The sequence below is a fragment of the Miniopterus natalensis genome, chromosome 9 (assembly GCF_054644295.1).
Source record: "Miniopterus natalensis isolate mMinNat1 chromosome 9, mMinNat1.hap1, whole genome shotgun sequence".
NCBI lineage: Eukaryota > Metazoa > Chordata > Mammalia > Chiroptera > Miniopteridae > Miniopterus > Miniopterus natalensis.
Genome location: NC_142089.1, coordinates 9,765,922 through 9,887,817, shown reverse-complemented (window position 1 = coordinate 9,887,817; position 121,896 = coordinate 9,765,922). Strand labels below are relative to the sequence as shown.

Here is a 121,896-nt window from a genome sequence, read left to right as displayed (position 1 = left end):
ATCTGAGTTTCCTGGTTCCTGTCTGGCAGGGATGAGCAGACATCCTCCCCGCCTTCTCTCCCCAGGCTCCAGCCCCAGCCCCAAATCTCCATGACAACCCTAGACACAATCCTGATCTGCAGGAGGATCTGGAAGGAAGAGCACAAAGATCACTGTGAAGAGACCAGAGGAGCTGGCAAACTTGCCTCTCCTTGCTCCTTGTATCCTGCCAGCCTCCCCACTGGCCTGACCAGGCCCTTATACCCCAGTTTCCCCAAAGACCCCAAACTGAAGATTCTGCAGGTCTGCCCTATTGCTGGGCACAGCAGGGCCTGGATGGAGGCCTATCTTCTGCAGCTGCCTCAAAGGCTGCTCCTGCTGGGGGCAGCTGCCCTGACTGTATCTGCTCTGGAGACCGGTGAGTCTAAAGGGACTTGGCTGGGGTGGGCAGGAGATTCGGGCCCCACCACCCCTAGAGACCGTTTCCTCAATCAGCACTCACCCTGATGGGCTGAGACCCCTTGAGTTGGGGGAGGCTGGGAGAAACCCTGTGCCTAGTCTTGCCTGGCTCCCCCAAGTCTACCCAAACCCCTCTGGAAGACTTGAGCTCCAAGTCACCCAGAAGCAGGAGTCTGGAATGGGGGGGAGAGCCCTCAGATCTGGCAGTGCAAACACTGTGGGCTTCGGAGTCGGACAGCCCTGCAGTCACACACTCACTCTGCCTCCTCCTGCATTTCTACCATTGAGATCGTTGTTTCAACTCTCCAAGTCTCAATTTCTTCAGTAGTAAAAGGGGAATCATAATAGACCCTTGCCCCTTAAGAGAACTTATCGTGCATACAAGATGAGATAAACCACCCAGCCGGTGTGGTCAGTAGTTGAGTGTCCACCCATGAACCTGGAGGTCAAGGTTCAATTCCCAGTCTGGGGACATGCCTGGGTTTCGGGCTCCATCCCCAGTAAGGGGCGTGCAGGAAGCAGCTAATCAATGATCCTCTCATCATTGATGTTTCTCTCTCCCTCTCCCTTCCTCTCTCTGAAATTAAAAAACAAAACAACAAAAAAAACATTAAAAAAAAAAAAAGGTGAGATAAACCATGCAAGACACTTAGGCATCCTGGCCCACTGGAGGTGCTTAATTCACCAGCTCTGCACCTCAGCCTCCACACTGGCAATGCTGCTCCCTCCTGGCTGAGGTTAAATCGGGTTCTTTTAGCAAGGAGAGGGAAAGGCTGGGTGGGCAGGTGCCCAACTGTGTCTACCCCATCCTTAAATAAGGCAGCAAGAGCTTGTACTGCTCTCACGCTCGTTAAATGCCATGTACCGTCTTAAGCACTGAACACATACATGTCCACAGTCCTAACTCCAAAATACAAAAAGCCATGGAAACCAAAATTTGTTCTTAACTAATTTACTGGCAACACCTGACCTGAACTGACAGGAGGCTTTTATTTGTCCCGCTTGGAGGTAAATGTTCTTACAATTGCTCTGGAAAGTGTGATCATGGAGGGCTTGCTCCTATGGAAAATAATACAATAATTAAATAATAATACAAGAGTAAACTCTGTTTTGTGTACTCACTGTAAACCTACTTTTGCCCCACCCTGTATATGCATCTAATCTTTCTAAAACCTGGAAAATTCTGAAACACACTCCAGGGGTTTTGAATAAGACGTTGAGGGCATAAATTACATTTTTTAACCCTCACAAAATTCTGAGATTGCTTGCTCCTCTCCATTTTCCCGATGAGGAACCGGGCTCAGAGAGGGTGAGTGACTGACTCTGGGTCACCCAGCGCGGGAGGCAGAGCCAGTCCCGGAGCTAGCCTCAGGGCCGTGCGTTTCCCCGCAGCCGACCTGGTGGACCTGTGCGGGCGGACGTGGCAGGGGGACGGGCTGCTGCTGCGCTCGCACCCGGCGTCCCGCAGGCTCTACTTCGTGGCCCCGGACACCGACTGCGCGCTCTGGGCGCGGGCGGCGGCCCCTGGCGACAGGATCCGTTTCCAGTTCCGCTTCTTCCTGGTCTACAGCCTGCCCTCGGGGTCGCCGGCATCCCCCGCACCCCAGGCCTCCACCCAAGGGCCTGCCGACGCCTGCGCCCCCGGCTCCTACCTGCAGTTCTACGAGGGTCCCCCGGGAGCGCCCCGGCCCCTGGGCGCCCCTCTCTGCGGCCTCACCATTCCTGCCCCGGTGGTGTCCACTGGGGACTTCCTGGGCTTGCGCCTGGTCACCAGAGGTCGCCAGCCCCGCGTGGACTTCGTGGGAGAAGTCACCTCTTTCCGGTTGGGTAGGTCACGGGGGCCTCCAAGGTGGGGGTAACTGCGGGCCTGGGGCGCCAATAGGGCACTGGACAGATGGAAGGGATTGGGTCCTAACCAAGAGAAGGAGGTGGTGAGGGGTGGCAGGGTTGGGGGTGGTCACAGTAAGGGGCATTCCAGACCCAAAGAACCAACCCCATAAATCTGGCTTCCATGGCTGCGTATATCAGACACACACACTCCCTCACACCACCTCGGACTAACACCCACCCACTCACACACGCTGTACATGTACACAGCTCACACCTCCTACATGTATACTCACAACTCCACACTTGCACACCGGCACTGCAATACACAACCCACACCTCACACCTGCACTCACACACGCAGTTCACATTGCACACACCTCATACACCCACAGTACCACCTTACACACTTCCATATCGCTCACACACGCTCATGTTCACACACGGTCTCCTCTGTCCCGGGCCAGCCCTTCGGATGATTGCAGAGGGGCCTAGTGAGGACTTGCATAACTAAGACAGAAACCCACTCGTGCAAAGAAAGGGAAATGACGTTAATGCCGGTCACTTACTAAGCATGGCCTTGGCCCGTTGCATGCCAGATCTCGGTTCCTCACAGCAGCTCTGCTGGGCCAGTGTCCTCGTCATATGTACCGATGGGAGACAGGCCCAGGGCGGTTAAGTAAAGCAGGCCTCCCTGCTCACAAGAGAAGCTGCAGGGTTTTCACTGCTAGAGTATGTCCTCTCGCTCAAATAGAGTTCAGGGCTTTAGCACCAGCAGTTTCCCCCAGGACTGGAGACACAACTCACTCATGTCACAGCCAGTGTCACAGCAGAGGCTGTGTCCAGTGATGGAGAGCAGATGAGCTGCTAAAGTCTAGAAGATTCTAAAACCATGGAGCTTTATCGCCGTCTTGGGCTGAAAATCCAGGCTGGAGAATTAAACATGGGATGTGATTGTGAGCACTTCGAGGCGAGAACATGGGGGCTCTGAGAGCCAACAGAGGTTCACCAAGAACTAAACCTTGGAATGCCTGGGAGGAACTATATGAAATGTGTATCCTAAATCCTTGAGGCCATGACCCATGGTGCCCGGGGTCCCTTTCTGGCTCCTGCAGGTTCCTATGATATTGTTTTGCAAACAGCTCTCACTGGCTAATTAGAAATCAACCCCTCCTTTCCTCCTTGCCTCTGCTTTTCCCTTCTTCCATTTCTCCCAGTGGCCTTCTAGCCAGGGAGGCCAAAGATGTTGCTGCTGCTCTGTGTTTGGCAGGATTAGGCTCCAAAAAGAAGGTGGTAGTGGGGAAGCTCTTTCACAATTCTGGCTTCCTTGGATCGGTTTTGTCATTTGAATGAAGAAGGCTCATTTCACATCCTTGGCTACATGCACAGTCTCAATCGCTCACACCTGCAAGCACGCCCTGCCCGGCTCATGCACACACCCTTACGTTTACAGTCACATTTGGCTCCCCATACATGACCACACTACTGTTTTCTCTCTCATAGACATCTACTCTTACACCTAAACACCTATATATTAGATTATGCACTTTAGTTGGCAAACGAAAGAAACCCAACTCAAGTTGGCTTATGCCAAAGGAGAACTTGGGGGGTCTCCTATAACTGGGATATTAATGTGTGATTCAGGTATAGCTGGATCCAGGAGTTCAAGTAATGCCACCTGGGCTCTATCTCTTTGTTCTCTCCCTCTCTCTGCATCGTGTGGGCCTGTTTGGCTTCCATCTCAGACAGCTTCTCTTTCTACTTGGCAACAAGGTGACCCTGCAGCTCCAAGTCCACAATTACCCACGCAGCTCTAACCTCAATGAAATAGAGAGCAAGCATCTTTTTTATGGTTCTAGCAAAAGTCCCAAAGTCAAATCTGGTTTGTCATGGCCAGGAGAGGGAATGCCAGGCCCACCTCTGAGCCATGGTGTCGGGCAGTCCCACCTGAGCCAGCTTTTCTCCACAGAACGGGATGCTGGGTGAGCCAACCTGTCACAGCCTTGCGCTGAGTCACCCAATTCTTTCACCTGTGTGCAGATTAATTGAACAAATATTGAGCATCTGCAATGTGTCAGGTGCTACTCTAGGCTCTAGGGATCCAGCAATGAACAAAAGAGAAGCCCCTGCCCCCTCAGCTGACATTTTGGTGGGGGAAACAGACTAAAAGCAAATAGTGAAGTAAATCCTTGTTTTGCCCAGTCCCCCACGTGCTGCAGAGGGACTCAAATCAGGAGCAGGAGGGTGGGAGTCCTGGGGGAGGGGCGGTGTGTGGTTCTCCCACGGATGCTAGGGCAGGGTCACCAAGGTAGTGTTTGAGTGGAGACCTGAAGGGAGCCGTGCGTGACTCTGGGAGGAGAATGTCAGGGGGAGCTGACGGCCAGAGCAACGCCATGAGCGAGGGTTTGCTTGGAGGTGTTCAAGTTCCCTGGGATACTGGAGGCTGTGTGCACGCACACACGCGGACACATGGTCACACCCTGCTTGCCACAGTGTTTATGAGCATGGGACTGAATTCCTACTCTGCTACTTAGATGTGAGCTGTGTGGCCTTGACCAAGTGACCTAACCTCCCCATGCCTCAGTTTTCTCATCTCAAATGGGGTTAATAGCAGCATTTATCCCATAGGGTTATTGTGAGAACTTAGTGAGCTGGGATGTGAATGCAAGAAGTGTTTAGAACCATGCCCCACAAGGAACAGGAACTCAGTGTTAGCTGCCATCATCATCATCATGATTGTGCACGTCTCCCATGAAATTCTCATTCTCTCATCTGCATGCACATGGAAACAGCCTTCTCTCACCTTCCCCATTCCCTCACTATAGGACTGCACATCCTGCTATGTTAGGGGCTGGCCCAAGGTCCTCATAACCTGCCTTCCCTTTTGGCCCTAGGTTTTTGTGGCCCCTACTTCCACTGTCGGAACGGCAGGTGCATCCCCCCAAGCCTGGTGTGCGATCTCTGGGGCATGGACAACTGTGGCGACCGCAGTGACCAGGCTTCCTGGCCACCAGCCAACTGCAGAGGTCAGTGACGGGTGCATCCTGGGCCCTGCTGAGCAGCTAGGAGGGATGCTGGGGCCCAGCTCCCCTTCCCCAGGGCAGGGTGTCAGTGGGGAGGCCGGAGGTAGGGGCATGGCGGGAGTGAACGTGGGGAATCGCTTTAGACCAGAGTATCTGAGGCTCAGAGCAAGTTAAGGCCAGAATGACGCTAGAGATGATCTAATGCAGCTGCTTTCAAGTGATATTTTAGTGGTGGAAGCTTTTCCTAAATGGGAACTTGCACAGAGGCCCAAGACATCAAAAGGAGAGGTGCTCTATTTAAGTGGACTTGGGGGACTCCATGTCCCATTGAGGAATCTTTGACTCTCAAGACTGACTTTGAAAACCATTGATGCTGTCTGACTCACACATTTTACAGATGGGGAAACAGGCTCAGGGAGGAGAAATGCCTATGGCCCAAGGTCATAGTCAGTGAGTGACATAACTAGGAATGACCTCTGAGCACAGAGAGACCAGGAATATCCTTCTAGGAATCTGGAGATGAACCTTCCCCCCAACATGGCCGGCACATACTGTTGAACAAGTTGTTTACTGCAAAAAAGCACCTGGCAGAGGGGTGAGATCCAGCTTCCCAGGCCCCCCCACACTGACCTACCAAGTCACTCAGTCTCCGTGGCAGGTTCCTAGCTGTTCCCTGACCCCGTCCCTGCAGCCCCTCGTCCCTGGTGGTCTCCTTTGTAATGCACAGCCACCTGGAACGTCTTTGAACTCCTTACATAGCCACCTCCCCGCTCATCTCCATGTGGATGTGTAGGCGGCATCTCAAACTTAACTTGGCCCAGAACTGAACTCCTGATCCACAGCTGTCATGGGCCACCCTTTACTGCTTTTTGCCGCTCATAACCAAGCCACTGGTGTCAGTTTGTCTGGTATTTTTCTCAGGATGAGACTGGAGTTGGGGGTCATTAGGAGAAAGACTACAGGGGTAACGTGTCGTTTTCATCACATGTGAAAGGTACATACCACCAACCTGACTCATGACTATGGATGTTGGCCTTGAGCCTGGTTGAGGTCGTGCTTCTCCACTGTTCCTTTCTGCCCCCTTTCCATACCGTCCTCTTTGGGAGGAAGTCACTGTGCATGGCAGACACATAAGGAGCGGGGAGTTAAACTCCCTGGCCAGAGGAGCCACCTAAGACACTCAGATCATGTCACTCCCACGCTCAGAATCCTGTGCTCCTCACTCAAAGACAAAGCAGAGCTTCCCAGGGGCCCATCTACCCTCTTGCTCCCTTGGCTCCTCCACACTGATCCCTAGCAGCTCCTCCCACACTTGTCTTGTCCTGCCTCCAGTCTCAAAACTAGCTCCCTCCTCTGCCTGGAAGGTGTTTCCCCAGAGATTTTCATGTTCATTCCTTTGCCTCCTATGGGTCTCTGCTTAACCCTCACTCTTAGTGAGCTCTCTCCTCAACTCTTTAAAAAAAAGCAACGATGTGTCCATGGATGGGTGAATGGATAAACAAAATGTGATATGGCACCTGGCCAGGAGTGGCTCAGCGGTTGAGCACCGACCTAGGATCCAGGAGATTGGGGTTCGATTCCCGGTCATGGCACATGCCCAGGTGCGGGCTCCATCCTTAGTTGGGGGCGTGCAGGAGGCAGCCGATCAATGACTCTCTCATCGTTGATGTTTCTCTCTCTCTCCCCCTCTCTTTTCCTCTCTCTGAAATCAATAAAGATATATTTAAAAAACAAACAAAAAACCCAAAATGTGATATGGCCACACAATGGAATATTATTCAGCCCTAAAAGGGAAATTCGGACACATGCTATAACGTGGGTGAAAGCTTAAAGACATCCTGGTAATTGAAATAAGCTACACAGAAAAGGACGAGTGCTGTGTATGATTCCACTTACACGAAACCTGGAGTAGTCAGAATCAGAGACTAAGTAGAATAGGGGGAGATAATGGGGAGTTAGTGTTTAGTGGGGACAGAGTTTCAGTTTTGCAAGATGGAGATCTGGAGATGGATGGTGGCGATGGCTGCACAGCCATGTGAATGTGCTTAATGCCAAGGGACTATGCACTTAAAAAAACGGTCAATGGTTTATTGTGGTTTATTTTACCTCCAAAAAAAAAAAGCAACCCTGCTCCTATCCAACATGCCCTGGCCCTTTTCCCTGCTTAATTTTATCTCCACTTGACAGAATTTCTTTTGTGTCTTCTCACACCAAACTGCCAGTTCCACGAAGACATTTTTGTCTATTTTGCTCACTGTTGTATCCCCCAGTCCCTAGAGCAATGCCTGGGTATAGCAGATGCTTGAAAAATATGTCAAATGAGTAGAGGAACGAACCTCTCTCTGCCTCAGCTTCCTTATCTGTAAAATGGGGTGATAAACCTCACTTTTCAGAGTTGTTACGAACTTTAAGTGAAACAGTAGGGAAAGGGCCCAGCACTGAGCACGGCGTTTGATGCACAGAACACACTCAATACGCGCACATCCGCCTTCCTGAGAAGTCTCTCCATTCATAAACCCCAGGCCCTGGAGCTAGACTGCATGAGTTCGAGTCCTCCCCTATCACGTCCAGCTGTGTGACCTGGGCAAGTGATTTAACCTCACTTCCCTGACTGATTGCAACAAACCTCAGAGAGGTTTGGGGAGAATTAAATGAGACATAGTCATGCCTTAGAAGGGGCGGTTCTCAGTGTTAGCTCTGCTATTTCCCACTGCAGGTCCCTCTCTGATGCCCAGCCAGGAGCGGAGTACGGAAGCCGATACCACCAAGCCCCTGACTGTCTCCCCAGCTCTCAGGTCAGCAGGCCCCCTCCAGACTGCAGCTGGGAGCAGTCCCCCAGCAGGCCAGGGCCCTGCACAAGAGGATGCATCTCCAGAAGGTAGATGGCTCTTGTTACCACCTGCTCTCAGTCCTCCCAACAAGATCACACTTGTCTCTCTTCAGGTGATGGGAACCAGACAGCAGACCCAGGCTGAGGCCTGAGTGGACTCTCCCTTTCCTTCCCCAGGTCCCGGGCTGCAGAAGGTAGCACTGGCCTCCTCGCTGCTCCTAGCCTCTGCTGGCCTCCTCATTGGCCTCCTCTGGTGCTGTTGCTCCTCCAGCCAGCCAACCTGCAGGGCTGGTGCCCATGGCCTCTGCCTTAGCTGCACCATCTGTCACACATGTCCTGGCCAGGTGGCCCCTGGGAGGCTGCAGCCAAGCAGGCCAGCCTTCCAGGGTCAGGGAGGCCATCAATAGAGAGGTGGCATCAGAGGAAGGAGAGTGGGCTCTGGGGTCAGATAGACCTTGGGTTCTGTCCCCATCCCCCAGAGGGCTGTCTGACCTTGGGCAGGTCATATAACCCTCTGAGACTCAGTCTGCTCCACTGGAAAGTGGGATGTTCTCTGCCTCACAGGATTGTGGGGAGGGCCACAGGAGGTAACTGGCCCTGTACCTTGCGTGGTGGCTGGCACTGTGCTGGACCTCCATGCCCAGGGCAGGGAGCAGGGGCCTCATTCACTCAAAGCTGCCTTGATTCCCCCCCAGACCTCACCTGCCCTTTGCCCCACCCTCAGGTTCCACAATCAAGCCCTTGTCAAAGACACAGGGGACTGCCCTGGCGGGGATAGCACCATTTATTAAGAAAGATCAAGACAAAGACCACAGGAGGGTCCCTTCTGGACACAGAAACCCAACATCTGGGGGTTGCTGGTGCGGAGGGTGCTTGCCCCCAGTTGGGCCCTCAGGTTCCCAGGTGGGGCAGGGCTGTCATGGCCCCTTCCTGTCTCGCTGTAATGAGTCCTCGCTTCCCCCAACCAAGGCACTAGCTCTTTCCAACCACTGACACCCTTATCCCCTCATGCCTCTGGGGCCTTCACTTCCAGATCAGTGGGGGGTGTGGCAGAGACCCTCTCAGTGCTGGGCTCTGCCTTTAGCAGCTCCTGGTAAGAGCTGGGGTGGTTTCCCTTGTAGCCCCTGAAGGCAGGGGCTCTGGGCTAGGTGTTGGGTGGGGGAATGCAGACCAGCTGGGCAGGCAAAGGTGAAGGTAGAGGGGGGCTGGGACAGGGGCTAACGGGTGGGGGCTGCCTGTCCAATGGTGAGCTGCCTTTTGCTCCACAGTTGGCACTAAAGAGCTTTTGCTACCCAGGCGAGGGTGGCAAAAGCCATTGCGACGCCCTTTGCTCCTAGTGGCTGGTGAGGACCCAGGCTGTACGCTGAGGTTGGGACAAGGGCTGCCCGAGGGCTGTAGAAACGGGCGGCCTACCTCTGGCATGGAGGCTCTGCTGGTGAGGGCACTTCTGAGGCCACTCAGCCACCATGCCTGCCCTTCTGAGGCACCTGCTCCATCCAGCCTGCCCTGTTCCCCAGCCTGCAGCTTTGCCCAGGTGTGTTGTCTGCGAGGTGGCATGTCTACCCTCCAGTCCAGCCCAGGGCAGTAGCAGCAAAGCGTGGCATCGCCTCAGTTTCTTACAAAATATTCATAATAATAATATTAATAATAATAGACTCGATGTTGTGGGGCTGGGGTGCTGCCCAGGAGTCCTTGTGGGTAGGCAGCTGCCTACGAGGGGCAGGGACGCGTGTTGGCCCCCGCCTGGGCGCTGTGCTGCAGGTCCAGTGGCTGTGGGGGAGGGGCGCCGGGGCCAGCAGAGTGCAGCACCAGATTCCGGAGACAGCCCGTGATGCCCGAGGAGAACCTGCCCCCGGTCCGTGTGGCCACGTTGGGGGCTCCGCCTTGGGAGGGGAGAGGACAAGATCTGTCAGCTCCAGGGGCCCAAAGGACAGGAAGGCATGTGCTGTAGCTCTGTGGGAGCCCCATTCTTGTGCCGAGGTCTGAGCCCAGGACTTACCGATGTAGATGCTGCCCTTGGTATTGACCGCCACATTCGGGCCTGGGGACTGGCCGCTGACCAGCTCCTCACCATCCACCTGGATGGAACCTCTCCGGCCCTCTCTGTGGTGGGTAGAACTGGGTCAGGGCCTTCACTACCAATTCTGCATGCTCCCTGACCCAAGACGAATCCCTTCCCTTCTCCACAAAGACTCCCCAAGTCCATCCTTCCCCACTGGATGAGAGATCTGCCCCCCCCCCGGCTTCCTAGCACCCACCCAAGTATCATCCACCCCTAGGTACTTACCCGCCCCCCATGGAATTCTGTCCTGCCCTGAAGCCTGTGCTTGGCTCTCCCCGACCCCGGCTTCAAGTTGTCTCCCCAGAGCCCATTGCCTGCCTCCCCAAGCATCGTGGGGGCCCCTCGTCCTAGTGCCAGGGTGGGCTCCCTTACCGCAGCGCCGTCACCCGATGCCACTCGCCGTCATTGATGGGGTCCTCAGAGACCAGGCGGGCCTCCCCACTGCCCAGCTGGTAGCTGTGGTCACACAGGCCCAGGAAGGTGTGAGGTGGGGCAGGACAGGAGGGAGGGTGGGAGAGGTGTCACTGGGGCACTGGGAGCTGCAGCTTCTTGTGGGAGGAGCCATGGGGTTGACCAGGGGGGAAGCCACTGAGGGGAGGAAAGGGGCCAGGGAAGGGAGAGGACCCACCTGAAGACAAGGTGCCCATCCTGAAGCCCGAGACTGATGAAGTCCTTCCCTTGGCCTGCCTCTCCCACCTCCTGCCAGGGAAGTACAGGGTCTCTGGGATCCCCAGCCTGGAAAGCTGAGGCCCCTGATGGTTGTGGCCTCACCTTTTTCTTTCCCACTGCCCTGGTCATCAGAGGGCTGGGAACACTAAGATCCCAGCTGGACGCCCACACTCACCATGCCCTGCCAGAGCAGGAGGCCACTGGCTGTGCTGGTCCGAACTTCCAGCTGGATGGTCTCAGGCACCCTGGGCAGGCTGGGGTGGGGGGTGAGGGGGGAGCAGGTGAGTCCCAGATTCCCATTCCCCTCCCTGCAACCTGTCCTCTCCCGGGGCTCACAGGCTCTCCCAACACCCATCTCACCTCCTGGAGAAGACGTAGCTGGGGAGGGCTAGGAAGCCACCATCGTCGAAATAGGCTCCGTACTGTCCTGGAGCATCTGCAGGAGAAAAGGGGAATGTAAGGCAGGTGCTCACCTGCTCAGAGTATCCATCTGGCATTGGTTCCCCTGGCCCCACCTCCACCCCGACATGTACGACCAGAGGGCTCTGAACCTGCGGTCCCTGCGTCTCAAGGGGCTGCGGACAGAATTCAGGCGCCTGTGAACTTGGATGGGAAAACATTATGTTCACTCTCATCTCACTGAAATTTAGCAGTTTCTTTAATTATGCATGTAGGCAACAAACTAAAGGAGTAGCAGCAGGACCTGTGACTTTCTCACTGATAGATTTCCTTTACGGATTACAGTAGCTGCAGATATCTCAAAACATTGCTTACACTTACCGAAGTTCTGTTAGCTGTTAGGACCAGCACTAGATCTTGTTGTTTAATGTGTCAATAAAGAAGCACATAGGATACAATTGAGAACATTTAAAACACTTTGATAATCTTATTTCAGTATGATTGGTTTCCTATGCTTTTTTTTAAGCAGTCAGTAGGTCCAGGTAGGGTGAGCAACCATCCCCACTTGCTAAGTCCCTGCCCTGGTTTTAGCTTTGAAAGTCCCGCATCCCAAGGAACCCTTCAGCCCTGAGGAAACTGGGACAGTTGGTCACCTAAGTCCATGGCACCTGAAAGGTTCATAACCTTTGTGTTCCTTCCATCTTCCACATGGGAAGACAGGCTCTGGGGTGAGTAACTTGCCCAGGAAGCAGAAAGTCTGGATGGCAACCTGGACCTTCTGGCTTTAGCGTCCGTACTGTGTGCGGCTCCAACATCCCCAGCCCTACCTGCTCAGACCTATCCCACAGGCCAGCAGCTACAAGGGTTGGGGACACTTTGCCTCTACCAAATGATGAGAGCAGATAACATTTACCACATACCTACTATATGCCAATCACTGTGCAGGGAGTTCACATCCAGCTATAAACATAATTTCATTTAACTGGAGCCTTATAATAATCCTATGACTTACATGTGATATTAACAAAAGCTAACATACACCCACTCTGAACCAGACACTGTTCCAAGCACTTTAAATACATTAAATAATTTTACTCTCACGCAAAATTTTATCCAAAGCCTTGTGGAAGGATGTTACTTCTCTCCATTGTATACATGGGGAAACTGAGGCACAGAGAGGTTAAATGACTCACTCACAGTTACACAGCTACTAATGGCAGGGCTGCCTTCAGAGGCTATGCTCTTACCCATCACACTACTACCTCTCCTATTACATTAGTGATGACTACGAAGATAACATCTATAAAGCAGTTAGCATAGTGCCTGTGAATGTTCAATAAACATTAATTTTTAAGCATTACTACTGCTTTTAAACAGATTGTGGAATCCTTGAGAACAAGGATCCTCCCTTATTCATCTTATATTTACTGCCCCCAGGACAAGGATGGGCAATAGATGTTTGTTGACAGAATGCATGAATGTAGAGGAAGAAACTGAGGTCAGAGTGGTAGAAGGGCCTGCCCAAGGTCACCTAGCGGGTAGTAGACAGTAGGACCCAGCTCTGTGTGGCTTGGCTCTTCTTTATTCTGTCTATTTGTGCCCAGTGAGCCTCTCACATGGACCTGTTCTGCCAGAATTAAAGGTGTGGGGGTAATGGGACAAGGGGGGCTGAGAGACTTGAAGCCAGGGAGGGGAAAAGCCCTCTCAGCTTCTCTGGCTGGCCCAGCAAATACGTACCATTGCCCCCACTGCCTTCAAGATGCCACTCGGACTCCGTTGTGCCATGTCCAGAGCCTATGGAGAAAGGCAGGGTCCAGCCAGTGGGCACAGACACCCGTGGGTACTCTGTCCAGCCCCAGGGCTCCAAAAAAGAGATGGGAGAAAGGCCAGGGCAGTTACCTTGTTCGCAGCGTGGGCCAGAGAAGCCGGGGGAACAGAGGCAGCGGGTGCCCTGGCAGGTGCCCCCATGCAGACAGGGCTCACGGAGCTGGCAGGGGTTCTCCTCATGCTCGCAGAGGTCTCCTGTAGGCCATGGCGGAGGTGAGTGGGCATGGGCTGCAGTTGCTGATGACCACCCCGCACCCCTCCCCCTCCCCTGGGCCTGGGCAGGCTCACACACCTTTGAAGCCGTCTCGACACAGGCACTGAAACTCATACTCGCCAGCAGGAAAGCACGTGGCGCCGTTCTGGCAAGGCTGGCGCTCACACGGGGAGCTGTCGTAGCACTGTCCGACGCCCCGACTGCCCAGGAAGCTGTAGGTGAGGTCTAGCCGCTTTCCATTCACTGACACCTGTGGGCATAGGGACACTGAAGCACTCAAGCCACACAGGAGGCAGAGGCATCGGTGTACCAGCAGAGAGGATGCAGGGGAGGTAGCTGGGAACCCAAGCTGGAGCTGGAGCGGTCACGGGACTGTAGGGTAGGGAAGGGATGAGCAGGAGCATCTACTGTGCACCACCAACGTCCATCAGTACAGTCAATCCTCAGCGCAACCCTTCAAATTAGGAGCAATTACCCCCATCTTACAGAGGAGAAAACTGAGGCTCAGAGGTGAAGTTTCTGGTCCCAGGGGCCTTCAGCTACCTGCAGGTGGAGGGGCCTGGTTTTCACCCCTCCCCTCCCCATTAGTTCTCTGGAAGCTGCTCACCTCGCCAATGCAGCCACGGAAGGGAGTGCTCATGTTGGTGGCTGGGGACAGCTGCACAGAGGGCTCCACGCCACCGAGGTAGAGGAGGGTGTGCAGGTTGAGGCCTTGGCTCTTGCCTGGTGAGGAGCGCAGCACAGGGCGCCCGCTGTTCACCAGAAGACGGCCGTCCTTGTTGAGGCGCTCGGCAGACACACGATGCCAGCGGCCCAGGGCCAGTGGCTCTGTGCTCCGCAGAACAGCCAGCCCTAGAGAGGATGCAGGGGAGGGTTGACATAAGGATGACCCCTGCCCTGCCCCACCCCACACAGGGACTTGAGTAAATAGGGAACTTTCAGCCTCCTGGTGTTCCACGAGGAACCTGAGAGGTCTAGGGACGTGACTAAAGTCACACACAGAGAGGACAAACATGAAGGAACAGGGACTTCAACTGGCTGACTTCTGAACTTATGCCTCTGAGCCTCAGGGCACAGGCAGCCGGGGGGGCACAGAGCTTGGCACCAAGAGCCCATCTGCACTTGGTGTCTGGTACTCACCTGACCCTAACTCGTAGCGGAACTCCAGGTGACCACCAACCATTGCCAGGGACACAAAGTCTTCCACAGGCTCGCGTTTCCCTCCGCTGAACAGCAGGATTCCGTTGGGTGCCAGTGGCTTGAACTCAATGTCCAGGCGTAGCTCATGGTGTGTGTTGGTGAGGGCGGGCAGCACCAGATAGGAGCCAGTGCCAGACATGGATGGGGTGGTCACGGTCACACCTGCAGCAGCCACAGCTCAGCCAGGGGCAGTGGGGATACCAGAGTCCCGGGAGGGGTCCCATTAGCCTCACCCTGCCCACCTCACTCCCTAGTCCCAGAGGCAACCTCTGTAGCTGCACAGAAACACCTGGCCCACCTGGCACTGCAGACCAGGCTGGGAGTATCTCCAATAAGATGGACAACCCTTCTGGGGGCTCTCATGCAAGGGATTCAAGCTGGGCAGAAGCTTGGCCAGGTGACTTTGAGGCCCTCTGGCTCTGGTATAATTTTACCATCCTAGGGTCCAGCATGGCCTCAGAGGGCCCCTGCCTAGCTTCCCCCATTCTTACTGGGATCCCTGGGGGGTCTCAGGCTGGGCTCCCCTCACCTTCCTCACACCTGGGCCCGGAGCGGCCCAGGTGGCAGCGGCAGGTGTAGCCTCGACCATCAGGCCGGTTCACACAGGTAGCGTCGGGCCCACAGGCCTCTGGGGGACATACAGGCCATGAAGAGGACACTGAGGTGACCCAAGGGAAGGTGTGGTCCTGATGCCAAAGGCCTACCTATTGCACCCCAGGGTCCTTGGCTATCTAGGGCTTGGCCAGACTGAGGAGGGGGAATGGATTAGGCAAAGGTGGGGCCAGAGGAGGCTGGGCAGGGGGACCGCACGGGGGGAAGGGAATGGGTGACTCTGTGTGTCCATGGTGTTCTTGAAAGGCTGGACCTGGACAATAGTATGAGGGTGATGAGTGCCTGGGTAGCAGGTAATGGGGTGAGTGCCTTGGTAATAGATGGGAAGATGGTAGATACCTGGATTGCAGTGATTGGGGTGTATGAGTACCGGGGAATCAGTAATGGGGGGCGAGTACTTGGGTAGCAGAGATGGGAGGCAGAGTGAGTATTAGGGTGGCAGTGATGAAAGTCAGCATCTAGGAGGAGGGGTGAGTATTAGGGTAGGAGTGACAGCATGTGGTAAGTACAGTTAGCAGTTGGGGTATAGGCAGATATGAAGGGGCACAGGCAAGTACCCAGGGGTGACAGTGATCAGGAGGGGTGGGCACGCACCTGGGTGGCAATGCAGGGCCTGGGAGTGCTCACAGCGGCTCCCAGTGAAGCCAGCCGGGCAGATGCACACGTAGCTGCTGCTTTCCGAGTCCTGGCACCAGCCCCCATTCTGTAAGGCAGCCCCCAGAAGTCAGGCCGAGAACACTCTGGCCCTCCCCCACTACCCACAGGGCCCTGCTACAGCTGAGGGCAGTGGCCAGGGGCAGCCAGGTGGCATGTGAAGTGTGGGGTTACCTGGCAAGGCTGCTCCCGACAGGTGGGGCAGTGGGAGATGCCATGTGCTGTGAGGTTGAGGTCGTGGAAGACAATCTCTTCACCCTGGATTCGTAGCTCCCGGACACAGCCTGGAGGGGTGGGCAGGTGGATAAGCAAATATGGGGGTGCTGGGAGGCTGGCCCAGCCCCAACCATACTCTGCAGGCTCCCATGGGCTCTGCCTGCCAGCCAGGTAAGGCCTGGCCAGGGCTGGAGATGGGGAGGGGGCTCACCTATGAAGCCGCTGCTCAGCCCCGCTTTGGGGATGGCACCATAGTCAGGGTAGCCTCCCAGGTAGAGCTCCTCATTCAGGTCCAGGCCCTGGAACTTGCCCTGGGGAGTGGAAAGGTCAGGAATGGCAGACAAGCTGAGTGGAGGTAGGGCGGGGGCTCGGAATAGGGGGATGGGTTGGATCTCACCTGGGAAGTCCCGTTGACTGGGGCCAGACTGCCCACAATCAGGGAGCCCTGGGTGAGGCTGCGCAGCAGGGTCACGGTGTGGAACTGGCCCAGCGCCAGTGGTGTGGGGTGGCGGATGGTGGCCATGCCTGAGCCTGCGTCAAACCTGCTCCAAGGGGCAGGGCCAGGGCAGGAGAAAATGGATGTCTGGTTTGTAAGAAGGGCTGGGCAGGGGGTCCAGCCTGGGCAAATTGACATCACCATTCCCTGTAGTCCTGTCCCTGCCTTGTCCTCCCACCCCATTACCCACCCCCAGCTTGCCCCATCACTGCACCTTCCCTAGCTCTTCTCTTTTCCCCACACCCCTTCCCTGGGAGCTTATCCAGAGCAGCCCCCGGGTTTCTAATTGCCTCTGGTTCCAGGGCCTTGCAGCCTGGCACCTGGCCTCACTGTTCCTCTGAGATCAACCTTGTTTCTTCCCTTCTTTATGGCTGGTCTTCCCCAACTAGAATATACATTCCCACAAAGGCCAGAACTTGATCTGCTTTGTTTATCCTTGTATCAGTGCCTGGCACATACATAGCAGGTGTTCAGCAAATAACTGTTAAATGAATGAATGAATGAATCCTGGACTGCAGCAGTCCCACCACCTAAGGACACACTTAGCATCACTGAAATTCTTCTGTGCTAGTCTCAGGCTGCTTCCTCCTCCACCTGGCTGGCATACTGTGCCTATTCCAGCAGACCCGGTGGTTACCGAGGGTAGCGGCCACATCCCCTGCCTCCAGAACCTCCATGTACAACTCAGCCCAGAGTGGTGTATGTCTGACCAAAGCCCTGCAGTCTAGTCCCCCAGCTCCCTCCCCTGTAAATGGAGAGGGTGAGGTTCTCACCGGAACTCGGGCCTTCCACCCACGAGGCCAAAGGAGATGAAGTCGGGCAGCCTGTTGGCCAGATTGGTGCGGCTGCCTGGGATCCGCTTCTGTCCGTTGTACAGCAGCATCCCTGGGAGGGCACAGCTGTGTAAGGGCCTCCCCGCCAGCTGCGGGCTCCCTGTCTGCCCAGCCCAAGAATGAACCACCCAAGCTGGTAAGCCCTCCACTCTAGCAGCGGTCCCTCCCTCTGGCACACCCCACACAGCCAGAGCCTTCCCACTACCTCAGGATGGTGCCCTAAATAGAAGGCCTTGCTCACAGCTCCTAGAGAGACACTGATGTGGCTTCACTCACACTGTAGGGTCTACCTGAGCGAGGTGATGGAGGCAGACACTCACCCGAGTAGAGGAGGAGGCCTGGACAGTGCAAGTCAGAGCCCCGCAAGAGGTGGGAGGAGACAGATGAGAGAGAGAGAGAGGAAAGGGTGAGAGGTGGAAGGAGGGAAGACAGAGTGGAGGTAAGAATAGGAAGATGGGACAGGAGGCCTGGGTGTCGATGCACCAATGGCAGAGGGACCATGAGGAGGCTCAGATGGGAGATGTCTCAGAGGTGGGGATGGAAAAGAGAGGAGGCATGAGAGAAGGCCCAGAGGGGAGGCCCGGCAGGCCTGGCTGTACTGGGACAGGAAGGTGAGGAGGACTGGGGGCTGCCAGGGCTCATACCATGATGGCAGTTACACCAGGAGATACCCCACCCCGGGCCCCCCAAATCAGCTTCTCTCCTGCTCACCATCAGCTGAGTCAGGCCGGAAGGTGATCTTGATCTCAAACTTCCTGTAGGCATCCTTGATGGTGGGCAGCGGCAGGAAGGAGTGGGGGGTCTGTGTGAAGTAGGGCACCACCCGCTCTGTGGGCAGAGCACAGTTAGAGACGATGCCCACCAGGCAGTGGGCAGGGCATTGCTGTCCCCGGGGGGTACTGTCTTACCTGGTACCTGCAGATTGGCAAAGGCTTTGACCTTGCCCTGGCGGTTAGTAGCAGTGCAGACGTAGGTGCCTGCATCCTGGGGTTGAACTGAGGGCAGCAGCAGCATGTTGTTCTCCACACGGCTATTGGGTGGCAGGTTACCATCCAGCTGCAAACACACCCACACTTTGGACCCTGGCCTTAGCCTGCACCTCCATAGGGTCTGTCTCCCATGTCTTCCTCAGGCCCACCCTCAAATCCTGAGTACTCTGTGCCAAGTCTGGGCCAGGTCCTGGGGCCACTCAGGCATGTCCACTGGTCCCCTGCCAGGCATTTTACCTTGCTCCAACTGATATCAGGAGTAGGGTAGCCAGAGGCCATGCAGGGGAAGGTGGCTGCAGAACCAGCAGGCACACGGACCTCTGGGGGCGTTGAGATCTGAGGCAAGGCTAAGAGGGAGGAAGGAGACAAAGACCATCAGTCTGATGACAGCAACCATTTGTGAGCCCAGCCGCCCAGCCTATGCCCTGACTTGTTCAGTCCTGGCTGCACAGGTGGAAGCGGACAGAGCCAGGTCCATTTGACTCCACAGCCCAAGACTCTTCAACGCACCTGCTAAGAAAATGGTGCAGCCCTTTGGGGACCTGAGAAGAGGTAGGTACTAGGGAAGTGTGGGTCAGGAAGTTAGGGGACAGAGCATACAGTTTGGGGTGAAAAGGAAATGACTTTGAAAAAATCACAGCTTTGTGCCTGCCCTGCATCCACGGCCCTTGTTTTATTCTCCGTTGTGTCTGTTTGGTGTTTACATGTCTCCACCCTCAGATTGGGCTGTAGGTCTCCCTCACTAGAGCAGGTGCTCCAGTAGGTAAGGACTACATATCCGTTTTCGTCTTGATGCCCCTTGGTGTAGCCTTTTCCCACAAGTTCCAGCCTGCCCCAGAGGAACACTCACTTTTATCCCCGCTGCCACCACTATTATGACACCTGCCCCTTAAATACACAAAACTAAAAATTCCCAAGAGAGTGGAAAGGAAGAGTAAAGCAGGCAAGGCAGGAGATGGCAGCATGGGAAGCCCCTGCCATGCTCCCCAACCCCTGCAGAGGTCCCTGCCAGCCTTCACCTTGCACCAGCAGCAGCACATGGGACTGGGTGGTGCCGGCAGCGTTGGTAGCGGTGCAGCGATACTGTCCGGCATCGGCCAGCTCCACATGGGCAATCCTGACAATGCTTCCGCTCTGCATGATGCCAGGCCGCAGTCGTCCTCCAACTTTGCTCCATGTCACTTGAGGCTTGGGGTCACCCATGGCCAGGCACTCGAACTCCACAGCATGGCCAACCACCACAGTCTGCACGGAGGTCCGGATGTTGATGAGCACTGAGGGCAGGGCTGGGGGGAGGAGGCAAAGGCAGCATGAAGCCAACCTGCTGTAGGCCTTGCCTGAGGATGTGGGAAAAAAGTGAGCACTGGGCCCCAGGCATTCATTTATTCCTTCATTCCCTTTTTCATGCACTCACTCACTAACACACTCACTAGCTTGCTCTTTTCTTTATTCCTTTACTCACTTGTGTGTCCACTGCCATTCTTCATTGGTTCGTCTGAGCACCCACTCCACCCACACCCCTTCTTCCTCCTTCCCTTGCAATATCTGTCACGCCCCTTACTCTGTGCTAGACACAAGCAATATACTATCAGGTCATTCTCTTTATTCATATACATTTAAGGGGCTTCCTGGGGAACATGGTTCCTGTGCCCCACATCTCTGTCCCCTGCTCTTGGCAGAGGCCTGGTGCTACCATCTTACCTTGGACAACTAGCTGGGCACTGGCCTGGGCATGTCCCCATGGTCCATAGGCCTGGCAAATATATGTCCCTTGGCAGCTCTGGTCCAAGTTCTGGATTCTGTAAAGAAAAAATAATAAGTCATCAGTGAATAAAAACAATTGATGAGAATGCTTTGCAATTGCATGGGAGTTCAAAGCCATCAGAGATCAGCACATGGTGCCAACTTCATAGCCCAGTAACCATGTGAGGTAGGTAGGCTGGCAGGCAGGGTGGGTGTCACCACGCTCATCGTAGACTAACACCTTATGGTCTAGACTCAAGATAAAAGTTATCAAGTAGCAGAGCTGAGATCTGGGTCATGTGTCTATATCTAGCCACAGAGCCCGTTCTCTTTCCTCTGTACAATAAAACAAATATAGGCCACTATTTACTAAAGGCCTTCCATGTGCTAAACACTGTGTTAAGTGCTTTAGATAATTTTGGTCTCATATAACCCACTATACAGCTGAGAACACTGAGGTTAAGAGACATGAAGTGACTTGCCCAAGGACACTGTTTCATGTGGAGCCCCAAGAGGGCAGATATTCTAATAGCCCCACTGTACACCTTGGGCTAAGGTGCCCAAGTTCGGTCCTGCCCCCATCTCCACTCACCGGAGCACCCCATCCTGCACACTGTGGCCAGAAGGCAGCTGACCCCCTTCCTTGACCCAACGGAGCTGGGTATCTTGGTCGTTAGGCACAGCACAGTGGAACTCCACACTGGCCCCTATGCTCTTGGTTTCCAGCTGAGGCGTGACCTGGACAGTGGGTGTGGATCCTGCTGGGATGGCGGTGGCAGGGAGAGAGCCGGAGTGGCCTGCGGGACAAGTATGAGGTTCTGTGTGGATATGGATTTGTGTGATCCCCAGGACCCAAGGAGCCCTGATCCTAATATTTAGGGAATGTTCTTCTCCTGGTAGCTTCTCTGACCAGAGAAAAAAGACCTTTCATTGGCAGATTCATTCATTTGCTCACTCATGCAGTCATTCAATCAACACATATGAGAGCCTGTGGGGCACTGTGCTTCCACAGGCTCTTGTCTAACCTAGGAGGATCCATGGCCATGGGGAAGCACCTACATGTCCTTCTGCAGGGGATAGATGGGGTGGGTGCAGATATATATTACCACCATTTACTAAGTGCCTACTGTGTGCCACGGGCTTCCCGTATGTGTATCTTTCTAAGTCAGCCTATGTGGGCTCCCCACTTTACAGGCAAAGAAACTGAGGTGTGAGACAACTTGGCCATGTCTTCCCACTGTCAAGTGACCAAGCTGCCCACTGAATCCAGGCTCCTTTGTAGCCCAGGTTGTTGACCAATGGGCTACATGCTTTTCCACTTCTAGAATTTGGGGCCAACAGCACTCATTTGGTCTTGTGTAATTGATGGAGGAGACCATGGAGATTGGATTCTTTGGAGATCCACTGAACCCTGAGCATGCCAGGGGTGGGTGCTGCCCTGTGGCACATGCATTGTCAGCACTGTCCAGCTTTTACTGAGCCCTTTCTGGGTCCTTTGGTGGACAAGCCCAGGGCCGCTGAAATGACTGTATCCAGGCCCTGCCCTAAGCATCCTTAGTCTGGCAGGTGAAGTCTAAAGGACTTATGTAAAAAGCGCTTGGCAGTGTGCGGTCAATGCCAAGGGAGAGATACAGCCATGAGAGCTAGAGGTGCTGAGAACTCAGTGATGGGAGTCTTCCTGGAGGAGGCGGGCCTGCTTCAAGCCTTGGAGAACAGGGGAAAAAGGAAGGATTTCCAGGTGGGGTAATGGAGGGAGGTCTTTGTGTCCTAAGTGGGAGTCCCCAGGTCCCAGTTGCTGGGTGAGTAAAGGGCCTGGAGGAAAGCTGACCCCTGTTGCCCAGCCTGAGCTGGTTGCTCACCTTGAACATGCACCAGGGTGAAGGCCTCAGCCGAGCCCACCTTGTTGGTGACCTGACAGCGGTAGCGGCCTGAGTCCTCAGGGGCCACAGACTCAAAGTGCAGCACCTCGTTCCTGGCCGTCACCCTCCTAGGGAGGCTGCCACCCACGCGGCTCCACTGGAAGGTGAGTGGGGGTGTCCCATGAGCCAGGCACTGCAGCTGCACCGTCTCCCCTGCCCTCACCGAGGTGTGTTCCGGGACTGTGGTGGCATACGGTGGGCCTGGGGTAAGGGGACATAGAGGTGGGGGTAAGGGGTGAGAACAGAGATCAGGATGAGAGCAGGAGACTAGTTCAAAGGACCAAGGAAACTGAATGATAAGCCCCAAGGACTAGGGATGAGGGGGTCAAAGGTCCCGGGAGGGAACGTGGGCTTTAGGCTAGGGGACGCTCTGGGGGCCTGAGGTGCACGGGACCTTCTGGGTAGGGTTCCTAGGGTTCCGTCCAGGGTGTAGCCTGGGGATGCGGGGGCTGAGACCTGCATGCAGTACACACAGGGTGGCCCAAGGAGGGCGGATGAGGGTCTTACTCTCCACATGCAGGAGGATGGTGGCTTCAGCATGTCCAGCAGGGCTAGTGGCATTGCAGATGTACTGGCCCGAGTCCTGCTGGGCTACCCGGGGGATGATCAGTGTGTCACCTTCCAGCTTGTGCTGCCAGGGCAGTGGGGAGCGCAGCTTAGACCAATGGATGGTGGGCATGGGACTGCCTGTGGAGTAGAAGACGGTGGAGGTCACTGGGCTGCCTCAGGGATCAGCTGGGAGTAGGGATGGTGAGGAAGGGACCTGGGTGATCTCGCCCCTTCATGGGGGGGGCACTAAGTGGGCACCTCAACAATCACTGGGAGATGAAGCAGCATGACACCATCTTCAGATTTCTTGCATCTAAAATTCAAGCCCCAGGGCACCACTGCTCTGCCTGCCCTGTGTGCCAGCCCCTGTCCATACCTGTGGCTGAGCAGCGCAGGGTGGCCGTGTGTCCAGCTTCCACAGTCAACTCAACTTCTTCAACCTGGACCTGTGGGGCCCCTGGGGTCATGTTGCCCGTGTCCACAATCACCTCCACCCGCTTCTGTGCTGTGCCCAGTGCATTCTGAGCTAGGCACACATAGGTACCCGCATCTGATGGTTTAGCTGATGAAATCTGGAAGAAAGCAAGGAGGCTGGTCATGTGCACACTGAGAGGGGACCTTGGCATCAGCCCCAGCTCTGCCTTGGCTTTACCTCTTTCCTCTACCCTTCCCTTTGTTTTTAGCTTTCCTATTTGACTGGCTGCTTGAGAGCAAACACTCAAGACATCCCATTAGTCCATCTATCCACTCACCCATCAAACCGCCCACCTATCTATCCATCCATATACTCACCCATCTACCCACCTCCCCACCCATTCACCCCATATCTTCCTACCTATTTTCTTCTCTCCTTTCTTCCACTTTCCTTCCTTCTTCCCACCCATCTTTGAGTCTACTCACCATCTACCTATCCCCTTCCTCCCTTCTCTCTCCATCCATTCATCACCCGTCCGCCATCCAGCATTCTTCCCTCCAAGCATCTGCTCAAGGATGGGCCCTGACTGGGCCTTAGATCCAGAGATAAAACTGCTCTGGCCTCCGCCAGGAGAAGCCACGCCTCACCTGTAGCACCGTGTGGCTGTCCACGAACCCAAACATCTGCTGGTCCAAGTTGGTGGGGGTCCCGATCCGGGTCCAGCGAGCAGAGGAGCGGGGCTCCCCAGCGCTGACACATTCCAGGGTGATGGCCTTTCCCACTTTCACTCGCACAGGACCCTCGGGCAGCACAGACACCGTAGGGGGCCCTGTCCAGAGGAATAACACAGCTGATATACATGCACGGCTCTGCTGGTCATGCTCACTGTCAGGATTTCATTCTCAGTAACTACCAGGTAGGTACTTGTCTCCCCACTGCACAAATGCGGAAACCAAGGTTCAGAATGCCCAAGAGGGAGGCAGTGGCAGAAGCAGGATTTAAACCTAGAGGTTCTGAGCTTGGAATCGGGGCTGGAAACAGGGAGGCAGAGCCCGTGGGGTTGGCGCCTCTCACCGTGCACACTGAGGTTCACAACGCTCTGGGCCACGCCGTAGGCATTGGAGGCCACGCAGCGGTAGGCACCGTGGTTGCTGGGCCGGGTGCCCACAATGGTGATGATGGAGCCATTGGGGCTGATATGGACGTTGTCTGTGGGGTTGGCATTGGGGAGGGTATGGTCAGTGAGGGTGTCCCATGCCTTGGTGCTGCCCACGCCCCTGATCCCTCCAGCTTGGGTGGTCAGCTCACAGGGTCACAGATGGCACATGAAAGAGTCCTTGCAGACTCCTGGGTCCAGTCCCCTTTACCATCCAGATGAGGACACTGAGGCCCCAGAGGGGAAGGGCCTTACAGGGTCACACTGTGAGTTTGGTGCCATCCTCAGCCTCTGCCTGTCCCCCAGTGGTGATCACTATGCATTCATACCTGCCTCCAGCCCCGCCCACCCCACCAGCTCACCCTCTAGCTCTTGGTTCCGAGTCTTCCACTCAAGGGTTATGGGGGCTGCCCCATCGTGGATGAGGCACTTGAAGCTGGCATCCTGGCCCTGCTGCACTGTGCTGCTGGGTGGGTCGATGGAGATGACAGGGCTATTAAGGCCTGGGGGATGAGAGGTGCAGAGGGCGGCTCAGCAGGGCTGGGTTGGCTCAACCCCTCTGCCTCAGCCCCAGAGTCTCTCCTCCCTCCCCTGCCCATGGCATCTGCCACACTCACGGTAGGAGGAGCCCGCACTAGGTGGGACAGTGACTGTGAAGGAGGCCTCCCGCTCGGGGCCTGAACCGCCAACTACGCGGCACACGTACTCGCCGGAATCGGCAGGGGAGATGTGGTGGAGCCGTAGCTGGGAGCCGTGGGTCTGTTGGAGCAAGGATGGGGCAGCCATCAGGCCAAAGCACTTGGCCAAGTCCCTAGGCCTGGCCATTCCAGTGCCCAAGAGTTCTCCCTTGGGTCTCGGAGCTCAGGGCTCCAGCTGATAGATGAGCATCATTCACAGAATCCTACACATCCAACCCACCCACTCTACAGAGGAAACTGGCTCAGGAAACAGTTCAGCCGCAGAGCCAGGAGAAAAACTGGGTGTCTCGACTCCCAGGCTGGTGAACTCTTCCCCCAAAAGAATTTTCTTCCCTGGGGTCCCCAAGCAGGCTGGGGTTTGCATGAGGTTTGGGGTGCAGAAGGCAATTGCAGGTCAAACCCTGCCTGCCTGGAACCACCCCATCCTGGCCCCTGTACCTGGTGCTGGGCGGGGAGGCTGCCCCCGCGCTTGTACCATGTGACCTGGGCATGGGCCTGCCCGGGAACCACACAGTTCAGGTCCAGGGTCTGTCCTTCAGCCACGTGGGAGGAGGAGGCCTCAATGTAGATTGGCTGGGCCAGTCCTGGGGCTGTGGGTACAATGGGTGGGTAAGAAAGACAAGGCTCCTGGGGGTGAAGGCAGGGACCTATGGTGGGGGCAGTGAATGCCAACTGGTCCTCCTGGAGGTGCAGTGGCTTGAGAGTGGCTGACATGGCTGGGCACCATTGACCAAAGAAGGGTCTCTATTCCCTGGGGGCCAAGATGCCATGGTGAGACTCGGCGCTAGACCCTGGTGGTTGGGGGAGCACCTGGAGAACCTGCATGGAGCCGAGCTCCAGACCCTGCTGGGAGAGGAGGGAGGAGCAAGGCCAGAAAGGGCCCCCGACAAGCCAGTGCCCAGCACCACCCACTGTTCCCATCACTCACCAGGAATGGGGCCTGGGCTGGAGGCCTCAATTGTGACCAGGACAGAAGCCTCCAGGGTATCTGAGTTGCTGGTCACTTGACATGAGTACTCGCCAGAGTCAGCTGGGGACACGTGGTTCAGCCTCAGCAGGGGCCCGTGGACCTGGCCAAGGGTGGGGTAAGAGTGGGGAGAATGAGCTAGGGGCCAGTGGCCAAGGCCTTCAGATGTCCAAGCCCTTTGGTACCTGTACCCCAGGACTGACATGAACAGTTATGCAGGCTGCACCCTGACATCAGACATTGTGGAGTATGTTTATTATGACATTTTTTCTGGAAGGAGGAAATCCAGTCTTGAGTAAGAGCTGTCGCCTTCTAATTCCCAACAAGGTGCTGGGGGGGAGAGTCAGGAGTGGCCCTGTGTGCCCAGCCTGTTGTTGATTAGTTGACACCCAGTGATCTTGGGGCCACCTTCCCTCTGGGGCTGGATTCCGACAGGCCTGCCTGGGCAGGGGTTGGAGTGGGGGGTACCCACATCTTGCTTTCTCCAGCTCCCTTACCTGGTGCCGGGCAGGAAGGCTGCCCCCTCGCTTGTGCCACGTGACTTGGGCATGGGCCTGCCCAGGCACCACACATTTCAGATCCAGGGTCTGCCCTTCGGCCACATGGGAGGAGGAGGTCTCAATTCGAATGGGGGGGGTTCTGCCTGGGGCTGTGACACAGGTAGAGGTCAGTGAGCTGGGAACCCCACCCCTGTGCCCTCAGCCCCTGCCTGGATGCCCAGATGTTCAGGCCAGAGACCATGGGGAGGTGACTTCCATTCCCCCTTTCCCATTCTCCTGAGGGCGGGAGCAGCTAGGCTGGTCTACGGGTTAGAGGCACCTCATTTTCCCAGCCCTGCCCCAGACACTGGTCCCACCATCTCCTCCTGTGCTCCCAGCACCATTGGCAGCCAGGGCTCAGGGCCAGGCACCTCCACACAGATCACTGATGTTTCCTAAACTTGAGCAGTGTGTGGCTAAGAACTCAGACTCTGGGGCTAGACTGCCTGGGTTCAAAACCCAGCTCTGCCATTTATTAGTTCTGTGACCTTTGGAAAGGTGCTTGACCTCTCTGTGTCTCAGTTTCTCCATCTGTAAAATGGAGAGAGCAATCATACCTACCTCTAAACATTATTGTAAGGATGAAATGAGTTAATATGGGTAAATACAACATTACTTGTGCTATATCATGTTTATTACTTCCTCATGCACTGTTACCATGATGTCTGATGTAGCCATGTGCTCCCCGTGCTGTTCATTACATTACATTTTCCTTTTGATTGACTCACTTTAAAAAACCCTTTAATACTTAGCTCCATTATAGGTCATAATTTCCATGAAATCATGACAGGTCTGATATGTTGCCCTTTTCCCCCTAATATACCACTATTAATATAGAAGATGTCTATTAGGATGCCACCTAAAATCACCCTCACATGCCCCCTAGAGTTCCTTACAGGTACACTTCCAGTCTTTAGGGAACTCAGGTAAGTCTTGCAAGGGCACGACTATCTCCACTTTACAGACGAGGAAAGTGAAACACAGAGAGGAGAGGACTGTGCAACATCTCAGATTGTGGACAGAGGAGCTGGAACCCAAGCCCTCACATGCCAGACTCCAAAGTCTGTGCTCTTGGGCCCTAGAGCTGAACCCCACTTGACCTGATTCCCGACCTCTGCCTGCTGGGTCCCCTCCCTCCCTTCTCTAGCCTTCTAGCACCACCATAGGGACCCTCACCAGGGACAGGAACAGCGCTAGAGCCAGAGGCCTCAATGGTGACCAGGACTGAGGCCTCCAGGGAGCCAGAGCTGCTCACCACGCGGCACATGTACTCGCCCGAGTCAGCTGGGGACACCTGGTACAGCCGCAGCCGTGAGCCGTGAGCCTGAGCGGGGACAGGACAGGGAGACAGAGGTGCAGACATGGCATTCGGAACCCTTGAAGGATGGGGGCCAGGGAGGCACTGCACCCCACAGGGTTGCCCAGCCTCCTCCCTGGGCAGAGCTTAGGGGGCAGACCCTGATCCAGGGCCTCCACAGCCAGCAGCCCTCCCACTATTTCCTGCCCGCAAACTCCCATACCTGGTGGTGAGCTGGGAGGCTGCCCCCACGCTTGTGCCATGTGACCTGGGCGTGGGCCTGTCCAGGGACCACACAGTTCAGATCCAGGGTCTGCCCTTCGGCCACGTGCGAAGACGATGACTCAATTCTGACGGGCACGGCACCACCAGGGGCTGGGGCACAGGAACACCAAGTCGGGGATTGGCCATAGTCGGATTTGGGAATAGCCATAAAAGCCCCACCCCCGAGGGAATAATAATAGCTAACACTTATTAAGAACTTACAGTGTGCTGGGCACTGCTCTAAGCATTTTATGTATGTTACTCAGTCTTCATAAACTTTCTTTGATAACTGAAACATTCTAGCACCTGCACTGCCCAATACAGTGGCTACTAGCTATATACATGTGGCCACTGAGCACTTGAAATGTGAGGATATAGATTTGAAATTTAAAATAATTTAATTGCCACATGTGCCTGATGGCACTGTTTGAGACAGCTCTATGAGGCTGGGATGACCAATATCCCCATTTCCCTGAGGAGGAAACTGAAGCTGGGGGAGGAGGGTAACGCACTCAAGTCCCTTAGTGGTACAGGCAGGATTCAAACCCAGGCGCCTTTTTGCAAGGCCCTTCTTGTGAAAGGCCCAGTGTCTCCCGGTCCCTTCCAGGGTCTTCATCAGACTCACCGGAGGGGTTGCCGGCATTGGGGGAGACTTGGACCATGATGGAAGCCTCCCGGGCATCGATGTTATTGTTTGCCCGGCACACGTACTCGCCCGAGTCGGACACAGACATCTGGTGCAGCCTAAGGTGGGAGCCCTGGGCCTGGGGGTAGACGGGAGAGGAAGGAGAGAGGGAGTCAAGGGGCCAAGGGGTCACAGGCTAGGTCAGGCCTCCTCCCAGGCCTCCCTTGTCAGTCATGCTGAGGTTACCCTCTGTCTACCCAGGGCAGGAGGGAGGATGGCCCCAGGGTTGCCAGCTAATGCTTCGGGTTCTTTGCCCACGGGGCTGTTCTTGTACACACCCCAGGAGGCGAGGGTTCCACCAACCCCATTGCCACTCTGTACCTGGTGTCTGGCAGGAAGGCTGCCTCCACGCTTGTACCATGTGATAATGGCCTGGGGCTGCCCAGCAACCACGCAGTTCAGATCCAAGGTCTGCCCTTCGACCACCGTGGGGGACGAAGACTCGATCCTGATCGGTGGGGAGACACTGGGCACTGGGGACAGAAAGGGTTGGATATAGCCAGAGTCAGCCAACAGGGATGGCGCCAGGAACCTCCCCCTGCACCTGCTTCCTGAGCCCCCTGCCTTGTGTGCTCTCACCATGGGAGGAGCTGCTGCCCTGGATGGTGACAATCAACGAGGTTTCCTGGGAACTGGCGCCATTACTGACATGACACACGTACTCGCCTGAGTCCGCTGGTGTCACCTGGGGGATCCGTAGCCGGGAGCCCACGATCTGAGGGGGAGCAAGTGTTAGTGGGTGAGGGCAGCATCTCTACATTTTGGGCACTGCTGCTGCCAGCCGTGGACTCCAGGAGCGTCCTTGCCTTGCCCGGGGCTGGCCCTCACTCTGGTCTCCTTCAGAACTTCCTCAGTGGCCTTCCTCAGGCTCTGGGCTGGGGTGTGTACTGTTCTGCTGAGGCCCATTCTGGTGACTCCACAGTGCCCTGCTGTGGCTCCTGTTACACTGCTATCAGATGGCATGTCTGCCTCACTCTCTAGCCTGTGAATTCCTTGAGGGCAGGCACCTCATTCCATTTGGAATCCTTAGTGCCAGGTGCCGGACTTGGCCTGGAGCAAGTTCTCAGGGAAATGGACTGAGGGAGTGACTCACAGAATGTTCTGTTAAAATGCAGGATTCAACTGAGGTCAGAGGGACTTATCTCTATATCCTCAACACTGGCCCAGGGCCCATACAATGTATGCAAGAACATTCGATGTTTGTTGAATGACTAAATGATCACAGAGGAGTTAATGAAAGCCCCTCCTGATTCCCATCAGGGCCCTCCCTGCCTGCTGGCTGAGTACCTGGTGCCGGCTGGGTAGGCTGCCTCCACGCTTATACCAGGTGATGGTGTGGGGGGCTTGGCTGGCCACCAGGCAGTTGAGGTCCAGGGTATGTCCATTGGCCAGGGAGGCTGAAGAGGACTCGATGCGGACTGGATACACCACACTCTGGGCTAGGAGGGTGAGACGAAGGCAGGGTGTGGGAGCCACTGAGGGTGGAGAGGCCCTAGCAGCCGCACACCACTTTCTATGACCCCCAAGATACTCACAGTGGGAGGGGCTAAGGCGCTGTTGGATGGTGACAAGGACTGAGGCTTCCTGGATGCCCGAGCCACTGCCCACACGGCACACGTACTCCCCAGAGTCGGCTGGAGTCACCTGGGGCAGCCGCAGCCTAGAGCCATGCACCTGAGAGGGCAGGAGGCAGGCAGGTTCAGAGCTGGGCATGGGCTCACAGCCAGGCTCCTGTTCCCTTCTCTGGCCCCTCCCAGCCTCGCTCCCCTGCTGGAGCTTGAGGGAAACACTTCCAGGGAGAACAGCCATTCGTGACCCTTCAGTTCCCTGTCCCAGTGTGGAGACTGGGTCCAACAGGAAGACGTGGGGGACCAGCATTTGTTAATGTGCTACAGCGCACGTGAAGTAGGCAGTGTGAGCCCATGTGGCAGATGAGGACACTGAGGATTGGGAGGTCAAATGACTGGCCTGAAGTTACAGAGCAGGCCAGGGGCAGAGAGCAGCATCTGAACTCGAATATGCCTGAATTCAAAGCCTGTGGTTCATATTCTGTAGTCACAAAGTCCCTTCAGGCCTCTTATTAGCTCCCACCTCCTCCTACCTGGTGCCGGGCAGGAAGGCTGCCCCCACGCTTGTGCCATGTGATCTGGGCGTGGGCCTGCCCAGTGACCAGGCAGTTCAGATCCAGGGTCTGCCCTTCTGCTACGTGTGAGGAGGAGGACTCAATCCGGATTGGGAGGGTAACCCCGAGCGCTGCAACGGGAGGAGGAGGCGTGGGTGAGGGAAGGTAGGAGCTTTTGGTCTTCTGAGATCCTGCCATTGCTGAGTGGAAGCCTCCCCTGGCTGGGGCCCTAGCCCTCCCCTTCCCCCAGCACCACTTACCAGGCACGGAGCCTACAGGCTCAATGGTGACGAGGACAGAGGCCTCCAGGGGCACTGAGCCCCCTACCACGCGGCACACATACTCGCCCGAGTCAACTGGGGACACCTGGTATAGCCTCAGCAGTGAGCCGTGGGTCTGGCAGGAATGGAGGTGAGGTCAGAGGGGGCCCTATGAGACCCCTGCACCTATAACATGCCTCTTCCTCTCTGACCCCTGAGGCCTGGCCATTAGCTAGGTCCTGCTTAGGGGTGGCAAAGAGGGGGATATCATCCCAGCAGTGGTGGGTGGTCAGGAGGAGCCATGGTGAACCGGACAAGCACTAATACCACATTCCATCAATTCTGAGACACTTTCTGATGTCTCTGAAGTCTCGATGCATCTTACAGTGAATAATCTTACAATGAAATGGCAGCGTTTTTTTCTTAGAGGCACATAAAATAATGGTGTATCTTGAAATCAATGGCATCCTAAATTCTATAAAATACCGTAATAGCTAACGGTATAATAACCACACAGCCTATAGCACTTTCTATGAGCCAGAGCTCTGAGTGCTTTGCATATTAATTCACTTCTTCCTCAAGACAATTGTGTAAGGTAGGTGCTGTTATTACCACTTAACAGGTGCTGAAACTATGGTGCAGAAAGGTTAAGTACCATGCCCAAGGTCACAAGCTAGTAAGTGGTCAAGCAGCATTCATGCCGAGGACTGCCGTCCAACAGTCTGGGTTCTAACCATTCACTATACGCCCGTTCAATCGGGTCCAAGGCTGCCCCTGCCTCAGAGGAGCCCCGGCACTCCCCATCTCTGACCCCACCACCCAGGGGCCTCCCTCCTGTCTCCTTCTTGGCCCATCCATCCTCTAGTCCTGTACCTGGTGCTGGGCAGGGAGGCTGCCCCCACGCTTATGCCACGTGACCTGGGCATGGGCCTGCCCAGGCACCACACAGTTCAAATCCAGGGTCTGCCCTTCAGCCACATGGGAGGAGGAGGGCTCGATGCGGATGGGCTGCGTGCCAACAGGAGCTGGGGGAGATGGACAGCGGGTCACTCCAGCTCTTTGCAGCCGCCCCTGTCTATCCCCTTTCTCTGTCCCAGCCCAGCCTGGTGGCCCTACTCACGGTAGGCAAAGTTGGCTCCCTGGGTGCCGGTTACTGTGACTGTGATGGAGGCCTCCACACCATTGTTGGCCCGGCAAACATACTCGCCCGCGTCAGCTGGTGACGCCTGGAAGATGTAGAGGCGGGAGCCGCGGACCTGGGCAGCATGGGCAGGGGTGTGAGAGGGTTTCCCAGAGCCCAACAGATGCCCCCTCCCCTTTCCCTGCTCCTCTGAGCCAGGAACTGCCAGCCCCTCAGCTCAGAGGCCAGGATCCCTGCAATCCTATCCATGGCTCAGCCTGGTTGACGCCCTCCCACCTTTTTGCTACTGTGTACCTGGTGCCGGGCGGGGAGGCTGCCACCACGCTTATACCACGTGACTTGGGCATGGGCCTGCCCTGCCACCACACAGCTCAGGTCCAGGGTTTGCCCCTCAGCCACTGTGGGGGATGAAGACTCGATCCTGACAGGAGGGACAGGTCCTGGGGCTGTGGGGACAGGGGTGAGGGTGGTAGATGCTACCAGCAGAGAGGGCAAGAGCTGCCTATCCTGGAGCCAGCTCAGCCTTGTCTTCTGAGGCCAGGCCCATGTCTGGGGGGCTGGTGGCCTGGGCTTGATGTCCTCAGCTGAGCAACCCCAAGGGAAGGGCCGGGGCAGGGGCAAAGCCTTGCAGGATGGAGCGAGGAAGTGGGAGAGACGAATGTGGTTGAGGCTGGGAGAGAGCGTGAGGCAGCAGCAGAAACAGGAGAAGTGACGCGGCCAAAGACCGATGGGCAGATGGTGAATTACTCAGAGAGGCAAAGTCCGCCTGGGCTCCAATGTGAGCGTCCTGCCCCAAGTCACAACAGGAGTCCCTAGGACCTCAGCACCTTGGAAGGCTCTCACCCTCCTCCAGTAAGCCCTGTCATTGGCAGTCACTCACCAGGTATGGAGCCAGTGCTGGAGTCGGAGGCCTTGATGGTGACCAGGACAGAGGTCTCTAAGGGCCTAGAGCCAAGGACTACTCGGCACACGTACTCGCCGGAGTCAGCTGGTGACACCTGGTTCAGCCGCAGCAGCGAGCCGTGGGTCTAAATGCAAACAGGGAAGGTTGGGAGGGAGCCAGAGCTGCCCAATCCAATCCCTCCAGCAGGCTGGCCATGGGGGGCTGCTGTACCTGGTGCTGAGCGGGGAGGCTGCCCCCACGCCTGTGCCATGTGACCTGGGCATGGGCCTGCCCGGGCACCACACAGTTCAGATCCAGGGTCTGTCCTTCAGCCACATGGGAGGAGGAGGACTCGATGCGGATGGGCTGGGTATTTTCCTGACCTGGGGCTCTACCAGGAGCTGGGGCACAAAGAGGGTGGTCAGATGGGAGGCCTTTCTGGGGCCGGGACCATGCTCTTCTGGCTCAGCATGGCCAGCCAGACCCCTCTTTCTCTCCCCAACCTCCAACTCAGAGTTCAAGGTCTATTTGCCCACACCTTAATCTGTGATGAGTTGCTCTGGTTCTTTGTGCCCAGGCTAGGCCAAAAGATGCAGGCAATGCCACAGCTCCCTTCTATAGTGTTTGCTGTTTTCCTGCCATATGGTGGTGGTACTGTCCTCATTTCACCCAGGAGGAAACTAAGGCCCCAGAGGTTAAATAACCAGTTCAGGGCTACCAAGGGGTAGAATCAGGATTTGAACCCAGAGTAGCCTGACTCCCTACTCAGTGTTCAACCCTGATTCTGATGCGTCCTGATGAATTATGAAAACAGTATCCTCATCATGGGGTCCCAGGTAAACTGGATCAACCTTATCCCCACCTCAGTCCCCTCACTGCCCCAAGCAGGGAGCAGAGGATCAAAGCCTGCCTAGAGGCCCCTCTTGCCCTGAAGAGACCACAAGCACCTTCCCTGGGAACAGCGAGGAGATCCCAGGGCTCGGCCTCTGCCCAGGCCCACCTGGCTCCTCACCTGGGGTGTAGCTGGGGCCTGAATGGGTGCTGTGCAGGACAGAGATGGTGATGGAGGCCTCCTTGGAGCCTGACCCATTCTCTACTCGGCACACATACTCTCCGGAATCAGCTGAGGAAACCTGGGAGAGCCGAAGTAGGGTTCCGTGCACCTGGATCGGGTGGGGAAAGGGGTATGTGAGGATGGGAAGGGGCTGTGGTCACCACTCTCTAAACTCCCACTGGCTCCACTGAGCCGCCCCCTGCCGGGAGCTGGAGAGGAAGGAAAATAAGGGCTGATCCTTGCTCGGAGGGTGCCAGGGCTGCGTGGGCTTCCCTGGGCACAGGCCCGCCCCCAGGATCCTGCCACGGGCTCAGGGACCCTCATACCTGCGTGTGGGGAGACAGGCTGCCCCCTCGCTTGTACCACATGACCTGGGCTTGGGCCAGCCCTGCCACCACACAGTTGAGGTCTAGTGTCTGCCCTTCAGTCACAGAGGGTGATGAGGACTCAATCCGGACTGGCGGGGGGCTGGCACCTGAAGCTGGGGGCAGCGGGGAGTGAGTAGGCCGCAGGGGAGCCTTGGCTTGCCCTCTCCACTCCTTCAGTCCCCAGAGGCCCTGCACCTGGAACGACGACCACTTGGATCCGGGCCTGCGCGGTGCCCGCGGGGCTGGTGGCCACGCAGAGGTAGAAGCCGGCGTCAGCGGTCGTGATGGCTGGGATGAGCAGCGTGGCGATGTCTGTGCGCTCAGACCGGGCCTGCCACGCAGGAGAAGGGTCAGCCGCCCGAGGGGCTGAGGCAGCTGGCAAGGGCTAGCCAGTGAGGGTAGGCCGAGGGGGCAAAAGGTCGAGCCAAGTCCAGAGCCAATATTAGGGCCCAGTTGGGCACAAGGAGGATGGAGCCAGGCCACCCTCCTGGAAGCAAAGGGAACCAGAAGAGGTGGAGATGGGGTAGGATGTACAGGTGGAAGGAGCAGATGGCAAGTGCTAGGACTCTGTTAAGCCTGTGGGCCTGGCCTGGATGGATCCCCTCACCTGTGGGGGAAGGCTGCCCCCTTCCTTCCTCCAGGTGATGGTGGCACTGGGCACACCTGCAGCCCTGCAGTACAGCCTGACAGTGCGGCCTTCGTGCACTTGGGTCCTCTCTGGACTCACTTGGACCCTGGGCCCATTGCCCCCTATAGACAGAGCTCTGTGAGAACACCTCTCTGGGCTGCCCATGTGTTCCCAGCCCCACCCTCAGCCCTGCCCTCTCACCATGCACATGGAGCATGGCCCTGGCCACATGTTGCCCGGTGCTACTGTGGGCACGGCACAGGTACTGTGCTTGGTCCGAGGGCTCGACAGCTGGCAGGAGCAGGATACCACCATGGACTTGTGCCTTCTGAGGAAGCTGGCCACCAGGGCCCCCTAACATGGAGAAGTGGGGTCAGCACCTGCTGGGATGGGCATTGCTGCCCCCCTCCCCCGGCCTAGAGTGCTGCCCCTGGCTTCCCATATCCAGGAGAGCCAGGCGCTGAATGTGATTTCTGCAGCGGCCTCACCTGTCCACTCAAGGGTGGGCGTGGGGTGCCCTGTGGCGCTGCAGCGGAACTCGGCCAGCTGCCCAGGCTGCACTGTGAGCTGCGGTGGGTGGATAGAGACCACGGGGGCAGATGGGGTGCCTGAGGCTGACAGGGGAGGAGAAAGAACATGTGGTTGGGGGGAGTGTCTTCTGACCCATGGCAACAGCCTCTAGGCTGCCCTTTGCTTCCACTCCAGCCCCTCATGGCCATTTGTCCGCTGAGCAGTCAGAGGGAGCCTTTGAAATGTCAATGGGATCTTGTTATTTCCTAATTTAAGGCCTATTTATGGCTCCCTGTCACTTTTAGAATAAAATCCAAACTCCCTGCTGTGATCCCCCAAGTACTACATGCACTCAGCTCTGCCCACATCTTCAAATTTATCAGCACCGCCCTGCCCCCCTGCCCCCCCAGCTCCACAGCTCTAGCCACACTGGCCTTGCCATTTCTCAAACACATCAACATGCTCCTGCTTCAGGACCTTTGCACGGGCTGCTTCCTCTGCCAAGAACACTCTCTGCCAACTCTTTGAGTGGCTGAACACCTCTTCCTTCAGGTCTCAGCTCAGATGTCATCTCCTCAGAGAGGCCCTCCCTGACCACCCCATGTAGAGTAGCTCACCATTCTCCCACCTCATTTCTCACTTTCCCATCACCATTTATTACTATCCCAACACGCATCACCGTGCTGTAATTATGCTGGATGTTCGTTTGTTCCCTTGTTTATCTCCGTCCTACTAGAACATGTATGTAGTGCAAGAGGGCAGAGCCCCTGTTTGACCTTCTTTGCCCTGTTTCTTCAGAGTCTAGGCCAGGACCTGGCATATCATGGATGCTCAGGAACTGTCAGCTGAACACAAGTCCTGGTGGGCACTGGGGAAGGCTGGGGAGGGTGAGTCAGGCATGGACATGAACAGTATACCTTGCACATGCAGTGTGGCTGTGCCCTGGTCCATGGCGAACATGTTGGAGCCGGTGCATACATAGGTGCCCGCGTCACTTGGCTGGACATTGCGAATGGTCAGGATGCCGTTGAAATCCATGGCTCGGGCTGGCAGTTTCCCATTGTGCAGGCGGGTCCACACCAAGGTGTAAGCCGGAGACTGCAGGTGGGGCAAGGGGATGGGATGGGGGTTAGGGGTGGTGCTTGGAGACCCCAGGAGGCAGAGTCTCCCCGGTGACCACTCCATGCCTTGCCCACCTTGCTCTTGGCTGTGCAGATGAAGGTGACATCGGCTCCGGGGCGCACACTTTGGCTCCGCTGCTCCTCCACTGTCACTGTGATGGGCTTACCTGGAGCCTCTGCGGGGATGGGAGGCCCCCAGTGAGTGATGTGCTGGCCAGGCCCCTGTCCTGTGGCCAGTTCTCTCTCTCCTTCATCTTGTCTGGGTGTCACTTGCTTCCCTGTCTAGCTTAGATTCCGTTCACTCCCTGGCACCTCCCTCCCTCATCCATTGGAACTCCACTGTCTGTCTGTTTTCTGCTGGCACTGAGCAGCCAGTGGGCTGTGATGGAGAACATCACACCATGATACCACTTGGCTCCAGTTCATGACCACAGACCACAAGTGAGCTCTGAACACTTCGTACTTCACTGCAACTGGGCCTCTGTCTGGTTCAAGTTTCAACCCTCCCCAAAACCATTTCACACCTCCTCTCATCCTCTCCACCCTCCAGAACCTCCTTCCACTTTCATAGCTAATGGCTTCAATTCACACTTGTTGAGAAGACTGAAACTCCTAGACAGGAATTTCCCATCTTCCCTCCTTCCTGGTCCCTGAAGAAAGAGACTCTTCCCACACCCCCCACTTCTGAGTGCCGGAGCCCCTCCAAGGACTTCCTCCCTCTGCTGTGACCACGCTTGCTACATCAGTCTCTCCCTCTCCACTGGATCATTCCTCTCCACAGACAAATGTATTCTAGAATTTCCCATCTCTGAAAAGGCCCCCTTGACCCCATACTCCCCCCAGCTACTACCCCATTTCTTGGTCTCCCTCAGTGCCAAGACTCTTGAAAGAGTTGTCTGCACTGGCTGCCTTCCCATCCATTTCCTGCCTCACTCTAACCCGGTTTCTATGCCTTCTCTCCACTGAAAACAACCCTTGTTAAAGCATGATCTCCAAGGGCTATTCCTTGGCCATATCTCACTTCCTCAGGGCATATGGTGAGGCTGAGCGCCCCCTCCTGGAAGGCTTCGCCCCTCTGGGCTTCCAACACGCACCTCCCTGGTCTCCTCCTTGCTCATTGGCCCACCTGCTCAGTCTCTTCCTGTAAAAGAGACTCTTCAACTTGACACATTAAAGTTGGAATTCCTTGTGGCTCTGTCCTGGCCCTGTTCTCAAGCCACACTCTCCCTGGGTAATTTCACCCTGCCCCATGGCTTTAAACATCACCCTTATGCCAACAGCTTGCAAATTCATCTCTCTGGCCAGAGCCTCCTTCTTGAGTTGCAGACTTACATATCCAATGCCTACCTGATGTACCTACTTAGATGTTTCCCCAGACATCTCAAACTTGGGATTCTCCCTGACCTGTTTGTAGCAGGTGCTGCTGCTTGCCCTGGCTCAGTCCCCTCACCCTGTCCATTCAGTGCCACCCCGTCTGACACCTGCCAGCTGCTGCACTTCTTTGCACCAGGACTTTCTCAGGTCACCAGAGACCACTGTGCCTGCCCAAGAGGTGGGGCAGAATGCAGGGGAATTGATGCTCCTAGAACAGGCCCCAACTGATGGCTGATAAGAGCTCCCTTGATCCTGGGGCAGGGTGACTCCAAGGTACACATTTTACTCTGGAGTTTCCCAGAGTTCCTTTGGCTGCATTAAACAACTGCTCATGGTGGTAACTTACTCAATAACACCTTTACTGGCTGCCTTCTCTTCCCTGTCTTACTTCTCTGAATAAACTACTTACACATAAATCCTTGTCTCAGATTTAGGGGAGCCCAAATGAAGACACCCTCCTATTAAGCCTCTCTGATCTCAGTAAATGGGACCCCACTTGCCCAGCTGCTTGAAACCAGATGGCTGGGCAACACCCTAGACATTTCTCTCTCCCTCAGTGATCACAATCAAGTCTTGCCACCTCTGCTCTAAAACCAGTCTTGACTCCATCACCTCTCTCCATCTCCATGGCCAGAGGCCTTATCCAGGCAACCACCATCCCCTCTGGTAGATGGGTGCACCAGCTGCCCGGGTCTGTAGCCTCAGCCCAGCCCAGGACAGGCCGTCTTGGGGACGAGGGAAGTAGGAACTCACCAGTGACCAGCAGTTCTGCCCGGCTGGTATTGGCGTGATGGAGGTTACGACAGGTGCAAATGTAGACTCCAGAGTCCGAGGGCTGGACACTGGGGAAGTGGAGCTCAGAACCTGGTGGGGGGCAGATGGGAGCTCGTCAGTCCAGATGCACTCCTCCTCCTACCACCCTCCTGCCCTGTGTAAGGACAGGACCCCAGCAGGACAGGGGCAGGCCTGTGTCTCCCTTCCCACTGGGGTTGGGGCCACGGGTACCTTGATGTCGCTGCTGGGTGCTACTAGGCAAAGGCCGTCCGTCCTCACGAGACCAGTAGAAGTAGTGGGGTGGGCTCCCACTGACCTGGCACCGCAGGGAGTGGGGGCCACCTTGGGGCACAATGCTCCGAGTTGGTTGTACCTGGACTACCAGCGGGGATTGGTCTGCTGGTGGGGAAAGAGGGGGATGGGAAAGCTCATTCAGGTAGGAGGCCCCCCGCATGTGGCACTATCTCAGTACCTCTACCTTTCCAAAGACTGGCCTGCCCCATTCCCAGCCCTGTCCCCCAGACCTAGTACCTCTCAAACTCCCTAGGCTCCATGACTTGCCCATCACCCCAACCTGGGGCCATGGTCCTACTTACCCTGTGGTAGGCATCGGCCCCCCCGCACATTGGGGTTCCCCACATAACCTGGGGCGCACCTGTAGGGGAGGAACAAGGAGTAGCTCTGTCAGCTCCCTGGGCACTCAGGGCCTCATGGTAGACCTGGGAGCCAGAAGCTCAGCCGGCTGCCCAGTGTGGGGTGGGAAAGCTCAGGGCTCTCAGAGCATTTCAGACACCAAAGAGGCCCCAACACAGGGCCTTGGTGAGCTGAGAAAACAGGGTGCAAAGGAATATCAACAGGTTGGGTATGGGGGTGGTAAAGGCTTTATTCCCCAGGCAAACACTCATTCAACTAACATCTATGAAGCAGTCATTATGCTCGGTTATGAAAATACAACAGTGGACATGGAGTCCCTGCTCTTACAGAACTTAACTGCTGGGAAACCAGCATGAAAACCATGTAAAATGAGAGTGAGGGACAGGTACCGGGGGCTGTGAGTGCACAGATCCAGCCCTGAGAATGAAGAGGCTTCCCACAGAATGGGGCTGCGGAGCTGTCATTTCCTGGGAGCAGGCTGCACTCTTTAGAGAATTCATCACTGTTTGTAATGATGTATTCGTATGATCACTGTTTCGCTGTCTTATCTCCCATTCCAGGTGGGAGACTGCACAGGGCTGGACGGAATCTGTTCTGTTCACCACTGTATCTCCGCCAGCTTCGCACACTACGTGGCACCCCGTAGATGCTTGATAGAAATGTGCAGAATGAGTGAATAAAGCTGAGCCTTGGAGGCCGCATGGGAGTTAGCCAGGAAGGGGAAGTCTGAGGGTGAAGAATGTTCCAGGTAAAGGAAATGGCCCATGCAAAGACCTGAACATCAAGTAGTCAAGACTCTAAGCCCAACTAGAGCAGAATTAGGTGTTGGAAATGGAACGAGACTGAAGAGTGACAAGGCTACCTAAGGAGCTTGGGCTTGTGCCAAGGGCAACAGGGAATCAAGGAGAGGGACCTGGTCCTGGTGGAGAACTTTCTGAGCAACACAATCTAGGGCTCTCATCTAGGAGTTTACCACACACCCTCTCCCTTCACTCTTCCCATTTGCAAACTTACTGTTCACAGTACTGGCCAGTGTAGCCAGGCTCACAGGCCGTGCAGCGGTACCCACCAGCTACCAGGCTCTCGCAGGTGCGGGAGAACCTGGGACAGAGGAGGCCAAGGTCAGGCCATGGGATGCCCACACCCCACCCTGCTCCCTTCATTCTGCCCTGAAAGCCAGTGCAGCGCCCTCCACTCCCCAATGGGAGTTCTTCCTTGGGCCGTGAGCAAGGGCACCCACATGTTCTCCGGGTTGGTCAGCGGGCAGGCGCAGGGCTGGCAGTCCTCAGGTGTTCCGGCTGTGGCATCTCCATAGTAGCCAGCTGCACACTGCTCGCAGAACTCTCCGGCGGCATTGTGCTGGCATTGCTGTGAGGTATAAGGATGTCAGCCACTCACCCTTTGGCAGAATTTACCAAAAGCCTTATAATTTTGGAATCCTTCGATCTGAAAATTCCACATTTGTGAAGTATCTTAAAGAATGTTCAGCTCAGTGGTGTTTATAAAAGTAAAATGCTGGAAATAAACCTAAACATCCATAAATAGGGAACTAGATAGGTTAAAATCAATATACACCCAACTATCTATCAAGAATGATGATGCTGATTATGTTTCTTACATTTTTTCTCCCTAAACACCTGTAATATCGTAGGAAAGTAAATGTATATACCTGGGTATGCAGGGGGGAAAGTTTAAAGATAGATGCTTTATTATAAAAACATATGGGTTTCATATTTGTCTCTGAAGAGATTCATGTTTGTTTTATTAATGTAGCATGTTGCTTGCGCTGTCAACCACCTAACCCTGACCACATACCCGGAGGGCTCTACACAACTCGTTTTGAAAAGTTCGGGTATAAAAAGTATTTAATGATATGGAAAGATGTTCATGAACTTGTAAGTGAAAAAAGTTGATAACTAAACACAATGATCCTATGTTTATACGGAAAACAAAAGGTATATTAATATGTGTAAATATTTACCTAGAAAAAGAGCAAAAGAGCTGCTCACTAATGTTGACAGTGGTTACCTCCAGGTGGTAGGATAACAGGCAATTTTTACTTTGTTTTGGGTTAACTCTGTAGTCTGACTCTTCTACAGAGAACATGTGTCACTTGCGTGATACAAAATTACAGGAACCGAAGCTTTCTTTATAAAGATGGATGTTATTCCATAGGTCTGGCTATCCTACTGTGCCTGGAGCCCCTTGGTGACCAGACCTGCTGGTCTAGGTTCTTTGCCCCACAGGCCATGCCCTTGACCTAGCCCTACCTTATCAAGCCCACCCCCTCCCTATCCCACAGCCAGCCCTGGTACCCCACCCAGTTCCAGCCAAGCTGACGCCTGCCCTGGCCCTGCTTGCATCTTACCGAGCAGGCCCCGGTCTCTGGGTGGCACAGGTCCGAGTGGCCATTGCATTCACATAGCTCACAGTGGCCAAGGTAGAGCCCACTCCCAGTGCGTGTGTAGCCCGGGGCACAGTCCTGGACAAGGAGAGAGGAAGGTTGGTCTCCATTTCCAGTGCGGTCCCATCCATAGCCAGTAGACCCAGAACCTCACACCCTCCATCCTTTCCCACTATCTGGACTCTCATTGGCTCTTGGAGGGAAAATCCCAGGCCCAGCCCTGTATCACCACGTCCTCTCTCAGCAGCCCCCTCCATGTCTTCATCTTTACTCCAACACTCCAAAGCTGGGATATTGTCTGACCCCATCCTGGCATCGCCAGCCACTTAAATTTACTGAAATACTAGTTCATCCTGAATGGAGAACCCATCTGCATCCCCAGGACTCTCTTCCTGAAAATTCTTCTGGCAGGGTCTTTATTAAAAAACTTAACCCCTCGATGGAAAAAGAGGGTTCAGGAGACCTAGATTTGGAACAAGCCCTTAAAAAGCTTTACAACTATTCACTGAATAAAGTGAAAGAGGCTGCACTCATACAGCCAAGAGTGTTTTTATTCTCTGAGTGAGTAATCACAGGCTCTGAAGACAACGAATTTCTGCTCGCCACTCCTTCTTTGAAATCTCTCCAGGCACTTCCCCTCTCCCCAACCACTTCAAAGGCATGTTTATAAATCTGTTTTGCTTCACTGCAGAAAATGTGCACCAAGCATTCTACTTTCCCCAGGGGTTCTCCTTCAAAATGCGTTAAATTTTATAATTTCAAGGGACCTGAAGTTCATATATTTGGATTTGAAAGTTCTTGTGGCCACAGCAAAGATGTAAAACTGCAGAGATGTGGACTTCCCACTGTGGGGTTCCTGAGTGGGTGGGGGGGCATTCCCACAGTGGACCTCCCAGGCCCCTGCCTGGTATTGCAGCCCTGCCCCCTCCCCTCAGTGATTCCTTCCCCAGCTCCACATTCACTCATCAAATGCTAACTGGTTGCCTGGGTGGTCAGCAGCAGGCTCAGGCCCGCTCTCCTGGAGTTTGGTATCCAGCCATCCCTGCAGGTGCTTTTGGATTCTCTCCAACTGGCAGCCCTCTGTTCCACCCCCACTGTCCTTCCCTCCCAGGACTCCATTTCTCCCCCTGCCCCATCCATCACATTCACCAACAGCAGAGGATCTTTCCTGGGGCCCAGCTTCCACTGATAGCCTTGTTCCAAGCCTAAGGAAGTTCCCCCACCCCCATCCCCGTTTTCCAGGGGTGACCCTTCTGCATTGCAGGCTATTTCCCCACACATCCCTCCTCAGTGGCTGTGTATTATGCCTTCCTGCCTAGAATCCTACTCCCTCCATGCTGTCCCTCTCCTCTCTGAGACACTTCCATGCTCTGCTTTGGGCTAGAGCACTGTGTGTCAGGGCATGGTCTCCCTGTCTCTGGTAGGCACAGTGAGAGCATGAGCTGGGGCTTAACCTCCAGAGATGGTAAGCCATTCTCCCTTCAGTGCCTATATTTTTAAAAAACCTGTTAAAAGGGAATTGCACATTTCCAGGGCTGTTGGGAAGAATAAATGAAAGATTACAGAGTACATTAGAGTTATGACTCATCACAGGTTGTGGAAATGCTAGGTGACCAGCTTGCTGATCCAGCTGTGCCAGAGCAGAGGTATCTGGGCTGGTCACACTCACCTGGCAGGACAAGCCGACATAGCCTGGGGGGCAGCGGCATTCCTCCACCTCCAGGGCCGGGGGTCCCTGTGAGGGTCCTGGCCGGGCGACCTCCAGGCTGACTGCGCTGATGGTGGCCGCCAGTGGCATAGAGGAGAATGTGGCCCGGACCAGGAGCTCGTCCAGGTCAGCCAGCGCCATCAGGAGGTGTTCCCGCGTGGCTGGCTGCCCGTCAGGCCGGCGCCAGAATTCCTGGGCGGGGGGATGACAGCGCGTGGGTGAGGGGTATTGGGCTCTGTGTGATGCTTCTGCAGCGCCCCCGCACCCCATCCTCCAACTCCTGCCTTCCAGGTACTGGCGAACAACTCTGAGGTGAGGGTGGGGGAGCGAGAAGCAGGGTAGCTGGCGCCAAAGCCAGGCTCCAAAGCAAGGGTGGGCTGGATACAAGGTGGCCGAGTGCCCCTTACCTCTCGGAAGACAATCTCATAGTTCTTCCTCTCGGAGCCTTGCAGTGCTGGCTGGGAAGCCACCAGCATGATGTTGTTGCCCTGGGGAGACACCAGAGGGATTTGGAGGGGAAATGAGGGGCTCTTGGGAACAGCAGAGTCCTCCACCAGGTTCCAGCCTCCCTGTAACACCAGCCTCTCATCTCCAATCTCCCAGCTTATGTGCCCAAAGGAATCCAGTACACGCCCACTGCCCGCTTTGCCCAGCAGCTGGGCCCCTGCCTGCGTAGTGTGCAATCAGGTGAAGAGGTGGGGGCACAGGCCTAACTCCTCCAGCTGGTGCCAGGCCAGCTGGGCGATGGGCTGAAAGGGCAGAAGAAACAATGCGGGTGACCCCTTGCTCCCCCATCTGCCTGCCCAGCATGAAATCCACGTGCTCACCATGATCTGGACGTCAGGGTCAGAGAGCGAGCTGCCCTGCGCCCCCGCTGTGTAGGACAGGGTGTACCGCAGCTTCCCGCCATAGGCCGCCACCTGCAAAGAGGCAAGCCCTGCAGTCACAGGCTGACTCTGCCCTCCCCTGGGGCGCGATATAACCATACAGGTGCGGGGGCCAAACCTCTCAAGGTGCTTCTGCACCTGCACCTGTGCTGTCCTCCCGCCACCCCCAACCAGAGGCTGGTGGGTGTGCATGGCCTGTGCTTGCCTAGGAGACAAGCTCACTTCCTTCAGGGTCTCAGAGCTGGTGGCAATCACTCTGAGCAGCCTCTTTTCTGTTTTGGGGGTTTCCCATTTCCAAGTGCCTGACAATCACAGCAAACACGCTCCAAGTCCCTTTCCATTAGAAGGAATTACCCACAAAGTAGACAGGGGGAATTACAGTGACCACCAAGGGGAGGTTGCAGAAGGTCCCAAGTTCTTAGCCAGGGGGGTAGGGCTGAGGGTGGCCCCTCAGAGGTCTTGTCTCCTAGGCAGGTGGGTTTTGTTTGCTCAGAATCCATTTCCCCGATTTTTACAAAGTGCAGCCTTGGTTTCCTTTAAAAGAAACCATGTCCTACATGCAGGCCATGTAGTTTCAGTGGAGACAAGAGCCAGGCCTGGCCAATCTGAACATTCTACCACGCCCCCTCTCCGCTCCACTGGGGGTGCACACGTGAACCTGGCACATCTGCTCCTTCTACCGGAACAGAAAAACTCCCTTTACCAGCCACGCTGGAAGCCGGAGAAGGATGACAACTGAGATAAGTTCTAATGAACCCCTGGATCCAGCCATGCCTGACACCAGCTATCGTTGGACTTACAATAGATTCTTTTCTTTGTTGCAGAGAAGCCAGCTGGACTTAGGTTTTCTATGGCGCACAATGAAACGGCCCTTACACCTGCCACCGAAGGCTTTCACTTGGGCAGCCAGGGCCTCAGCTCTGACCCACAGGACTTTTCTTTCTTTTCTCTGCCACCAGGGCAGATGTTCAAACCAATACCACAGTGCATCAGGCCTAGCCCATCTATTCACTTGTTTGTTCATTCAGTTTTGAGCATTTATTAAATGCCTATTGACTACATGCCAGGTCCTGGGCTACACGGGCCCCGAGGATATTCTCCACAAGCTCAGGGTAGGGTAAGAAGTTCAGGGCCATAACCAAATAACCATGAAACCCCTGGTTTCCTGTTTGCTTTGGATGCCAGCAAGTTCATTGCCAAGTTCAGGACCAAGCTGCAGGCATGTGCAGCAGGGTGGCTAAGGGAGCAGACTGTAGTCTGAGGCCAGAGTTCAAGTCCAGCTGTACTGGCTGGACAGCCTTGGGCAAGTCACTGAACCTCTCTGAGTCTTACTTTCCTCTTATGGAAATGGTGGTAAAAATAATACCTACCTGGGAGGATAGCATGAGGATTAAGTAACACAGGCCACGTAAATACAACACTCGGTATAGTGCCTGCAAGCGCACAACCCAATGCTGCCAAGTCCCCATCTCGTCCAGCTCCGCCCTTGGCTTCAGCAGAGCTCCCCATCCTCATTTCCCCCGGCCAGACTTTCCTGTCTGCTTCTCTACGTTTCACTGTGTTGCAAATTACGTGTATTCTTTAGAAGACTAAATCATTTTTGGAACAAGATAGAGGTGATGCCGATACTAACAGTGATGTTAATAATAATAATGCTGCTGCTAACAGGCATGATAATCAGACCAGCCATGAACTCTGAGAGGTCAGGGTCTCATACACAACAGAGTGCACAGTAAGTACCTAATTAATGCTTCTTCTTTTTTTTTTTTTTTTAAATATGTCTTTATTGATTTCAGAGAGAGGAAAAGAGAGAGAGAGAGAGAGAAACATCAATGATGAGAGGGTCATTGATCGGCTGCCTCCTGCACGCCCCCGACTGGGGATCGAGCCCGCAACCCGGGCATGTGCCCTGACTGGGAATTGAACCCCGATCACCTGGATCCTAGGCCGACACTCAACTGCTGAGCCACGCCTGGCCGGGCTAATTAATGCTTCTTGAATGAACAAATGTAGTGCCAAGAGCTACAGGGTAGCACTCGCAATCCGGATACAGAGTAAAGGGAGCCTAAAGAAGGGGTGTCTACTTCCTTACGCTCCCTTGAAGGTAAGACAACCCCTCTGCCAGGGGCTGGTGGCCGCTAAAGAGCAAGGGCTGATCTGGGTTTAATCTCAGCCCTACTTTGACCTGAATGTAGGACTCCAGACAAGTCCCTTCCCCTCTCTGGGCCTCGGTCTACCCATCTGATCATGAAGGGCTTTGACAAAGGGCCCTCTGATATTTCAGAGTTGATGACACTCCTGTAACCCTCCCAACTCCTTGTTACCTTGTTCCCCAGGAAGGCTCGGGGCAGCTGCCAATAATAGAGGCTTTCAGGAAGCAGAGAGAAGCCTTCGAAGGAGAGAGAGAACTAGGACAGAAGGACAGGTGGTGAGAAGGGAGGGAGCAGGTGCAGGACCACGAGGGCTGAGGACAGAGCCCCCACCCCACAGCCCAGGTCCAAGCCCTGCTCTTGGACAACTTGCTCCCCTTGTCTGGGCCCGACACCCCAAGTGCTCTCGCTGGGTGTGGTTTGGGTCTGTGTAACCTCACACCTGGTGCATGCCTCTTGTGGACCCCAAGGTGACTGACATGGCACATCAGAAATCATTTTTAAGTTTAATGACCGTCTTAATGTGTACTTAAAAATGTACAGCTAGCATAACTGAGTTAGTAGTGATTGATTTAAAGGAAAATCTGAACTAAATAACAGTCCAGGCAGTGTGCAGAAATTGTCAAGTTGGTTCAGAACCAATCGATGTCTAGAAAACATGTGGGGGCCCCTCGGTGGGTGCCTGGCACATACCTGAGAGCCTATGGAAGAAGACAGAGAAGCTGAGGAGGAGGCGGAGAAGGGTGGAACTGCTCGCAGAGCAGCTGCAGGCTGGGGATGGGGCAGGAGCCCCGGGGGAGGGGGGTGGGGGTGAGCAGCAAAGCTGGAAAGGAGCTGCCAGATCTCGGCATCCATCCTCCTCTGGGCCTCGTCCACCTGGGGACCAGGAGAGGAAGGACAGAGGAAGGAGCAGAGAGGAACAGGAAGGGTGCCACGAGGCTCTGTCCTCCCCTGGCTGCACCAGGCCCAGCCAGCCACCTGACGCTCGGGCCTTGTGCCCGCCACCCTTTGCTCCTCATGAGCCGAATGGGGCTATCCCAGGATGGGCCAAGGTGACTATGGGCCCTGACAGTGGAGAGAAGCCCGTATAGGGGGTGCACCCGGCAAGAGAAGGGCAGACCCAGAGGCATCCGTGTGAAGGAAGTGCTCCTTGGGCCTCACTCGCCGTGAGAGTACCCATGATGCAAGACCAAGCCACTCATGGCTCTGGAAAGTTTCCCAAGGACAACACTAGAATGGATTGGGCATCGGGCTGGGGCCTGGTCTGGCATGACAAAAAAATGGCTCAGAAAGGCCAGGGCCTCGGCTCAAGGCTCCTGCTTAGACTACATTCTCTGGCCTCTTCCCTGGGGCCCCTGACACAGACTGTTCAAGCCAGGCCCTGAGTTACCTGTGAGAGCCGCTGTGCTGGGCCCCTGCCCTCTGGGGGTCCTGGGATCCTCCCAGTAGACACAGCTACCCGCAACTGCTCCTCTGAGAGGGATGTGCGGTTCTGATGGGTGGAGGGCATAGGCCAGCTCAGACATCCCAGGGCCCCAGAGCTGGAGCCCTGGAGAGTGTCCTCTCCCCGTGGATATGATGGCCAGAAAGGCTCACACTGATTGAGGAGAAAGGCGCATGCTCCTTTCTCCAGGCTGGCACACAGGGATTAAGTTAGCTCTAGGCTGCTAGAGGGGCACACACACAGAGGGTTGATGGAGGCTGTTTGGGAGGCAGTGCTGGGACAACCTGGGGGCCAGATATAGTCATGCGGCTTTTAGCACTGAGTTAGTTTCCCTGCCACCTCAGCCACCACTCTGGCCACAGACAGTTGGCACCAGAACTGACCACACAGCAGATGAGGCACACACCCTTCCTGACTCTAACTCCCAGCATCACAGGGGCTGGGGCACAGCAGTGAGCTGACTGTGGAGCCATCGGGCACTACCTGGCTTCATGCAGACCCACACTGCCTTGGGCACTGGGCATCTTCCCATGCGGGGCTGAGGGCATCCAAGGACACACTATGCCCATGCCACATCAACTTCACACCACTGAGATCACAGGCCTACCTGGTGAGCCCGGCGCATTCGTGCAAAATATGCCTCCCTCTGTGGGGCATAGGGAAATGACAGGAGAGGGAGTCAAAGAGAGAGGTCTGGGAACTGCAGGACAGGGCAGCAGGGAGGCAGACAGGGAGGCTGGGAGAGGAGGAACCCAAGAAGGGAGAAGGGACTAGAAGGCAGCCACCCCTGGGAGGAGGCTGGGATACTTGGGTCTGTCCAAGGAACAGGGACAGGGCAGTCTCAGGACTCCCCCTCCTAAGTGTCCCTGATCTCTTTGGGACCCTAGATAAGGGGACACATCTGCTTGAACACCAGCCTTAGCCAGCAGAGGACTCCTGGACCAAGACCTCCTTTCCCTGGGTGCCACCAGATGACCTTAACTACCCAAGGAACACTTTTGGGCAGGCTGCCCTGGAGCCTGCCCCTAAGACCCTGTGCTGCATAGTATCACCGTCACCATCACCAGCACCTCCCCACTAGACCATGACTCTGGAGTAGCAAAGGCATGTTCATGTCTGACTAGTGTAGTTAAGGGTGGTTTCAGACCGGGACTTGAATCCCAGCATGGTCACCTTCTGGCTGTGGGAGCTCAGGCAAGTTACCTAACCTCTCTCACCTTAGTTTCCTCACTGGTGAAATAGGGCAGTAGGAGCTCATACAGCTGTGACTTGTGATATGTAAATAAGTGCTTGGAACAGTGCTGAGCACGGAGTAAGAGCTTAATAAAATATGACCTATCATAAGAATTATTACTGTACCCAACACCAAGCACAGAGCCGGCAGCACAGGTGAATTCTGAGTGAGCAAATGAACGAAACTGAAACTGTCTCCTCTGTCCTTGTTTTGAAGGCCTCGTTCAGGACCTCACTGCATGGAAGCTAAGAATCATGAACAGGAGAGTACTTACTATGTGCCAGGCACGATCTCCAATCCTCCCAGCCACCCTGGAGCTGAGGTTTATTAAAAGGCAGCCAGTTGGTAAGTGGTAAGGTTTAGACTGAGGCCTATCTGACCCCAAGGGCTGTGCACTTAACTACGATGTGGTTGACACCTGCCTGCCAGCTCAGACTGCTCTGAGGTCAAATTGAGTCTGAGTCCCCACTGGCTCCAGGGCTCAGCAGGGGCCTGGCCCAAAGCTGACAACCGGGGAGGGCCTGCCAGCCCCTGAAGCGTGTCATACCTTGTCTCCCTGGTATATCTCCGGCAGCTGCCAGTAGAAGGACTCGTGGCCAAGTTGGGCGAAGTTGCCAAAAGAGAGCTGGGTACCCTCAGGCACGGGTTCCACAGTGAAGCCTCCCATCAGGCGGCTGTTCCGCTGTGGATTCACCAGGGCAAAGCCTTGGAAGTCCCCAGGGGCAAAGCGGGTGGAGATCTAGAAGCAGGAGGGTGTATGTCAGCTTGGGCACTGGGGCTGGCCCCTTGGTGGGGGAAGGGCAGGGGAAGGCAGGAGGGAAAGTAATGGGGATGGCCGAGATCAGGGCTGGGACAGAAACAATAAAGGAAAAGGAGGGATTGGGCCCAGTGCTGACATAAGCAATAATGGGGCCATGGGGAGTATTAGGGCAGGGGCGAGGGTTGCTGGGATCTGTGCTTAAACAGGCAATAATGGGGGCATGGACATAGGGGTCCTCATAGACAGTGGGGACGCCAATGGGCCAGGCTTCTGCCTTGGTGCCGGGGTGTGCACAGGCTCTTACCAGGTGGCGGGTATAGGAGGAGCTGGCACACTGCTGGGTGATGCCCATGCAGAAGCAGGGCAGGCAGCCGTCCGGGTTGCTGGCACTCAGGTGGAAGTGGTGGGGCCGGCAGTGGCTGCAGGTGAGGCCTTCCACCCGGGCCTGGGAAGATGGGTGAAAAGGTGGGTGCAGGGAGCTAGTCTGGGTCTCTTGCACCTCCAGCCGCCTGTGAGGCCAGTCTTCCCAGTCATTTCCAGCAGTTCTAGAAGTCCCTTTGGTCCCCATGCCTAGGCCCAGCTTCCATCAGCTGCTGCCTGACTTCCCACCAGCCTCGAAGCAGTGGGGCTGAGAGGGGCCCTCTTGGGGAAGGTGGCTGGGGAACAGGCACACACCCAAGGGTACGGTGAGAGAGAAGGCCTGGCAACCGCTGTGGCTGCAGGTCAGGGCCTCATAAAGGGCAGGGTTTGGACTAACCTTGCACTGGCATTGGCCAGCAGCGTCACACTGGCTGCTGACGCTGCCCTGGGGGTCACAGCCACAGCCGATCGGCTCTGGCATTTGGCCGTCTCCTGTGGGGGAGGGAAGCCACAGCTGGAATCCCAAACCCACCACCAAGCACTCCCATTTCTCTCACTCCCTGGTCACCTAACTCACCACTGAGAGAGGGAGTGTTTATTTCTCCACGCCCACAACGTGTAGGCCTTTTACACATTCACAGCAGCCCTCTGGGAGGGGCGTGCCTTTACTATCACCATTTTACAGGTGAAGAAGCTGAGGCTCAGAAAGGGAAGGTCACCTGCCCCAGGTGGAAGTAGAGCAAAGGCTGTGTTCTAGTCACCCCTGGGGGAGACTGGGCAGCCCAACCCCAAAGGCCTCCCCAGCCTTACTCACTTCGGCATGGCTGGCCTTGGCTGGGATTGCCATAGTAACCTGGGGCACACCTACAGAGAGAGAAAGCACTGGATGAATGGAGGGCAGAACTACAGAATCCTGGTGAGCGCGCAGTGAGCCAGGGATCAACGACCTCCCAGCGCTGGAAGGAACCAATCAGCCTCTCACCCATTTTATAGACGGGAAACAGCTGGGAGAAGAGCAGGTGCATGCCCTAAGAATTATTGTTGTGCCCAAACACAGAGCCAGTGTAGTTAGCATGATCAGGCCTCGAGCCTACAACTTTCACAAGGTGAGGGGTTTTCTGGGAAGACTCTGGCCTGCCTGGGGCAGGGGGTGCTGGGGTTTGAGGTGAAATGCAATCCCAGATCTCTCAGGACCTCAAATGGCAGCCTCAAGGTTGAGGCTCTCAGGGAAGGGAGCTGATCATCTTCTGGAGGCTTGCGTACTGTGAGTGGGAGGCTTCTGGTTCCTCTAGGTCAGGAGGACTGGGCCCAGCCTAACTCCAGGGACAGCCCCTCCTGCATGCTACCCACCCTGCCGATCACTGGCCTCACCTCTCACAGTGACGCCCACTGTGGCCTGGGGAGCATGAGTCACAGGTAGGGTGGCCATCTGTGTCCAAAAAGCAAGTATGGGTGGCCCTGAGAGTGTGGGGGCAAATTTCCAGTTAGAAGGTCAGCATCAACTCCTTCAGGACCAGGGGAGAAGGGAGAGGAAGGGCAGGCACATGAACTAACACATTTTGAGTGGCAGCCATGTACCAGGCACTTTTCTAAGAGCGCCATGTGCGTCATCTCATTCAATCCTTACACAAGGAAACAAGGCAAAGTACATCATTACCCCCATTTCACAGATGAGGAAGTTGAGCCCCAGAGAGGGAAGTGTATCATACCTTAAAAAGACACACTGAGGAAGCGGTAAGGCCAGGATTTAACCACTGCCTTTCAGAAGGGCCTGGGAGGAAGGGAGTCTGGGAGGGGCCAGTGGACATTTCAGGAAAGGGCAGGTATAGGGAGGGAGTGGACGCACTGGCCAGCAGAGGGGAGTCCATAGCATGGGCATGGCTGGCAGTCATGCGGTGTCCCTCGTTGGGCATCCCCGTAGTATCCCGGCTGGCACTGCTCACACTGAGGGCCCTCTGTGTGGTGCTGGCAACCCTGAAAGGGCAGAGCCTGGTTAAGACTGGGGCTCTGGAGGCCACAGATCCCTGAGGTAGGAAGAAGGGTGAAACTCACCTGGCAGTCACCTGTTTCGGGCTCACAGACCTCCGTGTGGCCGTGGCAGCTGCAGCGTTCACAGGTGCCCAGGTAGAGGCCGCTAGGCATGCGTGTGTAGCCTCTATCACAGTCCTGGGGGCAGAAAGATGGCAGTGGGAGGGGCTTCCTCAGCAGAACCCATTCTGGGCAGGGACCACAGGGTGGTGGGGCTGGGGTGGGCTTAGAGAGGTGGAAAGAGCTAACAGTGGAAGAGCCAGGGAGGACCACGGAGGGGGCTGGCTGGACAGGCGTGTGGGCCCAGGGCTCACCTGGCAGGATGGGCCACGGTAGCCGAGTGGGCAGGTGCAATGTTCCACTTCCACTGCAGGATCCTGACCAGTGTCCTCAGGCACAGCCATGTCCATGCTGATGCCAGAGACCCTGGGCATGACAAAACCCTATGAATGAGCCTCGCTCTACGTCAGGCATCTCTGGAATTCTATAGGCGATTACCTCACTCACCCTCCAACAGCTGTCATGATGCTACTGGGGCCCCATCCAGTTCCCTAACTAGGTGTCCACCCCCAGCTGCTGCGAGGATCATGATGAACAGCTTATACCTGTAACTTTCTCCAGAGAATGCACCTTCCTCAGCCAGAAAGGTCACAACACCCTGCTTCCTGTGGTGACCAGTGACAGACCGACCCAGGGCACAGAGGCCCCTTTGCCTCCAAGCAGGATGACTCTGCAGAGCTCCACGGGGATGAAGCTGAGGCTCTACCTGAAACTACTTCCTTGCCTGGCACTTCCCCTTCCTGTGTCCCTCCCTCCCCCAAGGTTCTCCCTGTGAATCATGTGCACCCCAATCCTCATCTGAAGCTTTGCTTCTAGGGAACCCGACCTGAGACAAGCCCTGTGAGGGAGGCAGTTATGATCTCCGTTTTACAGATGGGGAAAATGAAGCACAAGACGGACACACAGCCTGCAAGAGGTAGAGCTGGCAGTCTGGCTGTACCGCATCATACCACTTGGACTGGAACCACCTGCCCAAGGCCCCTTCTGCCCTCCTGCCCCAGCCCCAGACACCTGCTCTCAGCTGGCCGCTGGCTGTAGGATGCCCGGATCAGGAGGCTATCAATGGCTGCCAGTGCCATCAGCAGGTGCTCCCGTGTGGCCGGCTGCCCATCAGGCCGCTGCCATGCTTGCTGCCAAGGCAAGGATACATGTACTACAATCCCTGACATCCTGGAATACTGACACCCCTGAGTAGGAGAAGCAGGAGGCCTGCCCCTCCCCCCGGAAGGCTCCTGGGACAGTGTCGCTCACCTCCCGGAAGGGTACAGTGAAGGTGCTGGGCTGGCCGGGGCTAGGCTCCCGGGAAGGGTGGTGCTCCAAGGTGATGCCATTGCCCTGCAGTACCACCAATGGCAGCCTGTGCAGGGGCGGGGAGCCAGGCTGGGGCTGCTGGGTCACTGTGAAGCGCAGCTCTCCTCCATAGGAGGTGACCTGGGGCACAGAGTGAACAGGCACTTAGCTGGGGTCCACACAGTCGGGCCCTCCCACTGCTCCAGCCACCTCTTCTGCCTCTGTTTCCAAGCCTTTGCCTGTGTTCTTCTTGCTGCCCAGAATTCCTTTTCTTTTCCTACCCCCTGCCCACCTTGTCCCCCCGGAAGGACAAAGGGAGATTCCAGAAGTAGGGTTCAGATAGGAGTCTGTCGAAGGAGGAGAAGACCAGTTCTCCAGGTGCGGGGGATGAGATGCCCACGGTGGTCATGTGGGTGTCTGCAGCGGTGATCAGGCTGAACCCACTGGGTTCCTCGGAGGCCCCTTGCACCTGGGAGAGGAGAAGAGGGTGGGGTGGAGCTGTGGCCTGAGACTGGCCCTGAGCCCACCCAGTCCTGGGCTTGGCAGTCCCACCTGTTTCCCCACCCTACCGCCTCAAGTAGGTACCTGGGTGCGGCTCCAAGAGGAGCTGGTACACTGACGGCTGACGCCCATGCAGAAGCACTTGAGGCAGCCATCGGGGTTGTGGGCACTCAGGTGGAAAGAACCAGCAGCACACTCATTGCACAGGCGCCCCACCACGTTGTTCTGCAGGCACAGAGCTGGGAGCTGCAGGATGGCCCATGGGGGGGGGGGGGCTGCCTGGAGCTTCCAGCCTAATCCACCTACTTTCACATGGGGACCCAAGTCCAGGGGGAGCCATGGAAAGAACACATGTAGGAAGGGTCGCAACCATGTGAACCTTAATTCTCACTTAAAGGAAGCTTATGCAAACAATCATTCTTTCCTCTTCTCTTCAGTTGCTAGGGGGCTCCCAAATAAACTTAGATTTAAAGTACAGCAGCTTGGTTAAAATAATTACTGCTACCATTTATGGAGTGTTTCATGCACTTTGCTAGTTTCTGTTCACCCATCATCTCACTTAACTCCTCTTGAAAGGTATGGGATATCTGCATGCTTCCCATGAGGAAACTGAGGCTCTGGGGTGGAAAATGATTGACAAAAGGTCACTTGGTTTGCTAATTCATTCTGGGATTTAAGGTCAGGGTGCTTGACTTCAAAATCTGTTTAATTCTTTTTTCCAATGACACTCTTTAATGCAAATGACTTCCCTCCTCTGAGCCTCTACTTCGTCACCTGTAAACTGGCAATGCTAATACCTACATCGCTGTGTCCATATGGTCAAAGCAAAGGTACAAAACAGATACAATGGTTGTACAAAGAATGACTAGAAAAGAATATGCGAGTTGAACCTGGGTCACTTGGCTCCACAACCACCTCTCATGAGGGGAAGACTGGCCAGCCAGGCCCATCAGCCTCTGGCAAGGACACCACCCACCAGTCAAGGAGCTATGAAGGGAATGGGCCCTCCTTTCTCCCTCTCTCAGCTGTGTGCTGGGGCCCAAGGCCCCTGGGGTGCAACAGGGGAGATATGCATACCTTACAGCGGCAGGCCTCCCCAGCATTCCCCAAGCTGCCTCGCTCATCACAGCGTACAATCTCCTGGTCTGGAGGCACAAAGTGGGTGTTGGCAGGGTAGGAAGAAATGATATAGACATAGTCCGGGCAGATGCGGGACAGAGTGGGGCAGCTCCCCAAGGATCATGGGGTTTGTGCTGGGCTCAGGACTGGGGCCTAGTAGGCAGCCGAGGGAGAGGCCACGGGAAGGTGGCTGTGATACTCACTGGTGGGCCTGCACTTCCCACCCGGCTGGATGGGGTTGCCTTCATATCCAGGAGCACAGCTAGGGGAGACAGTGGGTTGTGAGTAGCACTTCCATGCCCCCACCCCATACAACCTGCTTCACCCTGTCCCCTCCGGCCTCTTTCACCTCTCACAGCGGCGGCCTGTGTAACCTGGGGCACATGCATCACACGTGGCTTGGCCATCTGTGTCCAGGAAGCAGGTATCTGAGAATCTGTGGGTATCAAGTGGTGAGGACATGGGACAGGGCTACAATGATGGGCGAGGCCAGGTCTTACAGTCCCTCATGGAGAAATAACTACTGTTCACATAGTCATGATGTCACCTCCCTTCCCACCTGTTTTGATCTGCAGCCTCATAGCAACACTAGGGATGCAGATGGGACCATTACATGGAAAAGGAAATTAAGGCTCAGAGAGGTCAAGGAACATAGAACAATTCAGTGGCAGGTTAGGATTTGAACCCAGGTCTCCCACCTCTTTGCCCAGAGTATGCCCCTTGCTTGTTGCACTGCCCCCTCACCCAGACTTATCTGCTCCATTTCGAGCTGGGTCCTACCTGCGGGAGGCATCGATGTATGGGCAAGGGCAGGGCCGGCAGGCCGTAGCTGTGGCCTTTGTGGCATCCCCAAAGAAGCCAGCCTTGCATTTGTTGCACTGTGGCCCCTCAGTGTTGTGCTGGCAATTCTGGGAGGAAGGGGAGGGAGTGGCTCAGAGTCTACAGAGCAACCCTCTGGCCCCAAGGGGGGCCACACTGAACCAGATGGGCTCTGTGAGGGTGGGCCTCTGAGGCTGCCTCCCCCATTATGCTGAAATTACTCCACAGCTTTGCAGACAGGGGAGCATCCAGCTGCATCCTGATGAGGAGCTCATCACCCCACATGGCAGCCTGTCCCATAGAAGGTTCCAAACGCCTGCTTTCTACTGACCTAAAAATGCCTCCTTCTTCTAATCTGTACCCACTGGCCAGGTCTGCCCTCTGGAGTCCCTTCCTTCTACCCCTGACAGCTCAGAGCTCCACAATCCCAGCTCTCTCACTATTCCTAAGAAATGGCATGATTTATAGTCTCCTTCCCCTGAGGGCTGCCCTGCCAAGGGCCAAGCTTTGCACAGTACTCTCCAGCATTGGTCTGGCGAGGGTGGAAGAAAGTAGGACTTTCATTTCCCTCATCTAAACATTATATCTCTATTAATGCATCCAGAGGTCATGGTAGCTTGTCTGGCCATGACCCCTGCCTTTGTCCCCTGCCCCTAGCCAGTGTCCAAGTGCCAGCTGGCACGACTCACCAGGCAGTGGCCATACACAGGGTCACAGTAGCTGGCATGGCCATTGCAGTTGCAGCCGGAGCAGGTACCCAGGTAGGGCCCACCAGGCACCCGGGTAAAGTGGGCATCGCAGCTCTCGCAGGATAAGCCAGAATAGCCAACAGGGCATCTGTGGGGAAAGGACCAAGACAGTGGCTGCAGGAACCGTGAAGTCCTGCTGTTTCTCTCCTATCCTTGCCAGGGTCCCTGCTGGGTTAGGCACCTGCACTCCTCTACACTGTGGGCACGGCCGTGGCTGGTGGCGTAGGTGACAGTGGTATCCATGGAGATGTCGCTCAGCCCCACACTGGCCATCTTGGCGTACACTGTCTGGATGAGCACGGCCTCCAGGCTTTGAAGCACTTGCATCATCTCCGCCCGCTGAACTGGCTGGCCAGACTCATGGACCCAGTGCTCCTGGGTGTGGACAGAGGTGGCAGGGTGGGGGTGGGGGTCAGGTGTCAGTGCCTGCCCAGCCCATACCCCCTTTACCCCCAGCCCTGAGGGCTTAGGCACCACCCACCTCAGAGAGCTGGACCTGGCGCTGGTTCAGAGCACCGGGCTGGGTGGATGTGTGGCCTCGGGAGAGTAGGCGATATCCAGCACCCACGAGGACCACGTCCGGCCGCTGCACTGGCTCCAGCGTGCCTCGTGCCACCTCATAGCGTACCTTGTAGCGCAGTGAGCCACCGTAGGAGTCCACCTGGCAGAGACAGGGCAGATCAGGGCAGGGCAGCCATGGACACGCTTGATGCCCAGAGTGTCCAGTCATCCCCCTCCCATTTACTCTGCAGACCTGGTGCTCACTGTGTGCCTGGCATGGAGTTGGGCACAGAGAGCAGAGATGGGTAGAACCTAGGCTCTGCCTTCAGGGTGCTCAGTCCCGTGTGGCAGGGAGTATGAAATGCTATGCCAAAGGTGCCCAGGGAGACTAGAGGAGGGGCCCTTAACTCAGCACAGGTGTGGGGGTGGTCTGGGAGGGCTTTCTGAAAGCTGAGGCGGCATCCCTCCCAATCCGAGAGGGATGAAGAGCTGCTGCCCACAGGAGGCTGTGCTGGGGCACGACCAGAACTTTACCCACAGCTATCTTCCCTGCTGCCACCAGCTTCAGAGGGAGCAAAACCCAGGCAGGTTCTGGGCATGTGAGGGGGGGCTCGGCCCCTTTCTTATCCAGGGTGGCAGCTGGGCCCCTCACCTTGTTGCCCAGGAACTGCTCAGGCAAAGCCCAGAAAGAGTCGTGGACCAGGAAGCGTCGGGACAGGTCAACCAGCTGGAACTCCTGCAGAGCAGTGTCGATCTGCAGCTGGGTAGAGGAGAGGGGTGGCACGCCGGGCTGCGCGGGCATTGTCACGTTCACGCCTGGGGGTGGCAAGAGGGAGGGGTTGAGGGCCATAGCATGTGACTGTCCCAGACACTACCTTAAGGATGGGAAAGTTCTGGGAGAAATCTGATTTAGAGAGAACTTTAGTCTCTCTCCCAAAATAAACAACAAAAAAAGTTTCTTTCTCCTCCTGTAGTTTTGGAGCAGCATTTTCCAAAGCATGCTCTAGGGAGAGCCAACACTGTGGAATGATGGTTGGGAAATATTTGGGAACCATAGGGTCAAAGAAAGGTCAAAGAGATTCTTTGCAGCAGGACTTCTCAGGGCCTTTTACTTGCCAACAGACCCAGGGACTGTCAGGGTTGGAACGGCCCTCAGGGGGCAGTAAAGAGCTACACGGGACTGAAGAACAGGCACCCAAGTCCTGGTTCTGCCACCCTCCAGATATGAGTCTGGGCAAAGGCCTCAGTTTTGCTATATGTAAAATGGGGTAATGGTGGCTTGCCTGACAGGGTTATTAGGAAGATAAAATGAGCAAACTGATATAAAATGCTTAAAACCAAGTGTGTGGCACAGAGGAAGTGCTCAAAAAACAGCTGTTATTGTTGTTGGATGGTTAGCTGTTGTTGCTGTTACTGTGACCTGTGATCTAGCCCAACCCTCTCCTACACACACGCGCACACACATGGAATTCTCTCCACAGCATCCTCCCAGATCTCTAGGGTAACACCAACCATCCAAGAGAACATTATGTGATGATGGAAATAGCCTGTATCTACTTCCCAATATGGTAGCCACTAACCACATGTGGCTCCTGGGCACTTGAAATGTGGCTACAGGAAGTGGACTAATTTAAATTTAAATAGCTACAAGTGGCTAGTGACTACCACATTGGACAGCTCTAAGGGATGGGGAGCTCATTACTTCTAAAGGCAGTCCCTCCTAAGTCTGGACATGAATGACTCTCAGAAAGTTCTTCCTTACCCTGCTTCTATATCTGTCCACATCTGCCAGTAGCTTTTTCCCTTGACCCTAAATGTGCCCTAGCACCTGTGAAGGAGCCCCTCATCTCTAGAATGACCATATACAGCCCCTGAGACCAGGCTATACTGCCCCATACCTGCTTTCCTCCCTCTCTTTCAGGGATGTTTTTAGGCCCCCTCTATCCTGGTCACCATCCATGTACAGGTCACCTACTCAATCTGGAATTCCCCATCCACCTTGACCACTGTGATTCCAATCAGATAGGCCTAGGTTCCAGTTCTGCCTCTAAAATAGCTGTGTGACCCCAGGGAAGCCCCACCACCCCGAGGAGCCTCGAGGCCCTTTATCTGAAAAGAGTAGAAAACAGCCCCAACCTTGCCAAGACTATTAGCCACCCAATGACTGTGTGAGTCAAGTCACAGGGCCAACTGAGTGCTTGTGAAATGGTGCCTGTGGCCATTGTTATTCTAAATATACCAGGGAACAACTTTGGGATGTAATTACACTTTATAAGAGTCTCTCTGAGGTTCCACAGCCAACAAAGGAACATAACAGGCAACATGTGTTGAGTGCTTTCTGTGTAAGGTGCTAAGCCCTCCACTTGTACTTGATCTTCTGTGGTGAAGGAAATGAGATGAAGGGCTGCCTGATGTCAGGTGGTAAATGACAAAGCTGGGACTTGAACCCAGGTCTGTCTGATGTCTGGGCCCATGCCATTCTGCCTCTCAGAGCAAGAGGACTGAGTCCAGCTGCCTGCCTTAATGTTTGGGAAAACAGGCCCAGAGGAGCCATGACACTCCACCAAAGTCACATAGGCAGTAATTGGTGCAGCTGGAGGTCAGCCCTGGGCTCAGATGCTAAAGCCTGGGCTCTTATGCTCTGGGGACAATGGCACCTCTCAGTCTGTCAGGCTGAGGATGACAGTAGGGAATACTTACTGGGCACTTACCATGGACCAAGCTCTATCCTGCGAGGCTGACATATATTAATACATTAAGTCATTAAGAAAACCTGGGAGGTAGTTAGTCTTTTCTCCCCATTTTGTAGATGAGAAAACTGAGACACAAGATAGGAACTTGACCAAGGGCAATAAGGGTCAGAGTCAGGATTTGAACCAGGAATCTGACGCCAGAGCCCATCTTCTTCAAAACCTGAGGCAGGCAAATATCAAGAGTGGATTTTTGGCTTTTCCTAAAAATGTTTGTTTTCCCTTTGCAATGCTTTTCTCCCAGGGCTCAGCATTTGTTCAGCAACCCTGTGTCCCTCCTGAACCTGGCCCCACGTGACCAGTGCTGCTGCTCTCCCATGTCTGTCCTATAAGCCCCCTGGAGCCTGGTGCCTGCCTCCCACCCACCACAGCCCCCGCCACCTGCCCACTCGCCCACCCAACCCACTAACACACCCTTGAAGTCATCAGGCTGGTCAAAGCGCAGCCGGATCTGGTCTCGGAAGCGGTGGCTGCTCTGGCACACGCTGGTAACACCAAAGCAGAAGCAGGGCAGGCAGGAGGCGCTGTGCTCCAGGTAGAAGTGCCCATCGGGGCAGGGTCCTGCTAGGCGGCATAAGAGTGGGCTGTAGCAGGTCCTAGGCAGGCAGCCCTGGCACCACCCCATGCTCGGTGCCCGCTGGTCTGATGGCGGTACCTCGCTGCGGAATGAGTTCCAGGACACCGTCAGGAATGCCGAACACCATGCCTCGGGCATTCATGGCCTCACAGGTGTAGGCACCCTGGTCTGCCTCCTTCACGTCTCGGATGGTCAGCGTGCCTCGGCCTCCCTCACTGGTCACTGTCACCCTGGTGGGCCCCAAGACAGAGGCAGGGTCAGGCCTGGGCCACTGACGCAGCCTCCTCTACGTCCCAGTCTCCACCCAGGCCCAGGGCCAGACCTGGGATGAGACGGGATATGGCCCCAGTTGAGCCGCCAGTTTATGATGGGGGTTGGGACACCAATGGCGACACAGGTGAAGGTCACTGTCTGGCCCCGGGAAGCTTGGATCAACTCCTGAGGAGGGGTCACCACCTGGGGAGGCACTGGGAGACAGGAGCCAGAGTGAGGAGTGGGAGGGGAGAGGGGAATAGCAGTGGGAGGGGGAAGGGCTCAGAGGAGCCGGGCAGAAGCAGGGCTGAGGCTGAGACTGTAGAGAGGGGCGCCTGGAAACCAGCCCAGGGCCCCCAGCTCGCCCCCCAGCTCCCTGCTCACTGCAGCCGAACTCGTCGCTGCGGTCGGGACAGTCGCTCTCCTCATCACAGTGGAAGCTGGCTGAGATACACGTGTTGGTGGAGACACAGCGGAACTGCGTGGGTCCGCACACGTCCTCAGGGCGCTTGGCAGCTGGGGAAAGAGCAGGTGGTGTGGGCAGCTGGTGGACCACCCCCATTTCTGACCTATGCCCACAGCCCCTCCTTCCCCAGGTGTTCCCAGGGTCACTCTCTCATCTCATTCACACGACACACAACTACCCTGACCAGGCCCAGACACTGTTGCCACAATACTACCCACAATGTCACAGTCATCAATCAGCCCTCAAACAGCTCATCACATTCCCCTGCCCCACCACTCGCTCCACTGGCATTACCCAAAACCTGGCATGTCACAGTCACTTAGTTCCTCCAACAGTTGGCCACCCTTAGAAGCACAAGATTCCTGCCAAAGGCATAGCCAAAGTGGCTGGTATCTGTGGACTCCAGGTAATAGCCAGAGAAGTTCTCTCTAGCAAAAAGGCCTTGCAAGGGGCCTGCCACAGCCCTGACCTTGCTGCTCTGTACCCCTCTCACTGGCTCAGGATGGCACCTGACCTGAGGCAGCTACCTATGGACTGGCCAGAGGCCTAAAGTTGGCATGGTGCCACGGCCGGGCCCTGGCTTGGCATCTTTACTAGACAGTGACTGACGGTTATCCTCAGGGAGACTGAGCTTGAGACAGACACAGACAGGGACAGAGATGGCAGGGTGGGGCAGGAGTGGAGTCCACATGTCCACAGAGAAGGAACTGAGAGGAGGCCAGGAGGCAGCCATCTAAGACATTACCTCAGGGTCCTCTGCCCCAACACCCTATAAGGCCCAAGGCCATCCGGCTGTCATAGTCTCTGTTCTGTGCTCTGTCAACAGGACTTCCTTTGACTGTTTCCTGGCAGAGGCCTGACTTCTTGACTCTTTCCCTGCTCCTGGACAATGGATAGATGGATGGATGGATGGAGAGTGGGAAAGATGGACAATGGATGGATAGATGATAAATGGATGGAGAGATGGACAGGAGGAAGGATGTTGAAAAATAGATGGAAAGACATATGGATAGTTAATGGATGGATAACAGAATGAATGGGTGGTCAGATGCACAGGCAGATGTTGGACAGATAGGTGGAGAGATGAAGAGCTGTGCAGCCAGACGATGGATGGATAGTTGGAGGAAAGAGTGAGTGAATAGATGGATGTGAGGGAAGAAGGATGTTGGACAGATGGACAATGGATAGTTGAAGGGCATATGGATTAAGAGCTGGGATGATTAAGGAACAAATAACTCAGAACTGGCTCTAGGTAAAAAACCTCAAGGCCCATAACAGGAATGCTTTGACTCACACATACATCAGGGACCCCATCATCAAGGGACCCAGGTGTATGTATCTAGCCCTCCGACCCACACACGAGCATAAATGACAAAGACAAGATTAATGGTAACAAAATAAAAAAAGAAAGAGACATTAACCATGGGCAATCTGGCTAGACTGCTTGCTACAAAGACCAGCTCAGAGCCAAGGTCTCTCACTGCAGGGGCCAGAAAGAGATACACCTTAAAGTCTGTCTCCAGGGCCTTCACCACTCAGCCAGGGAGAGCAAGCAAACCTGCCCGAGAAGGGATGAAACGGGTGGGGTGAGGTTGCTAGGTGAACCCTGGGACACTCACGGCAGTTGGCTTCATCGGTGTGGTCCTCACAGTCAGAGTCACCATCACAGCGCCACAGCTTGAGGACACAGTGCCCGTTTCCACAGGGGAACTCATTGGGTTCACAGGGCGGAGTGGGGCCTGAGTGAACCAGGCAGGGTTCAGCCAGAGGCCCGCCCTTTGCCAGCTCCCCCCACCCCGTACCCCCTACCTCTACCCCTGCCCAGTCCTCACCGCAGTCCAGCTCATCACTGCCATCCTTGCAGTCCTCCTGCCCATCACAGACATAGTCTTTGGGGATGCAGTGCCCGCTGTGGCATGTGGCCTCATGGGGTCCACAGGGCACAGGCCTGTCAGGACGGGGGAGCAGATGCTGGGGAGTCAGGGTGCCTGGTAGTAGCCGTGTGGTGGTTACCTCTGGCGAGGGTGTTATAGGTGGTGTCTCCACCAGAGAGGGTGATATGGAGCTGAGCTCTGGGACTGGCTCTTCTGTGGACACAGATCACTTGATGTTGGCAGGAGGGGGTGACTCCTCACCCCTTGCCCCCAACGTTCCCCAGGCCCTCCCTGCCGCCAGCCTCCCCAGGGCCCTCAGTGCCCTGGCCCTGACCCTGGTATCACCCTTCCATGTCCCTGTCCACCTCTCTCAGACCCTTCTGCTTGCACCAAACCCTCACAGCCTGCATTGACTTGAAGACCCAGGCATACCCTGACCCTTCCATGGCATCTGCAGGCCACTGTGCCCCTAGAAAGCCCCTCACCACAATTGAGCTCATCAGACATGTCCCTGCAGTCAGGCCTGCGGTCACAGCGATACTCCAGGGCCACACACTCATTGTGGCTGTGGCAGGCAAACTCGGTCTCAGTGCAGACTCTTGGGACCTGGGGCACTGTGGGGTTGGAGGGAGTCAGAGAGGCAGGTAGAAGGTGGACGGAAGGCATCAAGGATGACATAGGCACTGCATGGCTGGGAGTGGGCTTTGGTGCCCTGTGTCAGGCCATGTGGTTTTTGGCAGACTCAGCAAGGGCAAGGAGCACATGGTGGACACATCCACAGCACACGAGACACAGGATATGTGGCAGTAGCCTCACTAGTCCTCACACACAATTAACATGCCACACACATGCAACCACCACATCACACACATGCAGGCCACAACCTGGCCCAGCAAGGACAAAGAGGAAGAGAAGAAGGCGTGGCTTGTGGGCTATGCCCAGCCATCTTGCCCTCATGGATCTTTCTCTCCATCTATTAACTTCAGTTACCCAGCTGGGCCTGGATCTGGCTTACACTCTCACCTGGTGTCACTGCGGCCGCCACAGCGGCCAAGGGGGGCGGGGGTGTCTGTGCTGGAAAGGAAGGCGTGATCAGCACCCATTCCACCTGGGGCCTGGGACCTGGGAGCTGCAGGGCTGGGCCAGGCCTATCCCACCATCCCTAGCCAGGAAGATTCATTGAAAAACCAAAAGGGCAGGACCCCCTGCGACCTTCAGACCTGGGCTGGGGATGCCAAAAGGGCAACTTAACTTTCAGGTGCATTAATTAAGGTTTTATGTGCAGAATGAGGGAGGTGATGGTTTCACTATATTCTTCTGATTGGGCTACACCGTGGTAGAGAGGGAGCTTGTTCAGTGCTGGGTTCCACTGAGTCAGAGGGGTGACATGTTAGAGCCTTCCCAGGAGGGGACTGAGATGGAGACGGCCGAGAACCGTAGCTTATAAGGAATGAACTGGGACTGTTTTGCCAGGAAAAGAAAAGACTCAGGGAGTCAAAACAGGAAGCAGGGTGCAGTAAAAAGAACCCTGAGCCAACTGAGAAAACAAAGGCCAGGGCTCTGCATCTGACAGCCGGGTAACTTTGGGCCAGTTTCCCATTCTCTCAGAGCCTTAGTTTCTCATCTGTTTCTCATCTCATCTTATCATAGGTTCTGGCAAGACTGGCATAGACACAAGGTTTGGTTTAAAGTCTGGCTTTTCCACTCCCCATGTATGTGGATCTGGACAAATCATGTTTCCTTTCTGGGCCTCAGTACCCTCATCTCTAAAGCAGGAGGAATAATATCTACTTCACAGGAATTATTGTGAAGAGCGAAGGGGAGGCTGGGCATAAGGGCCTTACAGAGTGCCTAGCATGTAATCAGTGCTCAGTAAATAAGTGTTGGTTATTATCAAACATAAAAGTGTTTGGATCTGAAAGTACTGTATGAAGAATTATTACCTATTGTCAATGAATAAAGGTAGAGAGCAGAAATTGGGTCTAGTGGGTACATGGTAGAGAAAACAGTTTATGCTCAACCCAAGCCAAGACTGCATAAAGGTCGATGGGGCAGACTCATAAGGTGGTGAGCTCCCTGTCCCTAGTGGTATGCAAACCCAGGCTAAGAGAGCCCATGGTGGGGACACTCAAAAGGGATCCACCCAAGTCAGATAAACTGGAGGGGGTGATCCCAGCCTCCAGGATGGGCTCACCTGTGCCTAGGTGTCGAAACTGAAATCCCTGGAGAGAGGTGATATAAGAGGCAATGGAGCCGCTAGAGATGACCGATCGCAGCACCTCCTGAATCTGAGCCCCATCTGCGTTCCCTTCGGAGCCCACATCCAACTCCACAAAGACCCAGCCGTCCAGCTCCCTAGGGATGGGCATGGGGCGAGAGCAGGGTGAGAAGATGCCTGTGGTCTCAGCTCCTCCCTTGGTGCCCTGTCAGATGGTCAGACCTGATCTTGACTCTTCCCCAGCTCCTGGACACCCTGTATCCCAAGCAGGGCAAGTTAAGGTCCAAACTGTCTCCCCACCAATTCCTGAATTTTCACCAATAGAGATCCACCTGATTAGGTCTCTTCTGCCTCCCCTCCTAGTACCCAGGCTTCTCCCCATCTTTGTCAGCTTCCTCCGGGTTACCCACCAGTCCCTCACCAGCCCCCACAGGACCCTTCTCACTTGATGAACACCACACTGACAACCTGGTCTCCAGGAATCTTCAAGTATTCTGACTCCAGCTGGGGAGGGACACAGCACCATCAGCCTCCGGATACCTTCACTCCCACCCTCAGTCCTGCCCACCGACGCCTGGGGAGCTGCCCGAAGCCCCTTCACCTCACCGTGTCTACCACGGCCTCGGACACTTCTCGGAAAGCCTCAGAGCTCGCGTCCTCCAGCTGAGGGCTGTAGTGGATGGAGCGGGTGAAATTGACCAGGGCTCGGAAATAAACTGCAGAAAGGGGGGGAGAGGTGTGTCACCATGTGGTGACCTCAGGTAGTTAGGCCAGTAGGTGGAAAGAGGGGGATGGTCCCAAGAGGCCTCTTGCTGAGGCTGACACTCGTGTGGCCACAGCTCTGCCCAGAAATGCCCCTATTAGCACACGCTACAGGTCTGCCCAGGGGTCAAAGCCGAGGCCCCACACTTGAGTGAGGGGTTTCAACTAACAGGGCAAGTGGCCTGATACAGAAATCAGGCCAGAAGAGGAGACCCCTGGCAGCTCAGAGGAAGGCCGAAGAAGGCTGGCTTCCAGAGGAGGTTGGCCTGGTACCGAAATTCCTTGCAAGTGATCAAGATGTTTCCCACTCTTCCCTGGCCAACTCGCCCTCACCCCTCAGGGCTCAGCTCAGCCATCACCTCCTCCAAGAAGACTGCCTGAACTGCCCTCCTCCCCCCACCCTGGCTGGGTTAGAGACCCCTTCCTCAGGGCTCTCCCAGCCTCTGTTTCTCCATCAGAGCACCTTCTAGCTCACGTTGCACAGATCCTGCCTGAATATACATGGATTGTAGAGCATCTTCATAAAACTCAGGGGTTCTGAGGTCAGCCACATCTCAGGCACCGACCTCACCTCTCTGAGCTTCCTTGGTCAATTTGGGGCACTAATTACATTAACACAATGGGCTGCTGTAGGGAATAGGTAATATCATGCTTAAATGCACCATCTCCCTATGTGCTCAGATGCTGCACCTGGCATGAAACAAACGCTAGAAAAATCAGAAGCTGCTGTCAACTTTCTCTCTCTAGACTATGAACTTGAGGGGGGTGGGGACACTGCAGATCTTACTCCTGTACCCCCAGTGTTTCATAGCACCTAGCACATGGTAAGTGCCTAATAAGTGATGGCTGAATCAATTCATATCAGATTGGTGTGAGCATATACAACTATTGTTTCTTAAGCACTTACTATACACATTTTATTTTTTGTTTTTTTTTAAATTCTCATCCGAGGATATTTTTCCGCTTTTCAGAGAGAGTGGAAGGGAGAGAGAAAGAGAGAAACATCGATGTAAGAGAGACACATCAATTGGTTGCCTTCTACAAGTGCTCTGACTGGGGCCGGGGATTGAACCTGCAACCGAGATACATGCCCTTGGCCAGAATCGAACCCGGGACCTTTCAGTCCATGGGTTGACACTCTAACCACTGAGCCAAACTGGCTAGGGCTATATACATTTTATACACGTTAAATCTCATAATATTCATGAGTTCATATGGGAGTTATAAATATGAATTAATATGAGTTGCAACTGATACATATACATATGTGTATATATATACACCAATCATTTCTTGAGCACCTATTATGAACAAGATTTTTTTATGCATGAATTCTCAATGTCATGAATTAAGCACTCTGTAAATGATAAATACTGAGTTGACATGAGTTACAAGTAAGTTTTCAATATATACAGAGTGCTTAGCACAGAGCCTGGCACACAGTAGGTGCAATATATTGTGACCAATTACTATATGAGAGGCAGAGTAGCTTAGTGATTAAAGGCTCAGCCTTTAGAGCAAAACTGCCACTTACAGCTCTGTGACCTTGAGCAAGTTACTTAGCTTCACTGAGCCTCAGTTTATTCATCTATAAAACACAGCTCTGTGACCTTGAGCAAGTTACTTAGCTTCACTGAGCCTCAGTTTATTCATCTATAAAATGGGAATAAAGTAGTGCCTACCCCGGAGGGCTGTTGCAGAGTAAGCAAGTTAACAAATGTACGGTGCTTATCAGTGTCCGGCGCATACTGGGGGCTGCATGAGTTAGCTCTAATTATTCCCTCTGGTCTTTACGACGAACCTGAGGAATGGATTTGGTTTTATTTCTCTCCATCTGAGAGCAGTATTCATTGCTTTATCGAGGGCTTAGTGTATGCCCGGCGGTGTTCCAGGGGCAGGGTATATAGCAGTGAACTCCACCAATGACAGTTCCTGTCCCCACAGAGATCCCTTTCTCGTGGGAGGAGAAAGGAAAGGTAGGGTACTACTCTCTCGGGGTAGCCAGGGAAGGCCTCCCCTCAAAGGGGACGCTTGAAGGAGATGAGCCGCGGGGAGGCAGCTGGGATAACAGCATTCCAGGGTGAGGGAACAGCAGCTGCAAAGTCCCTGAGGCAGAAGTGTGCTCAGAGAGCTGACAGATGACCAGCATGTAGGTGGCATCAGCTGGGCCTTCCTCCTCTCTCTTCGCTCTGTCAGGCCCACAGGTGTGCATGCCCCCAGAACCAGGGCCCTCTCCCTCTGAGGCTCGGGCTGAGCAAGCCCGGGCAGGGGTGGGTTGGTACAGGAGTAAACTTAAACTCCTACCCTACACTAAGAGAGGGTGCTTGTAAGGGCAACGCTGCCTGCTCTGAGCCACAGGGACCAAGCTGGGCGGCGCTCCTGGGTGCCAGGCAGGCGGGGCTCTGGGGGCCAGAGTATGGGAGCCACGAGCTTGGCCACAGAGGCCCCTTGTGAGCGGGCACAGAGGTTCATTGAGAGTCCCCCCACCCTGGCCCCTGGCCTCAGCCCCACGGCATGGCGAGGGCGAGGAGGCCAGGCCTCTGCCCAGGAATGTGCCCACTCCTTGGGGAGGGGCCTGGGTTCCACAAAGCCCCTTTCTACTAGGGCCTGGGAAGGGCACGGACCCTCTAGCCTGACCCCACCCCCGGCTTTCTTGCAAACCAGGGTAGGTCAGGGCGAACCCTTCCTTCTTCCACCCTGGGATGTGTCCCTGCAACTGGTGCCTGAGGGCTGGAGCAGGTGAGGCCTGTCTGTTTCAGGAACCAGTCCCCAGAGCGGAGGGTGCTGGAAGGGGACTGGGTGTGCTCACTGGGTGCCTGTCTAGGCCAGCCCTCTCCCTCCTAGCCCTCATTCTGACCCCATCTGGAGAGTTCACTTGGAGCCAGAGGCTGGGGGGACAGGAGGCCCAGAGCTGCCTTGCACCCAGGTGGGGGTGGGGAATGCAGGCTACCTCACCTACTCCCATGCTCACTCTCTGCTCACCAGAACTCCCACACTCACCCAGGCCCCTGAACCCTAGCCCTGGGTCCCTCTGGATCCCTCAGGTGGGCCCAGGAGCAGCCAGTCCTCAGACACGAGTTGCCTCCAGACTCCAGCACTCCCCTCCCCCCCGCCAGGTTGCCATGTCCATCCCTGCAGGACCAGCACGCCATGGGGAGACTGAGTGCCCAGACAAGGCCTGACTGTCCTGGGCACTGGGGGGAAGGTGGGCCAGCTGAGGTGGGGCCATGGTTGGCTTGGCCCCTGGCCCTGTAGGGAGGTGCCTCTGAGCCTCAGGTGTGACATGAAGTGTAACTGGGAGGGAGAGAAGAGGAAGGAAAAGGGGTGAGAAGGGAGAGCTGGGAGAGGGGGTGGGCAGGAAGAGGAATGAGCCCACCTACCGGCTGGCAGGTCACTTACTGAGAGGAGACGCCTCACCAGGCTCCGAGACCATCATGCCAGGCACGGGAAGGTGGCCCAGGGGTGGCCCAGGGCCTGCAGAGTGGAGCAGCAGAGAGGGAGGCGAGGAGGGGCAGAGACCGCAAGCGAGGTGGAGAGAACCAAAGGGAGAGGCAGAGACATGAGGAGAGAAAGAGAGACAACAGAGGGGGGAAACGACAGAGATTTGAAGTCAGAATCAGAGATTTGGAGACAGAGATACAGAGATGGAGACAGAGACACAGAAATGGAGATAGAGACACAGAGAAGGGGGGGTGAGAAAGAGGTGAGACAAAGGCAGAAGGAACCCAGGGAAAGACAGAAATGGGGGCAGAGGTGGGAAGACGAAGAGAGGAAGACACAGAAGGAGACAGAAGGGTGAGGCACAGAGGAGAGAAAACAGAGCAGGAAAGAGAGCCCGGCAGGGGAGGCGGGGAGCAGGAGAGATATGGAGACAGGAGTCAGAATGGGACAGACAAGAGTGGGAAAAGCAAAGGGACAGGTCGGAAGATGGAAAGAAATCGGATGAGGAGAGGTGGACCGGGGCTCTCAAGGAGGGGCACAGGGGAGTGGGGTTGGGACAGGGCTGGGCAGAGCCTCGGGGAGCCACAGCCCTGCCAGAGGGAAGAGGAGAGGGGAGGCACCATCTCTGGGGCGACATTCTAGGGTCTGGGGTTGGGCCCGGGCCCCGGCAGGGGGCACAGCCAGGGACTGCCTCGTCACAGTCAGGATGGCCCTTGCTTAGCAGCACCCGGAGGGCAAGGCTGGAGCACGCATGCCGAGCGCCTGGGAATCAGAGACACACCTGCTGCCTTCCAGGCTAAGATTCAGCCCAGCTGCATGGACCCGCCCCAAAGGCAGTGCCAGTGCCAGGGCTTGGGTCTAGAAGGTTTAAAGCCCTACATCATCCCACGGATCAGCCCTGCCCACAATGAAAGGGGCCCTCCTCACGGGCCCTCCCCAGCTGCTACTCCCCATCCCCATCCTTCCTCAACCCCTGGACTCTTCTGTCCTCACAGCTGCTTCTCACGGCAGGAGATGGGCTGGTAAACAACTCAGAGTGGGCAGAGCTGCTGCAGTGGGCAGCCCCAAGGGGGGGCCATAGATATCCCAAATGGACAGGGTGGACTGGACCAGGGCCTCCACAGGCAGGCCTGGCTTGGCAAGAGGCAGCTCCCAGGGACGCATCAGCACAGGCCATTCTGGGGTGTGAGCTGTGTGCATGGGGCGCACCTGACACACTACTGGGCCACACCCAGCTCCCAGGCATCCTGTAGCCCCGCAGAGACCTACACGTGGAAAAGCTTCAGGCACTGTCTGAGTCCCAGGTGCTGGGAGGTCACAGTCAGGACTACTCCACCCACAGGCCAACCCTCCTGTTTGCACTGGCCTAGGTAGGATGCCACCCTCTGGCAGTTGGATGCCCCTGAGATGTCAGCAGAAGGGAGTCGACCCCACCCCTGGAGAGGTCCAGGCCAGACTTGCCCAGGCCTGCTGGCATGGGCAACACTGGGTGCTGTGGGGCTGCCTAGTGGTCAGCCTGAGCCGAGCCCTGTCCTTGGCCCTGATCACAGAGTGACCAGCACTGGCTCCCAGAGATCAGCAGGAACTATATGGAGTTGTTGGGACTCATCACCAAGTAGCTCCTTCTTTACACAGAATCCTAGGATGGAAGGAAGCAGGGACTCTGAGTTCCCATCCCAGTGCTGGGCCAGTCCCTGCTCTGGCCGGGCACTCAGGGTGCTGGCAGAGTGGGCAGCTGACAGAGCTCCTGATTCCTTTCCCTCCATGAAGCCCAGCCCTCTTTCCCTGACCTAGGAACCCCTGTCATCCCAGAGGCGACTTACCCTAAGGCAGGGTTCCCTTCACGTTCTGGGTGAGGCCTGAGTGCCCTATGCCACAGAGCCCCTCTGCACCCACCCCTGCCTGGGCTCCCCAGCTCTGCAGCAGCACCTAGGAGGACTGAGGAAGAACTCCCCAGCTCAGCAGCCCTGGGAAGTGAGAAGTTTGCTTTGAATGCTGAGCGGCTGGCTTTCAGCCCCATCAGAACCGGGCATTCTTATATGTGGTCATACTACCCTGAATGCGCCGATCTCTGCTCACAGAACTGAGCATTTCCTGGCATAGGCAAGCACAGAACCTGGCCATGCCCAACCTTGGAGGGACGTGCCAACCAGTTCACACACCTGTTACTCAGGAGGTACAAGGACACCTTCACAGCAGGCCCAAGGAGCCCTCTGTGGCTGGAAAGACCTACTGTGGGGCTTTCCCAGGAACAGGATGGGCCTACAGGATGCTTCCAGCAACTTACCCATTTGGAAGTCCCCGCTGCCCACATCCCCACTGCCCAGGTCGTCTGCAAGCAAAAGAAAGACTTATTCAGCAACAACAAATATTTGGTGAGCACCTACTGGGTGTCAGGCACTGTTCTGGGCACATAGTGGAGAAAGTCATGAAAACACAACTGTTACCTCCTCCCTAGGCCTAGGGAGAGCTGGCCTGGAGAGAGGGTGTGGGCCAGGGTGTCTGGGGGAAAGGGGCCAGGCCAGACTGGCCTCCAGTGAGGACAGGAGGTAGAATAGGGGTGGGAATTGTCCTCCACTGTGCATTGCCCACCACCTTCCCCATCAGTCCTGACCATCCTGTCTTAGGAGGGGACTGCCGCAGCAGAGGAGTTGCCATGGGCCCAGGGTCACACAGGTTGTAAGCGGAGAATCCTGGGGGGTCACTGGGACCAGGGCTCAGAACACACAGCTCTTAGTCCATCTTTGAGGTGCCACCTGGGCCAAGCTTCCTGAGTCCTCTTTAAGACCTAGTGGGGACAACCCCGACTCGGCCCCTCAACCCCTCCACTCCCAGCCACCAGAACCTTCTGCCTACCTCCGGAGGCTTCGTCAGCCAGCAAGTCCTCATCGTCAGAAAGGTCTGAATAGGTCCAGCCTGCTCGGCCCGCCGTGACCGTCTCCGCATCCTCAGGTAGAGACAAGCCATCATATGCTCTCAGCCCATGCGCCACCTGTGGGAGACCACACAGACAACTGTGTCACACTCTCCAGCTCCTGCCAAGCCCAGGACCACTCCCCTCCCTTCAAGAGGGACCCAAAGCCCCACCTTAAAGCCCTCCAGTGGTTGACGCAGATGTGGTTTGGCTGAGAGAGTCGGGTTGGGGCTGAACCACTATTTTTGACTTAGCTTCCCCAAACCCCAGCAGCCCCTTGAGGCCTCAGAGCCCAACCCTGAGATTCACCGAGTCTGAACAAATCCTCAAATAAACGGACGATAAAATGAAAATCATTTTGGTGACGCCTCTTCTTTTGGATAAGGCAAGAGCTATCCAGGACATGAGTTAGTGGACAGGAGGACACAGGCAGGTAACGGGTGGACTGGGCCAGCAAAGGTGGGAACACAGGCAGGTGGAACAGTGGCCAGGGTCAGCGTGGATGGGGGACAGAGGCAGAAACTGAGGGTGAGTCAATCGAAGCTGTTGCCTCCAATAGCAGCTCCCCACCAGGTCAACTTGGCCACCTCTTTCTGCCTCAGTCTGGCCTCCAAATCTCCAGGCCACAGGGACCATATTCCCGCCATGTTGGAGTAGTTCTGGCACTTTCTGCTGCACTGACAGGCTCATCTGTGCAGAGGTGAGGGTGGAGCCCAGCAACTGGGCTGAATGGGGGCAGACAGGCATGGTGTCAACTCCATGTGACCTCAGGCTGCTGCTGAGCCCAGCACAAGCTCCATGACGGGCTGCTGAGACCCTGCACCCTACAGGCCGAGGCAGATGCCCCAGCAGCAGTCACTCCTGCCTTTCTCAGTTGTGGGTGTGGGCAGTGAATGCCTCTCTCTGAGACAAAATCGAGATTTTTCCAAAGGAGTTTTACCAAATCACTTAGAGGAAAACTAACCCATCGGAGCCCCAGGGAACCCAAGTGCCTCCTCCCACAAGTGTGCATGGATTCGCTGTGGCCCCATAATGCACGTCCAGGCCCAGATGGCCTAGCAGGAGCGTCTCATGCCCTGCCCTGGCCTCGGCCCTATCTGGGGAGCCCAGCCTGGCCAGAAGGAAATGGTCTTGCTTGTAAAAACCAAACCCAGCCCTCACTGGCTAGACAAGGTGGTGGCAGCAGGAGAGATGCCAAGGAGAAGGGAAAAAAAATGAAGAAACAGCCTGTCCCTCTCTTTCCCCACCCCCCAACTTCACACAGTCCATGTCCCGTAGCCTCTGGCCTTCCCTCACACGGGTCCCTCTGCGCCAGTGCCCTTCCTCCCTTTGTTTATCTGGCTAGTTTCAATTTGTATCTGGCTAACTTCAATTGTCTTCCAAAATTCAGCTAAACATCATCTCCTTTAACTGCTCAGTAATAAAAAGGAACGAATTACAGATATGCTCGGCATCATGAATGAACCTCTAACACACCGTGCTAAATGAAAGAAGCCAGGCACAAAAGACTCCCTGCCCTATGAAACTCTACCGGGGAAAAGTCTAATCTATAGTGACAGAAAGGTCAGCAGTTGCCTGGGACCAGGGGTGGGGTGGGGCTGGCTGGGACGGGGCACGAGGGAGCCTTCTGGACTGATGATTCCCTGGGTACATACATCTCCTTCTCATTACTGAACTGTACACATGAAATGATGGGTACATTTTACTGTGTGTATTTTATACCTCAATAAAGATGAGGTATAAAAAGAAAATCTATGAGAGACTGTCCTAATTCCTTGCCTTTTCCAGCCACTTGCGTCCCTGGGCTGGGCTCTGGGCCTCTGGGGCTCACCCTGTAATTGCCTGTACCTCTCCTGAAATAGAGGGACCTTGAAGGCAGGGACTGTGATTAATCCATCTCTACCTTCTCAGCTCCTGTGTTCAATATACACTTGAATGAATGGACAAAAATGCTATCACCTATTAATTCTAGCAGCTGCCTGAAGGTGACCTGCTTTGGAGGGCATACAAACCCCCATGCAGTCTCTATGCATCTCCTGTTCTAGGCTGGGAGCCTGCTGGAGGCAGGGGCTGAATGCAATTTGGTCATCTTTGTGTTTCCAGTGCCGCCAAGCCTTGCGTAAGGCCTGCTCTGCCCACTTCATCCTGTGCTATGGCCTAAGGCCCGTCTCTCCCTCTACAATCCATGGGCAAAACCCTCCTCCTATTCCTTCTCCTCTCCCCACCCTCTCCCTCTGGACAGGGTGGCCAGTGAACTTCTAGGCTGGGTCATGAAGTTCACATCCAAGAGTGAGCTTTAGAACCTCCAGGAGGTGGTGAGACATAGATTCCTGGGCTGCTTCTCAGAGCCACTGAGTCAGGCTCACTCCACCTCAGGCCAGAGGGTTAGTTATATATGCTCAGGGGTTTCTGAGACTCCCTGGTTAAGAGGGCAATGCTCCCTACCAGGGGTTCTCCCTCCCCTCCTGGCTAGAGGGCAATGCTCCCACTGGGTGAGGGTGGGGGTCCTAAGCACACCTAAGGGGAGTGTGAGGGTAGTGCTGGTGCAGGGGCACTGGCACTGGGCAGAGGTTAGAGGGGCAGGCTAGGCAACTCCCCACCAGGAGAGGGCTCTCCCTCTGCGTGTCACTGATGTGTCATTGACACGCCCTCCTTCCCAAGGCCAGAGGAGGGCTGCATGAGGCACAGGGATTCCTAGCACCCCCTAGACACCAGTGCTGTCTGGAAAAGGAAAACCCTGGTGAACAAGGTCCAGAGCTTCTCCCAGGGAGGGAGAAGCCAGGGGGAGGCTTGGGACTGGACAGGAAATAGCAAAGTGAGATTCAGCTTGGAAAAAGTGCCAGGAGCACACATCTGCAGTGACAGAGGAGAGAATCCAGTGCCTATTGGGCCTGGACACAAGCCCCCTACCCCAGGGACCCCAGGGAATGGCCCTTCCACATGCCCACCTGCCCTTGCTTGCAGCCCCCTCCCCAGGACCCACAGCTCCAGGGTCAGATCAGGGCCTGGAGCAAGGGCCAAGCCAGCAAGAGCAGAGGCTTCACTTGTGAAAAACTGAAGATCAAAAGATTCTAGCAGCTGTATTTCACATCTGGGAGGGGGGATGGAGCCAGACCGGAAAAAGGCTCCGGAAAGCGCCCAAAGAAGCCTGAGACGTGACCATAGAAGGGAACTTGGATTCAGACCTGGAAAGTCCAGGGTCACCTTGGGGAATAAAAAGAGCTAATTTATTGGGCACTTAATAGTAAGTGACAGGCACTCCTTTAAGGACTTGAACGTGTTAACCCAGGTTATAGGTGTTAAACAGTGCCACTGTAAAGATGGGGAAATGGAGCAGACTCTGGTCACCTGCTTGAAGACCTGGGTGGTAGAGCTGGAAATGGAACCCTGCTGGTCTGGCACCAATGGCCGAACTCTCACCACTGCACCAAACTGCCTCTGTAATCAGAGCTGTGCAAAGCCAATCTCACCAAGGTCACTAAGTCACTCCTGCAGTCTCTCAACGACACTGCATTCCAGTTTACAAAGCATTTCCTCGGCCTGTGTCATTTGACCCTGACAATGACCCCCCTGAGGTGGCTGAGCAAATGTGAATGGAGGAAACTTGCCCAAGATCAGCGGTGAGTGTCTGGCAGAGCCAGGACTGACCAAGGACCCCAAGCTCCCTGCTCACCAGGAAAGGAAGTAGGGCTAGGCCAGACCGGGAGCCCAGGACTGGCTGGCCCCCCACCCCAACCTAACCAGCTCCCGTGGATCACGGGATGCATAAGTTGGCAGTGGCCTGGGCCCATGCAGCGGGTGCCTAAGGTCTCAAGGAGCACCGTCAGAGACTTTCTCAAAGGCAGAAATAGAACCCAGGTTTCCTGCCTTCCTCCCAGAGGAACCCGGTACTTCAGGTAGGCGTTGGAGAAGAATGATGGGCCGGAGAGGAAGGAACCAGGCAGGGGGTGATTTTCCAGACTCTGCAGATTCCTGTGGGGGTCGTGGGGGCAGCTGACTCACCCAGGCCAAGGTCAGAAGACTGTTCTAGTGTGCTGGGAACAATTGTTTAGGATGAGGGTGTGGGCGGGGTGGCTCCCTAATGAGTATAGGAGGGATTGGGGGGGATTGTACCAGACAGACAGGGAGGCTGGGGTGTGTCCAGGCCCTCCTGGTGAGGATGAGGGTGCCCATAGAGCTCCCTGAGGCTGGGGTGTGTCCAGGCCCTCCTGGTGAGGATGAGGGTGCCCATAGAGCTCCAGGTCCAAGCCCTGCAGAAGCGGTTGGGGACAGGGGACAGAGGCTGGGCCCTCTTCTGCTGGCCTGGGTAAGGACACAGAGGGAGGCAAAGATGTCTGGGAAGATCGTGGAGGTGAAAGTCAAGCTATTAGAGGATACAAAAGTTGGAGAAGGTTCGGGGTGCAGGTAGAGGTACAGACCCAGATATAAGAAATAGGGTTTTAAAAGGAGTTTAAAAGTGAGGACTGGAGCCTGGCCAGTGTGGCTCAGGAGTTGAGATCCCGATTCAATTCCTGGTCAGGGCACATGCCCGGGTTGGGGGCTCAATCCCCTGGAATTGTACAGGAGGCAGCCAATCAATGACTCTCTCTCATCATTGATGTTTCTGTCTCTGTCTCCCTCTCCTTTCCTCTCTCTGAAATCAATAAAATACATATTGTTTAGAAAAGTGAGGACTGGGGGTCCTGCAAAGGTTACATGTGTAGGTAAGAGTTTCTGGAGCTGCTAAAATCAGAGTGGTAGGAAGACGGCGACACAGTGAAGAGGTGACAAGAACGGTCAGACTCCATAGAGGGCTTTCTCCATGCCAGGCCCTCAGTTAATAATCCTCAGCAACCGGGGAGGGTTGGCACTACAGGGCCACTATCCCTCATTTGCAATAAGGGAAATCCAAGGCACTCTGAAAACCAAGAGTGTGTTTTTAAAAAAAATAAGTTTATAACAAGCTCATCTGGTGCCAAGTCCTGACCTGAACTCGAATGAAGCTATTAATAGCTTATTCACTTCACTCCACTCCGGTGAGTAGTCATACACTTTGCTGCAGCAATATTAATGTGTTTTATTGTGGGGTGTTGCCCCAGACTCTACTGAGGATGTCACATCACAGCTGGCACGTGCTCTGTGTCACCTTTCTCAGGTTTGAAAACTTCTGAATTCCAAAACATGTCTCACCCCAAGGATTTCAATGAAGCAAATGAGCTTGTACTGTTATCCCCATCTTGCAGATGAGGAAACTGAGGCTCAGAAAGAGTCATTCAGTATGGTACCTGTATATAGTAAGTGCTCAGTAAGCATTAGAAGTAGTACCACGTACGGCATACAGGGCAGAGGTGAGGGGATGAGAGGGGATGAGGTGACGCATGGAGTGTGGGGTGTGGGCTCAGGCCTAGGGTCAGCCTCCAGGTGTGGGATGAAGGGAGGGGACTGGCTCTGCTGCCCAGGCCCTGGGCTGGCCAAACAGGCAGGGCATTGGCTGAGGGTGACGGCAAGGCTTAGTTCCAAGGCTCAAGTTGTCTGCCTGCTTTGAGGCCGACTCTGGCACAACCGGCTGAGGACTTCAACTTCAGGCTTCTCCAGGGACATTCTTCACATGCCTTGGGCAGCCAGCCCACCCTCCCCTCCACGGCCCAGGCCTGAGGCTGAGACCCCACCACCCCCGCAGCTGGGCAGAAGGTCTGAGCACTGCAGTCCCCAGGGTGGCTGCAGCTGCCCAGGGCAGGGCTCCAGGCATCTGGGCTGGAGTGAGCTCACCCCATCGAAATCCAGAGACAGTGTGGGGGTGGGGTACAAACGGGCCCCTGCCTGCCCACCTGCCTCCTGTCAGCACAGACTCTGCCTCGGTGGCCCCTCCCCTGTGCCTGGCAGAGGAACTAGCAAATGCTGTGCCCCACAGCCCCCAATTCTCTGGGACACTGAATTCAGACAAGTCTCTCCTGACCCTCTCTCTGATGCAGGCTCCCAGGTAGCCACACAGTGGTCTCTCCTCTGTGCTACAACCCAGGTCCCAGATACAGGGTCAACGTGCTCTGCCCTACCCACAGGCCATGGTACCCTGTCCACGGGCAGCAGAAGGCAGAAGGGAAGGAATCTGTTGGGGCAGCACTTTGTTGTGCAAACTGTCAGGGGTGGGAGAGCCAGACACAAAGGCCAAAAGGCCTTTAATCCCCTGGCAGGCTGAGAGGGGCGCCGCTGGGCCAGAGAGAAGGTGGCCACAGCTTCCCCTGGCATGCCTGCGCTGCCCGTGCCACCTGGGAGGCCTGCCAGCTCTCCACATTCAGGCTCCCAGGGCAGCAGGACTTTTCCCAGCCAGCTGGCCAGGACGAACAATGATCCCCAAAATAGGGAGAAGTACTGAGGCTCCACAAGTGAGCCTGCTGAGATAGGTCTTTGCAGGTGCCGGTGCTGAGATGAGTTCTGTGCAAGGCTTAACTCACGCAAATCCACAACCTCATAAGGCAGGTACCGGTGCTCCCTGACTTTACAGATTACAACACAAGGCTTGGAGAAGTGAAGGCCACGCAGCTAAGGCAGCAGGAATCCAGCTGGAAAGCAGGGTCCACCCTCCTGTATTTGGCTAGCTCCGAGGCTCTGACCCCTGCCCTCTAAAAACTCACACCAAGGCCCAGGACCTGGAAAGGCTGCATTCCAGCCAGGGCCTGGGGGAACACCAAGGGCCCATTAGGGCCTTCCACAGAGACCATGGGAGCCAGAGCTGGGGTGTGGGATTCCTTGTCCCAGCTCTGCCCAAACTCACCATGTGGCCTTCGACAACCTCCTTGACACTCTCCCCTTTTAGCAAACTGCAGTGAGCCCCTATATGTGCTAGGCTTCCACACCAGCCATCCCTGTCAATGTGAATGAAAGTACGGAGGGCAGAGATTTTCATGTGTTTTGATCATCATTGCATCTCTGGAACAGAAAACACATACTAGGTGCTCAGTTAATATCTGCTGACACACTGACAGACTGAATGAACAAACTTGGAATGAGGGGTGAACTGCTTTGGGAAGTGTGGCTGAAGAACTCTGGATCTGTCTAGCCATTTCCCAGGTGCAGCTGACACTGTCTCTGCTTTGAAGGCCCCTCTAATGTAGCTGGGGTGTGCACCCTAACAGGTCTGCTCCTGCCATGGCAGAGCAAGAGCACTTTATTCCTCAGGCTCAGAGAGATATGGTCAGTGGGGCAGAGGGCAGACTCTGCTCAGACACTCTGACTCCAGGTCACCTCAGCCACTTTCTAGCTGTGCAGCCTCAGCTCTCTCATCTGTAAAAAAAGGGATAACCAATCAGACCTGCCCAATAAGGTTTAATTCAAGTCACTTTGACCTTTATTTATTGAGCACCTACTATGTGCTGGGCTGTGGGAATAAAACTGGGAAGTAGACAGGCACAGAACTCTGTCTTTCTAGGGGAGACAGACCATTAAACCCAGCGATGACAACACAGTGTGTGGAGAGCTCTGTAGAGGAAGGACAGGGGCTGGGAGAGCCTAGAGGAGAGCCCCTCACTTGGTGAGGCAGAGTGGGAGTTTGGGGAAGGTTTCCCAGAAGAAATGACAACTCAGCTGGGTCTGAAAGATTATTTCACCTAAGCAGGGTAAAGGGAGGAGTGTGCACCAGTCAGAAGGGAGGGCACATGTCGAGGTCCGGAGGTGGGCAAGTGCATGGCAGCACCAGGAGGCTAGAAGTTTGATGCAGTGGGACACGGTGTGCCAGGTGGCACACGATCAGAGGGGTTCAGCTCTGAATGGTCTTTTCCGCCTAGAGAGCAGTGCCCCTTGGTCACGCCGTTGCCATGCTGCTAATCAGAGCCCAATTCTCCCAGTCCCCCCAGAGTCCCTGCACTCTCCTCCTTCCCCCACAAACACCACAAGAACGGGCCTCTCCTGGTGCTGAGTGAGCTACCCGCCAGCTTACAGGGAAGAAGCAGGAAGCCACCAGGAAATGACCCTGCCTCAGCCAGTTGCCAGGTGCCGCTAAGGCGGTGGAGGTGGCCAAGCGGGAACAACTTCCAGGCTGGGCAGCCCAGCAAGAAAATCCCCAGGGGTTGAATATTATCCGCCAGGCACTGTTGGTGCCAACAGCGCCCGTGGTGTTCACGTGCCTGCCTCCTGCCCCAAGGCCTGGCTTGGTTCTCAGGTTCTCTGGCTCCCGGGTGGCCCTGCTGTGGAGCACTGGTGTGTCCGTGGGCCTTCAAGGCCACACCAACCTGGTTGGGCCTGCCCATGTCCACCAGGGTCATTGCCCATAGGTTTCATGAATGAAGCCCCTACTACAGTGCCAGGCCTATGGGAGGATGGGAGAATTATTTCACAAATTGTTCTTGAAATGAAACACCACTTTTGACAATGACCACTTCCTGAGCCTACTAGGTTAGGCCTTTCCATTGCTCTTGACTCAGCAACGGATTAGAAGAAAAGCCTCTATTATGGCCAACCCCACATGGTCTGCCTACATACCTGCGTACACCTACACACACCTCCCCAACCTCCTCTCCCACTGCACTCTCCCGCTCACTGCCACATTGATCTCAACAGTCCTCAAACACACCAAGCCCCCTCTCACCTCAGGGCCTTTGCACTTCCTGTGTCCCCTGCCTGGAACATTGCCCCCACCCCCATATGCTCACTCCTTCTCTTCCTCTAGTTTCTGCTCAAATGTCACCTTTACAAAGACCCACCCTGACCACATCCCAGGTCCAGAATCTATTATAGGTAGCTCTCCAGCATTTCCCTTACCCTGTTTCATGGCATCTCACCATCTACATTCAACCCTATGTTTACATGTTTATCTGGTTATCATCGGTCTCCCCTATTAGAACATCAGCTCCACGAAGGCAGGGACTTTGTCCACTTTGCTCACTGCTGTATCCCCAGTATCTAAAGGTACCTGGCATATGTGGATGCTCAATAATATTTGTTAAATTAATTAATGACTGAAGTTTACAAATGAAGACACTAAGGCTCAGAAAGGGGACTTGCCCATAGTCACAGAGTTGGATGGGCTGAGACTGGAAGCCAGATCCCTGGTTCCAGACTGCAAACTATACTACTGAGCCTTCCTCCTGCCATCTCTGAAACCTAGGGCTTTCCAGCCAGGAGGCCCATCTCTGGGGAGACAAGAAGCAGCCCACGGTCACTGAAGAGAAATCTGCCCATTGCCCAGATCAGTATCCCAGGGAGTGGAAAGGGGTCTCAGAGGTGAGCTGGGCTACAGCTCCGGGCCCAGGGCCTTGCGCAAGGCAGCCGACAGTCAAGCCTCCATGGCTCCACTCCTGCTTGCTCCCGTGGGCATCAGCAACAGGAAAAAACAGACTGGACCGGCAACCCAGCAGCTGCAGCCAAGGAGGCCAGTTCCCCTGGCCCTCCAGGGCTTTCCCCATCTGCTTCCTGAAGGGGGAGAAAGCTGCAGGCAGGGCTAGAAACACGGCTGACCAAAGGCCTGTGAGCAACAGAGCTGGAAATAAGAGGAAGGCCCCATCCCCTTTCCTCATTCATGACTAATGTCCATCCCAGGTCACAGTAACTCTGGACAGGAATAGGCATGGGGGAGCATCTTGCAGACAAACACATCTGGGAAAGGCTGGTTGCACAAAGCTGAGCTGGTTCCCTAAGTCCTAATGTCTCTAACACCATGATGAGGAAACGGGGTGAATAGTGTTTCCCAAACTTGCTTAACTTGGAAGTCTTTCTTCACGCAGAGCTCATGGGACTAGGGTTCCACAGATCATATTTTGGGAACACCCACCCCAACGTATACCTTTCCTTCAGCTAGCTGCTAACTAGCTCTCCCTAAGTAAGGTTTTAGATGTAAGATATGACCCATCACCCCATTGGGGGCTGGAAAAGGGGTTCTTTTTTTGTAATCCTCACCCGAGGGTATTTTTTCCATTGCTTTTCAGAGAGGGTGGAAGGGAGAGGGAGAGGAGGAAGAGAGAGAGAGAGAGAGAGAAACATTGATGTGAGGGAGATATATTGATTGGTTGCCCCCTCACACACCCCGACCAGAGCCAGGGATCAAGCCTGCAACCAAGGTACGTGCCCTTGGCAGGAATCGAACCCAGGACCTTCAGTCTGCGGGCCAATGCTCCAACCACTGAGCAAAACGGGCTAGGGCTGGAAAAGGGAGTTCCTGAAGACAGAAAAGCCCCAAGGAATGAAGTGCTGATGGAGCGGGCCAGGTGACAAGCTAGTTGGTGGAAGGACGGGTATGTTCTCTCCTTGGAGTGAAACTTGTCTGAGCCTGAGAAAACCCAGCTGCTCCTTCCCTTGCTGGCCATCAGCCTACCCTCTCAGGTAACGATTCCCATCAGAGGGGACAGAGACGGTGGCCCAGTGTCTGGTCACTCCTGAACCCCTAGGACCGTATAGAAGGTTCCAAGGTAGCTATGCCCTGGAGAGGGAGGGAGCTGAGTGTTCTAGGGAGTGTTCAGCTGAGTGCAGACTGGGACTGGGGATTGCTGGGGGTGGAGAGGGGGCGAGGAGAGAAAAGAAGGGGCTGGAGTTCCTCTGGGCAGCAGGGTGGGCCATGAGGACTAAGAGCCGGCTTCCAGCTCACTTTGCTGTCTTGGGCAAGTCCCTTTCCCTCTCTGGGCCTCAGGCTTCCTCTGTCAAATGATAGAGATCTCAGCTTTCCAGTCTGTCCTCAGCAGCCTGGGGAGGCCACTTTCCAGAGTGGGTGAGGGGGTGGAGGGCAGACAGGTAGTTTGGACTCCTTATACCAAATATTCACTTCAATTAAAAAAAAAAAAAAAATCCACCTTTTCCATTTTCCATCCTGACTTTTTACATAATATGTCTGGTTCAGCCCCTGGTTAGCTGTGAGAAAGTCACTTCACCTCTCTGGCACCTTCATTCCCTCATCTGTAAAATAGGTGTGATAATTCATAACAATAGTATCTACTTAATAGGGCTTGTTGTGAGGATTCAATAAAAATGTAATATGCTACAAATAGCACTAGCACATAGTAAATGCTCTCTTTGCTATCATCAAAATATTATAGTATTTAATCAAAGTGCTATTATTTTGATTGAAATAAGGGTTTCACTGCTTAGTAATGATAAGTTTGAAAGCTCTCAATTTAGATGGTCCCAAAGGTTCCTTCTGGCTAAGTCATGTTAGAACACTGAAATTCTGAAACAATAGGCTTCTAAGATTCTAGGCTGTGATTCCCACCAGCAAAGAGGGCGGGGCAGATGGAGGGCAACTGACCAGCAAAGGGTTACCACCATCACCATCTGTTTATTTATACCTCCACCATCACCCTGTCCCAGAAGACTCAAAGCAGCTTACAAAAATGTACACATAACAGCAAGAGAAAATTAACTAAACATATGTAAGAAAAACTCAGGTTGGGCAGACAGATGGAGCCTGGAGTGAGGTGAGTAGACAAAGTATGTGCCAGAGCTGGAGGTCTAGGAAAGCAATGACTCACTGCTCTAAGCTTTTTGGTAGCCAATGGGAAGAAGGAAATCTGACCAGTCCCTGGATTCAGTGTCCCATGAGGTAAAAACAAACCTGTTGCTTAGAAGCACAACTAACTATTCCTGAGGCCAAGAGCAGGGACAGTCCCAAGGGAAAGGTTTGTCTGGTGCCCTTCTTTGCCACTGCCAGTGAGGCCAGCATCCCCTTGGAGTTCACTGACCATGACCCTTTGAGGCTGAACTCAGGGTCAGAGTCTACAACAACTGACCATCACCACCATTCACCATCTATGGGCACTGGAATAGCGGTCCAGGCAGCACCCCATCATTCTTGGTCTGGGCAGGATTACCCATCCTTCCCCAAGCCTGAACACAGCCAGTGCCCAAAATAGCCAGAGCAGGAGAGAGGGCCAAGAGGCCCGGGGCAGGGACCTAGGTAGGCCCGCCCACAGCAGAGGGCCCAGTGGGCCAATGAACACACATCCCTGACACACAAAGGAGCACCTTCACTAGGGCACAGGGCCCTCCCTGGGAGTCCTCTACCCACCAAGCTCCCCCTCAGCCACACGCTGCTCATGTAAAGCCCAGGCAGCTGCTCCACCCTTCCCACAAGGCGGGCCTTCCTGCAGCAGCCAAGTGGAAAAGTCTTCGAAGAAACACCACCCATACCGTGTAGGAAAGTGCTCAAAGACCTCCTGCCCCCACCTCCAGGATTAGCCTCCCTCAGGATCCTCCTGGGGCCCCCAGCTGCTGGCCAAGACAATAAGGGCTATTCTGGGTTGTGGGGTATTTAAAGCTCAGGCTATGCCTCTGTCCCTGGGGAACAAGAAGCCTTGACCTCAGCAAGACCTTCCTGAAATTGTTGCTGCCCAGGCTGTGATGGCTGCATCCCATACAGTCTGCATCCAACCTCTCCTGCCAGGCCTGAAGCCCTTTGGGATTTGGTACAAGTGCCTTCTCCCCCAGGAAGCCCTCAGGGCCACTGCCCAACACCATCAGAAGAGCTGAGTTCTGGCCCCTGCTCTGCCACCAATCTTCTCAACCCCCATTTTCTCATCTGCAAAATGTGGACAATAATACCATTGTGTGTAAAGCGCTTGGAGGCTTCTGCGGTTAAGATGAAGTCGTGTCTCCCCAGACACCTTCGAGGGGGCAAAATGTAAGCAGGGATGGGAATTTTGCCTGTTTCATCATTGTGTGTGTGTTTTTTCTAGTACCTTGCACACAGAAGGTACCTAATAAATATTTCTTGACTGATATAAGTATTTTTGGAATGTGTCTGTAACCCCCATAGAACCATCCACAGTACTGGGCACACAGATGGCTAATCCTCTTTGATAATGCTGCCAGTTCTCAGGCAGAGCACTTAGAACATGCTAGGCTTATGCTAAGGACTTTACATGGATTATCTCATTTAATTTGCTCAACAATCCCAAAAGCTAGGCACTATTATTATCTCATTTACAAGCAAGAAAATGGGAGTTCCTCTCCCAGTGGTTAAAGAGCTTGCCTGGGGTCCCAAAACTACTAAGTGGCCAAGCTGGGAGTCAAACCCAGGAACCCAAGTCTCTATCACCCTGCACAAACAAGCCCTGAAGAAAGGCAGCAGAGTGAACACTGCGCTGGGAGCCAGGAGCCTGAACTCAACCGCTCAGTAGCTGTGTGACTTCAGGCAAGTCACTTGTCCTCTCTGGATCTGTTTTCTCTTCCATAAAAACAGGGGCATCGATTCCTATTTCTCTGTGCCCCGAGTAGGATCAAAGGAACTAAGGGATGTGACCAAGTCTCCATATCAGCCCTAACCCCTCTCCAGGGGCAGCAGCACTTGGCTATGAAGGATGCTGGGAAGATGTCCTGGGGAGGAGGGCGGTGCCCAGTGCTGGCTCTGGAACAAAGCTCAGCAGCTGCTGACAACAGCTGGTAAGAGCTCTGGGCCTGGCCCAAGCATGGGGAGAGAGAAGGGGTGGGCTAAGAAGTCACCTCTGGCCCACTGTCACCATTCCCTGCTGACAGCTGCTGGGGCTTCAGAGCCAACAGCCCCATGGCAGGAGAGGGTGGGAGCAGGCTGGCCAGGTCATCTCAGTCCTCATGCTGCCAACTGCTCAAATCCCAGGATGCCTGGGCCCGCTGGGCCCAATGGCCAGGGCACAGGCCTTGCTGCCCCACCCATAGCCCTTTACCCAGTTCCTTGGGAAGTCTGGGGTGAGGGTGGAGGGGCTGGAGCAAAGGTCTGTGGGCCAATCATGCCTTGCCGGGGGCTGGGCTGCCCCAGAGACCCTGAAGGGAGGATGGGCAGGGCTAGACGGGAATGGTGTTTGAGGAGAAGCCTTGTAATTTTCCTGGCAAATGGAAGGGGTTGCAGGCCATTCAAGGAGGCTCCTTGGAGCCTGTGAACTTGGCCTTGGCTGGCCCCAGGCCCCTCTCAGCCCCCTCAGCTCCACTCCCAGCTCAGTGCCTATCCTTTCCAGTGCACTCCATCCCACGCAGCTCTCGCTTCTCTGAACTCAGGCATACCCATAATTATGACTGACCATATTTTCCGAAGCAGTGGAGAAACAAAATTTAACAAAGGATTCCTGGGCCACTTCCGGTGTCAGAGGCAGCCTGGGAGATATAGTTTGTACTCAAATTCTGTAGCATGTTCATGGTCTTTTGGGAAGACTACTGTTTTTATTTTATTTCATTAATAAATCAAAGCCATCCTAGGAAATGTGTATTGACCACATGCCACCCTATAATATCCTAGCCTGGCGAATTCCTAGCTGGGTAGCCTTGGGCCAATCCCTTGACCTCTCTAAGCCTGTTTCCTCACCTGTGACCGGAAATGAAAATGCCACCTCACAAGGTTGCTGGAAGAGTCCACAAGACAACCTAAGAGCTTAGCCCAGTGTCTGGCACTTACTAGGTTTAAGTGTCACTTCTCCCCTTCCCTCCCCTTCCACCCCCACCCAGCCAGGACTTCACAAGCCCCAAGAGTGACCTTTCCAGAGCCCCCCTGGGAAGAGCAATTCCTGTTATGCCCCCCACAGGCTAGGTAAGGCTCAAGAGAAACCTGCCTCGCGGGGAGCCTGGGCTGCAAAGGCTCCACCAATCCTGGGCTGTCAGAGATGGGAAGGATCACCTAGCCCAACACCGTCACTTATCAGAAGAGGAAACTGAGGCCCAGGGAAGGGAAGTAAGAACATCAAGGAGGACCAACCAGTGTTGGAGAGCCTGAGTTCAAGTCCCATCTGTGACAGTGACAGCCCAATGGGAGTTTCGTTACATCTTTGAGTTTTGCTTCAGTGCCCCCACCACCAAGTGTTGCCATAGGGATGAGCTGGAGGACGCACGGAGAGGGCTTAGATCAGTGCTGGCTACTCAGAGGGTACAGCAGCTCTAAGAAGAGAGGAAGTCTCGCAGCAAGTTGATGGCAGAGGCAGCCCTGGGGCCCAGGTATTTTGGCTTCTAACACAGAGCCTTCTTCCATAATGTCACCTCCGTCCCCTCCTTCCCTAAGACTGGAGTCCAGGGCCACACAGATGAGGACTTTGGGAGGGTGGCATGAAGCTGGGTCTTTGTCAGGGGTTTGATTAGAGCCTGAGCCCCCAGTCTCAACCCCTGGTACTTAGAGCTGGTCCCTCTGGCCAGGCCTAAGCCCCCAGGCAGACAAGCCCAGCCGAGGAAATGGCAGGAAGGGCTGGCAAGTGAAAGGCTGGTGTCCTTGGCAGGGAGAATTCACCTCCCCAGGGACTCAGGTTACCGGAAAGGAAACGGTAAATCTCCAGCTGCCTGCCACCTCTGAGCAGGAATGTGTGCTGCCTGCAGGAACATCCTGTCCACCTGCCCCAAGCAGCCCAGGGAGAGCTCCGGGCCCTGGCCCAACCTGTGCCCCCTGCCCCACCCCTGGGGTCTCAGGCTGATTTCCCCAGCCAAAGGGCATCTGTCATTCTAGGGCAGTAGGAGTGGCTGTCACTGACTAATTACAGAAGAAGAGAGGGCTGGAAGGGCACCCCAAAAAGACTGAGAAGCCACCCTTAAATCTAATCTGTTCAATCCTGCCAAACATGGATTCTGAGACCCAAATTTGGGTGAATGTGATCTCGTTAACCCAACATAGGAGGCGGTACAGTGTGAGCTCTGGGGTAGGACTAACCCTGTTGGAAATCCAGCTCTGCCACTTGCCACCTGGGTGACCTTGGGCGAGTCACTGCAGTACCTCTCAGCCCTCATCTCTGATGTGAAAGTGACAAAGCCATGATGGGGACCCTGGGAAATTCACGGGAGTCGCTTACTGCAGGGCCTGGCACAAAGGGAGGGCCTGATAAACAGTGGCTATCAAGTATTGAGAAGTATTGGGAAGGAGAAGGGAAATAAGCAATCACTGTTACCTGTTACGTAAGCAGGTTCCATGAGCTTTGCATGTTTTCTGCCCTCAGGGAGCATTCTACTTGGCGCCAGATGAACCATAAACTAATACTTGTCAAATGGTAAGAATGCTGAAAAGAAAAGTCTAGCAAGGTGAGGGGGACAGGGAGTGGCAGGGTGCAGCCGCTGTGCTCCACAGGCCACTTAGGGAAGGTGACAAACAGGTGCGAAGGAAGTGGTGCATGCACAGAGGAAGTATACTCCAGAGACAGGGCACAGCAGCTGTAAAGGCTCCAAGGCAGGAATATCCTTGGAATGTTCTGGAAACAGCCAGAAGACCAGTTATCTAACTCTCACAACTGCCCTGAAGTTATCCCTACTCTTCAGATGAAGCACAGGAGACTCAAAGAGGTTTAAGTGTCAAAAGGAGTGTCAAAAGGCCAGGATTCCAACCCGTCTTTCCAGCAGTGTCCAGAAGCTATTGTCCTCAGAGCTCCCATGGAAAGAAACAGAATGGGACAAAAGCATGTTAGTTTTTCAGTCAGAGTTCAGAATACCTGATTCCTCCAGCCTGGCTGTGTGATCTCAGACATTCATTTCCTTGCTGGGCCTTCACGTCCTCAGCACAAGCCTGGACCAGTGATGCCTGATCATCTGCCTCCCAACTGATGCAGGAGGCCAAAAAAGGGGGGAGGGGAGAGTATGATGCTGGGAGATGGCCTTGAGCTTCTCTGGCATCTCAGACCCAAAGCACCTCCCAGATAGGTGTGAATGCCGCACACAGGCCCTACCAACCTGAACTGCCCAGGGTGACCTCCTGCCTGGCCCCCAAGTGTTTGCACCCTGCCTACCCCTGCCTGGGCCTTGTCCCCACCCAGCACCCAGGGCCTAGCCGCAGCTGGGAGTCTGTTCGACACTCCAGCTCCAGGTGTCAGACATGCCCCTCACCCCAGGGACCCAGACCAGGAACAACTCCTGGTGTCCTGACCCATGACTGGCCTTTGTAACCAGGGGTGCTAAAGCAGGCCAGCCCTCACGGGCACCGGGCCAGATGCTGAGGCCCAGCCAAGTGCAAATAGCATGCTTGGTGCCTAGATACAGGCGTGTTAGAGCGGGCAGGCTGCCCACTGGCCCCGTCACAACAAACCTTCGTCTCCGCCCTGCTGAGAGGGGCCCAGGCTGCCCCATGGGAGCTGGGGACTGCCAGGGAAGGCCTCCTCCCTAACCCCCTCCCCCAGGAATGGGCAGTGGGAATCTTGGAGGCTGGACATGGAGATTTCAGATGCGAACAGTTGAACAGGGAGATCAGCACAGACAGACTGAGGGGAGTGGCTGGGAAATTAAGGGAAGGAGGTGGGCTGGACGGAGCCAAGTCACAGACTTTTTAACATCATGGGTGGGGTCAGGTGAGGGGACAGTGAGACCTCCCAGCTGCTGAGGAAAAATTGCACAGGAACACAAGAGGGGCAATCCTGTCCACCTCCACCAAGGCCCAGGGGTCTGTCAGGGCTTCATAGCCTAGGGGGTCCCAAACTGGGACAGGGAGCCAGTAATAATGACAGCCACTCCTTGCCGAGTGCGCATGGCACTTTATATGCACCAAAGCCACCCACTAGAGCTTTCTGCAATGATGGAAATGTTCTAGATCTGCAGTGTCCAATAAGGGAGCCATTAGCCACCTGAGGCTATTGAACATTTGAAATGTGGCTAGGACAACTGAATTTGTATTTTTAAATGTTTTACTTCAGTAAATCTTCAATTGGAACCGTCACACATGGCTAGGGGCTACCATATTGGACAATGCAGATTACACCATCCTTCAACCGGGACTGGAGGAAGCTGAGGCTCGCACAAGGCACACAGCTGCTGAGCCACAGAGGCAGCATCAGAACCCGGGCCTGGCTGCCACACTGCGCTCCCCACCCAGGGTTATTGTCAACCCTGGGAAAGGCTAACGGAAATCGTCCGTGTGTGGGCGATAAGGCTGCAGTTAATCAAGACGTCAAGTCTCTTGCCTCTAGCCTTCAGGAGTAGCTGTCAGCTACACCGGTTATCACACGCTGACCAGGAGCTCGCACAGGCCATTTTTAAGTCTTTGATTTCTTTCTTTCTTTTTAATTGTCATCTGAGGATATTTTTTCCATTGCTTTTCAGAGAGTGGGAGGGAGAGAGAGAGAAACATCGATGTGAGAGAGACACAGTGATGGGTTGTCTCTTGCACGTACCCCAACCAGGGCCAGAGAGCGAGCCTGCAACTGAGGTACGTGCCCTTGGCTGGAAACAAACCCGGGACCCTTCAGTCCTCGGGTCAACGTTCTAACCACTGAGCAAACTGGTTAGGGCAAAAGTCTTTGACTTCTTGACATGAAGAAAGGGCAGAATGATAATAGAATACTCCCAGCTGGTTGAGGAGCCAAGTCTTTGCAAAGACTGGGAATCTTGGATGACAAGAAAGCTGAGCCTCGCCTCCCTGCCTCATCACCCCATGCAGCCCCCAGACGCTCCTGAGAACTGGATGACACTCCCACAGGACACATTTTCCTGCCTCTCCCAGAATGCTGTTGCTATGCCTCCCAATCTAAACTACTCATCCATCCTTCAAGGCCTGGTTCAATTACTACCTCCACTCTGAAATCTTCCTGGATGCCCCACAAAGATAACTTTCTCTCCCACACATCCATAGGATTTAATTTCTACCTTTCAGAGAGCTAGAGATTTTGTCTTCATTATAGTCACTTAAGTAAATGTCTCTACTATCCTGCTGGAACCAAAGCTCCTTGGGGACAAACACCAGGTTGGGTTTTTTTCATTATATATATATTTAAACCTTTAGACATTTCCCAATGCTGAGCAGCAGCTAGTGGATAACAAATAAATATTTACTAAGTTGAATTGAATTAAAATAGTTGCTTAGAAGTTTGGGGACTAAATTTTTTATGGCTCTGCCCCAATCTCCTGTGACCCTGGCAGTTGTCCCTTCTCTGCTCTGCACCTCAATTTGCCCATCTGTAAAATGGGGGCAAAGATGGTCCCCACCTTGTTAGAAGATGATTTGTACTTATTATATTTATTTAACAAACATGATGTGCCAGGTACTTGACAGATATTATCTTCGTAACAACCCCATGAGGTAGGTATTATTAATAACTATCTCCATTTCATAGAAGAGGAAACCGAAAGTGAAATTAAATAGACAAATGAGATAATATAAACCAAGTGCTTCGTACAGTGTGGCACATGGTAAGTGCTAAATAAATTACAGTAACTTCTTTTTGGTTGTTGTTCTGTATAATAAAGAGTCTACAGAATTGAGGGAAATTTAGGATACTTTCTCAGAGCTGGACACATAGTAGGTGTCCTGCAAAATATTTTCTTCTAGATTGACTCAGTCCCAAATATTCCAGTTTAGTTAGGCAGGGCGACCCTAACTAAGCCCAGGCCAGCTCCTGCTCTGACTCCCCCGCCCCTCTCCTGACCTGCACGGCAGTAGCTACTGTCTGTATCACAGGCGACAGCAGGAGAGCACTCTTTTCCTGCCCCCTTCTTTCTCTGAGACCCAAAGTGTGCAATGATTTTGGGGAGATGACTGCTGTCCAGCTGTGTTGATCCCATGGATAATGGAGAGAAGAGTTGGATTAAGTCTCAAAGGCAGGGGACATTCTTGACTTTTCCAGTCCTGCCAGTGGCTTTGGTACCACATCTATCTCCCCAACTCTGGCCCAGACCAAAAGAGGGAAAGAAGGGGCAGAATTTGGGAGAGAATGAACACTGATGGAGTTTCTACTTTGGCCCCTCTTCATGCCTCAGCTTTCACAATGGTCTATTCATAATAACTTCTACACCACAGGGGTGGGCAGTTTTCAAGGTAAAATGAGACAATGTATATAAAGAGGAGCCTCCACAGCTTTAACATGCACAGGACTCTCCTGGGGATCTTGTTAGCACAGATTCGGATTCAGTAGATTGGGGGGGGGGGGGGCTGAGACTCTGCATTTCTGGCCAGCTCCCAGGTGAGGCCCAAGCTGCTGGTGCATGGAAGACCCCACTGAGTTAGAGTAGCAGCACCTTGCACAAAGTAACCCTCAATAAAAGCTAGCTGCCCTTTTTCTTCTAGAGATGTAATCCTTTAAAAACAGGGGATTGGAACCGTTATTTCACCACTGGTAACACTGAGGTCCAGTGAGGTTGAGTGACTAGGAGGCTAGGATTAGAAGCCAAGCCTGCAAATCCATCCTTCCCATGCATCACACCACCCCAAGCCCCACCCGCCTCAGTGGCAGCCAGAGGCTTGGAGCTGAGTACACAGCAGCCCTGCCCCTCAGCCCCATCACAGGCCCCTGCTGGGTCAGCCAGGCTCCAAAGAGGCCTTGGGCCACCACCTTCACTCCCCCAATGGCAGCTTCCAGCAGCCTCCTCCTCCATCGCCTTATAAAGCGACCGGTGCTGTTCTTTTCCAAGTTGCAGTTTAATTTTATATGGAGTGAACCGACTGTCCTCTCCCTGCAGCCTGGGCCCGACTGCTACACACATTCCTTCTGGAGCAACATTACCTAATTTAACCATACCCCTGCTCTCCGGGGCTCCCAAAATAGCAGCTGCAGTGGGGGGAAATGCCCTAATGGTATCAAAATAAATAATTCTCCCTCCTCCCCCACTCTTGGCCTGCACCAGCCTCAGGACCCAGACCAGGGAGGAGCCAGGGCTGAGAGGACCAAGGTGGGCCTGGGGGAGACCGAGAGACCCAGCCAAAGCCTCACCATCTCCACCCTTCCAGCCGTCTCCATACATGCATGTTCCTGGGATCTCCCGGTGCCCCTGCCTCCCCGAAATCCTCCAGCTCCTACCATGGGCCAAGACTAGGATTCAACTTTCACTTTCTCCTAATAATAAAAACTACAGTAGTAATAACGGCTACCATTCCCCAGGTATTAATTATGAACTAAACACTTCCCATACCTTGGCTTGCTGACAACAGCAAAGTAAGGATTAGTGTTCTGTTTCAGATGAGGAAAGGTGCTCAGAAAGGTGAAGTGACTTGCCCAGGGTCACACAGCCCGGAAGTGGCAGAGTTTGGGTTGGAAGCCAAGCCCAGCTGCCCCAAAGCCCTAACCATCACACCATCTTCTGGCTCCAACTTTTCAGCAGAATCTGAGCCCAGGAGAAGAGGAGCACAGGAGTTCTTATGAGCTAGAAGAGGCTTGCTCACCTGGCGTATTACTGTAGAGTCTGCTCACATGGCTAGCGCCAAACCACAGGGGCCTACTATACCCTAGCTCACATTTTACTCAGATCCTATAGGCACTAAGTCTGTCCCCAGGACCCCAGGGGCAAAGGTGCTTATCAATCTGTGACTCCAAGCCCCTACTCCCTGTTCCCCCACCCCATGTGCCCCAGGGCAGGGCTGCCACATTAAAGCAGGGAACACCCAGGCTGCTGACATACCTCAGGTGCAACCAGTGGTTAAGGAGCTGGGAGGGTGGGCCTCCCTCTCCTCTGCTCTCTTGCAGCCCAGAATAATCATTAACTGGGGCAAAGCCAGGGGAGAGCCAAGGCAGAAGTCTGGGCTTTAGTAGCCTTAGGGCCAGCTCCAGGTCCCTTCCCAGCTGGGGCATTCTGGGACCACCTTCCCAGCCACACAGCTGGGCTGCTAAGGCTCCTGGTACGGAAAGGAGTGACTTGGACCACCTGGACCCAGGCTGGCCAGGAAGGCTTAGCCTGGTATCACCAGGACAGGTGGCCCAGCAGGTGCCTGGAGGGCACTTACAGAGGTCTAGGCCCTCTTCACTCCCAGCATTATTAAGACCTGTAAGTGAAGCTGGACAGAAGGATATACCCTGAGGCTTGGGGCCTTCTCAAAGAAGGGGGTGGGGGCGGTGCTAGGCACAACAAAACTGAGCCTCCAGGTTTACCTAGAACCCAGTACCAGGAACAGTCTTGAACGGGAAAAAAGAAAATCACAAAATAACAGTTCTTGTTATTAACCAACTGCCTCTTTAGGCTGTAGATTTACATGATCTCTAATCTTCACCAAAACTCTACAAAGAAGGTTTTACCATTCCCAATGGACAGATGAGGCTCAGAGAGGTTAAACTACCAGCCCATGGTAACACAGCAATAAGTGATGGAGCTAGGCCAGGACTCAGGGCCATGCCTTCTGCCCATGATACTGTCCCAAAGTATAACCAGTAGAATGAGCTGGTGGGGGAGGGCTAACAGGCCACATAAGGGAGCCTCTGAGGCCCCAGGGGTGAGAGAGCTGGTGCCGGAGGGGAGGGGGAGTGCCCGCCGCCCCCCGCCCCCCCCCCAGTCTGGATATGCCAAGTAAAGGTGGTCCCTGGGACTTCCAGTATCTGCCAGGGCAAGAGCTGGGACTTCTGGGAGACTGGCAGTAGGTAAGAAGGGATGCCTGAGGCCTGTGTGAAGTGGGGCCTCCTGGAGTGTTGGAGGAAGAAGGTGGCTCCTGCAAAATCCCCTCCCCCAGGAGGTCACCATTCCGAATCTTCCTCCTTCTAGAGAATTCCCTTCAACTGCTCAGGTGAAACTAAGGTGAGGCCCAGGCAGGCTGAAAGCTTTGATCTTATCACACATTCCTGCCCCAGCCCCAGCAGTCCCTGTCCCCTTTCCCTACCCCCTCCCACCCCAGGTGGAAGAACAGGCCATTTTAACCCTTTCCTCCCACTTTCTCAAGCCCAATCTAGGCTTGAGCTGATCTCCGCCTCCCTCCCAAGCCCCCAGTAGAGTGGGAAGAGAGAAGAGGAAGGAAAGCGGAAAGCGGGAGCTTCAGGGCCATACAAGTCATTTAACTTGCTCAGCGCCACAGAGCCCCAAACCTGAGCTCTGCAGGCAGCTTCCATTTCTCCTAAATTAAAATAACCAGACTCAGTATAAATACTGCTCACTGCTTTTCACACCCATGAGCTCATCTGAGACTCACAACAAAATCAGCCTGCTCTCCTTTCCACCTCTGTGGGTCTTATCCCCTGCCCTACCCCAGGGGAGCTGTCTCCCCAGACCGTCTCTTCCCATAAGCTAATTGAGAGGGAAACAGACTGTTCAGTAACTAGAATAACAAATGAGAGCTGACACAGATGATGACAAAGACCCCAGATATCACCAAGAGGTATGTGGCCCTGAAAACCTGCTATAAATCTCTTAGAAGTCCCTTCCTTGAATACAGCCTCCTTGCCCCTCAACTTTTTATTAACTTGTCTCCCCTATTAGACTAAAATCTTCTTCAGCCCATGCTTGGTGTTTACACCTAATAGAGGGCCCAGCACAGAGCTGGTATTCCATAAATGTTTGCTGAATGAATGAAGAAATGAGTGAATGGTCCCATTTTTCATTGGAGAAAATTCAGCTCAGGGAAGTTAAATGACTTGCCTTAGATCATACAGGCAGGGCCAGGAAGAGTACAGGAATCTTGTGCCTCCTAGTCTATGCTCACTCACTAAACAGACATTAACAGAGCCCCTGGATGTTAGCTCAGCGGCAGGTGCCAAAGAGGTGACCCAACATGGCAGATCACCACATGGGTCATCCCAGGTCCACATGAGAGGACAGGCAAGGCTTCAAGGGAGTCTAAGGGAGCAGAGTTCCATCTCCTTCATCTGCTTCCCTAGCCCAAACCCTGGCACTTGTGGGCTGCTTGTATCAATGACTGGGGACTGGTAAGGTGGTAGGCTCCCCAAGTTGGCTGCCACCCTTGGCCTCAAAGAATAGAATGCCACCAACTCTTAAGGGGAAGCTAGCAGTTTCCTCCAAGAACTCAAGGTCCCTTTTCTCTGAGTTGGGAGGTGGCCAAAGAGCAAGAAAGAAGCCCATTTTGTGGGTAGGAAAAGTAAGGCCCAGGCCTTGACCTATTGCCTCCTGGTCTGGCCAGGTACAGGGCAGGGGACTGGGATAGATGTTACCTTGGCTACCACGGTGACTTCCTCTCATTCTTTCCCCAGTGTTAATGACTCCAGCAGCAGGCCAGGACTTTCCTGCCCACAATCTAGACAACAATGCAAATTTAGGGACAATGGGGATGACTCCCTGAGCCCTGCCCTGGATGTCTTCCTCCTCCACCAGCCATATCCTCCATGTCCTTTAAGCCCCACTTCCTCTGGAAAGTCTTCAGGTAACTCACGCCAAGCTGATCTTTGCCTTCCCTGACCATGAGCTACTGTCTGGAGTTGTGGTGGGTACTTATGGTTCGTGAGTCCTGCCTCTGCAAGACCCAGAGGTTCTGGAGAGGAGGGACCATGCCTCTAACGTCTTCCAGGAGGACTGACAAAGCTGAATTCAGCTCCACCTTCCTCTGCACCTAGTTGTGTGATCTTGGTCAAGTCACTGCCCTTCTCTGAGCTGCTTCTCATCTGGAAACTGAAAGTATTATCTCAACTACAAAGGAAAGTTGATAATGCAGGTAAAACACTTAGCACGAAATCTAGCACACAGTAGGTCCACAGGCAATGAACGAGTGAAGAAATAAATGGATGAATTCTTGACTCATCAACTACACAGGGATGTTCAAATGACACAATTTGGGGCTTGTATGTAGATTCTGCCCCCCAGCTGGGTCATGCGCTTCTGCGCCTTCTAATTCAGTCAAGCCCCCAGTATAGCAAAAATTCACTGACTCCCAACAGCAAAACCTACAGGGAGCCTGGGACATGACTGACAAGGATTCAGGTTCCCAAGGGTCTCAATCCCAGGGAAAGCCAAATCCATCTCCCTAGAGAATGTTATCACTAAGTTGAGATAGAGACCCAGGGGCAAAAGGCACCCAAGCCTTAGAAGCAGGAGCTGGATACATCCACATGGCTTATATACAACTTACTGTAGCCTCTGCCAAGGCCAGCCCAGTCTACCTCCTCCAGGAAGCCTGTCCTGACTATGCCAGTCCTTCCAGATTGTCCTTTCTATGCACCCAATAGGAAGGGACCACAACTTTGGAGTTAGACAACCTGAGCTCTACTCCCAGCTGTGCCATGTACTAGGTGGATGACTTGGGCCAGCCATTCCCCACTCTGAGCCTCAGTTTCACCCTCTGCAAAATGGAGATTACTGTGCCAACCTCAAAAGATTGCTTGGAAGATTATATTCGATAATACATAGAGAGAGCCCCTCAAAAAGCCTGGCTCAAGAGAGGGCGGCGGTTTCAATCAAGAGAAGGCATTAATGCTTACTGGGCATTGGCTGATGATCTGGGTGACTGAAGTCACTGGGGAGGAGACCCTGGTCTCTATTCCTCCCGCCCAAGGGTCACAGGAAGGCAGATGGCAGGAGAGGGAGAAGAGCTGTTAAGTGATAGAGGCCACTGGGTCTAGGATTTATGAGGCCAGAATTTCAATCCATCCAGCCCAATGAGGGATCCAAGAAGAGGCATGATCCCAGTTCCCAACTATTTGAAAACTGGAAATACCAAACAAAGAGAGGGATGATGAGTCAGCTGGGGTGAGGAGGAGGGAGACTAGGACTGCAAGATGGGGCCAGAGCTGGCTCTTTGGGTTGAGCATGGGGAAGGGGGAAGGGAAGAAGCGGGAGCGCGGACCTGGAGGGTGGGCTGGGAAGGGGCCAGAGGCAGCTGGGAATTCCCAGCCCCACCCCAGGAGAAGCATCTGTAGGGTCACCCGAGGCCTCCTCTGAAGTCCTCCCCTTGCCCAGCCCCAGGCTGCCTCCCTATCCCTACAAACGAGGACTGGGGAAAAGGTGGGGAAAGATGCCAAATGTTAAAAAATGAAACACCTGGATGTGATCCATTTGGCAGCCCAAGGCCAAGGCACGGTGTCAGGGGAGAGGTCACCATGAACTTTAGTCCTACTCTTTCTGAGGGCCCACAGGGGCCAGATTTAGAGCTGTGAGGCCTCATCAACCCTCAAAAATGAGAACCTGCTACAGGTTTTCCCAGGGCTCCCTGGGCAAGGTCCTGCCACCTCCGGTGAGGGCCTGAGGTAGGATGGAACGGGGATGGAGTTCCCTCAGCCGCTCCCCTCAAGATGCAGGAACATCCTTTCTGCACCCATGGGAGTCTCTAGGCCACACCTCTTGTTGCTCAGAGCCCACCAACTGCACACATCTGGGAAGGGGACAACAGGTCCATAGGCCCCAGCCTTTCCCAGGCCCCACCCTGGGGTGTGCCCCTCCCTCTCCCCCTCCAGGAAGGAGCAATCAGGGTGGAAGGGTGGACTCTGTCCTGCAGCTGCGGTCTCAGTGGGGGAAGGGGAGGGGGCAGTGACAGATCAGATGCAGTCACATCCAAGGCTCTTAGACTTGGGAAGAGAAACAGAAAGAGCAGGAATGATCCCTTTCCTCGGTCATTCATTCAACAAGCCTGGAGCAGGGCCTGGGTCAACAGATGGCAGATGGCAGCAGTCCTGATGAGAAGAAACTGTGCCATGCTGGGCCCTGGGAACTCTGAGTCATATACTACTCTGGCCTTGCCCTGTGCAGGAACAAGACTAATAGAGCAGCCACCAATTGTCAAACACCTACCACATTCCGGACACAGCCAGGTACGTCCACCTGGTCTCACATTCACTTGGGAAACAAGCATCATGATCCTCATTTCTGACCTGAGGGTCAGAGAGAGGAAGCAACTTGCCCACACACTCACACAGCCACAGTGCCCAGGGAAAGGGGCACAGACAAGTGGAAGACAGCAGGGTAGGCACTCAGGCTTTTCCCCTGTGTTCCAGGTCTCAGCAGACAGCAGTGGCTTGGAACAGTAGCTCCCCTGCGTTCAGGGGCCAGAAGCAGGAGCTGGGGCTTTCTGGCCTGCTGGCTTCCTCAAGGTCATTAATTGATTCACTCAATAAATGTTTACCTCTTATCTCTTAGCACAAGACAAAGAGCAATGAACAAAACTGAGTCCCCGCCCTCATGGAGCTTCTGTTCTAGACAGTGAAAGAAAGTCAATTCCAATTAAACACACAGATCTATACAGCAAGAGCTCAGGCTGTGGGGTTCTAAGGGCTCAGTGTCTGTAGCTCCACAAATGTACACTCAGAAAGACCCCCTCTGAAGATGGGGCACATGGAAGGGGCTGACTGCCCTAGCTGACAATCCCACACCACCCCCACCCTCATGCCATCCCCTCCATCCCTGCCATTCTCCACCTTCCTCCCAAGCCTGCACCTCCTGGAGTTTCCCCATCTCAGTGGCAGCTCCATCCTTCTGGATGCTCAAGCCGAAGGTTGTGGAGATGTCCCTGACTCCTCTCTTTCTGGCCCACCCACACCCAGTCCCTCAGCAAACCCTGCCGGCCCTACCTTCAAAATACACTCAGTATTTAACCACTTCTTCCCACCTCCATCACCCTGGTACAGCTTTCATTGTCTCTGGCCTGAGTCATAGCCTCCTTGCTTTTGCCCTTGACCCTCCATGCCCTCTTCTCCACACAGCAACTCGAGTGATCTCTCATCTCACTCAGAAGCAAATCCAAAGTCCTTCGCATGGCTAAGGGTCTGCCGATCTCCCCTTGCCAACCCTCTGGCCACATTGACCACGCTCCCCTGCACTCATGCCGTTCCAGCCACATGGGCCTCCTTGCTTTCCACAAACACGCCAGGCACACCTCCGGGCCTTTGCATGAGCTGTTCCCTCTTCCTGGAGTGCCCTTTCCCCAGTTATCTTCAGGGCTCACACCCTTACTTCCTTCAGACGCCTCTGTTTAAATGTCATCTTATCAGAGGATTTCCTGACCACCTTATCATTCTCTATCCTCTCCTCTACTTTATTTTTTCTGGCACTTATATTTATTGTCTGTCTTCCTGCACTAGCTATAATGCAAGTTATATGAGGGGAGGGAATTTGACTTTTTTGTTCTCTGCCGTAACTGCAGCACCTAGAATAAGGTCAGGTAGTTAGAAGATGCTCAATAAATATTTGTTAAATGAATTTTAAGTCTAACACACACCTGTAGAAGATTTAGTGTGCAGAATGTTTAGTCACATTATGGGTCCATTCATTCATTCAATGCATCCTGTAAGCCTCTGTGCTCCAGATGCCCCCTAAAATCCAGAGCAAAAGAGAAACAAGGCACCCTCCTTGTGTCCCAGGGAAAGGGCTCTGGTAGACAGCTGGGAGCTGGTCCTAAGGACATCTCAGGGATGCCATAGATACCCCTGGGGATGCTCTGAGGTCCCTGCAAGTGTGGCAGGGGTGGGCACCAGGAAAAGAAGGGAGGGTGAGTTCTGGGGGCAGCTGAGACTTGAAGTCCCCACTTTCCCTGGCCTCAAAGAGCGGCCTTGTTCCCAGGGCTTTCATGACGGGTGCCCCTGGCCCAGCCACCCCCAGCAGCACGAGCCACTCCCCTCTCAAGGCCTCTATTGACATGGCCGACGCCACCAGGCTGGGCAGTGAGGCTGGCGGCTCCCAGCGAAGCAAGTTCCACACATTCTTCTGGGTTTCAGTCAGCCAGCTCTGGGCACTGGGGTAGCCAGCAAGCCCAAGCCAGGCCCTGGGAGCAGGAGAGGGCATCTCGGCCCAAGAGGCCAAGGCCCGGGTTGGGGCAACATTCCAGCAGGACCCTCAGCCCAACCTCTCCTTTCTTGGCAGGAGTGAGGTGTGGGGAAGGCCGGAGTGGGCCCTGGGAGGAGAGTGCAATGGGCTCACAAGGTCTTTGGGAAGCTGCTGGGGATGGGGTTACATTAGCTCCCTCTTCCTCCAGCCTCACCCCTCACAGCTGGGCTGGGCTGGGGAGGGCGGCAACAGGCCAGGGCTGGGAGTTCTTCCCACATACCCCAAATGGTCTGAGGGTCCAGAACCCACATGACTGGCCTCTGAGCGTCCTCTGAATCATCATTCCAGATCTTTCCACATTTGGGGCAGCCCCTCCCACCCTCCCTTCTGAGATTCCCGCCCCAAGGCCAGACAGCCCTGAAGCCTCTGCAGACTCACCCTAAACCTTGAGCCCTCAGGGAGCCCAGTGAGTGTTCCATGCAAGGCAGCTGGCCAACCTTCCCCCTCACTTCCCACACAGGGTAGGGCCCAGCCTGGCCTACTCTGGTCTTAAAACCCCTGGATTAATCCAACTGTCTATAGGGTCTCAGGGAATATTTAATGAGGAAATTAAATAGTTAACAAGCCTACAAATGAACAGCCAATCCCGCAAATGACTGCCTTAGAGTTTAGTCTTTCTAGGTTCCAGCCCAGGCAGGCCCTATGGACTCTGCAGCACGCTCATCCCCAGTGCCTCTTATCCCAAAGCCAGACCTGCTGCTACTCTTGCCTGAGCTAGCTCCTGCACTACGTAGGACGAGTTCTTATTTTTATCAACCTGACTGACAACAGTTTCATCAACATCTACTGCCTGTCTGCTATAAGCAAGTGGGAAAGCAGGTAGAGCAGTGAGGAGAGCTTCATCTGGTTTCAAGGCCTGGCTTGAGGTGCCACCTGTATAAGTGGGAGTCACTGGGCAAGTAACCTCTCTGTGCCTCAATTTCCTCTGCTTAGAGAAAGCCAACTATAGTAGTAGCTATAGCTTAATGCATTCAACTGCTATAGTTACTGAGCACAGGTGCTAAATATAAAGCAGCAGTGAACAAAAACACAGAAGGTCCTGCTCTCATGAAGCTTACTTAAATGGGGGGTGGGGGGTGGAGTACACAAATACATGTCAGATGGTGACAAGAAAAAAAACAAAGCAGGGTAAGGGGACAGTGAATTTTGGGCAGAGTAGCAGAGTAATCGGAGACCTGAAGGAAGTGAGGCAGAGGGTCACACAGATATTTGTGGGACAAGCGTTCTAGGCAAAAGGAACAGCAAATGCAAATGCTCTAAGGTGGGAGAGTGTTTTGTATGTTTAAGAAACAAAGACCAGTGTAGCTGGGCTGAGCAAATGAGGGGAAAGTTGGCAGGAGGAGAGATTCAAGAGGTAGCAGGAGAAGCCAGATCTCATAGGGGTTTGTGGGCTACATTAAGTCAGGAGCTTGGGTCTGACTATGAGCAACATGGAGAGTACGGAGGGCTTGTGAGCAGGGGAACATATGAGGATCTGTTAAGAAACTTGGTGCCCAGCAGACACTGGGCACTCAATAAATGTGAACTATTCACATTACTTTGTCATCAGGTGGCCTGGCACCCCAAGACCTCCCTCGCCACCACTCCAAGTACTAAACCCAGTTACCTTGTGCCATCTTCCTTCCACCCATCTCCCGGGCCCAGCCTCAGACCCACAGATCCCAACTTGCCTGCACTCAGCCTAAGAACAGGCCTGGGCCAAGCCTGGTGGGGGCCAAGACTCCCAGACACAGGGAGCTTGGCCTAGGGCATGGGGGGAAGGGGTCCATCTCTGTTCCTTCCAGCCTCCACCTCCCTCTATGGACTGACCTGCTGCCCTCCCTATGGAAATCTCCAGGGCACAACCCCATCTCAGCAGCAGGTTTGGAGCAAGAGGGACAGTGGCGGGTGGGCAGGGCAGCCAGTTATGTCAAGTGCGGGACTGAGGTAAGGCTGCCCCTGAGGGAAGGGGAGGCTCCTCCATTTCTGGCCAGCCCACAGCCTTCCCAGAGAGGAAACCCAGTTGAGGCAGGAAACAGGTATCTCAGTGATTTCCCGCCTCAGCTCTGGAAAACACTGTAATCACCGTGGCCTCCTCAAGACTCCTATCTCCTGGCAGGGTGGGTCTCAATAAAGGAAGGGCTAAGGCCCCAGCAGGAAGAAAAGAGGTCAGCAGGCCAAGGCAGGCCCTGAGTCACCCAGACCTGGTCCCCCTGCCCCAGCAAGCCTCCCCACCTCCACTGAAATTACTCCCACTTAATCACAGACCACTGTTTCCTCTGTCTCCTGCTCCTCCTGAGGTCTTGAGCTCCCTAAGGGCCATCTTACCCACTTATATCCTACCCTTACCCACTCACTATTGGCTTATGGATGTGGACTGGAGGGCAGAAGAAATAAATGGCAAGTGGGCAAGGAGGAGCCCAAGGCTTGCTGGAGCACTGGCTAGGAACCTGATGTCACTTAAAACTTACAACAAACTTCTTACCCCTATTTTACAGATTTGAAAACTAAGGCTCAGAGAGAGAAACTTGCCCCCCAGATTGCAGAGCTGGAAAATGGCAGAGCTGGGATTCAAACTTGGGTCTATGAGCCTCCAGAGGTGAGCTCTATTCCAGGCCTCCACCATTAGCCTGGGGTGAGACAGTGAAGACCTTGATGAGCTTGCTGAGGAGACTCTATAATCTACAGGATTGGAGCTGCCTATTTACTGATCTCAGTTCTGGGAAAGCACAGATTGGGACTGATCTTGCTCTCCCATAAACCCCACCCCTAGCACCATACCAGAGGCACTGGTGCACAGTAGGTGCTTAGCAACTATCTGCCCAATGAGAATGAATGAACCCTGGCAGATTTGGCTCAGTGGTTAGAGCATCGGCCCAAGGACTGAAGGGTCCTGGTTTGGATTCCAGTCAAGGGCATGAATGGCGGTTGCAGGCTCCATCCATGAGTGCAGGAGGCAACCAATCGATGTGTCTCTCTCACACTGATGTTTCTCTCTTTCTCTTTCTTTCTCCCCCCCCCCCACTCTCTCTGAAAAAAAGGGAGAAAGAATGAATGAACCCTGACCACCTGCTCACTATCATGGGATGCTGCTCAATGAAGATGTGTTGAATGAACAAGTGAATGAGATGACTGACTGCAATCCGGGAATTTCTGTGGAAACTCCTCCCCCCCACAGCAAACAGCTCCATCTCCTCCCCACTCCTGCCACACTGTAGAACCCAGGCATCCAGGAGCCTCTCATCGGGAGGCAAAGCTGGGGGAAAGTAAAAAAAGTCAGACAGCCCATGTGCTAAGTTGATACCTACTTTTTGGAAAAGTGAAGATCAGTGTTGGGAGCTGCGAGTTCAGATCAAGACTGGGGAGCAACTGGATGGGCTCTGCTGGATGTGTTGCAGGCAGAGGCTGAGAAAAAGGGTTAGGGAAGCTGCCCAGATGAGGAGGGGGTAGGAGAGGTGCTGAGAGGGTGGAGCACGAGAAGTGAGGTCTGGGGTGGGGGTTAACAAGTGACTCAGGAGGGCAGAGGTGAGAGGGAGCCAGCAAGGGAAGGCAAGGACAGGGAGTCAGTCACTGGGTAAACACTGGCTGGCTTAGAAAAATCCCTCTTTTGGCTCTGAGTACATGGAGGCAGGGGCAGGGACTGCTGTGGACCACCTCAAAAAGGGTGGGGGTGGTTCTGTGGTTCCCCACAGCAGGCCCAGCTTCCCCGATGTGCCCCCACCCACATCTGCCACCAGCTCCCTGCCCACTGACCCCACCCCACCCTCCCGGAGTTCACTCAGGTCCTCACAGCCTCTCCTGTATTCTCTTTTCCTCTACAGCCGCCCATCCAAGCACAGAGCAGGGGATTAGGCGGGAGAGGCAGGCCTCCCCCGCACCTTGAAGACCTGGGGAGGGGAAAGCTGAGGAAGCAGATCCACCCAATGTCCACCACACAGCAGGCCCAGCACCAGGCACTTTCCTGAGTATTCCATCCAGTTCTACCAACCACCCTTAAGCTATGCACTTGGAGGCCACACATTTTAAGTTCCCTGTAGGCATGTGGGCTGGACTCAGGGAGTTTAACTAGCTTGCTCCAGGTCACACAGCTGCTCAGTGAAGAGCAGAGATTCAGGGATTGACTCGAGTCCTGGGCAGTAGGACTCCGGGTCTGGGGGTGTCACCCAAGTCTCAGTTGTGTTCTGAATGACTCTTTACTTGTGCTTGCCTGGTTACTAGCTCCCCAAGGGCACAGACGCGTGGTAAAGTTCCAGTGAGGGCTGATAGGGTCTCCATCACCACTGAGAGCCCCTTTTCCAAGTTGGCACAGAAAGGGGTGCCCTCCCTCACCCAGCCAAGCTCCCACTCTGCTCAAAAGTTTCTCAGTCTGGTCCCCAGGAATGGAAGGCCGAGCCATGCCTAGCGCGACTCGGAGATTCGGCAACGTGGCTGGGTGACCCACGGGCTCCCACGCGGGCAGGCCCCGCCCCCGGCCCCACGCAGGGTTCCCTGGGCGTCCCTCAGGACAGCCCCACGACGGAGGGTGGCGCCAGCCAGTGCCGACCCGGGGGTCCCTGACGGGCGCCACCGTCCGGAAGGAGAGTCCGAACAGCGCAGCTTCGGCGCCCCCGCCAAGTTGGCGGGGCGCGGCGAGCAGGGCCCGGGGGCGCCCCGTCCCTCCGCCCCGCACACTCACCGCGATCAGCCGCGCGTGCAGCAGCAGCGCCAGCAGCAGCGCGCCCGCCGCCCGCCGCCCCATGGCCGGGCCGCTCCGCTCACTCGCACGCTCCGCGCCCGCCCGCAGCAGCCCGCTCGCCAGCCTGCGGAGTCCTCGGGACAGCGCGGCCCGCTCCCGCCACCCCACCCCCTCCGCCCCCACCCGCCTCGCCTCGCCTCGCCTCGCCTCGCCTCGCCTCGCCTCGCCTCGCCTCGCCCCGCCCCCGAGGGCGGCCCGTGCCCCCCCCCCCCGGGCCCCGGACCGCCCCCTGGAGCTCCAGGCCCCGCCCCCGGGGCGGCGGGCTCCGCTCTCCCGAGCCAGCCCCGCCGCCAACTGGGCCTTTGTCTGGGCCCCCAGCCCCCTCCGCGCGGGCGGCGGCCCAGCCCGGCTCCCCGCCAAACCCGGCCTGGAGTATGGGTTCGGACGGGGGCCGCGCCCTCCCTCCACGCGCACGCCGCTCCTGCACCCCCCACGGGCTGCCAGACCCCCAAAACCACTTTACACCTTTTCACGCTGCACAAACGGACTCCCCCCACGGGCAACTTCTCGAGGACCCTCCCGAATTCCACACGCACTTTTGACACATGCACCTGAGCACCTGCACAGGCCCTCAAGCCAACTTTCGCTCCCAGGACACTTTCACACTCACAACTTTCAGGCACTAACACTTTCATCTGCTACCCGCGGTCACTCAGCACATTTTCACTCTTGCACCCAACTTTCATACACAGTCTTCACAGACTCAAAAGAGCACTTCATCTCTTCAAAACTTTCACCTCTGCAGGTGACGCAGTGGACACAACTTACACACACACTCAGCGGCTGGCATTCATAGGCACTTTAAAAAACAAAAAAAATTTTCTTCAATCCTCTCCTGGGGAATGAGGATATTTTTTCCATTGATTTTAGAGAGAGTGGAAGGGAGGGGGGAGAGAGGGGAAGAGAGAGAGAGAAACACTGATGTGACAGAGGCACATAGATTGGTTGTCTTCCACACTCTCCTGAACCGGGGGCGGGGATTGGACCTGCAACCCAGGTACTTGCCCTTGACCAGGAATCAAACCCACCACCCTCCGGTGTGCAGGCTGATGCTCTCTAACCCCTGAGCCATGCCGGCCAGGGCAATATTCACATTTTTACACAGACTCACATATGTGAACCCCAAGGCATGAAGCATTAAGGACATTTTCACACATAAATTCCTCACAGGTGCTCACAGTTCACACACACAGACCAACAATTTTCTCTCGTGCATATTACATTGGCCTTAACTTGTTACATTTTCTCACACACTAACCACAGTGACTTACAGTAGGCATTCCATACTGAACTGCCCCCGACGCATGCCATTTTCCACATAAATCACTCACTGACCAACTTTGATTCACATAAGTCACAGCCCCAGTGCCAGAGACACACCAACTCACACATCCAGGCCCAGACACAGACAGACCCCGCCAAAGCCCCAATCACAGGTGCCGGGCAGTAAATCACAGTCCCTGATGATCCACATCTGACACAGGCCCACAGGCCGCACACGTGGCCATGCCACCAGGCCGCCCCACCGCCTACACTCAGGGCTCCTTTCTGCCTGAAAATTTCCAGGACAGCCCAGGCTGATGGGTGGGGAGAAAGCTGGTGTGTGTGTGTAGCTTAGAGGAAAACCTTCTGAGTAATGATAGAGGGAGGAGAATAAAAACTGAAGTTTCCATTGTTTCCTTGAGAGTTGCTAGGTTCCAGAGACTCATGGCTGCGTTTGCAGCCAGGAGTGAGGTGAGCTGTGGACAGAGGAAATGCCTAGCTCACTGGGTGGCACCAGGCCTGGCTCTGGAAGGTGTGTTCCCTGTGATAGCAGCCTGCAATCTACCAGGCACTCTGGGGCTTCCTATTCAGGCACCTGGGGGATAGAGAAAATGCCATCATCCTGACCTGCATCCCAGATTGGTGCCCCATCTCCAAAAGATGGGGTTCTCCACTCTGTGGGGCATATTTCTCAGGGACCAGCTCAGAGCTGTAAGGGGCAGAAATATATCCACGGTGGTTCTGCCAACTCCCTGTGTCCGACCCAGATGCCAGGCATGGTACTGAATAAGGTCTGTTTCTTTCTTTTTTAAAAAATTGATTTTAGAGAGAGGAAGAGAGAGAGGGAAGCATGCATGTGAGAGAGAAACATCGATTGGTTGCCCCAACAGGGAACCAAACCCGCAACCTCGGTATGTGTTCTGACCGGGAATCGAACCCACCACCTTCTGGTACTGGACAACACCCCAACCACTAAGCCACAGTGGCCAGGGCAAGGTCTGTTTCTAATCTGGACAGGGAGATAGAGGTGGACAGTGGAGGGACATCAGATATGGGCCTTGGTGAACCCCTAATCTGATGGAGGGAAGGGGAAGGATATGGTCTCCGTTTTCGTTCCAATGGAGAATCCTGCCTCCACCACTGTGCTGTGCAACCTTGAACAAAGTATTCAGCCTCTCGATGTGACTTCATCTCATCATCTAGAAAAGGAGAATGATGCTAAGATCTCTCCTATAGTGTTATGAGAATTAAAATGAATATATACTTTTAAAAAAACAGTTTCAGGCATATAGTAATCACTAAAGAAGTGGCACTGTTTCTGGGTGAGCTCCCAATCTGAAGAGCTCACTCAGCTCAGCCCTCCAGTCGGTGGTGAGGGAGGCTCCAGTCTGATGGAGGAGCAGCTTCTGCACCCAATGTGTTGCTGCCAGTCTGAAGGCCCGATGCCACCCCCACCCCAAGGATCTCCAGTCTGATGGAGGACTACAGCCTTGTGCTTGAGAACTCCCTGTCTAATTGAGGTAGGTTATAAAACTCCGCTGACTTCAGAGTTGCTGGGTAGCCAGCTCTGGTGGCAAGGTTTTTCCAAGGCCTTGCCTGCCAGTGGAGGTCAGCATCCGTGACAAATCGCATTTTGTGAGCTGCCTCAGTGTCTGTTCCCTACCTCGGGCCCTTTAAGTCCCAGAACTTTGGCTTCTTGGATGATTTGCTCATGAGCAATGGGAAAAGGGGAACAAGTAGCCCTTTGTAGATGTTTGGTCAAAAACTAAGCCCAAGCTATAAGGTTGGGGAAAGAGATGGTAAAGCAGCCTGGAGACGGGAAGGAGCTGGGCTGAGGCAGAGAGCAGGAAAATACGGACCGTCTAGAAAGCCTTCCAGAGTGACTCCACCCCACCCTGAGAGCTGGTCATCCACCTATTTATTCAGCATCCTCTCCGCACTAAGGGATTTGGCAGACTCTGCTTTATTTTGCAGTCCTTGATATCTTTAGTAAATGTTCTCAAGTTGCTTTGTTTAGGGCTTGGCTATCTCCTCATATGGCTCAGAAGGGGAGCAGAAGCAGGGCCTTCTGGGCTTTGCTGAGCCTGGGAGGCGCCTATAATTGCACTGTACGTACTCATAACTCCCAGTGCTCCTTACACTCCTTGGGGAAGAAACAACTCAAGTCTTGCACAAGGTTCCTTAGATAAGGAACAGGCTACAGGGTTTGGATAGGCAAGAGCAGCCAAGTACTCTGGCGTCTGAGAGACAGGAGTCGGGGGCCTTCTGGAACCAGTAGCCAGAGTTAGTGAGTCGCCTGCATACAGCTCCAAGAGCCACAGGACTCAGCTTCTCCTGGCTTCCCTTCCCACTCCGATTCTTTTCTCTGCCTCGGACCTTCTTACTCAATTCACATTTCTTCCGTTCTTTCTTCATTCATTCAGGGCTGCCCGTGGACAGTTGAATGGGTTGGTCACTGAACAAGGGTATGCTGCCAAGTGGGCCCTGTTGTGAGGCTGTATCTGCCCAGAAGGGGTACCTTTTGCTAACATGAGCAAAGGCACTGTATGGACTAGCTGTGGCCCTGCATTCTTTTGGTAATGAAAGTAAACATCTGTTTTGCACAAGGGTTCCAATGCCCGTGTGGGAAAACAGGTGTTGGCATGGTAAGGAGGTTACTAGGTAAGAGAGTGGAGCAGGAAATTGATATTGATGGGCAGCGGGGATGGAGGAAAGGACAGAGAAGGGGAGGAAGAAGAGAGAGGACATAGTTCTAAGCAGGCAAAGTTCCCTTGGACAGGGAGAGGACCCTGCAAGGCCTGGCAAGCTAGAGCCCTACCCATTTTCCCACTCACATCCCTCCCCTAGCATGCTTTCCACGTGCTGTTTCTCTTAGACCACTTTTTTCACCCAGCACCCACCTCCCTTCACCCGACTCTCTTTTAGAATCCAGCTTAAACTCCATGTCACCATAGGAGCCTTCCCTGACCTCCCAGGCTAGCTCTTGTCCCCTGCTGTACTTTCCCACAACCTCCTGCCACCCCAACATTTTTGACAATAGCAATAATTGAGGAGATCATTTAACATTAGGAGGCATAATGAAGGCAGAGAGCATGACTGTCTGTTTTCTGTCTTGGTCCCAACTATATCTCCTGTGAAGAACACAGTGCCTAGCATGGAGCTGGCACTTGAATAATTTTATTTGAATGAAAAGACAAGTTGATTTAAGCACGTCGTAAGGCATAAATGTCCCCCTTCTGGTTTGTCCTTGGGGCAAAGATAAACTCCTTTCACCATTTGATCAATATTGAATCTCATTTGATCACCACTACATTCCTGGGATTATAGACAAGTGAGTGTATTTTATTACTTCCCTCTCTCAGACAAGGAAACTGGAGCCCAGGGGATGAAGTGGCCTGCCTGGTTCACACAGTCAGCATGTGGTAGAGCCAGGATTCACATTCACGACTATCTGACTTTAGAACTCATTCCTAATCCTGCCCCCCGTGTAGGGTTGTGGCTTTTATAACTTGAATTTGTTACTCACGCTCCCCCACACCCATCGCTCCCCTCCAGCCAGGCTGGAATTCTTATGGTCTCCACATACCCCCTCACATTCTTGCCCACGCGTCCCTGCCTCAGCCATAGAAGTTTTCTGTGCAGGACCTGTAATCAGAGCTTCAAAAACGTTCATTTCCCTCCCCTTGTCACTGGACACATGTGCACTTTACCTCATGTGATCCATGTGATCTCATGTTTTGCTTTTCCTGCTTAGCATTCCTTTCATAGACACAGTTCTGTGTGTCAGTAAAGACCAGGGCCACTTAAAAATGGCTCTGTGGATCAGTGCCAGTCCCCAAACTGTTTAGTACCAGCCTGAGATGAGATAAGCTTGCTCAGAGTAGAAACCAACCGTATCAGTAAGCACTCTGTTTAGTTTAGCTGACACTTTTTTTCTTGCAATACCTCGTCCGTTTTGGGAGCAGCACTTAGGTTTACATTCTGGTACAAGGTCGTTATTGCAGATGGTAACTGTTAGCAATCTACAGGCCAGCTACTTTAAATAGCACTCACATGGAGTTTGCATATAGCATTTCTAATAATTATTTGGTGTTGCGCCTCATCGACAGATAATCGTTTATTAACCCTATCTTATGGTTGGATGGCGGTTTCCAGGTCATTGTCATTCATACAACATTGCTATGAGCAGGTATGTATGCGTCCCTGTATTTACTTTTGCAGCTCCTTCAGTTACTAAGGACCACAAATCTGAAGCCAGAGAGGTTAAGTGACCTCTGCAGGATCACGAGTGGGAGAGGCAGGCCTTCCACCCAGACCTCCTGACCTTGGTCCCTTGTTCCTTCCTCCAGCCTGCACTGCCCTTTCTACTGGGCAGATTTTCCATTCCTTTCATGCTTTTCTTTACTAGGCTATGAATCTTTTGCAGTGTTCCTACGTGCTGTCTTTTGGAGCTTGAGAAAAATCCTTGTGGAATGTCCTGTGCCTTCTCCCTCGGAGTTCCCCCGGCTTTGTTTCAATTGTTCACGAGAAATGCCTGCCCTGTTGGGAGGGCCCCAGGAAGCTGTGAGGAGATTTTGCCAAAAATGGTGCTACCAACTCAGGCACAGCACACTGAGGCGCTTTCCTTTTCCTCAGATTTCAACCTAAAAAAGGGCAGGATGGATGCAATTGCTGGGGAGGGTGTCCCCATTCCTAGCTTTAACTTTCTTACATAGAGCAAGCAGGACTAGTCATGTGTAGACAAAGATGATGTTAAGGGTTAAAATGGGCCTCAGGGATGGGGCGAGTGGTGGGGTGGGCTAAGGCTTAGAGGGTAGGTTCGGGATACGGAAGGGTTAGGGGTGGAGTAAAGGGCCTGGAACAGGGTGAGTGTGTCTCTCAAACACGCCTCGGTCATACAAAAAGCTTCATTTATTTTCTAGGATCTTGGAATAGTGATATCAAATTATCTATTTGAAAAGGGTCACACCAGGCCCAGTCGGCGTGGCTTAGTGGTTGAGCATCAACCTATGAACCAGGAGGCCATGGTTTGATTCCCAGTCAAGGCACATGGCCGGGTTGGGCACATGCCCAGGCTTTGGGCTCGATCCCCAGTGGAGGGCTGTGCAGAAGATAGCTAATCAATGCCTCCCTCTCATCATTGATGTTTCTATCTCTCTCTCTCTCCCTCTCCCTTCCTCTCTCTCTGAAATCAATAAAGACATATTTTTAAAAAATTTTGAAAAAGGTCACATCAGATTTTTTAAAATACACAAAAATAATTCTAATATGCACCTATACCCAACATTACCAAATGACACAGGGAACAGTGGCTTGGGAAATTGAGACCACAGGTGATCTTTGAGGAATTTTCTCCCTTTGCTTACTACGGGAAAAAATGTCCTGTAAAAGCATGTACCAGGTTAACCCTGCCCTGTTCAGAAGACTGGTGTTGGGGGCAGCTGAAACCCCTGGAATTAAATACCATCCAAAATCTATTCAATAAATACTGAGAAACAAACAGCTATTTGGATAGAAAAGACATTGGCTGAGGGCCAGAGGCGTGAGTTAGAATCCCAGCTCTGCTACTTATCTGCTGCAGGAGCTTGGGCATGTCACTTTCTCTCTCTGAGCCTCAGTTTCCCCCTCTGCAAAATGGGGTACTAAAACTGAGCCTCACAGAGCTGAGGGCTGAGAGCCTATGTTTCAGGCCTTGGCAGCATGCCTGGCACTCAGCATGGGTGCTTAATAAACGATGACATACTTCTGCAAGCGTGAAGGACTTTCCCGGCCACCCCCCGCTGCAGGGACACCTAGGCCACTCTGTACACAAGATGGATAGCACAGCAGGCCGTGACATTGTTCTGCAGCCCGAGTGTTGCTTCCTGTTTACATGGACCCTGCAGATGCATGGTTTGAACAGTGGATACAGGGATTTCCTGTGTCCTCCGCAGGGCCGCGTGAAGCAGAGGGCCTTCTCTAAGAGCCTTAGTTTCTCTGGACTTGGGCTGAGTGACTGCAGGAAGGGATCTGTGAGCAGTGAGTATTTATCCTGAGAAGGCTGAGCCAAGCACAGAGATCCTGTCGCTTTAGGGTACAATCTAATCCCCAGCCAATGGTCAAACTTCATTTGAGCACCTACTATGTTCTGGGCTCTGTAATGACATCTTTATTCATTGGGGACCCACAGTATGCATTTGTGGAGCACCTATTACTTCCAAGATGTTGTAATCATAAAGATAATAATTATTGAGCATCTACTCTGCACAACCATATTTTGAAGAGCTGCTGTGTTCTGTGCACTGTAACCATCTTTATCACATCATTTATGTGCCTGAACTCTCTGTGCCTCAGTTTCCTCATCTGTACAGTAGGGACAATAGTACCTTCCTCAAAGGCTTGGTATGAGGATTAAATGAGTTAATACATATAAAGCACTTAGGGCCTGAGGTAAAGTTAAGAGCTTAATAAATGTTGGCTGTCATCATTGTTAGTTATTGAAAATCCATTGTGCGCAAGTTACTGTAATTCTCTTAAGATAATAGTAGTTACATTAGTGAGCACCTACTGGACACAAGGCCCTTTAATCAACATCAATATAATAACTGAGCCACTATTATGACCCAGAACTGGGCTAGATAATAGAGACCTCAAGAACAGTGTCCTAGACAAGGTCTTACACTCTTATTAGGGGAAATTGGACCACTTTTGAGGTAGGCATCTCCAGAAGAGTCAGGGATGACTCTTATGCAAATATGGATTTAAAGCTATAAAGGAATAGCTTTGAGTGGCCAGATAAAGTTTGGGAATCAGGGCACTCTAAAAAAAATCTTTTTAAAAAAAAATTTATTGATTTTAGAGGGGAGGAGCAAGGAAGAGAGAGAGAGAGAGGGAGAGAGAGAGAGATGAAGAGAGATTTGGTGCTCCACTTATTTTTGTAATCATTGGTTGCTTCTTATATGTGTCCTGACAGGAGATCAAACCTGCAGCCTTGGTGTATCCAGACAATGCTCTTACCAACTTAGTTACCCTGCCAGGGCTTCAGGATGCTCTTGAACTACCTCTTGAACTGGGCCAAAATGGATTCTAAAAAGTTGTATTCCTGTGAATGTTCACCTGGAGAATAGGTCACTGGAGGGCTGAGGACCCCTCGGACCAAGTCTTCCTGGGGAGAAAGAGATGCTGGAGAGAGAAAGGAACTGCTGAGCTTTGGGCCCAGGAAGGATTGCCCTTGTTCTGCAGGGACAGAACAGAAGTGGGGGTAAACTCAGTGGGCTGGGGGTTCAGTGCCCCTTTCCTTTCTCCTACCCTTGGACCACCGTGGCGATCTCACAGTAGGGATATTCAGGCTTGCCACCTTCTCTGCTTGGCCATAGGGCTAGGCCACAGCAGGCCACCTCCTCCAAGAGCCATGGAACCTTGTAGATCTCCAGGTTCTGCATTATTTCAGGGTCAATCCCATTCCACACTCTAGGCTGCTATTGTCCTCATATTTCCAAGGAGACAGGAGAGCTTCAGCAAGAAGGGTCTGGCTGGGCCTGAAGTTCAGAGCCACACAGAAATGGGCCCCGAGGCCTAAAATGACTCCTAGGCAGCCTGGGAAGATGTCTCAGGACTCAGGAGGCTTGAGTTCTTGGGTGGGGATATGGGGTACTCTCAATTTTTTACCTCAGGATTTTCTAGGCCTGGCTTGGGACAGGAGGAGAAATGCAGAAATATGAGAGTCTGGGGGCCCTTAGAGGTCACCAAAGCTACCCCACTCATGTTATGGAAGGGGAAACAGAGGCATAGAGAAGGGAAAAGATGTACCCAAGGTCTCTGGGCAGCTGAGTGGCAGAACCAGTTTGGAATCCAGGTCTTCAGAGTCCCTCACCAGCAGGATGCTGGATACCTGGGTGCTTTGTGGGGCCTGCTTTCTCAGCACTCAAATCAGTTGAATCTGAAGGTTTGCAGCCTTCAGTGGCCCAAGAAACACGTTCTCTGATGAAATGTGGGACTACATCATTCTGACCTTCCAGCCCTCACCTGGCTTGGACAGAACCACTTTTTTCAGAGATTTCCCAGGAAGGGTCATTGTTTCACCTGCCACTATTCCAGGTTGCCTGTTCCAACACCTCTCACACTGACCATTGTAGAGTTTTCCCTATATCCACCCTAGGCCTTGGTCATCAAAACCATATCTTTAAAAGAATAAATATGCATAAAACACTTAGAACAGTGCCTGCCACAGGATAGGGGCTCGACAGGGTCTGTTGTCATTACCATCATCATTATTTCTACCTTTCTGCTCACACAGGGCTGTGCTAAAGTTAGTAATCCTGGAAAAAGAAGAGTTTAAATGGGGATTGGGTATAAACAGTCAGTCTGTTTCTTTACATGGAGGAACCAACGGTAAGGGAGGCTAGGAACCTCTCCAGTGATCCATGCAAGAGAAAACCCAGAGATTCCAAACTGAGACCTGTGGGCTTCATAATCAGCCAGCAAGTATTTTTGTTCAGCCCATAGAGCATTGTGACATTTTAAAATTTGTTGCTAACATATAAAATTCAGATTCCTGGCTTTTCTTGAAAAGGCAACAACCCATTTGAAACTGGGTTTACACCAGGTATTCCCTCTCCACTCAGACACAGTCTTTATCACCCCCTACTATTACCCTGCTCAATTCACCCATAAACTTATTTTTCCATTGGCTTTTCAGAGAGAGTAGAAGGGAGAGAGAGAGGCACATCAATTGGTTGCCTCCTGCACGCACCCCGACCAGGGCGGAGGATTGAGCCTGCAACCAAGGTACGTGCCCTTGGCTGGAACTGAACCTGGGACCCTTCAGTCCAGGGGCTGACGCTCTAACCACTGAGCAAACCTGCTAGGGCTCACCCATGAACTTTTAACTGCCTGTCCCATAGATCCTTGAATTTATAATCCCCAATCCAAATGGCTATTTCCCCTCAATGAAGCCTTGGAAGGAGCATTTTGCCACAGACAATTTATTTTGCACAACTGCAGCTTGATGGACACGCGTCCATTGCACAGTTGGTGTCAACGTCACCACCAGTTACAGGGTTTGGACATGGGCTCGAGAGGGGCATTCCAGCCCGTGCGGATTGCTTCCCAGAGCTTGGGCAGACGGCCTAAAGAGAAGATCCCATTGCCAAACAAAGGGAGCTCGGGCAGCTTTATCCCTGGCCCCTGTGGCAGCATCGGAGTGAGGTCCTCCCTGTGCAGCCGGCGTGAGCAACTTGTGTTGATGGTGTTATCCATACACTGCAAAGCATGGACACCCTTGGTGGATGGCACCATGCGGGTGCTGGTGTTGTGAGAGGCGACCATGCCGGTGCCGGGGTTGGGGTAACTGCAGGGGGAAGAGTGGTCTGGGTGATCCAGGTAGATGGAGTTGGCAGCCCGTTCTAGGTAGTTGGCTGCGAGCCTTGGCAGGCTCAGTGATTTGGGGCAGTTGGTGGATCTGTCAAGGTAGTTGATGCCCCTGATGAGTTGGTCCAGGAAGGTGGGGCTAGACTGGTCTGAGGGACCATCTGTGCAGAGCAGGCAGTGGAGGCTTTCTCGGCAATCAGGCTTTTTGGCCACCTTGGGGCGGTTCGCCAGGTGGCTCGTCTCCACGAACCTGGAGCTGTAGGGCCGGCCCATGCAGACTCTCCTCACTGGAAGTGGGGAGCTGGAGCCGTTGGACTGCTCCGAAGAGCTGCTGCAGCTGCTGAAATCCAAGCCACTTGAGGTGCAGGGAGGTTTGAGGCTGTTAGCTCTGGTCACAGGGTCTTGGGAGCAGTGTGGAGTTTGGACCAGAAAGGACACATTGTTGGGATGGTTTAAGCGGCTGTTAGGGTTGGAATGTCTCACCTGGGGCCCAGACATCAGCCTGATATGAAGATAAAGCTTCGTGGCACTGAATTGCTGTGGGCTCACCTGGAAGCTGGTGACCTGGGCCTGGCGAGGACAGTTGGGTCAGCTTTCCTCGGCTCCCTGCCACCTCCCTCCTAGATTTCTCTCCAGGTGTTCCATCTGCCTTCACAGAGCCAACACCATCCTTCTCCCCATCTCCCTCCTAGACCCAGGGATTTTCAAACCAGAAGACAGACACTCTATTCTTCAGACAGCACAAAGAGAATGGGTAGGAAGGCATGACCCTGAGAATGATGGAGCCAAAAGACCCCCTAAAACAAGTGGGGGAGTCTCTCTGTTCCTCTAGCTCTAGCCCACATTCTGTAATTCCTGTTCCCCCTTTAAGCTGGGGCTCCAGAAGACCATTGAGGCCGAGGACTGAATCTCTAATGGTGAAATTCCAAGCACCGACACAGGCCTTCTCTCAAGGTAATACCAAATAGCTAATCATCAACTACACAACGTGCTCTGAACTAAAAAAGTGTCTTAGAAGTGATGTAGTATTATGCGCACTCTCTCTGAGCCTGGACCTTTGCTTGTGTCTTACATGGAATTCTCCCTACAAATCAAGGTGGTAGTTACTATTCTATTCCTAGTTGACAGATGGGGAAACTGAGGCTCAGAGAGATGATGTGACTTGCCTTCAGATCACACAGCCTGTTAGAGGTAGGGCCAAGGTACTATCTTGGGTGTGTCTGATGACCCCTGAAAGACAATGCTATGTCGTCGGGGTGACTTTGGCCTCCCTCACAGCCTACTTAGGAAGAATTCCCACCACACCTGCTCTGCCTGCCTGGATGGGGGTACAATGGGGAGAACTAGATGCAGAGGGGCCCTTGCTAACCCCATAACTAAGTTGATGCTGACTTTAGGAACCCCAAAGGGTGGGGAGCAGGTGGTGTGACAAGCCGGCTAGTGAGGCTGGACTTGTGAAACCAGAACCTTCTACGATATTTGGCCTTGAAATTCATTAACAGTAGAGGGTTTCCTCATCTATCCCCCAGGAAGGAGTTGAGTATTGGGACTTCCACTCCTCCTAGTCCAAAAGTGGACACTTCATAGGGACCGAGCCCTGACCAGGCCAAAGAGATGCCCGGTCCATTTCACCCCGCTTCCCATTCCTGAGCCTGCCTGGACGCAGACAAGGACAGTATCGTCCTCCCGTCCCTGTTCCCATTGTCCCTGAGTCCCCAATGCGCCCCCACCGGAAGGAAGGCTCTGACTTCTCTCCCCAGCAATGCCAGCTTGATGCTAATTTTCCACTTCTGCCTGGTGTGAGCCGAGCCGTAGCTGAGCCTGTTCCACCCAGAAAACAGCTGCCAGCCCCTCTCCCAACCCGTGGCCCTTCAGCTGCCCTTGTTCTTTGGTTCTGAATCGAGTGGAATGTCCAGACCTTGGCCTCTGCCCTCTCTGGTCCAACCCCACCCCATCTCCTCCTCTGGAAATATAGGAGGTAACTGAGGGCTGACCCCCACAGGACCCCGCCCCTCCCTTCCTGGCTGGGCCCCCTCTGCTGTAAGGGCCCTCTCCCACTCTCACTCTGTCTTTAGGAGGTAGATGACTTAGCCTTCCTCTTGCTGTCCACTGAGGACACCCTCATGCCGCCACTCCAGACTGCTGGCCATGTCATAGAATCATGGAATCCTAGAGCTGGGAGGGGCCTCCCGGGGTCATCCTGGTCAGGCCCCTGCCTCAGGGCCAGTGTCACTTTAAGCCTTCCAAGACAGATGGATCCTATTTTTAAAACAGGGCTGGGATGGACGTTTTCCAGGATTCCTTGTTGTTTTTCAAAGTGTTTAATTATGCTGAGAGTCAGGAAGTTTCTGCTGGGTCTAATATAACTCCTGTTGGCTGTAGTCAGCATCGATTCTCTTTTCTCATCGTGTCTGTAAACATTTATCGAGAGGCCCTAGAGTGTTATCCCTTTGAATGGCCCATTCCGGGGCATAAGAGCACCTTCTTTCCTCCCTTCTCACCTCTTCCTCACACCCTCAGCAACCTGGTTTGAGTGCCTGACATGCGTGGTGCTCTGGCTGGAGCCTGAGGCTTTTTAAAAATTTTTTTATTTTTATTTATTGATTTTTTTTTTTTGAGAGAGAGGGAGATTTGTTGTTCCACTAATTTATGCATCATTGGTTGATTCTTGTATGTGCCCTGACTGGGGATCAAACCCACAACCCTGGTGCTTCAGGATGATACTCTAACCAATTGAGCTACCCAGCCAGGGCAGACTGAGGCTTCTTCAGGGAACAAATCTCAGCTCCTTTCAAAGCCCCTGTGCCCCGCCTGGCCGGACATGGCTCAGCAGTTGAGCATCAACCTAGGACCCAGGGGATTGCCATTCGATTCCCGATTGGGGCTGGCAAGTTGCTGGCTCAATCCCCAGGGCGGGGCGTGCAGGAGGCAGCCGATCAATGACTCTCTCATCATTGATGTTTCTATCTCTCTTCCTCTCCCTTCCTCTCTCTGAAATCAATAAAGATATATTAAAAAAAAAACCACAAACAAAACCCCCATGCCCCTCTGTAAGACCTGGTCCATAGAGGGCATCCAGTACATAATTGGTTGAATAAATAAATAAAATCCCTCTTTTCAGTCCTCATTGTATTTGCCAAGAACTTTTCTTCTCATCAAGAACTCCCTCCATCATTGTCTTCCCTAAATATTGGCAATACAGGTTTACTTTTTATTTTGAAAATGTTTCCACTTACTGAAAACTTACAAGACAATGAACTCGCATATAGACCTCATCCAAATCCACTATTAACACTTTTGCCACATTCGTCAACCCCCCCAATTATTATTTTAAGCGTAAGTTGCAGACAGTAGCATCTTTATCCTTGACTGCTTCAGCATGTGTCCCCTACAAGCTGGGAGAACAGTATTTTCTTACACATCCACACTACGATGACCAAACACGGGATGTGAGCCTCGACACAGTGCTATTATCCGACTCGGGATCAGGCATGGCCCTTAGTTCTCAGGTCTCTGGTTTCCTTCAACCTGGAAGTCTCTGTCTTTGTGTCTTATGACATTGACATTTTTGAAGAGATGGGCAAGTTGTTTTGGAGAACTTTTGGGTTTATCTGATGTTTCCTAAGGATAAGATTCAAGATTACAAAGCACTTTTACACAGAAAGCTCTGCGTGCGCCCTCCCAGCCCACAACCCCTGAGAGGGAAGGGGTTTTTGCACTGGGGCGGGGTGATTATAGTTGCTGAAACAGGGAGATGGGAGGAAGGATCAGAGCCCCCACCCCTGCTCCCAAGGATGAAGAGGAGCCCTGGGGAGCCGTGGGCCAGGGAAGTGGTGTCAACAGTTCCTTTGTGGGGCCTCAGCCAGGCCTGGGGGCCTGGCCTCTGTGCCACTTGTCCTGAAGGTACCCAGGCATCAAGATCACTGGCCATTTCTGGCCTGGGCACTAAGAGGCTCTGGAAATAGCTCCTGGAAAATTATTTTGGGAGGAATGTGCCATTCCTCCTCCCAGAAAGCCAGGCTGTGTCCCATCAGATCAGGAATGTCTCTCTATGGCCTCTCCAACTCCAAGGGATCTCTAGGACTTCTGAGGACCACAGAGGCCTTCTGAGACATAAGGGGCTGGGAGCCCTGAGAGGGAGGGGTTGTTTTGTCCTTAGATCCTGGGCATTCAGGACCCAGCCTACAGTCAGGGCAGCTGTCTGACTCCAAGCACAGGGGACACTTGAAAGGGGAGCTACGGGGAAGCAGCCTGCCCAGCTCTTTCCCGGGCCCATCCCCAAGAAACCGACATTGGTGGAACACCTCCTATGTGCCAGAGAACCTGACATTGGCAGCTCTAGGAACTTCACATCTACTTTCTCTTTCAATTCTCACGGCACCCATAAAAGGCAGGTATTTTGCTTTCTAGGTGAGGTAATTAAAATTCTGAGAGGGGGCCCCCCCGTGTGGCTCAGTTGGTCGGGTGTCATCCTGTGCATTGAAAGGTCGCCAATTCAATTCCTGGTCAGGGCAAATGCCCGGGTTGTGGGTTTGATCCCTGGTTGGGGCGCATGCAGGAGACAGCCAATCAATATTTTGCTCTCACGTCAATGTTTCTTTCTCTCTCCCTCTCTCTTCCTCTCTCTCTAAAAATCAATTAAAAAAAAGATTCTGAGAGTAACAGATTTACCCAGGCTCAACCAGTGGTCAGAATTAGAGCCTGGTTTTCTGGGTTCTATAGGCGTAAGCACTAATTGAGGAAGAGGGTGCCCCCCCCCTCACTCAGTGAGGACTCAAACTGAGTGGTGTTGGGAGGGGTTGGAAACACAGGTTGGTAGGCAGCTGTGGCCCTGTCTCCCACCAGGCAAGTGCCCATCCTCCACCATCCAGCCAAGCCAAGCTGCTTCTCCCTCCCTAGCAATGCAGGGACTGATGTCAGGGTCTCAGAATGTCCTGAGTGGGTGGGGGCCCCTCCCTGCACAGTCTCCAGCCACAGTGGCCCCCCCTCTTTGCTCCATGGGAGCACTTCCAACCTTGGCTCCTTAGCTCCATTGCCAAACCAGCTGCAAATTGTGGGCTTTCCATTAGCCTTTGTCTCCCACTCACTCTCTCACCTTACTCCCCCTTCCTGTAGTCCCACCCACATCCTTGGCCCCTCCTGTGCCCCACCAAGACCATCAGGAGCCCTTTCTCCACCTCAGGCTCCAAGAGTTCAAGGGCATCTCCCTCGCCTGGATGCTCCTGCCCCATTAATGCACATGCTGCTTATAAATTACCCCCCATGCCACTAGCTGTTTTTCCCCTCTCTGGGGGCCGGATGTGGTGGGAAGAGCGTTCACTTAAGCTCTCAGCCACAATGCTCTTGGAAGCATCACAGGTAAGGAGCAAGCCCAGCTCAGTTCAGGGGACTGCTAGAGCCAAGAGCAATGACATTTTGGCTGTCCCACCCCGCTTAAAGACGTATGTGCCCAGCCTCAGGCGACTACTGCAGTGTGACTCACCTGAGCCCTTACCTGGAGTGGGGCCAGCCTGCCTGCAAGTCTGAAAATCTTTCTTGGGGTTGGTTCTGGCTCTCCCCTGGCTGCATCCTTTCACCCATCCAAGCACAATGAATGAATCACACGCTCTCACCCCCTAACACCC

General features: G+C 54.2%; 3 protein-coding genes across 3 annotated transcripts; 1 reads left to right on the top strand and 2 right to left on the bottom strand.

The window, feature by feature from the left end:
• Window positions 1-315: 315 nt before the first annotated feature.
• On the top strand, window positions 316-8,909 carry LDLRAD2 (low density lipoprotein receptor class A domain containing 2). Its single transcript, XM_087820480.1, has 6 exons — window positions 316-397; window positions 1,831-2,265; window positions 5,160-5,291; window positions 8,005-8,166; window positions 8,296-8,371; window positions 8,843-8,909. Exons 1-6 carry the CDS (start codon window positions 316-318, stop codon window positions 8,907-8,909), a joined length of 954 nt encoding a protein of 317 aa, XP_087676606.1.
• HSPG2 (heparan sulfate proteoglycan 2) lies at window positions 8,885-105,666 on the bottom strand. The gene is made up of 102 exons (XM_087820175.1): window positions 105,602-105,666; window positions 72,621-72,756; window positions 72,052-72,096; window positions 69,723-69,797; window positions 66,168-66,277; window positions 66,007-66,065; window positions 65,538-65,698; window positions 63,829-63,957; window positions 63,302-63,556; window positions 63,089-63,208; window positions 61,388-61,519; window positions 61,074-61,218; window positions 60,830-60,981; window positions 60,589-60,735; window positions 58,077-58,240; window positions 57,405-57,584; window positions 57,105-57,298; window positions 56,864-57,011; window positions 56,136-56,263; window positions 55,705-55,791; window positions 55,559-55,617; window positions 55,314-55,381; window positions 54,321-54,461; window positions 54,028-54,204; window positions 53,697-53,876; window positions 53,457-53,575; window positions 52,700-52,811; window positions 52,410-52,523; window positions 52,204-52,331; window positions 51,729-51,815; window positions 51,172-51,221; window positions 50,755-50,849; window positions 50,302-50,442; window positions 49,785-49,976; window positions 48,611-48,649; window positions 47,950-48,051; window positions 47,253-47,435; window positions 46,734-46,817; window positions 44,350-44,442; window positions 43,930-44,010; window positions 43,484-43,714; window positions 41,779-41,892; window positions 40,651-40,778; window positions 40,425-40,511; window positions 39,353-39,411; window positions 38,988-39,155; window positions 38,736-38,846; window positions 36,684-36,784; window positions 36,405-36,585; window positions 35,466-35,591; window positions 35,179-35,331; window positions 34,957-35,099; window positions 34,545-34,680; window positions 34,308-34,462; window positions 33,940-34,090; window positions 33,159-33,328; window positions 32,925-33,072; window positions 32,339-32,490; window positions 32,024-32,159; window positions 31,777-31,928; window positions 30,904-31,039; window positions 30,623-30,774; window positions 30,057-30,195; window positions 29,809-29,960; window positions 29,101-29,236; window positions 28,843-28,994; window positions 28,462-28,600; window positions 27,796-27,947; window positions 27,452-27,599; window positions 26,234-26,385; window positions 25,698-25,839; window positions 25,208-25,359; window positions 24,689-24,830; window positions 24,434-24,574; window positions 23,990-24,124; window positions 23,563-23,744; window positions 22,877-23,072; window positions 22,459-22,638; window positions 21,892-22,152; window positions 20,625-20,829; window positions 19,991-20,088; window positions 19,309-19,575; window positions 18,527-18,636; window positions 18,209-18,356; window positions 18,012-18,128; window positions 17,241-17,352; window positions 16,369-16,513; window positions 16,183-16,282; window positions 15,930-16,039; window positions 15,696-15,804; window positions 15,019-15,117; window positions 14,430-14,651; window positions 13,897-14,141; window positions 13,368-13,539; window positions 13,148-13,270; window positions 12,986-13,042; window positions 11,210-11,285; window positions 11,025-11,103; window positions 10,809-10,879; window positions 10,553-10,636; window positions 10,118-10,221; window positions 8,885-10,001 (listed from the first exon to the last, which is right to left on the bottom strand). The coding sequence occupies exons 1-102, from the start codon at window positions 105,662-105,664 to the stop codon at window positions 9,829-9,831; spliced, it is 13,692 nt and encodes a 4,563-aa protein (XP_087676301.1). The 5' UTR covers window positions 105,665-105,666; the 3' UTR covers window positions 8,885-9,828.
• A 10,279-nt stretch (window positions 105,667-115,945) lies between these two features.
• Window positions 115,946-116,843, bottom strand: LOC107538322 (uncharacterized). Its single transcript, XM_016214534.2, has one exon. It carries the CDS (start codon window positions 116,768-116,770, stop codon window positions 115,946-115,948), a length of 825 nt encoding a protein of 274 aa, XP_016070020.2. The 5' UTR covers window positions 116,771-116,843.
• Between the last annotated feature and the right edge of the window lie 5,053 nt (window positions 116,844-121,896).

Excerpts from the sequence above, each read along its gene's own strand:
- LOC107538322 (XM_016214534.2), bottom strand. The coding sequence starts at position 116,770 with ATGTCTGGGCCCCAGGTGAGACATTCCAACCCTAACAGCCGCTTAAAC.
- LDLRAD2 (XM_087820480.1), top strand. The coding sequence starts at position 316 with ATGGAGGCCTATCTTCTGCAGCTGCCTCAAAGGCTGCTCCTGCTGGGG. Across the intron at positions 2,266-5,159 it reads AGTCACCTCTTTCCGGTTGG|GTTTTTGTGGCCCCTACTTC; the intron begins GTAGGTCACGGG and ends TTTTGGCCCTAG. Across the intron at positions 8,167-8,295 it reads AGAGGATGCATCTCCAGAAG|GTCCCGGGCTGCAGAAGGTA; the intron begins GTAGATGGCTCT and ends TTCCTTCCCCAG.
- HSPG2 (XM_087820175.1), bottom strand. The coding sequence starts at position 105,664 with ATGGGGCGGCGGGCGGCGGGCGCGCTGCTGCTGGCGCTGCTGCTGCAC. Across the intron at positions 60,982-61,073 it reads CATATCCCGTCTCATCCCAG|GGTGACAGTGACCAGTGAGG; the intron begins GTCTGGCCCTGG and ends GGGGCCCACCAG. Across the intron at positions 57,012-57,104 it reads CACAGTGTAGAGGAGTGCAG|ATGCCCTGTTGGCTATTCTG; the intron begins GTGCCTAACCCA and ends CTTTCCCCACAG.